This window comes from Hypomesus transpacificus, chromosome 11 (assembly GCF_021917145.1).
Source record: "Hypomesus transpacificus isolate Combined female chromosome 11, fHypTra1, whole genome shotgun sequence".
Taxonomy (NCBI): Eukaryota; Metazoa; Chordata; class Actinopteri; order Osmeriformes; family Osmeridae; genus Hypomesus; species Hypomesus transpacificus.
The window spans coordinates 16,631,663-16,774,669 of NC_061070.1; the positions used below are offsets into that span (position 1 = coordinate 16,631,663).

Below are 143,007 nucleotides of genomic sequence, written 5' to 3' on the forward strand. Positions count from 1 at the left end.
ACTTTTGTTTCAGCACTATCAAGAACCAGACAATGAGAACAAATATATATCATATATCTATATATTTTTATTTTTTACGTACAGGAACCTGTAATAGGCATTCACAGGCCAGCCGTATTTTGTCATTTTGAACGAAGCAGTAGGAAGTTAAGCGCTCATACTTCCTCCTCTCAGTATTCTGTTGCGGTTTTGTCAATCAGGGTGCGAAACGAATACAGTGTCAAGCGTAGAGCAGAAATGACTAGAATATAACTTTTCCTCCCCCCTCAACTAACTTCCATATTGTATTCAGCGTGTGAAGTCTCCACACGTCCCCAGTGCCTTCCACCTTCAGGGGGTTCCACTGAATGGCACGATAGCCCTCTGTTAGCCAGACAATTAACTTAGTGCTTACAACCTCTGAAAGGAGATCTAATCTCTGAGAAATGTCATAAAAGAAGGTGCTAAACTGGCAAGAATGACGCCAAATCAGACTGTTCTGGTGAACAATTTAGCAATCTAAGTTAATAGCACCCCATTGACTCAGGCCCAGATTGAAATCAGCATTAACATTGCAAAAGCACAATCATTTGGTCTATAATGAAGCGCGTAGCTTACGCCTGGCTGCCACAGGGACAAACCTCTGCTGGAGCCATTTGAAATGAACCGTGCTGACATGAACTGCATATGTAAGCAGTCACACCAGCTGACTATCTCCTCCTCTGCTTATCTCTGTGGTATTGCAGGAGTCATATCCAAACAGGCAAACACTCCTTCACTGCTGCAGGGAAGTCGTTTCAGAGAGAACCAATTAAAAAGTAGCCTATATGAAGCGTCTCTTCGTGTCTGTCAAAGGTGGCTGAGGAGCATGTAGGAACGTAAACACTGATAGTCGCAGAAGCCACACTTGTGCCAAATGATTTAGGTGTTAAGGTATGCTAATAAGCAAGTCATCGATTGATGCCTGCTACTATGTGCAAACGGAGTTCATCCACCCACTTGCTCTATTTCGGTACTTATCGCAGTCAACACTAAAACGAGCTTTCAGCATATTTTGAAGTAAAAAGAATAATTATGCATGCAACCATTTTCCCATTGTCAAACACCTCGTTTGACAATAGCATGCCAGCTTTTTGTCTCGCAAAACAATTTCCATAAAAACCTCACGGCGATATAAATATATTTTCAGTTCGTCTTGAGAACCTTGAGTTCCACCCCAGTCCCTAGACATCAGAGAGCAGTGAGGCAAGCGTCACTGGTGGCAGAAATGGCAGTTTCCTCCGGATCTGCTGGTTACAGCGGCACAATCAACAGATGGTGAGTACTGCCTCTCTCCCCAAGGGCAACAGTAAAATTGAGTTTGTGAAAGCTGTCACAATCCATGGTGGCAAATCTCTTGCAGTTCCTGCTAATGTGACTCATTCAAGGTCCAAAAAACGAGGAGGGTGAAAGGAGGGGGTGGGGGGGGGGGGGGGCAGGTTGGGAGGAGAGGGGGGGGGGGTTGTGGGGGCAGGTTGGGGAGGAGGGGGGGGGGGGGGTGTAGGAGGAGAGTATTCCAATCTAAAAATGACACAGTGTGACAAAATCATCTTTCTAAAGGGCATTGAAATTTCTCTGGCCCGAGGAGAGACATTCACAAATGAGCCCAGCTCAAAGATGCCAGTGACATTCAGACTGCCATTGTGAGCTTCTCCTATGAGACTTAACCACTACAAATTCCATCAGAGGCCTGGATATAACCTGGTTCTGGTGGTACACGACAGCGGGCTTCATTAGAGGGGAGAGCAGGCATGAAGTTAAAGACATTGTAACGCTCCTGATTGAAGCTTCAAGTCAGCTGGAATCTGGTCTTGAACTGTGCTTTTTGGGCATAAAAGCTTATTGACTGTTGCTCGTTTCTTCAACCATATCAACTCTAGGCTCAAACTATTTATTTTAGTTTATATTTAGCGTAGACACTTGCTTTAGTCATCATGGTATAAATCACGAACATTCCTCAAAGTAATGGAAGGATGAATTTAGATTTCTATAAAAATAAAAACAATCACAGAATGAAAATGTGATGCATATGTCTCTAGTACATTTTGAGAAGGCGGTTTGTTGTCTACTGCTTCCATTCATACATTTCTCAACTTCCGGAAGTGTGCTCTATCAAAATAGTTTCTGTCCACAGAAACAAGTGCAGAAAGTACAAAAGAATTAGTGAATAAGTTGGAACATGATTCAGAAATGGATTCCAGCCATTATCAGGAGACCACATGGGTCCTCAAGACTAGTGTGAAATAGAAATTGTCGAATCAATGTTCTTTAACCACATATCAAGCTGACCCCAAAGAACTGAATGGTAAGGCACTGAAAAATATCGAGTCCGTTACCAACCACAGGGCAAATAAGGTCACACGGCTCGCTTGATTCTTTCCAAATGAGAAGGCAAACAAACTGTTTGGACCTCTTTCAGTGACGGTTAATATTAGGGACAGAGGATCCTCGGGGAAATCTCGCAGAGTAATGATTAGGATTCAGCTCCCTACCTGTGAGTGTGCCTGTCGGCCGTCCTGCGAACTCGCGCCTCCCGCCTGGCCTGAGACCGTGTCCAGCATCGGGCTGACGTCTATTACGGAAACAAATGACTCGCGGTGAGCGGGTCTAGGCCACGGCGAACTGACACACGGTCTCTTGCATTTCACACGGGATTAAAAACTGTTTCTCCCCCTTTTTTTTCTTTTATTATTTTGAGTCGAGTCAGACCAAGGTACTCATTTATTTTGAGCAATTCCTAGACAGCCTCCTTTATGTTTGGCAGTAGTTCATTTCACTCAGACACAGATTGCTGAGAGGCAATACACTTTACTGAGGTGTTTACAGTGGAGGAAGGGTTATTCAGAGACAACAAAGTGGCAGATTTAAGTGAGATCAGTTTGCTGTCTCACTGTCCCTACAAAGAGATGAGAGAATAATCAATGATTATTTTTCAATCACAAATCTCACAACCTTCTTATAGCTCCTCATGTAGGGCGAGGAGATTTAATTTCAAGCGGATTAACCCTCCTTGGGTTTTCAATTACAGCTCAGAATTGATTGGTTTTATCTCCTTTCTCATCTATATTAAAACTTTCTATAACTTGTAAAAAATATTTGCAATATATTAGCTTCAATATAATATTAACATTTTGAAACTAACCAGCGGAAAATGAAAGTTATCTTTTTTGACTATCCATCAAATTTTAATGTTGCTCTGCCTTTTGTTAAAAATAAAAAATCTAGATTACATGATTCATGCTGAATGGCCCAGAGTATCTTCTAATTAAATGTCTTTGAGCCATGAGAGGGAGGGTCTTTAACAACCCCCTAGCTCAACCTCAGCCGGCTGAAATAGGTGTGACATTCCCACATTCCCAGGCAGTTCTCAGGCTCATACTAGGAGCAGACAAGAGGGGCTGATTACAGGGCACTGGGATATGTGCTGTCTGAACGGGGAGCCAAATCTCAGCCCCGACTCAGAGCTTCAGCCAGCGAAGGAACACAATCACATTCCTACATCATCAGCTGCTGGTTTAGTGTTTTCCAGGCAACAGATCTGTCCTAAAATGGACTGCTGAGAGGCGAGGAAGAGTCGTTAGGAAGGAGCTGGAAAGTACATTTACATTTAGTCATTTGGCAGACGCTCTTATCCAGAGCGACTTACCGTATGTAGAGGGACATTACCCCCGAGGCAAGTAGGGTGAAGTGGGACACAACATCATGTGGCGCGGCGGGGAATAGATCCGGCAACCTTCTGATTACTAGCCCGACTCCCTCACCGCTCAGCCATCTGACGTCCTAAAGTAGCAACGATGGAGGATCAACTTGACCCACAATGCTTAGCGTGTGTCTTAGCGCTGGCTAGGGGAGAGAGAGCGAGAGCGAGAGCGCTGGCTAGGGGAGAGCCAGGAGTGGAATACTGATCCACACAGGGTCTTTCAGACAGGTACAGCCATGTCTGGAGGGACAAGAGGCCCGAAACTGACAAATAACACTGCAGATCGACAGAGAGGGAGAGAGAGACCGAATGAACAAGTGAGAGGGGTAGAGGAGTGGAGGGGAAGGGAGCAGGCGTTAAGATGGGCAGAGAGAGAGAGAGAGAGAGAGAGAGAGAGAGAGAGAACCACTCCAGCTGCATGCTAAACCAAAAGCCAAGAGAGGGATACAACATACAATCACCACAACTTTTATTACTTCATTTTTTAATAATACTTGATGACATTACATTTTATTGGGTTTGTTTTTAAATAAAATAAGTGTAATCTCTCTAAAATGTCTAAGACACATGTATGAACATCACATAAAATAACTGATTGTGCTGGTTTAGCATCCAATAAACACGTTGAAGTGATAATGTATCATACTTAAAAACTGTGCAACGTGTAAAAAAAGGGAAAAACAAACCGAGGTAGAAGGAGCCGTGAAGAACAGTGTTTACAGTGCAAAAGCTTGGTCAAATACATATATCGGATCAAACCTGTGATCATATGTGTGACAATGATCTTAAAACCACATATATATTACGTATAAACCACATATATATTACGTTTAAACCACATATATATTACGTTTCTATATATAAATACATAGAGGCTTGCATATCTGCATAGAGCAGCCTGTCCTGTTCTAATTGCAGAGATCATTCCCTGTGTTGCCGAGATCATTCCCTGTGTTGATTAAGGTGCAGTGGAGCACGCCTGGTTCTGGCGTACTGGCTGCACTGTTCATTATTGCCTGTCTGGTCGGCGATCAGACGTCTGACAAATGATTAATCAGGCAGGCAGCCTCAGCGGAGCAGCCCAAAGTTAATTTCCACACTTCAGCCTGCAGAGATGAATTAGAGGCCCGACCAGAGGAGGCAGAGGCCTCCGTCTCCGTGTGACCCCTCACCCCCGGCCGGGCCCAGATGACGTCCAGCCTCCTCGCTCTGCCCTGGGGCCCGTTCCCGCCGTCGCGCACCAGCACGCAACGTATCTGGGAGCGCCGGCGTAGCGTCAGATCCTGGAACTGCGGCCGGAGGGGGGCCAGACGGAGGGAGCGGGGCGGGGGGTGGAACACCCCGTCCTCCTGCAGCAGGGCCAGGTGTGTGTCCGTGAGGAGGAGCTGGGCTCGGGGCTGGGCCCGCGGCTGGGGGCTCACGCAGACCCCCACGCTGGTGTACAGCAGCAGGCACACCTCCCCCAGGCTGGGACGCCCCTCATCCATGTTCCCGTGGAGCAGGTACACCAGGTCAGCTAGGCTCTTCTGGAACTGGCAGCACACACGCAGCCCCGCGTCCAGCAGCAGGTCAGGGACGTGAGCTCCCCAGGCCAGGGAGAGCCCCGGCAGGTCCCCCTGGAGGAGAGGGTGGCGAAGGGCCTGGACGTCCCCAGGACGGACCGCCCCCAGCAGGGTGCGGCACAGCTCCTGGGTTAGCCTGGGGCTGAGGGTGTGGAGGCTGAGGAGGCTGTCCTCGGTGAGCCCCAGCAGCCTCACGCTCTGGCCCGCGAAGCCCACCTGCACCTCCCTTAGCTGGAGCAGAGGCAGCTGGTGGAACAGGGCCAGGGGAGCGTGGTCAGAGGTCAGGGTGTACAGGGCCGACTCCAGGAGGATGAGGAGGGCTGGCTGAGGGAGGGGCTGGCTGCACGTGGCCGCGCTGAGCCAGTAGAGGGCCAGGATCTTCTGAGAGCTGAGGAGCGATGCTGGGAGGGCAGACTGGAGGTGGGTCACCAGGCTGGGCAGGGGGAGGGACCGGAGCTGCAGCAAGTTGGCAGAGAAGTCCACCAGGCTCTGATAAAACACGGGAACACCCTCACTCTCCTGGGCCAGCACAGAGCCCTGCTGGACCAACACAGAACCTTCCTGGGTCACCACAGAACCTTCCTGGGCTACCACAGAACCTTCCTGGGCTACCACAGAACCTTCCTGGGCTACCACAGGGGTTAAGCCTGTGTTCTCCTCTTCAAGTGAGGGTGAGTCCTGGTCTTTAGTTCCGTAGGTGCCTTGCGGTTCTTCAATCTCAGTTCCCTCACACTGTTTACATTCGGGTTGTTTGTGTGATTCTTCGGGAGCTCGATCGCTGTCCTGATCCTGTGACGGGTCCAGCTCCTGGAGAGTGGCCTTCTGCTGTCCTTCCCCTGCAGTGCTGGGGTGCTGTGGGGGGTCTGTAGCCTCGGCTGGGGTCTGGCCAGGGGGGGCCGGGGGCAGAGAGAGGCCTGGAGTCTGGGCTGGGGGCAGACAGAGGGCTGGGGGACTTTGAAGACCCAGAACTGACTCTACAGGCTGAAGATCCTGGTTGAGTTCCAACGGTAGCTCCTTCACCAAGGAGAACACCATACTGTCTCTGACCAGGGAGAACACCTGGCTTTCTTTGACTAGAGAGAAGACCTGACTGTCCTTGACCACCGACATGGCCTGGCTGTCCAGCAGCAGAGACACCACCTGACTGGACCAGCTGGACCGGGCTGGACAGCCACGCAGAAACCTCCCCGCGTCCTGGAACACCCACGACACCCTGCTGACCAGAGAGCCCAGCCCGGAGGCCTGCTCCCTGTCTAGCACCTCCTCTGCCTGGGACTGTGTCTCGCAGCCCCCCTGCCCCTCCACCACCGGCCTGGATCCATCCATCACAGCCAGGCTGAACCGACCCTCCAGGGCGGCTTCCTCCGATGAACCAGGCCCAGCCTGACGTGTCTGCTGCGGATCTGCGGAGAGCAGAGCGTCGGCGTGTGGAAGGCCGGTTATATGCGCGGTTCCCGCCGCGCCCCGCAGGAGGGTCGAGTCGTCTAATGAGCTCCCCTCTGAGCCCGGCGAACCCTCTGAGCCGTCAGCCAGGACGCCCTGCCTCTCGTTAGCGTGCCCCTCCGGCCCCGCCACGCATCCATCACCCCTGCCCGGGACAGGCTCCTGGCGGAGGCAGCCTTCCCCTGGACTGTCCTCGTCCTCGTCCCCAGACCCAGCCCCAGCCTCTCCCCCAGCCCGCCCGTCTGCCACCATCTCTGGCCCTGATTCGTGAGACGAGTCCCTCTCCAGCTCCAGGGCGTCCCTGGTGCTTACCCCTCGCTGACGGACGTCTCCTCTGCTCGGGGCCGAGCGAGGGGGGAAGACGAGGCGGGTCCGCAGTATGACCTCATTCTGGTGAAGGGGGGGGAGAGAGACAAGAGAGAGAAATATATATATATAGAGAGAGAGAGACATATAGAGAAATACATTTAGAGAGACCGAGAGAGAGACAGAGAGAGACAGAGAGAACAGATTCAAGTGTTTACACATATAGTAAATGACTTACATCCACCATCCTGGTTACTGCCCCAAAAACAATGACTGATGGACCGCTTTTATTACAAAGGGACACACAGACGTATTTTCCCCCCAAACATAAACACCCAAATGCAGTCAGGAGCAGAGAGAGGAGAGCACGAGAGTCTGGAAGTGGCCCTGTGCTTTTACTGAAGCTTTGTCCTGCTAGGTGGTCAATGCCTGCAGGACAGTGTTACAGGGCTGAAATATGTGCATCATAAACAAACAGCACGAGCCAGGGGAGAGGCATTTCATGGTTCATAAAAACCTGTATTAGCTCTGCCTGGGCAGGGAGAACACTCATTATGGCACTAGCTTCACCTTGGTGCAGAGAGAGAGAGAGGACGGCCAGATACGCTTGATCTACAGCAGGCACAGAGGGCACACAAACACTCCAGTAGTCTTATCCAAATATACATCAATTAGCAACACAGCCCTGCTTGGCTCATGCTGCACGGTCATGCTGCTGGAAGGTTAGCCCTCATTAAATGACCTCCTGATACATGAGGAGCACACTTCCTCTGTTATTCTGCCCCCAGCTTGTGTATGAGGACGGACCAGTGCATTCATATTACATACCCACGTGTATGCATGCAGGGCTAGCTGAGTGTGAGTGTGTGTGTGTGTGTGTGTGTGTGTGTGTGTGTGTGTGTGTGAGAGTGTGTGTACCGTGATGGGGCAGCTCCCTGGTGAGACATAGGGCACAGTGAGCCTGGGTAGTCTGGATCTGTTCACGGCTGACGGGCTGTCCATCCTGCTGGACCACAGGAAGTCAGAAACCCTGACTGATATGACACATCTGTTATTCTACCCAGAAAAACAAACACATTTCAACCCAATGATGTTTCTACAAAGAGGCCAGACAGCAGAGAAAACTAATACATACTTCTAATACATGCTGCCAGGCTCTTTGTTTTCAAAAGCTATTTGATTAATTTGCCGTGGCGTGACACTTGAGACTTGAAACTGTTTGCAGGCATAAGACCCAACCACACACGCCCTTCCCCCCCTTCACTAAACCATGTATTAGATTTGAATAGCAAACAACCCAAAAGACTGTAAGATACGAGCCACTCAACTAGCAGTGGAATCTGAATCTGCATGTAGATTTGAGGATTTACATCCAGTGCAGGTGCTCATGGGGACGGAGGGAAACGACACATACAGATCGTGAAGATCTGTGACAGGAAACGGCAGCTGTGGAGGGCTTGATGTGGACCAGCTGACAGACTGAGGAGGCATCCAGCCCTCCACAGCCACTCAGAGCAGAGGGAGAGGCTTCTCTGGACCCTTGAAGGTTTTCTATTGGTCACGTTGGTGCTGGGGCGGGGCCAGACACAGTGTGTGTGTGTGTGGGGTCATGGTAAGTGTGTGTGTTTGTGTGTGTGTTTACTAACCACACAGAGGCTGTTCTGATGTTCCGGGCGTGGACCCCAGGTCGTGCTGACTGCAGCTTCCTCCGGTCCTCTCTCCTCTCCTTAGTTCCGGGGTCATCGTGACCTACGACCCTGCTGGCCTCCTTCCCCCCAGCCTCCCTGCTGGCCTCCTTCCCCCCAGCCTCTCCTCCCTCACCCTCCGCCTCTTCTCCTCTCCTCTCCTCATCGCAGGTGTCCAGGCATCCCTCGCTCGGTTCCTCCTCCCCTTGCTGTCCGACGCCAGGCTCCGCCCCTTTAGGTTCTGGCTCCACCCCCTCACTTTGCCGATCCACCTCCTTGCTCCCAGGCCCCACTTCCTCAATCCCTGGCTCCACCTCCTCGTATACTGGCCCCACCCCCTCGGTCTGTGGCTCCGCCTCTTGCTTCCTGGACACACCAGTCCAACACACACACCATCACCACTGTCATTTCAATGGAGAATACATCTAACCTGGAGCAAGCACACAGCTGCTGCCACAGAATGATAAAACCGGCCTGTCTCCACATACCGACGATTTTCCAACTTCTTCAGTTTTTCTTGTTGCCGTTTCTCAAACTCCAACCTAGAACACAGGGAGATGATTACAACCCATCCAAGATGTCAGGAGGGGAAGAAAAATAACAGTATAAAAGAAAAACAAATCTGGACAATCAAATCATAGCTTTTACAGCACATGAAGCACACAGGAGGTCGATCAGCAGTAACGGGAGCCCGCCTCCGAGTGGGGAGCTAGCTGGCAGACTGACATCAGAGCACTCTCCAGCTAGCACCACAGCCCTCAGCCCCTCACACCTAATCACAGCCTGTCTCCTGCCCTGCTCCCACACCAGCCCAGGTCTCCTGGTCAGACAGACCGAGCAGAGAAGAGGCGCTTGTCAGTAGAGGAACAGGAGAGCTGCGGAGGCCATTAAATAGGCGTGGGTCAGATAATCCGGAGCCTTCCACCAGGAGCGGGAGAAACAGGCCGGGGTTGACCTTGATGGGCCTCTTACGCCGTAAATCTGATGGGGTCTGGCCCAAAACATACAGTAGTTGAAGGCCTAAATGATTGTTTCTTGTTTCTTCTTCCAAACACACACACACACACACACACTGTTGTAACTTTGGATGGGAGCTACACCCACACCAAACCCCTCACTCACACAGCTGTGCTCATTATCCATTTCCACTTTACCGAAGCAGGCAGAATTCAGCCGCTTCTACAGATATGAAATGATAGAAGATCCAATTAATTCCTCTCGGTTTCGCTGATCAAATTGGGCAGACAGAAACGGCGGTCCAGAGCCGGCTTGGATTAGCAGGATCTGTCTAGCATCCAGAAAAGATGGCTTCACGCCCTCTCCGTGCAGTGAAGGGCTCGCAGATGAGCTCACATCTCAAGTGAGTTCTCTGATTAAGGTCAGAGGGTTTATGCCACAAGGTGGATTAACGCAAAACAATTGGTCCAGCTTCAAGACAGACTGGTGTGCTCGACTCCGGAGATCTGTAGGGTTGTTTGATGAATGCTTGTGAGCGTATGTACGTGTGTGTGCGCTGGCTGTTTGTTGTCAGCCTGATGTCTGTGGGTTAGGGCCATTCGTTAGCGATGTGTTGGCAGAGTCAAACCTCGACTGCTCTGAGGGCACACGCCGTGACATCTGATGGTTTAGAGAAGCCTTCTCAGCCAAACAACATTTTCAATCTCCTCAACTTGTAGGACATCAATCCAGGCCTCCATCTTCTCCCCCTGCAATTCCATCTCCCAACCTCAGTTTCCACTCCATCTCACGCCCCCCTCTCCAACTCCCTGTCCAACTCCTCTCTGTAGTCTCCCCTCCCTCTCACGCCCCCCCTTTTCCAACTCCCACGCTGTAGTCTCTCGACAGCAGGAGTGCTGCTGTTTGGGGCCGCTGTCTTCTCTATGAGATGACAAGCTGGCAGGATAGGAGATCTCGCTGTAAAACACCAGCCTATCAGCTGCAGGATAGGAGATCTCGCTGTAAAACACCAGCCAACCAGCTGCAGGATGGTAGATCTCGCTGTAAAACACCAGCCTATCAGCTGCAGGATGGGAGATCTCGCTGTAAAACACCAGCCTATCAGCTGCAGGATGGGAGATCTCGCTGTAAAACAACAGCCTATCAGCTGCAGGATGGGAGATCTCTCTGTAAAACACCAGCCTATCAGCTGGAGGATGGGAGATCTCGCAGTAAAACACCAGCCTATCAGCTGCAGGATGGGAGATCTCGCTGTAAAACACCAGCCTATCAGCTGCAGGATGGGAGATCTCGCTGTAAAACACCAGCCTATCAGCTGCAGGATGGGAGATCTCGCTGTAAAACACCAGCCTATCAGCTGCAGGATGGGAGATCTTGCTGTAAAACACCAGCCTATCAGCTGCAGCTGGGCCTGAGCCCACCTCTGCTGGCTCGTTACAGAGGAGCTTCCCGCGCTCCCTAAGCCAGACAAACACAATGTGTGAGCAGACAGCCCTCAGGTGGATGGGGAAAACCTGAAGTTGGTATAACTGAAAAGAACCTCCCCCCAGTCTCCTCCTATGGTTCTCCTCTGGGGGCGCTTGGTCTGAGTGAGGGGGCGGCGCAGAGGACGGAGGCTCAGGTGTGGCAGTGTGTGAGGATCACTCACCCTGGGTAGAGGAGCATGGCCTTGGCCAGGCTCTCAGAGGCTCTGGAGAGGTCTGGCACAGAGACACACAGCCTGGAACAGGACAGGAGGCCGCTCTGGAGGAGAAACCAAACACAGCAATCTGATCTCCACATCCACATAGGAGTTAGGACAGAGAGGATGGCAGCTGTGTCATGAAAACAGAGACTGATGAAAGTCATCACCACTCCAGGCTAATGAGGGTTGTTTATGCAGCATGACCCAGGTGGCTGTAGAGACCCCTCAGGAAGATTACACACCTGGGACATGCCTTACAAACGGTTGGGGTAAATCATTAATGCATTCTTCCACTGAATCTGAAAATTAATTGTAAAGGATGGGGACTTGAAACTCCTACGAACATTGAAAAGCGTTTGGCTGTTGCTGCATGTGTAATCTTTCAACACTGAGCAAAACAAATACGAACAAATCTTACGTGAGTGCTCTGTACAGATCTCAGTCCTCAGATGCAGGGAGTCTAACTGCAAGTTTATAGCCCAACAAAACGAAATCATCGACCATTGAGTGCAGCTGAATATAAAAAAACATCCTGATCGAAAAAGCACTCCAGTAATAGGAGCATAACCTATTTAACAAAAATAAATGGAATCCAAACTATTGACAGGAATGGTGTCATGCAATACCCGGCTAATCAAACTGATTTATTGGGTGAGTTTGAAAAGCTACACATATGAAGTGTAGGATTCCCTGTGGTGGTAAACAGAGGGCTTCTAAATTTACATACAGACTCGACAGTCTGGAAACGTTCCCTAACCCGCTACACCAGCCTCAGCCAAAAAACAATCAGGTACGCAAGCGTTTTGGACCACCACCCGAGATCTCTTCTCTCCTCTGAGTTAAAAGCATCCGTAGGAGGAGAGAGGGGGACCAGGGAATACTGGGAGATATTTACAGAGATAGCCGGGAGGACTCGACACGCATGTCTTTGAAGAGAGATCAGCTTGTTTTATTGTATCACAGACGGCGCAGCTATAATTATGACTCAAGGAAGAATTGCAAAGAACTTCCTCACTAAAGTATTTATTAAATAAGATATGCAGGAGGAACAGAGGAAACAGACTGACTCCAGGACTCAAAGCCAGATCTCCGGGTGTAAACGGGGTTAGTGGAAGTGGTGTGGTGTGAGGGGTACCTTGCGTTGCTCTCTGAGCTGGGCCGCTTCACTGGGATGGTTGAAGCGGAACAAGGAGGCCCTGCCGAGCTGCACCACAGCACCTGGAGCAGGTCCACACACAGGGAGAAGTCAGAGGCTGGCGATGGAACATCACTGGAGGGGCAGAGGCTTCCTGGCTCATGTGCATCAAACCCTGACAGCCCAGCAGTGAACACACACTCACTGTGTGTGGGCACAGACGAGCTCTGTGCGAGCTCTGTGCGAGAGAGAGAGCGAGCGAGAGAGAGCGAGAAGGAGAGAGAGATGTGCAGCACTGATGTTTACAGGGCCCAAAAATCTGTGTCCAAGCCTTTCAACAGAAATTGGGGACAGACTCTTTCAGACCAGTCACCCCCCCACCCCCTCTCTCTAACCCCCTTATCCCCTCTTCTCTCGCCCCCCACCAATCTCTGCTCCAACAGGGGGGGGAAGTAGGCCTTTTCTCAGATTGTTGGAGCCATTTCTGAGCTCTCCACCGGGCATACCTGACAGCTAAACCTGGATAGTCTCATTCCATTTCTCAATCTCTTGCCACTGTTAAGTGAATACACTGCCGAGAAGTACATAATCGCTCCAGCGAGATTGCCACCGCCATTGCCCAAAAATGAGGATGACTTACCACATAACGCGGCTGGTGGAAACCCTGGAAGTCTTGTAAAGCTATAGAAAAAGTCTGACACTCTCTCACTCATCTACCACACACCCCAGGATTTTCTTTGGGTCTCCTCTCCCGCTTCCCTTCTCCCTCTCCTGAGCAGCAAATCCTAATCTTGCTGCTATTAATGACTTCTGACGAGTGACAAAAAGCCCGGGAGTGCATTCTGGGATAGATTGAGGTTGCACCAGGCCTGGAAATCGTTTATTTACTATGTTTATTTACTACGTTTACTATCGTTTGTTCAAAGAAAATGGCTCCAGATGACTCCGTTTCGGAGGGGGATATCGGCTAAATTGAAATGGTTGGGGAGAGGAGTGGCCTGGCCCCTTTGATGTGTGGCACACTGTGCTGGTCTTATCTCGCCGGCGGCGGAGTAGCGGGGCATTTGCGGCCAGAGAGAGCGAGGGAGAGAGAGAGAGAGAGAGAGTGCTCTCCCAACCCTGGAGGACGGAGGAATTTTCTCTCCCCCTGTCTGTGTCGAAGTTTCAGCTCCGCTCCCTCCTCTGAAAGGGTAATCCGCCATCCCACTTCAACCCCGCCAGCCCTATCAGCTCCATCTGCCAATTAGGTGGAGGACCAGGGGCTTTGTCTGAGACTTTGTCCGGGGCCTCTCGCCCTGCAAAATGTTTAGTGAGAGACTTGGCATCTGCCCTGCGGAGAGTAGGCTCCACACGCCCACCCCAGCTCTGAGAACACACACACGGTCACGCCATCGACGGAGAGACAGGAATCTAAAGAGGATTCTGTGAGGCGCGCTGAAAGGCAGCGATCACATCAACCCTAATTAAACGGGAGCAGCGGTGGTTGCCGTGCCACCCACTGGCTGGCTGGATGTGCTTCTTCAGGAGAGGAGGACATTTGCATGAGAACATTGAAGGAAATGCAACACTCATTGGTCGATTGTGCACCTGATGTAGTGTGATTTATGCACGATTTGTTTACGGGGGATTAGGATGAACCGTGAAGGACCATGAAGGCTTCCCTGCAGTACTACAGTAACAGGCCTCTCTTGTGTACCGTCACAGCATTCATTCTCAAAGAGTTAAATACCACTGAATCCATCTTGGGTCATACAAACACTGCAACGCCAGTTACCCTGGGTAAGATGTTAATTACCCCGGGTGAGATGATAGTTACCCTGGGTGAGGTGATAGTTACCCTGGGTGAGATGTTAGTTACCCTGTGTGAGGTGATAGTTACCCTGGGTGAGGTGATCGTTACCCTGGGTGAGGTGATAGTTACCCTGTGTGAGGTGATAGTTACCCTGGGTGAGGTGATAGTTACCCTGTGTGAGGTGATAGTTGCCCTGGGTGAGGTGATAGTTACCCTGGGTGAGGTGATAGTTACCCTGGGTGAGGTGATAGTTACCCTGGGTGAGGTGGCAGGGCTGATGGATCTCCACTCCGTTGACTGAGCACCATGCACCAGGGCTGGGGACCAGAGTGACTGTCCCTGCACAGTTCTCAAACACACAGTGATCGCTCTGGAGCCCAGGACCATGGAGCACTGAGAGAGGGAGAGCAGGTTAGAGGGAGAGGCAGAGAGACATAGAAAGAGAGGGGGCAGAGAGAGGAAAAGAGCCTCAATCTCTAGAATGACTAAGTGCTCCTTTCACACTGTGCTGCACTATAGACAGCCAGGCTGAGCCAATACCTTCATCCCCCTGACTCACCAATATCCTGATTGGATGATGCCTCATCTTGACCAACCAGAGTTCTTCCCTCCTGCAATGAGAGTGCCATCAGAGAGGGCCAGGCTGGACGACAGGATGTAACCACAGGGATGAATTGCTATGGATTTTCTAGATTTAATAACAGCGGCGTCTTGGCGCTTATGTGTTTGTATTGATTCCGGAGGCGTCCGTACGGGCCTCGCTCCTCACTTTCAGATGATAGAGGATGATGCCTGTGCTCAGGAGGTCCTCGTCAATGCCTATGAGGTGAGGCAGAGCCGAGTCCAGCACCACCCCACTCCCCTCCTTCCTCAGGGCCAGGGTCTCCTCCTGAAGGGGACACACACAGAGAAATCACCCTCCTCTCACAGCCTAGCACACAGATATAAAACATAAAACCGCTGACAGACATTTAATAGCAAACAGCAAGAAAAGTGAATTCTTTATGAGTGCTCTTCCTTGCCCGAAGGCCAAGCTGAATAATAGCAGCTCTCCAACCATGTGTCGCAGCGATAGCAGCAGATTGGCTGAAGGCGAGAGAGGGGTCATAAATCATTCAGATTGCCATGGCTACAGTCAAACTGCGCACGGTGTTCACCAAGCGACGCCGTAGCAACCACGTAGAGGCCTGAGGAGAGGGTGCGTGGCACGCATCATTTGGGTGATTGTTTATAGACATGTCGGTTCTCCAGGGCCATTATAACCCCTGTGACAGTCGAGTTAGTCGATCACGGATCTGGACAACTTCAGCCGGCATCAGCACGGTAAACACATCGCTGGGGACGCTGAAAAGGTCACACAAAGGTCACACAAAGGTCACACAAAGGTCAAAGATTCACTTTTTATGGATGCCATCTCCAGCCTGTTCCATTCATATGAATGAACAGTGCCACACCATACCCTGGTGTACACAGCATGATGTGATATATATGACAACAAGTGGAATATTGGGGGAAATATACATTATTATAAAAACTATTTCATGAACGCACCATTTTCTACCGAGGGAAATTATATTTATTCATACAAAGATTCTATCAGATTATAAATAAAAGGAAGGGTTTAAAGTCCATATTTTACACACAAGTCTGTGATTAATGCTGCCCTATTGCGCTGACATTCAGATTACAGGCCATCGCACCCCAACATTACCAGTCACATCAGAAACTCAGAAGTCAGCCTAAATCAATGTCCACGTGAAAAATCCATTCTGCATCTCCGAAAATCTCTGCTAAATATGTATTAAATGGCATTTCAGCACCTCAACAGGAAGGTGATGAGAGGCAGAAAAATTGCTGTAATCTGTGAAATACATTTTTCCAGCCAAGTTTGGCTCCTGCTCTGATGAGCACCATAGGGTCTACGCTTCACCACACAGCTGACGCTAGAGCATGTGCAACACACTGCCAACCTGAGAGAGTCTCAGAGCTGTGTGTGTGTGTGTGTGTGATAGTGTGTGCGTGTGAGAGAGAGAGTGTGGGAACCATTAACACCTGAAACAAGTCAGGCTAAAATCCTTGCCGGAATGAATTCCACTCGGTTTAAAAGGAATGCAGAATGATCAGAAAGGGAGTGTTTTAACAAAGATCTACCTTGAAAAAACGATATCAGACATGGGAACAAAACAGGAAACCTATTGAAGACCTGTCCCACCCCCACCCCCACTCCTCCCAGGCAGGCCTTGAGAGACACAAGGTTACTGAAACGTACGTTAAGTTAAGCAATTAAAGGATTGCTAACTTCCTGGTGCGGGTTCAAGGCTAACAACCTTTTCTTCTCTAAGCCATGGCCTCTACTCAATGGGTGAGAGAGTGTGTGTGTGTGTGTGAGAGAGAGAGACAGAGTGGGTGTGTGGCCCTGTCAGAAGAATCCGCTGTGTTAAGCTGTGGGACTCACACCTCAAATTGCGACGGATTAGCATAAGTACCTTCCCAAGAGGCCGAGCAGAAAATATCTAACATCCGGAAGATTCAGTCAATACCCTGCGTGATCTAGCTCCCCTCCCCCTCTGCCTCCCCCCTCTGCCTCCCCCTCTGCCTCCCCCTCTGCCTCCCCCTCTGCCTCCCCCTCTACAGAGATGGGTCAAATCCTTTTTTCTAATGAAGAGGGAGAGACATCGACTCTGGCTCTGTACTTAATTAAAGGGATTCTTCACAGACTTCATTAGAGGTGAGGTTCGGTCTGGCCCATTAATGCACTGTGTCACTTTCCACAGACATCAGGACAAGATGAGATTTTTCCCTCTCTCTCTCTCTCGCACACGCGCACACGCACACACGTCTCAAGTATCAGCCATGAACCTAGGCTGCCACAAAACAAGTTGGACTTCTGACTGTGGTGAGAATGTCTCTTGCTCTCCTTCCCTCCCACTCTCCTCTTCTCACTTCCCCTCTCCTCTCCTCACTTCCCCTCTCCTCCCTCTCCTTTTCTCACTACCCCTCTCCTCCCTCTTTCCCTCTCTGCACATCCCCCATGCTTCACTCTGATTGAGGCAGGTGGTGAGAATAATTAACTCTGCCCCAGACAAGCAGCCAGGCTTGGGCAGCGTTTAAGTTCCCATTAAAGCCATCATCTGCAGTTGGGTCGAAATTTTAATGGATTTCTGAGCGCTTCAGCTCCTCATGTTTCCCCTTTTGCTATGCAGAGGAGAGCTGCTCGATAGGCTAACCAATCAGCTCATCCTTCTCCCCCTCCATCTCTCATCCCCCCCCCCCTCTCTCTCCTGGAAGGGTCCACAACAAGCCCGCGTCGATGGCACCCTCTCACCCAAGGAGACGGTTCCCTCCAGAGAAGCTCTGTGGATCCAGGAGACGTCATGTCTCTGGTCAAATTAAGACGTTCTCAGACTCAGACGAGTCCAGTTCTGCTTGTAAGGTTCCTTTGTGGTTACTCGCTTAAAAATATATTTTTATTTTATATATATATATATATAAGTAGTTGAATACTCAATTGTTCGCTGACACGGTGAACGAACCAAGTTTCTGAGCATCAAAGGTCATCTACGATGATGTATCAAGGGTAACTGCTGACAGGGTGTGGTTGTGATAAGGTCATGAGACACAGTAATGATGAAATATGGTGTATAAGTGCTGACTGAACAGAGTAAATGGAGAGTGAACATAGGCAGAACCAGGAAACACACCGTTCTAGATTTCCTCTACACCGTCTGCTGATCCCAGCAAGTTGGAGTCCAGGGAAATACAAACATTACCTTGATCAGAGAGATTGGAAATTCTTTTCAACGCCGTTTCTCCCCAAACACTGAAACAAAGTCTGGTTCCTCCCAGAACGTTTAGTGGAGAAACACTCCCATCGATTTTCATTTGCTATTTCCTGTTCCAACCTTCCTACAGAACACTGAAACATTTATAAAAATCACACATCACCACATTTTTCCAAAGCATCGTTTCGAAATATCAAGACCCACCAGAGATAAAAACTAAGATGGGAAAAATTCTCGTTCTAACAGGGTCTCGGTTTGTGTCAGAACCAGTCAATTTCTGCTTTTTCTCCACCTTCTCTTGCTCCTAGTACCTCATCTTCCTTCCCCAACCCTGCTCTTCCTGACACGTGTCTACGGCTCAGGCTGCTCTTGAACCTGTCTCACATTCATTCCCTTTCTTACGTGCCCTGTAGCCAATCTAAGAAGCCGAGGACGAATACATTTGGATTCCAAATTTGCCTCGGATACAGAATTACAATTCTGTTTAAGCCGTTCTCGGACGACTTGCCGCCTCACAACCTAAACAGCAAATTACTTGAGCTTTCCCTGAGAAACTCATCAAACACGTTTGACTTACAGTCACACGAACGGGGGTCAGGGGGTCGTGCCAGTGTCTGGGTGTGTGCGGACTGCGGACCCGAGGAACAGCAGAGACCAGGAGTCCTGTCCTCACACGACAGGAAGTCCACAGGAAGTACAAAGGAAGTCCACAGGAAGTCCACAGACGAGCTGCGTCGTCTAATTTACCCAAATAAACCAAGTCAACAAAGGTTTGCAGCGTTACAAGTGCCGTGGTAATGTTAGCCCTTTCAGTCTTTAGACATCTCATTAGCTACTGTAGTTCTGGATTTTGAATCGAGCTAAGTGATTTCCTTGGCGACAGACAGGAGGCCGTTGTGTAGACGGAAAGCTGAAAGGGAGGCCGTCTCCTCAGAGCTCACTGCCTCTCCTGCATTCAGCACAGGAAACCAGCATTTTTCATCGGCGCAGAATGCAAATGTACGGGGGATGACAAATGTCAAATCCATAAAGTCATTCATCAAACACTTAGAGTTATGGCAACATCAGTGAGCCAGCCGCTTGCCAGTGGAGTGGCCTTTCAGTCGGGTGTCACGTTGTGTCATGCATCATAACCGCCCTCTTGAAGGGAGACACACAGCCACGATAAGCGCCCCGCTGCTCGGCCCCAGACCCTCCGCCCCAGACCCTCTGCCCCAGAGCCCCCACCCCAAAGCCTCCGCCCCAGACCCTGGTCTGGTAAAAGCATCCGCCTCACTTCACCTCCCCTTCAACACGAAAGCTGAGATTTACAACATGGCTCCTTTAACGAGCGAGCAGGGTGCTCAGGAATGGACTCTCCATGTGCTGCTAATCAAGACCTCTTAATTAGAGGGGGAGGCAGCTTGTAATGAGCTCTCATGTACCATCCTGATTTAGGCTTCATCTGCCACTGCCAGCCTCTCTCTAGGAGTCCCACAGCGAACCACCCACACACTCCAGTCAACAACCAAGTCCTAATAAGCACGCTCTCGATGGGATTCAGGTGTAGGTGGTCGAAGATATTTCATAATCACTTCGTTATGAATTCGCCACAACACGTTATTTGATCATTGTAAATGATCGGTCAGACCCAAGTCTGTCTCCTCATGGATACCTCTCATTCAGGAAATCACACAGCTGTTCCAACTCTCACCTCTGGTAAGGGAACGCTGGTGAGTTGTTTTTCAGATTGGGGTTTAGAACTGTGCAGTCTGTCAACACAGACTGGGTTGAAAGCTACTGTAAAGAATGTCTTCACATTGCATCCATTGAAATTATGATTCTATATAAAAATGCCTTATTGGCTCTGTCCCAAATCAACGAGTGCGTGTTGGGCTGGCTGAGTGAGGCATGCTGGGGGATATATTCTTTAAGGCACATCTCTGCTCTCCTCCGCTCTCCTCTCCTCTGCTCTCCTCTGCTCCTCTCCTCCCTCAGGGGCGAGAGAAGGCACATCTGAAGCTGTCCCTCATTGGCTCTCTCCTTTGTCAAATGTTGACTTCAGGACCGTTAAACCATCTCTAATGGCAGCTGGATATCATTCTCATCCAAATAGCTGGAAAATTAAATATAAATGGCACCTGGGTTGCTACTTTTATTACACTGAGAGTCCAAGTTCTGGATCTCTGAAGAGCTACAGTGACACCTCATGGTCAGATGTGTGAACTGCGAGCAGAGAAATAAAGACATTTGGCCAGCTGAAAATGAACCCGGCTGAAATAGAAATATCACTGAACACATCTACAACCTTGCCACTTGGCCGTTAATGAAGCCATTCATGTAAGAGCTCTAATAACTACTGCTGTGTGTCTGAATAGAGGGCCGATCTCATTAAATCTGTTCAATCCAATTGTCGCGAGATGACCCATCCTGCTCTGCTATTATAGTGGGAGTTACATAAAAAATACTAGATATTGTTTGTCACAAGTCTTCATCCATCCACAATGGCTGTTGAATTAATTGTCCATCACAAATACTGCTCAATATCCTGGTGCAGCCAAATCATTATGTTGAGCAAAAGGCCTTCAGGCAACTAGAACATCATTTAATCCTGAAGTACAAAAGCATTCATCCAAACAAAAGTTTTTATAAGCCCCCTTACTAGTGGTACTTTCAAACAATGACTATGGTATTTGCAAGTAATATTCCTCTACGTTCAGCCACAGAGCAAAGACTGAAGACAAAAACAAAGAGAGGGAACTAGAAAACATGACAACAAAGAGCTACATCAAGTGATTATCCTCAATTACGGCGCTCTGAAAACCAACCAGCTCATTTCCATGTAGCAGTGAGCTGAGAAAACACACTGGGCTTCTGTGAGTCGAGGAAACCCACCGTAAATTGCTCCCAGGATACTTTGGAAGTTTTTAGATTTTTTTCTTCTCCCCCCAAGTTGGCTTCTTCACAGAAAAGCTTCTTCTAACAGAATGGTAAATGACACCAGCCAGCCAAGGACTAAAACATTAAATTCGGCAAATATGTCAAGCTCATGTGGCCTTCTAAGTCTCACGGCAACTGGACAGACGGCTCCTAAGCTCTGACACGGCACAGGGCCATCTGTTCGGCTGGGTCTGGTTAGGGGGGTGTATGTGTGTCTGTCTGGGGAGGAAGGAACAGAGAGAAACCCACACAGACAGACAAGGACCGAGGCAACAAAACAAGTTACGACATCAGCTCTTCAGAAACGCTTTCCGGGAATTACATCAGGAGGTAAAAGACATGGGTAATCACACCTTCAGGATGTTCTGTGTTTCTCCCCACTTGCTCGCCCACTCCTTGGTCAGCTCCAGCACCTACACGAGGGCAGAGAGAGAGCGGGGTTCTGACTTCACGTTTTCCGGAAGGAACGCGCAGCCGTGACGTGGAGGAGACACCGGTGTTGGGCTCACCTTGGCCTCGTTCCGGTGAAGTTTCTTCTCCACTCGGAGTGTGGAGGCCGGGTCCCCTGAGAGGTCCTGAGGACAGACAGACGACCCAGAACATGACCCTCACGTGTTAACAAATGCATGGCTACAAAAAAAGAAGAAAAAAAAGAAACCATCGCCCATAATCTACATTTAGGAAGTACTTCTTTCACAACAGAGTTCTGGACCTCGACTTAATCTCTGAACCTCCCAAGGTGTCTTCAATTTTTTTCTTTCTCTGAGGGTTCAGTTGGTTTAGGTGCAGTTCGATGGGCGTATGTGAATCCCTTTGTGACACTGCACTGCACAACAAAAAAAAGCTGTACACATCCATTTCATTGGCTCTCTCTGCGAGGGGAGCTCACCTGATTGGCCGGTCCCACCATGTCTCTCAGCCGGGCGATCTCCGCCTGCAGCTCCCTAATGACCCGCACGCTCGGGTCCTCGTTCACCATCGGAGAGTTGACGATGTTTTTAGCTCTGTTAGCATAGCGCAGGGTGCTAAGAGTCTCTCCGTAGTTGACATCAGCTGGGGAAAGGGCTGTGAGGACCAATCACACATTCCCACGTAGCACAAAGGTAAGGGTCAAAGGTCATTCCTAAATGAACGTTGACCCACACCTCAACCCCTGACCACCCCCACCCCTAAGGTTACGCAACACTATCACCTCCATCTCCAGGACGTTAGAGGCCACGCTTGGATGGGCTCTGAGACCTTCCCTCAGGGTGGGCCTGGAGTGGTGCTCCCCATCAGAAGGATGTTCTGTACCTGCGATCATGATGGTCTTGGAGTTCCCTCCCAGACTGTCCTTTAGGAGCCACGTCAGAACCGAGTCTCTGTAGGGAACGAACACCAGCTTCCTCTTCCTGGAGGCCTGGGGACCATGTCCACTGTCACTCAGGTCAGCTGGCATCACGTGGCACACAAACACACCAATTAAATAAGTCTTAGTGGGTTCTAACAGTAGGAAGATTCTCGCCTGAAAGATACTTGGAGGGAGGGGGGGCCCAGGAGACAACCTGAAGGGGACGACTCCCTCAGCATTTCAGACTACAACAACAAAGAGCTGGTCCTAGAAATATCATTTAGCAGCACAAGCATGATTTTAATTACATGAGAATTTGAGTTCTAGTGCAGAGGACTGAGGTAAGTGTGCGAGGCGGTAGTTGTGTTATCACACAGAGAACTGAGGTAAGTGTGCGAGGCGGTGGGCAAGTTAGACGCACCCAGTGCTGAGATGACGCTGCCCAGCGTGACGAGGGAGCGGTTGATGTTGGCCCCCTCCTTCAGCCTGGCCCCAGAGGAGCGTGTGGCGTCTGCTCGCTCGCTGCCGGCCAGATCCACCAGGTGGACCTTGCTCACTGTCTCACTCGGCAGGGCAGGGTCAAACCGGGCCTGAGGGCAGAGGGAACACACACACACACGCATACATTAGACAGACACATACACAAAACTGAGGAAGAGACATGTACACACACAAAGATATCATATTCAAGGTGCATTTAGAGCCTGATATGCAGATTTTCTGTGTACATAGAAGCTTGTGTCTCTGTGAGGTCAAGAGGTCATGCAGCGAGGCCTCCCTCTGAGCAGAATATAGCACACAGCCCAGACAGTTAGGAGACAGTAAGGCAAAACATGTACAAACTGGGACTTATGTGATTAACGAACACTTCACCTGCTGAACGTTCTAGTGTATCAAGTGTACTGACCACTGAAGACCCGTTAAGGAAGCAATTCTGTGCATTTCATGTTTGAACATGTCCACTACTGTATTTAAGCTCTCTAAAGAGAGATGTTTCTCACTCATGCTAGCCACTCTGTTGTGGATTGGTGGCATGATCTGACGCTGAACTATTAAAACCGAGTCGACCCTTTTTTCTAATTGTCGTGACTCTTTCTGGCCTGCCTGCTGAGAGGTCCATCCTTACGGTGCCTCGAGACAGACCCTCTCCAACACTTATAATATGGACCTGGCTTTGGAAACAAGACATGGTCATAGTAACGTCAAGTCCGAGTCCTGCTGTGCACCTGAGTAAAGTGGATGGTGAAGATGGCATGGGAGCGGCTGCTGACGTCGTTCATGGCCGTGCACGCCGTGGTGCGCCTGGCGTTCCCCGACGCCATCAGGTCCTCCACCTCGCTGTAGTGATGCACCTGGTGCTGGGACAGGCCTGACGACACACACACACCCCAGCCATCAGCACCGGGCCCAGGGCAGCCACACAGGCCCTGTCGGAGCTCCAGAGACGAGGGGACATTACAGAAGTCTTACCCTGGACGTAAGGCCCATCCTTGGGATGCTCCCTCACCCTCAGGCTGCCCTTCACCATGGTCGTCTTCTGGAGGAGGTCTTGCACTCTCTCGTTGTAGATTTCTATGTAGCTGGTACCATAGGAGGAGAACAAGTATTTTCACAATAAGAGTATTTTTGATAATCATTGTGTAGGGTTGGATGGTGAAGGCTGAGGAACAACTTCTACTTTAATGGCTGCGTTTGGTGATCCGATTGTTTTTGCCACCATTGAGTTCCTGTTTAATGATGGGCATAAAATGATTGCATTTTTAAAAAGCTATTCCCTGATCAAAACCGAACTAAAGCATGACTACACTGAAATCTGCAGATTAAAATGTAACACTTGAAGTGAGAGCTATTATTTCTCCCTCATAGTTTATGCATTGACTGCAAAACTAATTCATAACAAATTACTATTTCCACAATTTAACAAAGAAAGTGGTTGTTAACATGAATTTGAAAGTGAAAGTGATTAGCTTTTTGGAAAACAAATCAACTACATTCTACATTTATTACCTGCACCTATGTTTTATGTTCACAAATTAATCCTGAAATAATTCTACCTGATTAGTTTGCGGAGCTTTTAATGTTTATTAAATTATATTTGTTCTTCCTTGAAAGCTGCATTTAAAAAAAAAAGATTTAAGCACCAAAAGGATTAAACAAGCCAAGTGTTTGTATTCTCTGGTTCTGCATTAGCTTCTGGAGGGAAGGAAAACAAATTAAAATGTGATCCTATTTGGAAATGACCCCGTTCACAAAAGGAACTGAATCTCTTCTTGTCCCGTAGTCTCGAGTCGGCAGAAAATTCCATCAAGGGCTCAAGGTCAGACGTTCATTAAGACAGGACTGTCAGCTAACTGCTCCTAATTCATCATGCAGATGTGAAGAGGCTGGGTGTTAACCTTTGGGGCATCCTGTCCAGGCAGCCTGTCGGGACATAACTGAGGGTCTTGCCAGGAAATTGCAGTGAACTCGCAAAGAGAAACGCCTGTGGTCGACATCAGACTTCTCTGGCCATGTGACAGTCATTACAAGGTGCTCGACACATGCTCCTAACTTCCTTCTGCTGTACAGCTTCCTGTCAGGCGAAAAGGCTATTTAAACAGCTAACGCTAGACCAGTTCATCGTGTATCCATCCTTTATCAGAGACCTATATCTCTCAGAACAGAGAAGCTTGTCCTATATCCTATATCTATCCTACATCCATCTATAGGCCTTTATATATGGATATGGGTCCAGGTCCAGTATTGAGGGCAATCTGCAGCTATATTCTGACACATACATTATGAGGCCTTGTTGGAAACCAACCAATCAGCTGACCCCTTACCTGACCTCCATGAGGAAGGATGTCCCATCAGTCTGGCTGTTTGCAGCTCCTTGACAGAACAAGCCTTCGCAGATCCTCGGGATCAGCCCCACATCGCCCTGTGTCCACAGGAAACACATCACATACATGTGACACTCAGACATCCAATCACCGAAGACAGTCCCAGGAAGCCAGATTCCACCAGAAGAGAATTCAATTTGGTCTCCCTACTTTCTCATAACGCAGCTGAATCTCTCCTCCTCCGCGCACACGAGCGCAGACATGCTAAGACATCCTAATAACATTCCAAACACCAGCTTGTCTGATTTGGAGCCAAACAACAATTCCTGAGTCTGATGGACCCCTTTGTTTAATTACCATCCAGCAGATAGAGAATATGAAGAGGCCTGTATGATTATCAAGCATGTTGACAGTCACCCTCATGATGACCTTGTATAAGTCTCCGGGTAGACAAGAAGAAATCTCATTAGCTGCCTGAGTTTCCAGCGCTGGGGCAAGGTGAGCAGAGCAAGCAGACACTGCTACCCACATCACATGTTCTTATTAGTGGGGAGCAGCTTGTGGATGGAGTGATGGAGGAGAAGAGAGCGCGTCTACTGAGAGGATGCCATTAGTCAGGCGGTAATTTGGAGGAGATTGTGTGTGAGTGTGTGATCTTGAGTGTGAACTGCTTGAGAAAGATAACTACTCCTAAACATTCAACTGACATACAACTGATGGCCCTAATCTGATTTAATAGTCTTCAGAACTGAACTTTGAACTTGTACTTATGCAAACTAAAACAGCACATTCATCACTGAGTTTGAGATGTTTAAAAGGAGCAGTGCCCTTACTGGATTCCCCATCATGGTGTAGGATTTCCCCGAGCCTGTCTGTCCATACGCGAAGACGCAGGCATTATACCCCTCAAACGCAGCTGTCAAAACCTCACTCCCCAAGTCCTGGAACACCTGAAAAAGACAGCAAGTGACAAATACAGAGAGCTTTATGCCCAGAGATGGAGTAGGCATAGAGTGAGAGGGCTCCTCCATCCTGAGACGTTAGTACCTGCTCCTGAGGTACAAAGCTGGCTCCTTTTATATCGGTAGAATCATAAGAGAAATCAAAAGAGAACGTCTTCCCTTCATCTTTTATTTCATCTGCTGGGACGCCTTTGGATATGTGCTGTGAACACGGAAAAAAAAGATAATTGCGGTAGTGGTCTGCCATACTTGGCCCTTCTGATTTGTATCACAGAGATCATGCTGAGAATGTCGTCTCTTGCCGAGAGAATACTGGGTAAAAATTGTCTAGTTGCTCGTAAGTGTAATATTGTGGCCTGCATATTAGATTAGCGAGTCACCTTTGGGTTTAGTATGGAAGTTGAACATCCCTCCATGCGGACGATCACCTTCGCTGACATGTCTTTTTCTCTATTAAAATCAAAGTAGGTAAACCATTCAAGTAATCACGTTCATATAAGGTACAGACTTATCATGAAGATTATGATGCTTTACAAACAAAAACATTAAAACCTATTGAACTAATGCAAATCGAACAATTTGCCAAATAATTTGAACATTTTAAAGCTCACGCGCACACAATGTACAAACCTCTTGTTCAAGGGTCGAACTCGGACAGCTACTCGAATTGACGCCATAGTTTGCCGAAATCACCTTGGAACAATAATTGACTTGATGCTCTTGACTTAAATTATTAAAACCTAAATGCACATTTGTTCTCCTATACCGACAATAATATCTGCTGTTCAAGTTACACTTGAAACATGCGTCTTTCGTCCAACGAGGCCACAAACTTTCTGTACACACCTGTCACCTGTGCATAACATGTCATAACACAAACACGCCACTAGAGGAGGCTACTGATCTAGCCTATTACAAACACGTAAATCTGGTGAACGCTCCGAGAATCCGGTTGGTAGCGTTAATATACTAATAATACCCATTGTTTACGCGTTAAATAAGTATTAAAACACAATTTCACTCGTTCCTTCATAACAAATTAATACATCGTAATTTTAATATTTGATACATCTAAAATAGCCCAAGGTAGCAGTCACTTCCGACTTTCTGTTTCCCATCATGCAAAGCTACTGGACGAGGGATTTTTAAAAAGTTATTATCAGAAATGGCGGAGGACTCGATAAGGGAAGTGGGCAGTGTAAGTGTATTAAATAGCCGTTCAACAGAGGATGGAGGACATTTACATGGGGAAACTTGTCTTTCGATTTCGCCAAACAAAGAAGGATTTAACTCATCCGATCACTTAAATACAGAATGTAGCCTGCTAGGGGATACAGTGTCAAACGAACCCGCCACGGAATGTCCGGGACAACTCTCAACTCAGCGAATACCGATCGACTATGCCAACGCAGACGTCTCGGAGTCAACAAAAAACTCTTCAGAATCTGAATTTACCACGGCAGACAAGGAAAATTGTATCCCCGCCGTTGTTACTACTTGTGGTCCGGGAGTCACCGGTCCAGTCCATGTCGGTGGGTCATCGACATCTTCATTTAATTTGAAATGGCCCTACAGTAGCTTGATTCGGTACTAGGTATCTAGCTAACCTGCGTGCTTGTCCTAGTTAGCTCGACTAACGTATTTGCACTCAAACGTAATCAGATTGTTTGTATTCTTCACTTTTCAGCCACTGAGGCTCCACATAAAGAAAGTCTCTCCCAAAAGAGCGAAGAGGCCGGCTCTGCCCTTCCTCTGACTCCTGGTCGGCAGATAGAAGATGACGCCGAGGTGGTGCGAAGGGCTCGCGAGGAAGGTCGGGTGAATGTTGTCTTTCCTGGCTCAGTAACTCAAGAAGGCTGCTGCCGTATCATCTGTGAGATCCTCAAGTGCATCCTGTACCAGAGACAGCAACTGCCCATGACCTATGAACAGCTGGTGTATTCTCAGAAGGAGCATCAAGATATGCTGGTGAGTGTGGTAACGTTATTGTCAAACAAACAAAAACATCCTTTAAACGTTTCCTGAATCAATGCATGAAGAAGCAAGCTGTCGTTTGAATGAAAACATCGTCCTTCTCCGTTTCAGAACAAGGAGCTGGTGGGTCGGAGGCCCTCTCTGTCCACAGTCTTGGACTGGAGGAGGTGCCAGCGAACACTTCAGGACCTGGAGGAGGTACTGCAGCAGCTGGAGGTGCTGTTCTCCCTCAGCCTGGTTCCCCGGGTTCTCCTCCTCCTCGGGGGTTCCATCATCCTCCCTAAGGAGCTGTACGAGGTCAACATGGAGGCGGTTCTCCGGGCGTCTGGGGGCCGCAGCCTCAGAGTCTCCACCTGCATGCGTCACATGTTTAGGACTCTGTTCGTGGCGGACGTTCTGTCCGACACCAGACCGATCCACCTCATGAACACCACCATCATGGTTATGGCTCACAGGGACTGCGGCGTTGACTGGTTCCGGCCTAAACTGGAATACCGAGTCCCCACGCGGGTTAAGAGCCAGGTTATTGCCCTGGCTTCAGACCCTGGCTTCTCTGAGGCCTCGCAGAGAGACCTCCAGGCCTGGCAGGATTACGTGTGGTTCCAGGCCCCGGTGGCCATCAAGGGCTTCAGCAAGTGACCTTCCAGAGGAAGGACCAGAGGAAGGACCAGAGGAAGGACCAGAGGAAGGACCAGAGGAAGGACCAGAGGAAGGACCAGACGGCACGAGGTGGTCGGAAAAGTCAAAGGGGGGAAATATGCCTGCTAACCACACGTTTCTCAGGAACCTTTTTGTCGGTGTAGTTTTTTTTTATAGTTCAGGATGGAGGCTGGTGTTCTGTGAACTACCGAATTGTACAGGTTTTTATTGATGGGTCGTCTAGATCTACTTTTAGTTTGAAATGACGTAATGAAAGCACACCTGGTGGCTTTGTACTGTTAAGCAGAATCCAGTTCATCATATTAACGCTCGTGGACACTCAACCTCAGGTTTGACACAAAATAGTTTTTTCTACTTCAAGTGCATATATATTTGTGTATTTTGCAATGTGTGGTCTTCTCCAATCTCAGAATATTTCTCCAAGCAGTGTCTTGTTTTCTGACTGCAGTGTCTCCTGCATGATGTCCTGTAGTTGTATGTTTGGAAGATTGACTTAGTGTGCTGGGTAAGATGTGTGCTTAGACTCATCAAATGTTGTATAATTCTGCTTAGAAGTCTGCTTCAAAACTTTATTGTACAACCTGACAGTTCAGTATTCAATAAAGTAACAAGTGCAAGTCATTCTGCTTCCATAACACCACTACCTACACTATATTAATTGAGGGTTGTTATCAGGTACATTAACATAACCTTTTTCAGTCTAGGTGGTTCAAACTCAAATCAGAGCTCTGTAGTGTTTTCAGTCATTTTTGTCCATCTACATTTACATTTATTCATTTAGCAGACGCTTTTGTCCAAAGCGACTTCCAAGAGAGAGCTTTACAAAGTGCATAGGTCACTGATAATAACAACAAGATAGCCCCACAGCATTACGGGTAGTCAAAAACAAGAAGTACATATTGTGAACAACCAAAAAATAGTGCTAAAGGGAAGAAACCATAAGAGCATGTAGTTAAACAAGTTAAAAATTACACAACATTAATCTCTAAGTGCAGGTGTACCTGTAGGAAAGCAATAAAAATAGGATTAACTAAAATAGAATACAACAGTTTAAATCAGCTACCACTAACCAACAAGAGCAATAGTCTAAGCAAGAGTCATTGTGATCCTTGAGGAAACTAGCGTTGGGTTCAGCAAACCATTCCTAAGTACCATTGTACTCCCTAGGCACTCTTCACTAACAAACTTGACATAAAACAAGATTTCACAGGAAACTGATTATCATTGGACCCTGTGTTGATCTGTCAGTTATCACATCAATATTTTACATTCAATTAATTTACTGGACTTAGACAAAGCAACATACAGATAGTGCATATTCATTCACTTCAGGATCTAAAGCGCATATCAAGGCAAAGTGTTTCGATTTTGTGAGCAGCTTTCCTCTCTCCTTCCTGGGTAGGACGACCACAGAAGTATGAGTATTCGACCATACGAGAGACGTTACATCTTTTCCACTTTCTTAACAAACTGGACCACATCTGCTGCCAGAAGCTGCGGCTCTTCAAAGGCAGCGAAGTGACCGCCCCGAAGCATGTAAGAGTAGAAGTAGATGTTTCTGAACTTGTGACTGGCCCATGAACGAGGACAGTGAAGGAGCTCGTTAGGAAACGCTGCCAGTCCTGTCGGCACGAACACTCCAGTCCTGTGGACAGGAAGGACTAAGTTAACCCTTCTTATACAACCAGACCCTTAACATGGTTCTCCAGAAGTATAGAGTATAGTGACAGTACTGCTCTGGAATCCACTAATACCTGCTATCCAGTCTGTTCTCCATGTTGGTCTTGAGGTTTTCCTTGTAGAAACGCATTGAGGAGACAATGCAGCCTGTGCTCCAGTAGATCATGATGTTGGTTAGGAGGTCATCTAGACTGAATTTCCTAGAATCAGAAAACAGGTTTATTGCCAAACAGGTTTATTGCCAAGCAGGTTTTCATATTCAAGGAATTTCTTTTGGTCTAACGGTGTATATCAATAAACATATAGTGTGAGGACAAACATATAGCTCAAGCAAGAATGAGACTGGGAATACATAACACACATTCAAACAATATAATGTGTCATCCAAATACCTTCACCGTTTTAGGCTACAAAATAGGTTTATGAATCATATCTACCTTTCCAGCCCCCCATCCTCCAAGTCCCTGTTGTTAAAGTCAGTCCAGGTGGAGAATTTCTCCAGAATGTAGGCAGCCAGACCAACTGGAGAGTTGTTCAGACCACAACCTGCACAAACAAATGAACACTGTTTCAGTTCTATAAAGTGGCGTTACTGCCAAGATGTACTTACAGGCAGAGCATCTCAGTATTTAAAATCAGTCCCATTTCAGAAACACCATTCTTTCTTTCTTTTTAAAGATATATTAATGGTATTTTTCATACTTTACTTGACAGATTATAAGTGAAGTGTGACAGGGAAGAGAGAGAGCTCAGCCTAAGGTACGTGCACTTATCAGATGAGCCCCATTGCCACAGAAACAGCACTTTGTACTACCTGCGGTGTCTGGCTTGGTGGCCTGGATGTGCATGTATCCTGTCTCTCTCAGCATCTCATACACGTTCTTCTCCATGAAGGGGAACAGCCTACGAACGTCTTCCTTCGTCAGCCCCACCAGGAAAGGCAGATAGGGTCCAATCAGGAGAGACATCAGAAATCCAAATCCTTTTCGTGGCGCAAGTATCATGTTCAGATGAAGACCTTTCACATTCCTGACAACAACAACAAATTAAAGTTAAGAATTTTTAAGTCGATTACGTTTTTTGTGGTTGCTTAATGTAATCAACATGAAAGATTCAGCTTAGAACAGTTTCATCGGTGATCAGAAGACTATCTGTTATTATTCAACCTCACATTTTCAAGATAGATGTTAGGATTTTGAAGACAAGTATGAATAGAAAAACAAGCACAGGTTAAAAGATAAGTATGCATCTATGACAACACATTTGTGATAGCAGACTTGTTTCTGTTAGCTCTCTGGAACTCTGCACAATAGTCATTGTGTACTTGACAGAAAGCACCATTGTTATGAGATTACTAAGAATTTCACCATAATTTGTTTTGAGGAAGAATGAGTCACACAAAATCATCCTCGTGCAACGTTGCACCAGCAAGCTGCATGATTCTGAATATTTAGCTGGTTCTTAACTTCTTATGGTAGACCAGAAAAATGAAATTGTGAAAGGTTCAAAGTTCAACCTGCGGCGAATGGAGCCATATTCCAATACAACAGCTGATCTGACTTACTGAGGTTTCATCTGGGCCATGTTGACTGATCTGACTTACTGAGGTTTCATCTGGGCCATGTTGACTGATCTGACTCTTACTGAGGTTTCATCTGGGCCATGTTGACTGATCTGACTTACTGAGGTTTCATCTGGGCCATGTTGGCAGTGATAAGTGAGCCCCAGTCACCACCCTGCAGGTAGAACGTTGAGAACCCAAGACGTTCCATCAGCTTGAGGAAGACTGTGGCAGCAGCCAGACTGGTGAACCCTGGAGGACCATCAACCACAGAAGAAGAACCATACGTCAATGTCCGCCGGCGGCAAAGGCCGGAGAACTTTAAGGGCGTAGGTTTCAGGTTACATTCTGAGAGCAGCAAATCTGTGACCCAGTCTGACACACATTTTTTATGAAGAACATATTTAACATCCACATCCGCATCCGCATCCTGTGTATTTATGTGTATTTCATTTTTATGGCTGTCCTACCCACATCTGAAAACAAACCCTACACCCTAGGACAACTTGCAGGGAGAATGTGTGCTGTGCGCTTCACCGTTGCTGTCACCTTGTTTATGGGGAGCCTCAGAGAAGCCATACCCCGGGATGGAAGGGCAGATGACCTCGAACACCAGGTCGTCTTGGGACTCTGTGAGCAGGGGCAGGATCCTGTAGAACTCATAGAAGGAACCAGGCCAGCCGTGGACCAGCATGAGAGGCACCACCTTCTGCCCCTCACGATGGGGCGGACGGACACGAATGAAGTGCACGTCTAAGCCTGAGGGAAAAGGGTTGGTGATGAGACAATCAGGTCTTCAAGAACAGTTTCTTAAGCTACCTGAGGGAGTTACATTTAGTCATTTAGCAGACGCTCTTATCCAGAGCGAGTTGATGCTGACTCTGTGTTGACTATGGGTGTGACAGGAGGAATACTTTATATCATGCGTCATTAGGTGTGTCTGTGTACCATCTATCTTGGTCTTGAAGTGGGGATACTTGTTCAGTACGGTAATCTGCTTTTTCCAGTCAAACTGATTCCTCCAATAGGACACCACCCTCTGGAGATGGGTGGAGTTGAATCCGTACTGGAAGCAGGAATCCTCCAGGGGTTCTGTGTAGCGTGTCTTGTCAATGCGATCATAAAGATCCTAAGTAGGCAATCATAAACCAACTGTTAAATAAGGCGGTTTAACTAATAAAAGATACAAATAATGCAGATTTCAGTGTGGTGAACTTGCTTCTTACCTGAATCTCTTCTTCTGAGGTTTGGACTGTGAAGGGGTAAATGTTCTCCTTCTCAACTTCAGGTCTCACTCCTGCGCCCCACCATTCCTCAAGCATAGGAATGCTTTTGGCCTCCCTCTTTCTGCATAGCAGATAGGTCAACACACCGCCCACAGCAACAGATCCTGCTGCCAAAATCTGCTGGTGCTTGGGCTCCAAACTGGAGAAGGCCTGCCTGCAAAACAACTTCTGACCGTGAACCAAACATTAAAACATGTGGCATTCAATGCCGCTTTAAGTCATGTCTTTTGGATCATATTAATCGCATTTAGCCTACCTCAGATCTTCAATTGCTTGCATTATTTCCCAAATGCGCTTCTGCCTCGATGTAGGTAGCCTACTTTTGTATTACTTCTGAACTGCTGCAAAGTCCAATTTTCGTAATCTGGGCTGGTGTGTGTGTGGACGTGCTTTTCATTTCGGTTCAAGGCAGTGTACGCCACGAAATAAAACAATCATACCCAAAGGATTTGGGTTGCAGTGATTGGTAGAAGATTTTCCAATCCCAAAAGTCAGGGCAGTTTATTTTATCTGACTTGTTACGATAGGTTTCTTACAACGGAGATCGATACATTCATATAAACCTATCAGCTTTACATAAACTACGTGCTTTTACCAACGATATCTTTATAATAAATGTATTCTACTTTAAGGAGTTGATCATAGCTTTTTAGCCCTAATAAATTAACTGGTAGCCTACGATCATATTAACCTAAATCAGCGCCACTACTCGATTTAAAACGGCTGTTGTGGAAGAAAAACGACTGTCACATTTGCGATTTTGGGGAACGGGTTATTGTGGGTTACGTCGTAATCCAAAACAGGCGTACTTGAACATGTTGTTTGGGTTGCAGTGATTGAATGTGCTGTCTCAGCAGACAATAGGTACGTTCGACTTCATGCAGCACCAGCGGCGCCCACAGCCGGCTGCAGCCAGCTGCCTTGAAGCTGAGAATGCCATTGGCTGCTTCAAGTCAGCCGGGCTGCAGGCGGCTACAGGCGACGCCGGCGCTGCGTTAAGTCGAACCCACCTAGTGACGCGCCAGGATTATATAAGAACTTGGTTTGTTTTTGTCGACCGTATTGTTTCGGTGGTATCGAACGAACAACGCCATTATCTGAAATCATGAATTGGACGTTCTTTGTACCTTTGCTTGCGGTGGTTTTCACCGTTGCAAGTGCTGGTATGATGGCTGGAGGTGTCATGGACGCTGACATGAGTGATAAATCTACGCAAGATGCCTTACAATTCGCCGTTGTGCAACACAACAAGAAAACCAACGACATGTACGTCAGCCAGGTTGCTAAGGTCGTCAAAGTTCAGAAACAGGTTGGTAGATTAATTAAATCTTTTAAATGTATTGAAGTCAATACAAATTGTAGGTGTGAAAGTTTCATATAGCCTAAGGTGGTTAGCCTACCGTTACGCTGGATGTCCTGTCTGTGCAACGCCTACTTAACAATCACAACACAAAACATAACTTAAAACTGACAAAGAGGGGAAAGGTTATTATAAACAAGAAAATGACAAATAACCAACGTGTTTAATGCAATCCCAAAGCGACAAACACCAGTGTGATTTCAAATAAACACGGAGGCCTAAAATAATTCCGTCTATTGCTTAACAATGAAGCGTTTAAATCCTTGAAACGACAAGATTGACCGTTTTGGGGCACACGTATATTAATAATGTGTATTGTACTATCACAGAGGAGAAAGCCATTGGCAGATTTATCGTTTTTAAAATGTTTGTTGGCTTAAACCTACACCCTGGTGTGAGATCTGACATGGCTTTGTCCTCAGGTTGTGGCTGGTATTAAGTACATCTTCACCGTGGAAATGGCAAGGACCTCCTGCAGGAAAGGAGGTGCTGAGACCACGTGTACAATTCACGAGGACCCACAAGTGGCCCAGGTAATACCACGTTAGTTTATCTAAAGAAGAAAACACAATGGCAAACAAATTGGCTACTAGATATAACTGAAAAAGAGAACGTAAATGCCCTCCGAGAGGCAATTTTGTTGTACAGCACAAAACAGAGACATGGACACACATCAACACAACAACGAAAAAAAAATAAGAACGAAAAAACAATTATGTAATCATCTGGTGTGTGTTATCTCTTTCCTGTGGTCAGAAACCGTTGTTCTGATTGTAATTCATCCTGTTCACATAATGGCGCTCTCTCTGATCATGTTTGTTCCTTCCACAGCCACACCAGTGCAAATTTGAGGTCTGGAGTCGTCCATGGCTGAGTGACATACGGGTGGTAAAGAATGAATGCCAGTAAAGGTGGCCCTCTTAAAGGACGCTGTTTTTCTTAAAGCAGTATCGTAGTTCCATGCCTACATGCAATGATCATGTTTTCTTTTTTTTCTTTTACTAACGTTACGTTGTTTTAACTGTCAAATTAAAAATCTACCATTAATATTAAAACTAAGGCTTTGGCAATGAATACAAAAAACTCTAGATGCAATAATGTAAACAAACCTTTAATAAATGCATTTGATATTGTTTTGTTATAGACCTCTTATTACTTTACCGACGAACTACAATGGCATTTGGAGTTGCAACCCACTATTCTTGAAGTTTAGATCGTACGTGGTCGCCAGTTAATGGGAAACTACATCATGTAGGCTACATGCAGCTTTCTCCAATAAAGTCTTGCTGCTCCATAAAAGTTGTACACTGACAGTTTTAGTCGACAGTAAACACGTGTTTAAATGTAACTAGGCCAATTTGTGTATTGAGTGAAACATATTCGCGTTTCAGTGTTTTGTCTCTCATCTTACTCACTGAATTCGAGTGCCACTGACGGGATGAACACTGAACGGGTAAAACATATTAAGCTACTGTCGACGATGCCAGTCGACCAATATCCGAGAAGATCATTGCTGCAGTTTGCGGTCAAGGTAACTGCTGCGGCATGGGAAAAGTCTGGGCTGGACGGTCCAACCGCGCCCGCAATCGAGAAGATACCTTCAACTTCCCAGAAACGCACGACAACCCGTGCATTTCAGTCAAGACAATTTGATTGGAAAGTTTATAATAAATAAATAGGTACGACCTCACAAAGTTTTAGCGAATATTGCTGACATCTAGTGGTGAAACCGGGGTTTATTTCATGGTCTGAAACACGTTTGATGAGAAATGAAACAATTCTAATGTATTTGTAACACCACTGAAAAAGATTATTTGAGGAAGTCAAGAAAGTTGGAAAGTAAATGCCCATCCTAACCACAGAGGACGTAAAACAGTTTAGTTCACTATTAGAAAAGGACGTTTTCTGTTAAAGACCGCAGCTTTCAAACTAAAAGCAGATTTTCTAATACATACAAGATGCAAATCTATATTCTGCGTTGATATTCAGTTTTACACTTTCAAAGATTTTGGACCCCAACGAAAAACTACTGGCCTTTTGCTCCCAAACGGTAGGTGGCGGTAATGCACTTCATTAACGTGGATCAGTCAAACCCCAGCTAAAAGATGAAGAAGAAGATTTCTGTCTGACTAACAGTTAAGATATACTCAGAAAAATAATCTGTGTACGCTTGGTTTATGTGAAACTTTACCACTACTGGTATTGTAACTTATCAGTGTATTTTCCCCCCTCAACTTTCGTGGCTTGATTAGTCATAAACCCTAGAGCTATTCGAGTGATATTACATAGAAAGGTAGGCAAGGTTGGTGCTAACTTGCCAAAACAAGTTTAGTTATGGTGACTGATGCTGGTGGTAACTATCACTTTCTTTTTTACCAACTCTACATTTCTTGATAAGCCATGGCCTGTTACTTCGTGCCTCCTCTTTAGTTAGTGTAAATTGGCTTGCGAAATATTCATATTGGTATTCACTCTCGTTTTGAGCTTGAAGTGGGATCTCAAAACGAGAGTGAATACCAACAGAAAATATTGCAGGGGATTTTGGCAAAAAAAAAATTGGGCCGCTACCCACACGGTTAAGTGTGTTGCTCATTCCACGAATGCACGATCCTTACAAGTTGTACCTTGTTGTAAAGGTGACTAATCAGGCTTCCCAACGACATAAAATACAATACAAGTTGGTATTATTGAAGGGGAGGAATAATCGACCGAAATAACGTTTCCAAACTTTTTTGGAGGAGTTTATATGTGCAACAGTGCGTAGAAGTTTATTCGAGTTAATTTCCCTTCCCTACTCGAATCAACTCCTTTCTTCCAGGTGCCGCGATTAATTAACGCTGCAGATAGCAAGGTTGGGTATTTAAATGGCACCAAGAAAACCAAAACTGCCTACTGCTCTACCTGAAAACTTTGAATTGACTGACACGGAAAAGAACAGATGGAAGTTGGGAAAAATCATCGGCCAAGGAGGTTTTGGACTGATTTATCTTGGTAAGAGCAATGCACACACGTAACAAATTCAGCTTGCTAATATTTGTCTCGAGTTGAGCGTTGCATCATCAGCAGTTTACTGAAATACGAATCATATGTCATATATTGATGTAGCCTATATGTTTTTTACATGATTTTTTCGTAGTTTTTAATATCTTGTTCTCCTGCCCCACATCCTCCTTACTCTTACCCTCCAATACATTTCTGGTCCTATTCAGTTAGTTGTCTTTCTCTCAGTCACCCCCCAATCCTGTTTCTTGCTTTCTTTACCCAAACTCAGCCTCGCAAGATTTGGACAAACCTGTGGCACAAGACTCACATTTTGTGATAAAACTGGTGAGTCTGACATGATTAGTTGAAAGGCTACACGTTGAGCAATTGGGGATTTGCATTGTGCTAGACCAATTTGGCCAGACAAATGGCAGAATACTGTCTTATACTGTGAATACTGTCCATCCTCAGGGCCCTAAAATAGCTAGTTAGTGTCACAGTTTCATGTTTGTTCAAATGGAATTATATGACAGACAGCTGTCTCTGCAACTTGAGTTGAACAGGAAGGCATCTTAATGGAACTGTTGGGCAGCACGTAGTGAAGGTTCCTCTGACACAGTTTTCTGTAAATAACCTTATTCAGTGTCCACTTTAACTTCTGGAATGAACTAAAACAAAGTGACCCCTCCCCTGCTGACTGTCCTGGGTGTGTCTGCAGGAGTACCATGAAAACGGCCCCTTGTTCTCCGAGCTCAAGTTCTACCAGAGAGCCGCGAAGCTGGAGAGCAGTGAGTATCCACATCCTGCCAAGCCCAAGCTCTCTCCCATTACATTTACATTAAGTCATTTAGCAGACGCTTTTATCCTGGCTTTAAGTGCATAGGTCAATGATCATAGACAGTAAGAGAGCCCCAAAACATTGCGGTTCCTTGGAGGTGGATGTTGGAAGTCCCCAGGGGTCATCAGTGGGGTTCCGTCATCCGGGAGGACGCTGAGGTTACTCCAAAGTCCCTTCACGAGCACTGTTTTTGTCTTACCTGACTCTATCTCAGGACAAGTCCTGTGCCAGGCCTCCCCTCCAGCTGCCAGCTGCACACAGCCCAGCCACGCCTCCTCCTCTGTGAAAGGGAGAGCCAGAAAAAAAAAATTGTGCGTGCGTATAATCATGACCTTATCCTGTTGCTGTTTCAGTACACAGGTGGAAAACGACAAAGAAGATGGATTTTCTGGGAATTCCAGCATACTGGGGTTCCGGATTGGCAGAACACAATGGAAAGAGGTAACCTCTTGACTGAAAACATAGAAGGATAAACATGTTGAAGTGGTATTGCAGGAGGACTAATTTACACAGAGATGGAGAAATCTGGAAGTGTTCCTGTGTGTCATGTGGTATAACTTGTTTTTCAAGCTAAATAAGGTAAAGGGGTAATGGAATGATGCTTACATATTGTCTGTTTCCATGTATGTGTATCACTGAGAGACACTGAATGTCGTTGTGCAACGACAGTAAAAGATATTGATTGATTGATCCCTTCAAGTATCTGTAAGACAAAGGTTGTTTGGGTCCTAAACCTTCTAGAACTATTGGACCTCCTCAGGTACAGGTTCATGGTTATGGATCGTCTGGGCACCGACCTGCAGAAAGTGTGCGATGGAAACGGAGCCCAGCTGAAGCCGGGTACAGTGCTCCAGCTGGGCTGCACCGTGGTGAGAAGGGCCTCGTTTCTCTGAAGCACACAAATATATGGAGTCCACCCCAACACACACACTTTGTGGAAACTTGATCTTGAAACTATTACCCTACCCCAGCTGAAAAATAGATTTCATCCATGAGTAGAAAAATCTACATTATTATGAATGCCTTTCAAACTTTTCCCTCAGTGTTCTACTTCCCCCTAGTGGTTGACTAATGGAAGTGATCAGTGATGTTGAGAAAATAAGCAAAATGTGAAACCAACATGGAGTGAAGATACAATACACTTTCTAAATAAACAAACAGACATATACAGGGCAGGGAACATGGGTGGATTCTCAGCTGTAATTTCTCCTTCCTTTTCGCTCCTGCGTCGTCCCACTGATCTTTCTGTGTCTCTCTCTCTTCCTCCACAGCTAGATGTTTTGGAGTACATCCATGAGAACGAGTATGTCCACGCAGACGTCAAGGCGTCCAATCTGATGCTGGGATACAGAGACCCCAGCGAGGTTCACATGGGATCTGATGTTTACAGTATTGGAAACTGGTGTTTACACCATGTCAATCTACTCTAAACCCTGCCCTCGAACAGGGTGTGGCCTAATAGCATATCCAAAATCTGAACCCTGTCCTAGAACAGGGCTTGGCCTAATAGCATATCCAAAAGATTTGGTGATTCAGAATATTTCAACTGTAGAAGGGTGATTCTGAACTCAGTTAAGTGTTTTCAGTTATCAAATATGGAATTCACTAAAATGTACTGTATTTTTTAACTACAGATTGTTCTTCTAGGTGTACCTAGCAGACTACGGCCTGTCCTACAGATTCTGCCCTGAGGGCGTACACAAGGACTACAAGCCCAACCCCAAGAAAGGCCACAATGGAACGATCGAGTACACCAGCTTGGACGCTCACAATGGAGCTGGTAAAGTGGGATCTTCAATCAGCAGTTTTTTAAAGTAGAACGTTTGTTAAAAGGATAAAGGGTTTCAGATTAAAACAAATGCTACACACTACAATCGGAAAAACCTCAAAATATTCAGTGACCAAACGACACTGATGACTATCTCAAATCCGCATCTATAACCGTGACCACGTACGAACGTACGTGCACATTTTTGGACCTTTCCTCCTGGTTGTGTTGTTCAGCCCCCTCCAGAAGAGGGGATCTCCAGGTGTTGGCTTTCTGCTTGTTACACTGGCTCTGTGGAACGCTGCCATGGGACTCGGTGCTCAACAATCCCACACAGGTTCATGAGGCCAAGGCCAGGTACTCTTGAGACACACAAGAAATTAAACGACCCTATTTACAGTGGCTCATGTTTACATCCTATTTTCATTCAACTATTGGTACCCCCCCCCCCCCCCACCGCTGCATCTACAGGCTGATGGACAACTTGCCAAACTCGGTGCAGCAACTTCCTCTGGATAGAGCTGTCTCGGGTCAGTGTGAGACTTTATCTGTTGACTCAACCTTAAATTCACTATTTATAGCATATCTTATGAAGTGTGAACAGAAATAATACTATTGTGCAATAATAACACCCCTATTCCTCAACTAGTCTTGTCCATCTCGATTACAGTAGTGCTTAGTACAACCTGCTACAGTACATGATATGGATGTGTTGACTGTGTTCTGTTGACCACATTCATATATAGGGCCATGTCACTCTCATGCGAAAAGTGATCTTGAAAAAACGCTCATAGTTAGGACACACTACTAACTGTCTAAATTATCACTGTTTTCTCTTTTAAAATAACTTTCCATTGACCAAGGAGATGGGTAGTAGACATTTCAAGCAGTGCTGTTGTCTATCTTAAAAGAGAATCTGTACTTTGAGCGGCATGTGTGTGTGTGGTTCTTTCCTGCATCTTAAAAGGTGACGGGGTTGCTGGACTTTAGAGATAAGAACCTGCTGTGTCTGTGTGGGGAGGGGTTATTGTTTGACACACACTTCGTATAGCGTATCACCAAAGTGCCATATGGCTTTTATTAAATCAATCATGCAAACAGACTTTTCAACAATGTTGAAAAGTTTTTTTCTATTGCTCTCTTCGTTCTTACAGACAAGATGGCTGACTTCTTTCTGCACGTTAAGGAGCTGACATATGAGCAGCGTCCAGACTACCAGGCCCTGAGGACACTGCTGTGTGCAGGGGGGCGGAGGGCCGGGGGAGGCCAGGGAGGACTGGACTTGTCTGGCCCTTCAGGAGAGCTGGCTGGGGGCACGACCAGGGGACCAGACAGGAGCAAGGTCAGGGGTTGACATTCATTTTTTGGGCCACTTTTCCGGGCAAGTTAGAATTTTTTTTTTTTTTTTTTACTTGACCAACACCTACTTGTCCAAAACAAAAACATTTGCTAATGCATTATAGAAAGACAAATTGTTGTTGTTGATACTAAGAAGCTGTTTTTGTGTACTTAAAAAAAAAAAAGTTTGTGTACTAAATTTAAAAAAAGAGTACATTATACTTGTACACAATTTTTTTTTTTTTTTTACTTGTCCCGGACAATCGGACAAGCCTTAATGTCGATCACTGAAGGTGAGGACGTAATTTCACTTCTCATTCCCCTGAGAGGTGAGGGGAAACTGACACAGTACTGTGCAAAAGTATTTGGCATCCAAGTTTTTTTCACATTAATATTGTCTTTAGATTATTTCTTCTGTATTTATGCGGCAGTATAAAAGTGTACTGGGTGAGGACAATTTTTTGTTTAATCGTTTTGTTTAACTGTTTCTCAAAGCATTTTTGCTTTACTTTGAAAACTTTGTTATTTGTGCCTTTAGCGCAGTACTGTGGATCTGACTCTGGTTATCAGAGGGCACCACATCTGTAAGAATGGACACATTTGTTAAGAGCACCACAGTATCTACAGCCACGGTCGTGGATGTATTCCTACGTTGACTGGCATCGACGTGGGATTCAAATGGTCTAATTGGACCTAATCTGTCAAAACAATCCCTCGCCCTCTGCACTGCAGCAGCCCACTGCCGTGAAGACAGGCCTCCCATTAAGTTCTCCAGACGACCACAGTGAAAGTGAGGTTAACCTGTCCCTGACCCCCCCCCCCCCCCCCCCCAGTAGGACTCGAAGCCACAGTGCTCAAGAGGGTCTGGAGGGGAACAGAGCGACGATCCAGTCCAACGAAATTCCCCCACTTCAGCCAGCTAACAGTGGCTAACTTAACCCCTCAAACCTGCCCATGCGAAGAACAGCCCAATTTCAGACGATTGAAAACACACTTTTTTTTGGTGCACATACTTCTCGGAGGGGGGGGGGGGGGGGTTCAGAAGTTCAGCAGCCACAATTATACTATTTTGCTTCCTCTCTCTTGATGTTTAGTTTCCTTGTTGAGGTGCTGGGCAGTTTGATCCGTAGTTATAACAGAAGTGTCAACAGAGAGGAGGTTTAGAGAGAGTATATCTCTTGGTGTTAGGATATGCTGCTTTCAGGCACTTCATTCGCTATTCAAAGCCCACATTTATCTAAATTCACTTGTTCAGTTCTGCCATGCTGACATTACCTTGACTATCTTCATTTGAGTCAATGGTCTGAGAATTCCAAAGAGGGTTATTTGCTCTAATAAGCCCTTCCATTTTGCAATGTATCTATATTGTTTATATTGATGTTTCTCAACAGTTAACTGTACTGGGACTGTGGTACGAGTTACAAGCACATACTAAATTGTAGAAGGCATGGATGTGAAGCCCTCTGAAAGGGCTGTACAAATACAATTTGATTTGAAAGCATTTGAGCATTACTGTGATCGGGTTCATTGTACACAAGACCTTGTTTGGGTGAGTTCATGACAATAAATGACTTGACATTATTCAAGTCTGTTTATACTTTAATGCTCAGGGAACAGGCCAAGATCGAGGATCAGCCATAAAAAAGCCAGGAAGAAGGGGGGAACAGGTGGTGGAGGAAGAGGAGGATGACGAGCGTGGACATGGAGAGAAAGCTAGAGCTGGCAACACGAGGGCTCCTCTCACAACCAAACCTGACAAGGTACACAAGTCCCTCTTCCACATTCAACTGCAAAAAAACAAAACAAGTTTCACCTGTTGCCTGTTTATTCGTACATGTATTTTATAACACTTTAGTCTTATGCTTTGCCCACTTTTCCTGTTAACAAAAAACTACTGATACTAGAACCGCTAGAATATGCCTTTGTTTTTGTCTTTCCATTTTGCTCCCAGAAACAGACCCGACCCAGAGGATCCAGATCTAACCCCGCCCCCGAGGAGGATGGTGAGAGACCCAGACCCATTGCAGCGTGCCACCTCAGAGGACCACCCATAGGGCCCAGGGCCCAGCCTGACCTGGGGGTGAGACCGAGGCGCTAGCTCTGGTCCTTACGTAGGAAACAGGTCGCTACTTCAAGTCTATAATTGAAACAGATGTTGGTTCTCATAAAGGGACTTTGTTTGAAGCCAACTGAAGTGCTTTACTTACTCTCAATAATGAATCATTTGAAACAAAATCCTTTTTTCCAAGCCCAAGTTTATTGAAAAGTCTCATAATTAAGAGAATGCATTCAACAACTCTTACTCAATGTAGTAACCATACGGCAACTATAAATTACAATTGTCAACAGAAAAGCAGAACAAAAAACAAAAAACCAGTCCAGGAAAAATCAGCTGAAGACTTTGACCTCACCGTGACCTCAGGACCACAAGTCAACCCCCGGCTGCCTCGCCATGCTCCACTAGCCTCACCTGCCAAGACAACCAGCAGGTGGGACCAGGAAGCCTACTACAGCAGGAGACCCAGCCTGACACAGACTGGTCGCTCTGGTCAAACACACAGGCCCTGGGAGGAGCCTTCGTACGGGGAGGAAGATCCCAGGGGTGACGAGGGTGATGACCAGAGATGGGTGAATCGAAGATACAGCCACACAGACAACAGAGGCTACAAGCAACAGTACAATGATGACGACGGTGACAGCGACCATGGTGACAGAGAGACACAAGCCCTTCAACCGGAGGGTTCCTGGTCCTCCAGGATCTACTGTGCTGCAGGGCTTGTCTTCATCTTGCTTGCCTTTCTACTTGCACTGAGACACAATGATTTGCACTCTATTCTCCTGCACTAACCAGCAGACTGAAGGATTAAAGTGATTCTTTTTTTTATTAGTAGCCAGTCTGCCCACCCCATCTAATCAAGAAGTCAATAGTCTTGTCCTTAGGCTTTCTGTGTGGCCATCTTCACAGTGATAGGCTGCATTACAAACAAATTGAAGAGTTTTTAATTCCATTTTCTGTTACACACACTAATTACTGTATTTGTTTATGGCACAGTTCTATCAATTGGTAATTTAGAGACATGAAATGATGTGATACCTTGCTGCAGTAGGGGCACTCTCCGAACACGATGTGGAAGCTTTGTCGACTGGACGGTAGCCCTCGTAGCCACTACAGGGGATCGAACATGACTTCAGAATAAAAACCCATTCTACAATTTACTCCAATTATTTTCACTTCGGGAGTGTATGTCCTAGGAATGCTAATTTAGATTTTTTTTCTAGCCGATAACCAACGTCCGTTAACCTTAAAAGCAGCTCGATTACGTAAAATAAGATAATCATAAAGTAAATCCAAACCATTTAAACATGATTGGCGGCACGGCTTTAACAACACGGAAGTGTAATAAGTTATTTTGCTGCCAAAAAAACGGAGATTCCCAAAGTAGAAGAAAGTTGCTAGCTCTTGATTTTTCAATAGATACAAAACAATTTCGCTAGGGAAGGTGAAAAGTTATTAAATCTAGCAACAGTCTCTAATGGGAAACACTTTAACCGGTTAACATTCGTATTGTCGGTTATCCGGTTATGAGCATTCCTAGTAGGTGCACTTTAGCCCTCACCTCATACAGACAGGCCTGGTGGAAGGGTTGACCACATCTTGGATCGTTGCACATCTGATCCGGAATGGCCGATTCCAGGCGGTACGAATAACAGATTCCACACTCCATACTGAAGCTCTAAATCACACACACACACAATGCAAGTACGAGTTAGCAAGGCCATACTTGATTTGACTGAATGTTGGTAGAGAAGGAAGGATATTTCCTTCAGCAGATGGTGTCAAGGCCTCTCAGAAGGACATGCATGTTGGCTCCGGTCTACAGCGCTGCTCTAACCCCACTCCTCCTCCGACTGAACTTAGCCTCCTCCGCTCTTTATCAACCAGAGACCCGTGCTTGCTCGCTTTATCACTCATTGAAACTCTGTCGTTATATATCTCTCTCCCCGTCACACAGTTTTACTTACAATGCGAGGCACTAGTTTTTTTGTTTAGTAAAACATTAAAACCAAGATGGCGTGTAAAATACCCACATCTAGTCAAACCAAACTTTTTCACGTTGTTTGGATTGCTAATGATGCTGAGACATTAATCACCGTGGCGACAACGAATAAACACCATGCCCCTTCAACCCCTCCCCTAGAGAGAAATATATATATAAAGAAAAGATAAATGGGTGTGCGATTAAAGCGATCTTGATAGTTGCAAGGATTTTGGCATCTTTGTTATTCTAATGATCTTTTCTGTAAACACCCCAATTAAAGATGATTTAAACCCACCTCTTGCAAACATAAAAAAGGGAAGCATACTTCTCTTCACAAACAACCCCTCTCTCTCCACAAACAACCCCTCTCTCACACATACTGATCACTTGGCAGAGGGAATTGTGAAGGGAGGGAGGGAGGGGGGGGATTCAACTTACAGATTTTTCGTGGGTGGAAGGTGATGGGAATTCTATCTCCAAAACATCCTGCAGATTTTGCAACACACTGAAATCCGGATTCCTGAAAGCAAACCAACAGTTCCTCATTCACACCGATTAAACACATGCAAACGAGCCACCTTGTGTGTCAAATGTGAGGCTGAACGGATGATTTCACAAAAATGATAAACACCTTATTAATTCAATTTTCCTTCCTACGTTTGAAAGGGAATATCATTCTGAAGTGGACACATTACATACAGAATATATTGCTTTGCTTTAGTTACATATTGCTCAGTGTCCATTTTATCATTGTAGTCTAATAATTCTGGAGATGGTGATAATAATTTACACCATTGACTTTAGGATCAACACCAGGGAGATGTATTTACCATAAATGCATGTTGCCATTCAATTGTTTCCGCAGGGGGGTCACCACTGAAGAAGAATCAGACACCAACCAAATTAATAAAGAAATTCAATCAGAACTTTTAGAAACGCTCTAGAATCCCACAGTTTCTTCACCTTTTGTTTTAACATGCGATCACTAATCCCTGAGCATTAGTAAGATAGTCGGCCTCCAGGCAAGTTTGATACATTTCATAACATTAAACACATAGTTAGAAGGAAGTCCTTTCCCCTACCGTGGTCTGCTCCTAGCAGGCAGCAGTCCGGCAGAGTCTTGGGGTGCTTGGGGTCCAGCTCCACCTTGATGGACACGTTGTTCCCTTGAAGAAGCAGACACGACATGGTAAGAGGAAAGCCAGACGTGGCCAACACTGTCCTTGATGGTTTCCGGTGTTGTGAAGGGAAGTAAGTATAAAAAGGGCGATACAGATCTGATTTAAAGGAATCACTGGGGGAGAATGAACAGATTTACATTTGTGTCTTTAGGATTTTTGTGTGTGTGTGTGTGTGTGTGTGTAGGATTGTAGCAGATGTCTGTGTGCTACCAATCGCAATCCGCCTCATTGTGTCCGCTCTACAGGGTTTTTCTGGTTCTAGAACCCAAGTCTTCTCATCAATCTCATCCAGAACCTTCCAGAACTCAGCCAGAGACTCCAGCACCAGCAGGAACTGAGCATGGACATGCCCTAGAGTACTCTGAGAGAAAGAAGCAAAAAAAAAAAAAAAAAGTCAGTTTAATTTGGATTGGGTAACCGACTGGAAATCTAAAGAGGGACATCAAGGGTTCATTTTGGAAGGATAATGGGTGGGGGTTAACTAGTAATCCTAACCCTCGCTGTACTTGAAGTTATACATCTGAATGCCAAGGCCTTATACAGTGAAACAAGGGTTAGATAGAGCAGGTTCCAAACACATTCACACCGAGTATGTCAATGGGAGACTGAAACTTGCTTCAAGGTGAGTATTGTATGTACTGAACCAGTGACTGTGGTTCTGTGGTTCACCTGTGGTGTCCAGGTGATGGTCAGTGGTAAAGGCAGGTCAGCATAGCACTCTGGAGGCTCTGCAGGATGCTGAAAAACAGAAGGCTTTGCTTTACCCCCCAAAAAAGAAAAATACAATGTTATGGATTTTGCACAGTAGCCACTGCATTGCTGCACATTCTCTTACCTTGGGCTTCAGTTTCACTGTGACGTCATGCAGTCGCCCAGACGAGTCCTCCGCTCTAAGTTTTAACGTACAGAACTCCGTGTCGATGGACAACAGCCTAGAGGAACAGAAAGCATGTGTTATGCCATTATTGTCAAGTCACGTGAGTTATTGTCAAGTGTGAGGAGCACCTTATAGCATACAGAGAGCAGTATAGTATACTGAGGACTGTGTTGGTGGGTGGAGAGATACTCAGTTAACTGTGATGTGTAAAGATGAACTTGAAAGACACATTATCTGCGAGAGACTGCTTGCATGGTGCCCACTATCAATACCAAAGCACTGGATGACTGATTTTATGTACAAAAATGACATTTGGGCCTCTACAAAATGATTTTGGGGGGGAATCCGTGACAAAATAATGGGACAGTTTTGTCAGAAATGACAGATGATGCATCTAGTTTCACACCCGATACAAGTTCAGAACACAGTATTTTGGTTATTCTTAAAGTGAAAACTTAAACTCAGTGACCTACTAAGACTGACTGTTTGACATGGTCATGGTAACAGTCTAACAGTGAGGAGTTCCTTTTTATGCAGTGAAACAACATACTTTTCCCAGCCCAGGGCCTCTATCTCTGAGATGAGTTGAGAGTAGTATTGTGGAGGGGGGATAGAGCAATATTCCACATGGTTCTTCAGCGCAACCTCCTAACAACAAAACAGAACGCCAGGACTTGGTCAATGGGTTTCACATTCTCTCAGCACCAAACGTAACAAATCGAATAATTACATCGTCAAACAAGGCTGTTGAAATCTCATCACATGAAATGCATTATGTGTGAATGACATAGCAAGCAGGCTGTTCTGTTGGTCTTACCAAAACGGTCTTCAGTTCCAATATGAAGCTGACTAAATCAGCAGAGCGGTGTAGCCTCTGAAACACCCAGTTTAAGAACAGAATACAACAAACATATGTAAAAATCAATATGCACGGTGTTTCTTTATCTCAAAGAAGCCTTTCAAATTAAACAAAACATGTTTTGATGAATGTGCCTTGTCGCTAGCTTCAATAATTCATTTTTTATTAAGGGTGAAAAAAATAATGCATTTTGCACCCTAGGGGGAATTATGAATCTAATCACAGTGACCCACCAGGGTCCTTACAACCAAATATGTGGATTTCCAAGTCAATGTTAACCAAGCAGTGCGATGTGGTGGTTTTCCAAGCTGTAATTAAGCAAGACATTGACTAATGCATATCTAACTAAGTTGGCTAATCACAGTCCGTTTTCTAGTAGATATGAAATGCTTTGTTGTTGTAGACTTGCCTGCTTTACGATGTGTCGATATCCATGTAGAAGCCGTTTCAACTGCCAGCAGCAGTGAAGTCTGCAATACAGAAGTATAATTCTGATTAACTTGTAACGTTCACAAAAAGGTAGTCAATGAGCAAGTCTGTCAGACAGATCAAATCGATTCTACATCTCCACTGACACGTGATTGTCAAGTCTTTCTCAAATTGTTTTTTAATAAGAAAAGTGAACCGTACTTGGCATATTTAAGTTGATGATTTGATGGAAGAAGTATTCGTATTCTAAAGTCTCTTCCCTGAAACGAGAAAGGAAGTTTGTTAGCTAATTTAAATGGACAGTTCACGTGTGGTCATTAGGACAAAATAATCTCAGAAGTTGACATAGCAATCCGACACATCTAGAATAGCTAGCAAATTGTACCAGCTGGTTTAGCAATAAAGGTAAGCTAGCTATGTTGAGTAGTCTAGCAAGCTAATAGCTAGTAACAGCAAAGAGAAGCACGGTAACATCAGACAGTCAGTTATGCTAACTAGCACTAGCTACCAAACTACAGACAACTTTAGCCTGTTTCGACAACTAACCTAGTTAGACAATCTTCGAACACTGCAGCTAATTAGCCAGCCACGTAGCTACATACAGTATCGTTTACATCGTTTTTCTCAAATGCTGTATCAGAGCCATGTTGTAGCCATCTGCATAGTTTCCTTGCTAGGTACCTGCACAGTGACAAATCCATCATATGCCGTCTTGTCCTTGTTGAAAGGCAACAACAACGGGCTGTCTTTCACAAGAAGACTTTCCATTTTGGTCCAAACAAGGTTCCAGTTCTGTGTTTTTAATCGTAATCTATGAACATATGTAAGACATTCAATTTAACCTAGCTCAGTTGAGCACTTCAGTTAAACTACTAGACTAGCTAGTGTTTGAGCAAGCGTGCTAGGTTAAGACAGAAGTTATTTAGCGTAGACTAGCTAACTAGATTAGCTCTACTAGCTAGGACTCTTCACTATGGTAGTCCTCATCAAGTAGCCTATTCATCAATGATGCAAACTTGTTTCTTTTTTTTTCAAAACGTTTTTTTCAAAATATTTTTTCAACCTTTCAAAACTTTTTTCCAAACTTTTTTTCAAACTTTTGAACTTGAAAAAAAAGCACACACAACTCAAAGAAGTTTCTAGTTTAAAAACAGTTTTTTGTATTAGGCTATGTTTTTAACTTTTCCCCAAAAATAATTTTTGAAAATGTCTAAACTTTTTTTCATAACCTTTTTTCATCCCTTACCAGGGTATCACAGGTATCCCGTGTGGTATAGAGGCATACCATTTCACAAACTAAAGTTCTGTTATTTGTGAAGGCTGTATTGCAACCGTATTGTCTTTGAAGGAGAATCTGCATTTCCTAGAGCAATCTCCTACAATATCAAATTCTGCCCAGTAGCACCAGGCCCAGTCTTGGGTTGTTATCTAAACCCCATCCTCCCACAAGGCATCCTGCATCAAAATAATTCATTCATCATATGATTCAAATACGGTATGTTCTCTGCAGCATTCAAATCAAGTCAAATCATGATTATGATAAAAGCCTCCCATGTGTAGGATTCCAGCAGAAGCGTAAGTGTTTCGATTCTGCTTGGATCACTGTGCTTCCTGTAAGATTGTGATTCCTCAGAGGAGGCGTCAAGCCCTGCATGCTTGCATTGAAGAGGCTGATGTGTTTGTCATTCACCTGCTTCCAAGCTGTAAAATCAGGCAGATGCACAGGGAATCCGACAGGGCTGTTTTAGTTTTTTTCTTCTTCAAACAAGGGAGAAGCAGGCAAGGGCTGTGCATGGTGAAATATGTGAGTTTGTGTTGTGACGGACACAATGCTCAAATTACTGTGTGACGATGCTCCAGCAAAACAGGTAAGTGTTGACTGTCTCCTTGTGTGTAAGTGTGTGCGTGGAGGGGGGAAACAATTTGTGCAGGGAACATTTTGATGTAATTTGAGCCTTTGAAAGCATACATTGGCTGCGACGTTCTCTCTTTCTCTTTCTTTCTCTGTGTCACACATAAGACCAGACTCTCGTAAAGATTAATGAATGCAACACAGATGGCAATCTGAATGAAAAAGGCTTGATCCATTCGGTGAGCAGAGTGTAGCAGGAGCCAGAGCAGAGGCAGTGTTGTCTGTCTCTGTCTGTGTTTTCTCTTCCCTGTAGCCTCCGGCAGACAGCTCTGTCATCCGAAGGGATGATGTATCGTGCTTTGTTTATCTCTGGCCCATGGTCACTTCTCTGGAACGCAATTGGCTGGAACTACACTGTGTGGGTCTTATACCTGTCATCTCTCTCTGACTCTGACTCTCTCTCTTTCTTTCTCTGTCTCTCTCTCTCTCTTTCTCTCTCTCTTTCTCTCTCTCTCTCTCTCTCTCTCTCTCACTCTCTCTCTCTTTCTCTTTCTCTCTCTCTGTCTCGCTCTCTGAAGTGAGACATGAGCAGGCATGTATTTGAATTTTGTGATGGATTTTTAGACTGGGAAGAGAAGAAAGAGGATATTGTGTGTTTGATTCTGTTCTGGTGTGGATGCAGGAGGATTTCCTTTTTTACATTTATGTTTAGATGATGATTTGATGCCACTTTACTTTTTCCTCACATATAGTATTTATTAAGTTTGTATTAGCTTATTAACATAACATGAAAAAATGTCATAATACATTTGCATGCATATAATTGTCTAACACCTCAACACAAGACACACACACAGGTTCCAGTTATTTACATAAGCTGTGATAAAACTGGTTAAAGGTCTTTGTGAGATATGTGCAGGGGACCAGAGCTTGTGAGAACAGTGATAAGTCATATGATTCTACAGGAAGTAGATCTGCCACCTCTTTAAACATGGCACCCTGTTATTTTAGGGAAACGTGTGAAAGATCTGTTTAAAGCCACCCCAACATGTTTGTGTGCGTGTCACTGTCAACACTAATTTGCCCTATCGTTGATAACATTTCTGTTTGTTGGATGCTGAAGTGTAGAATGGAGGTTGTCATATGAGCTCTGGATCCCAGGATCAGTGGCATGACCGGATCAGATTAGAAGGTGATGGTCCTTATCCTGGGGGTCAGATGGCTGAGCGGTTAGTGAATCGGGCTACCAATCAGAAGGTTGCCGGTTCGATTCCCGGATGTGCAAAATGACATTGTGTCCTTGGGCAAGGCACTTCACCCTACTTGCCTCAGGGGGAATGTCCCTGTACCTACAGTAAGTCGCTCTGGATAAGAGCGTCTGCTAAATGACTAAATGTAAAATGGGAGAGACTGGTGCAATTTTGGTGTAAATGACTTGTGGATGTCTTGTGGGACTGGGAGGCAAGGTTGTTTTTGGGAGTGACTGAATGGGTGTGTGTGTGTGTGTGTGTGTGGGGGGGGGGGGGGGGGGGGTGAGATGCTACTGGGGATATGGAGTTCTAAACAGTCTGGTTTTCTGTCTGCAGTCTTTAGTAGCAGAGGGCAGGGAATGAGGCATGGGCTTCCTAGTAGAATGCAGTGAAAATGCCTTGTGTGAATCCAAGTGCTCTACAAGGAATCTTGTCACACATTTCCACGCACATTACCTTGCACATTCCTTCAAAAATCTTTATTGAGTTTTGTTTTGTAAAACTGTTTTTCAGATGTCAGCAGTTCTTCTTTTATACACGGTATGTCAATGTAATTTTGAATTTTTTGTGTTTCCCTGATATACAATAATGAGTGATGTAATATCCATTTATTAATTATCTATTAATTAAGTTGATGAGGCAGACATGAGGGTGTGAATACGGATAATTCCACTTGATGCAGTTAACTGTGGTGTCACAGTTATTTTTTATTCAGTATACAAACATATAAACGAACGTTGAAGGAATTAGTTCCGTTCCTCATACTACGAGTGATCTTAAATAATTCTGTCCTGCAATGTGTTGTTTTATGGCAACAGTGCTTCTTTGTCAAAGTCAACCTACATTGACTCATCAAAAGGGAAGTTATTGGTCTGTAAATTGTGATTTCTTTACCATGGTGGGTGTTACTTGTTTTCAAGTGGTCATTAATTCTGGGTCTGTGTGAAATATGAGGATTCTCTTCCAGGCGGTTATAAAGGAATAGACTAACCTTCAACTAGGGTGGAACAAAACAAGGTTCACTATAATGCACAGTTCATTTGTTTTGTTTTATTACTGAAGCTGGTCTCGGTTGTACAGACATTGATCTCTCCACAAACCTTTATTGCTGTGTGTTTGGGGACACACATTTAAAGTAAATGTTCATCAGAACAAAGATTTACTAAAGTGACTGGAGGATAAATAATCCCATAAAATAAGGCATTCACATTTTTGTGGAAAGAAAGAAAAGCTTGGAGAATAGCAAAGATAGTCACCAGCCGGCAGGCCGTTTGAATGTCATTACCGTCTTTGCAGGAAAAAATTAAAATCATAAGCATAAGGACAGTACCTGCCTGGTAATTAAAACTGTTTAGCCATGTTTGGCTTTGATACCTTCTCAGAAGCAGGAGTCTGAAAGGGTTACTGTGTGTCTCTTTGTCTGTTCTGGATGTCTGTTTTAAAAGAGAGAGGAAGAGCGAAAGGGAGGGTTGGAAAGCACAAAGGCTGCTTTTCAGTTTAGTTGACAATCTGAGTATTTCGTCAAGATTGAGAAAGCATCATGTTTCTGTGTAGTTGTGTCTTTAGTGAACTCGTAATTGCATCCTCTCTACATGTAATGTTGTGGTTTGGGATAACCTACTCTTCAGTGTTACATGTAAATTAGGGTGTCCATATTTATTGCTAAAGTTACCTTTTGTTAAACTCTAGCATTGGATTTTATTGACCTATATTGACTTGTGACTCATTTATCAGATCTAGAAACAGTTTTGATTGAACCTGTGTGAACTACTAAAGTAGAGATATTGCTGTATAATAGTCTGGATCTGGCCAGGCTATTATTGACCAAAGCTGTGCCAGTGAATCCAACCGATGAGGTCATAATGATCTAGACTCACTGGGGGGGGGGGGGGGGGGGGGGGGGGGAGCTGCTAGCCTGTACCCACAGGCTAGCAGCTCAATTGCTAATCGATAGTTTTTATTAAAATTGTTTGTGAGGCCACGCAAATCCATACTGTTTTTGCGTCAGAAAGGGGGGCGGTGTGAAATATGATTATTTATTTATTTATTTCCAGATGAATGGAGAACATGATTGGTTGATATGCATGAGAAAACTAAGGGGCAGTGGTTTTGCATTATTGGAATATCCATTCTGTAATTGATTTTCATAAGAGATGCATTTGTGATTATCTTATTTTCTTTTCCCTCAGTGGGGTTGAATTACACATTTATATAAGCCTTCATATTAAGACAAAATTAATTACACAAAGTAATTATAATAATCAGGTCTAATATCATATCTTGACAGGGCCTTATCGATTGTCTTGTCGTACATCTAGTGTAAAGGACTTTTGAAAATAGCCTATTTCAAAAATCTTCCTGTAGTTCACAGGGTTAGTATGTAAAATGGACTCCTTAAATGTCGGTCGTATCTAAAATGCCGCACCACGCTACAGGGAAACATACACCAGACAGCTTAAGCTGTTCCCTCTTCCTCAGAGCGGTGTAGGTGTGTGCAGTGGACAGAGTTCAAAGACAGATGTATCATTTGCTTTGACATTTTTGCAGAAATTGAAGAAGTTGAAGGGCTACAGAATGAGAATGAGAAAGGGGTTGAATAGGACCATGGATGGTTGGATAAAGACAGGCTTCTTGGAGATGGGTCCTTATGGAAGGAAAACACAGTATTGTTCTCAAAGGAAACGTTATCGTGTAACATTATTTGTGTTTTCATTTGAACATACTGTGTTTTTACTTGCTAGTCAGCTCTATCTTACTCACCTCTGGTATTTTTTGTGTCAAGGGTAGATGGTGACTTTCCCCTCCTGAGGAGAGATGCAGTTGCACATACCGGCCAAAAGAGGGGCAACATGATGTCAGAATTCCTTCGCTGATCAACTAAAAGCCTCTCTGAATGGGGTGGATTGTAGGTGTCAGGTTAAATGTGTAAGTAACAATAATTTACATTTATGCTTGGAACGTCTTCCGCCGTGCAGTCTAGCTGCAGCTCAAAGCCTCCTCTTTCCTCTCAAGGCAACAAAGAACCACCTTGTCACACAGAGGAGATAGCAAAAGCAGGTGGATGAAGTTCTTCCCAGTCAATATGTCATTATGAAAGGATATAGCCTTGGTACAGCAGAAGCATCAAAACAAAAGTGTGCCACTCTAACTCGGGGTCTGTGTCTCTGCAAAGCGCACTGGCCACTGCTGTCCGGAGCAACATGTCGAGGACGTCTTCAGATGAGTGACAGACCTTCAGATTGTCGTTTGATTATCGGTTGTTCTTTGTCATTTCATCTCTTCTTCTTCTTCTTCTTCTTCTTCTTCTTCTTCTTCTTCTTCTTCTTCTTCTTCTTCTTCTTCTTCTTCTTCTTCTTCTTCTTCTTCTTCTTCTCTTCTTCTTCTTCTTCTTCTTCTTCTTCTTCTTCTTCTTCTTCTTCTTCTTCTTCTTCTTCTTCTTCTTCTTCTTCACGTCTTCTCTTGTTGATGGTACTATGAAACCTTTGATCAACAGAATATAGACAAATTGTAGGGGGATGTTTTCACCCAGAGCACTTTGCATGACTTTGACACCCTAACTGTTCAAATCCGAGACCCTTTGTTCTCATGCTATCTTTGATTGTTACAGTTGTCGTTGTCTTCATGTTTTTATTCCACGCTATGACAACATTGATTGCTTCATGGATCTCTAGCGATACACCCTCCGTTGTATTTTACAGTTGATCAGAAGTTCGTCCTCCCACCAGGAGACGCCAGCCCTCCAGTGTCTCACGCCCACACCCTACCAGATTGCCGTGCCTACCTGCTCCCCTACAGGATAATCCTAGCTCTCCCTGGCACAGCCTTCCCTCTTTATTCCCCATCAAGTGACCAAGAGGATGCAGAGGCAGGGACAGTTGTACTTCTGTGTCTGGACAGTAGAGGGAGGGCTACCTTGGTTCAGGGACTCAAGACAGCAGGCCATGTGCTGTTGGGAAGAGCAGCACATGGCCTGGAAGTGTGGAATATGGTTGGATTTCATTGGTTCAGGGAGATTTGTACTTGCTTTCCAGTTGGTGGCACAGTGTGTGGGTTTGTTGCGTGTTTGTCAGGGTTTTAGACCATTGGTTGTTTGACGAGGTGATGATGATGGTGGTGATGATGATGGTGGTGATGATGATGGTGGTGATGGCGGTGATGATGGTGGTGATGATGGTGGTGATGATGGTGGTGATGATGATGATGATGGTGATGATGGTGATGGTGGTGATGATGGTGGTGATGATGGTGGTGATGATGGTGGTGATGATGGTGGTGATGATAATGAGGGTGGTGGTTTTAGTTCCCTATATTTCTATAGTAATTTTTTTTTGCCACAAATACAATCATTGTTGACATTGTTAGCCTACCTGATATTCACTCCTGAAAATTGTATCAAGCCCTACTGATCTGTTACATAATGAAAAACGTCAGTTTTGGAGGAACCCCTTGGGGATTAGGGGTGGTCACTGGAGACTTATGGATCACACTCCCCCATGACATCCCCCTCTTGTCATTCTCTACATCTACTGTAGCAGTGTACTGGTGAGAGTGGTAATGGGTTAATAGCGCCATGCAAGTAGAACAAGTCAATTACATCTGACTTGCTGTACAATTAGAGCTTCCTGTTATGGAATTTAACGGTAAATTACTTGTGAATTTTAAGTTGTATGAAGGGATCATTTGGTCTGTACGTGTTCACTCTGGAGGATTTGATAGGTTGAGCTTGACTGTTGTTAGTATTGCTGGTATTGACAGGATGATTTGATAAAGAATCTTAATGTACATTCTGAAAGGAATGTATGACATACACAATGTCAACATATCTTTACTGTTCAAGGGGTTTACAGTGACTGCTTAGAAAATACAACCTGTTAAGCAAATGCAAATGCATTTAAACTCACTTCAGATTATATAACACCAACTCTTTGTACACGCTATGAACAAATCTTACCAACGTACTCATTACAAATACATGTCATGTTTTCCTTTTTGTTCTTTGCTATTATCTAGGCTAATGCGGATGGTGTATCCAGAACAGAGTTTTGCTGAAGTATCCATTTTGATTTCTCTGAAAGACAAACATTATTACCAAAAAAAGCAACTTGGTTTTTGCAGTAACATTTAGTAAATAGATTATTGCATGCCTCAGCCTACAGTTGTTTTGTAAATGAATATTCAAGCACACATTGCCTTTGTTGTACATTGTGAACACTGCCTAATTGCCTTTGGCTCACACCTATTCAAATCACATGGGGTATTTATAGACAGAGTGTCTTCGCACTCTAGCTTGGTGAAATTGTGTTTTAGGCATCTGTTGAGGAAGTGTCTCTTTCAAATTGAACATTCTGGAACGCTGCTCTATCAAGAGAGGGAAAAGCTTAATCTCTCCCTGTCTGCTTCCCACATTGCCTCATCTTCTAGGTGATCAATTTGACTTGTTTACGTTTATGCAGACTCTCCTGTTACAGTTGTCATATTTTGTTGAGTCTGTGAAGAAAGAAAGTGGTGAAAGATGAGAAAGGAAAGAAGGACAGATTGACGTATAGACAGAGAAAAAGAAAGATCATCAAGAAATGAAGGATGAAGTGACTAGGAAGGAGACGCAGGGAGAGGAAGGTCATTTATCTCTGGAACACGTCTCTGTATCTCGTACCTCCTAACACACCATGCAGGTCTGCTCTGAGACTAACACCATGCCCCCTCTCAACACCACGCTACTCTGATGTGCCTAATCGTCGTTGGCAGAACATTCTCTGCTTAATTTTAGCCATAATGACGGTGAGAGGGGGAAATGATACTTTAAAGAGCAAAGGAAGAAGAAAAAGAGAGGGGGAGAGAGGGGAGAGGGAAAAAAAACTGTGGAAGGTGATTAGTTGTTCTGGCGGATCTTGGCAAAGGAGGAGGCTGGAACACTAATCCTTGCTTTGGTTGGAGACGTTTTCTCGCAGTAGGTCCCTTATTTCCGCCCCCTCTCAATTTTAAGCCCCGTGTCAAGCTCAAGCCCTTATACCAGCACTCGCTTGCTCTCATTTCCTTTGCCTTCTGGCGAGCCCTGCTATTTATAAGAAATCATTTTTCTTCTCTCTCTCTTTCTCTCTCTCTCTTTCTCTCTCTCTCTCTTATTTAATTCTTTCCTTGCGTTTGATTTTCTGCCCTCCTTAGGAAGGTGCTCACATGAGTGGCAGGCTGCCAGAGGATCTTTCTCCTCTTCTCGTCCTCCTCCTTCCCTCTCCCCCTCTCTCCCCCCCCCCCCCCTCTCTCTCTCTCTCTCTCTCTGTCTTTCTGTCTCTCTGTCTCTCTTTCTTTCTCTCTCTGTCTCTCTCCTTCTCTCTGTGTCTCCCCCCCCCTCTCTCTGTCTCTCTCTCTCCCTCTGTCTCTCTCTGCCTGGGTGTTATAGTTCTGGAAATATTCATATATTATATATTCCTGCAGTTTTGCATTACAAGTGAGTTGGAATGATGCCCAGTCAAGAAATCTTAAATTTTAACGATTGACAAAACTCCATAAACTGTTTGATTGTTTTGGCTAGTTGAATAATTTCCAATCTACGACATTAATGTACTTTCATTTAGTACACAGTTTAAACGCTGAGATTGACAGCTACTGTACAGTAGTTCCTTAAAGTCAAGATCTCTTCCATCATTATAGCCATATGAACATACATGTCTTGTGATCGAGTTTTGTCGAATTTCTGGAACTGATCTCCAGTAATTCTCTGTCCCCACCCACAGTCCTCCGCTCCGAGACCAGCTGTCCTGTACAGCTGAGTTCTGCAGTGTGGATTGGATCAGAGCAGGGGTATTTAAAAATGCAATCGGCCCAAAACACAAAAATAGATTTATTCTCCCCCCGTGCACTTGCACTGGAAAGGTCTCCTAGCATGTTTGATGTCCTTTGTAGTGGAAAAACAGAAGCCTGGCTTGAATGTGCATGCTACCAAAATAATTCCCGGGTTGCTAGATGGCATGAAGGAGCATTATCGTACGAAGGGCTATTTATTTGTCCATCCTTCGATCATTCAATCGCAAATCATGCATCTCTTATTCTGGTTTTTTTGTTGTCACTCCAGATTGCCAATATTTTCTTAAAATAGTCGAGCAGAATCAGGCGAGCGTAGACCGTACAGACCTCTTGTTTCCAAGATGATATGTTCATGATTGTGAATAGAAACTGACACACAATGTAGTGTACTGTTAGAATAGTGATGGAAATTATAGTAACCCCTGAAACACAAGTTAAACCACCTCCAGTTGAAAAAGTTAATGTTGCCTGATTTCTGATTGTGTTTTTAACCTTTCCATACCCTCCTCTCTTTCTTTTCTAACTTCACTTCCACCCTCCCTCCTTAACAGTCTGTAAAATTAATTTTCTGACCTTTCAGTGGCCTAAACAGCAGGGGTCAAATTCCTGCGTTCATTTCTCTGCTGCTTTAGTGCTCTATAAAATCTGTGCAACAGGATAACGAGAGCTCAGGGAATCTGCTCATAGATTTTTATTTCATGGCTGGGAAAAATGAAAATAATTAAAGAGGAATAAACAGAAGGTGACTGAAATTGAATATGAAGTTGAAATGCTTCGTAACACATTCTCAGGGAGAGGGGAGGTCGACCCAGGTTACTCCTAGGGTAATGTGGAAATCCTTTGGTGGCCTCACAGTAGGAATGTTTAGCCAACTACTGCCCACATAAGCATGTGTGTATGAACCCTCCCCCCCCACACACACACACAGACACAGAGCAAAGCATATACCATTCTGACATTTACGTGTCAACATGTTAAAATATGATGTTATTATTGTGTCAGGAGCCTTAACTTTATACATTCAGTTGGACATTTCTGCCACGAAGAAAGGAGGGAGGAGGGTTCGGTGTTTATAACCGTACAATCCTGAGTTCAGTCCTAGCCGGAAGACTGTAGTTGACGCAGTAACCTCATCCATACCACCAACACACACACACTCCTAATGGAGTTGAATTACTCCTAGCACATCCATCAGGACCACAGTAAGAGCCAGCAGTATTTTATCACCACTTTTCGGGGTTATTAGTACAAATCCACTGTCACCCCACATTACCACAGGCCCACTGAAGGTGCCATTCCTTTTAAACATTCATTATAATCTCTATCGATATCTATCACTTCCCCTTTTCTCTCTCTCATAGAGAGAGAGAGACAGAGAGAGAGAGAGAGAGACTGAGAGTGAGAGAGAGAGGCAGACAGAGAGAGAGAGAGAGAGAGGGAGAGAGGCCTAAATGGCTGCCATGTCTGTAGTGGCAGCTGTTGGTTACAGGTTTTGATGCCTGGCTGTGTTATTTTGAAGTAAACGCACACAGCTTGGGGGTCTAAGTGGCACAATTAGCATGCTTACACAACTGTTTACGTATAAGCCCCACACCTGGCGGCATCATCGGTGGACTCCCTGTTCCATAGATCTCATTCCAGGTATCCTCCCCTCCCCCCTCCTCCCCCTCTCTCCTCCTCCCCCTCTGTACTGCCCTCTCTCCTCCTCCCTCCTCCCCCCCCCTCTCTCCTCCCTCCCTTCTCCTCCTCTCTCCTCCCTCTCTCCTCCTCTCTCCTCCCTCTCTCCTCCCTCCCTCCTCCTCCTCTCTCCTCTTCCCTCCCCCTCCCTCTCTCCTCCCTCCCTCCTCCTCTCTCTCCTCGTCCATCCTCCTCCGTCTCTCCTCCTCCTCCCTCTCTCATCTCTCTCCCCCTCTCTCCTCCCTCGTCTTTCACCCTCTCTCCTCCCTTCTATCCACCCTCCAACCTTCTCCCCCCTCCTCCCTCCCCTCCTTTCACCTCCATTCCATCCCCTCCTTCCTCCTCCTCTTGCTCCCCCCCTTTCCCCCACCCCCTCTCCTACCCCTCCCCCCCCTCTCTGACCTGGAGATTCCTCCCCGAGGCAGAACAGGACCCAACCACAGAAGCTCCAGCAGAGCCGAGTCCAAAACACACGCATGGATTGCTGTTTGGATCCAAAAAAATGCTTTGTGTTGACAGGGAAGCATAACCGTCGGTTGTGTTCCACTGAGTCGTGTTCCGACACATCCCCCAGACCACAGCAGTGGAGGAGCCAGCACAGTTGCCCATGGCAGTGCTGTTCCACCCTCAGTGGGGATACAGTGACCAAACACATGTTTTTCTTTCAGTCCTTCTAACCCTCCACACGCAACTTCCACAAACAGCCAATCCACCTAACCCAACCCCCCTCCTGTTCTGTTTCCACAACAACAATCCCTCTTCCCTGCTGTGTTCATGAGTGTGGATTCCAGAGGCCTGGCATCATGGCTGGCACCTGGGCTCGGCTTTTGCCCTTTCTGCAAATGGCTGCTGTAATGACCCTCCTGGGACCCTTGCTGATTGGCCGGCTTAGAAGATGTGTCCAGGTGCTGCAACATAAGCATTTCATTAAATATTGAAAGCCACCATTCGCAATGAGCTAGCTACAGTGGTGAAAACCAGAGAAGAAAAGGGAGAAAAATAGATTCTGGCACAGGTCCAAAAATCACTTAAGTGTGTGAGCAGTTTTTTTTTCTTCACTCATTTTTTCTTCCAGCTTTCTCTCTCTCTTTCTACCTCTGTCTCTCTACCTCTCTCTCCCCTCTCTCTAATCACACTGGGCCCTTAACTTGACCTTTATGCTGCTAATTAGTTGCCTTCTTGAAAAGCATTGTGGGTAATCTATCTCAGGCGATGATGCTCCCATCTTCTCGCCATGGCGATGGCTTGCAAATGTGCCACTGATTTATTCAGGGGAACCATTTTGCTCTGATCCTAAAATACCCATACCATGATAAACAGGCCTGGGGTATGAGAGCGTGCTAGTCTATACAGGCTGCTGTGGTTCTGAGCACAATGCCTTTGTGTTTATGGAAGGAAGAACCACACTTTACTTGCTACACCTCACACGCCCCTAGTTCATTGATTGATTTGGGGTTAACCAGTGCAGTCTGTGTACTCAACTGTCTATGTTCCATACATTGCCCTGACTCTAACTATAAACGGGGAAATATAGTCACTATGTTTAAAATAGAAAATATATGTAATTTGATTTAAGATGATAAACACATACATTTTGACTACACATGTAATATATTACAAAAATATCCTCCCAAGTTGCAACACAACTGATTAATACCTTTAGCAAATACATTTCTTTCAACCTCAATGCGTGAATGGGATACAATGTTGTATACATACTCATGCCAATCAAAGGAGCTTGTACATTATACATACTGTCAAATTGGAATGTAAAATTTGAGCAGATCAGCAGAATAAACCCTGCTGTATAATTGGCAGCATCTTCAGGCCCGCATGCCAACAAGACTGAGAAGTGACGAAGCTGTACAGTATATCACTTTGACTATGAAAGTCCAAGCTTTCTGGAAAATTGCTTGCAGCCATCAAAGAGTGATGCTTTGAAGGTGGCATGTTCACTAAGTATACTTGTACACAGCTACAACTCGGTGTAATGGCTTTTGCTTTTATGATGTTTGGCAAAACCTGACAGTACTCATCATCACATGCTGTAGAAATACCTGAAATAGCTTTTCATCTTTTACATGATGAAGGATGAAGGTGATTTAGCCATTCGAATTCAGGCCCTGTTGTTAGGTGCAAATTTCAAGCGTATAATGTAACCATAGTGGTGCTCTATACTCGTATGGTAGAAACATTTCCACTTGCTTGTATTCGACCAGTGAGGCGAAACATCATATATTCCTTAAACCATCGTGTTATTGTTACCTGTGCGATGTGACGGATTGATGTCTTGAAGATGATGAGAAAGCAAGGTTGAGAAGGGAAAGTCTCTCTCTCTTCATCTCATAACTCAGCCTCTCTCATAATAGATTGTTTACTGCTGGCTTTTTCTCTCTTTTTTTTTTTTTGGTTGTTTCCATCTTTTTTCATGCTGTAAGTATAAAACTTTAATTAGGAACAGTGACAGGCCCAGAGCATGATCCACAACCCAGCATCCATCACAACAGAGAAAAGGAGGATCGAAAGACACACACACACCACACACACACTCACATACACACACACAGACCACACACACATAAACACATTGCCCCCAAACCCTCTCTCTGCTCTCCTGTCGCTGTTGCCCTGGTTAAGCAGCAGGTGCCATTTTACTCTGTACAGGAAAGCAATTAGGAAGCATATTGGATGAATGAGGAGAGCATTAATATTAGCAAGTGCATTTGTCAGTGGGTTTGATGCAAGTCCTTTTCTTTTCTTTCTGCAACATTAAGATTGTGGCGCTAATAAATTCCCTGCTTAAACCACCATCTGCTCTCCTGTCAAACCATACCCACGTAGAGAGAAGACTGGAGGAGGAAGGAGGAGGGAGGGAGAGAGAGAGAGAGAGAGAGGGAGAAAGAAAAAGATGGAGAAAGGAGAAAATACTCATGAAAAGACTGAAATGAGAATGAGAGACTGAAACATGTTCAAATGTAGTCTCTCTTGTGTTATTGTCTTCGTATGAGGATTTATGGAGATGTTGAACAAAGTCCTACTGACAGTGCTCTTAAATCTAGCTCATTTTCTTTTGTCCAAATGACTAATATTATTAATATTTTGTCACTGACACATTCATGGAGACATCATAATTAGCGATTAGAGATGTTCCACATTGTTTTTGAAGGAAATTATAAATAGTATTATCAGAGATGTTGAATCTCAACTTCTTTTTTAATTCTTGATGCTATGTCTTGCCTCCTCTTCAGCACTTTGTGTCGTAGAAAAGGACTTGTGTTGTTTACATGGATACAGGAGTTAAATTCTCCAGCGCGTCATCGCCTTGCATAAACCAATTATCAGTTTGAGGATGCTATTTTGAGAGGGATGTGTTTTTTTTATTCTATCAGCCTGGTTGGTTTGCTCCTGTGTTGTGTGGCTGGGCCCTCTTCCGGGCAATCTTCTCAGTGTCACGGTGGTAGGCTTAATGACAACGTGGCCCAAAAACTGTCACTGCAAGATTACTGTCACACTACTGTCACCGTGACAACCCCCGTGGGCAGTGAGGGGGTGGGACCGGTGGGGGTCGCGAGACCCCCCTCCTCCCCTCCCCCACCAGAGTGATTAGCTAGCCTGCAGTGAGCGCTAAGCATATAATCTGGAAAACAGAGGTGGTGCGTGAAGAAAGGAGGGAAGGTTTTCTATAAAGAGGGCAGGAGAAAAGCACAGAGAAGGGGCTACACTCACACCTTCCTGCCTGACTGGGAACAAAGATTGTAGTTTTTTTTGGTCATCCTAAACTGGTCCTCAGCATCCTCTCGAGAGGTAGATCTGAAATGGATCCCGGCTGCATTTCTTAGTTGCTCCAGACAGCAGATGTACACAGGCCTTCACAGACATATGGGCACCATATTGTGCTTTCACAACTCTGGCTCTACTGGGGCCGTGTGGATCTGTGATGTGGACTCGGAGTGTTGTGAAATCAGCACTTTGGAATCGTAGACTGCTGGCTGAAAGTGCATGCTGTTAGAGTAACACCCTTCCTCCAATGCACACACACACATAACCATGCAACGTTTCTCATTTGGTTTATATGCACATTTTCTCCCAAATAAGATAATTGTCCATATCTAAGTCTTACTAATGTGCTTCTGTTGCATCATTGCATTCCAGAAGAACTGTTATGAAAATATATTTAACTTCATCACTTCATGTCAAAATGACAACGGAACTGTTACATATATCGTTAGGACCAAAACATTGTGAGTGAATGTGGATGCCATCGGAGCTACTCTTAATAATACATAATGAATTTGTAGGTTTGTTCTCTGTCAACTCTGTGTGTTGCAGTGTAGATGAAAGTAAAGCCTGCTGGACTGGTTCAATAACTAGTGGCAGGATCCGTGATCTCTCTTTCCAGTCTTACTGTGGTGAATGCTTTCCTCCTCCGCTCTCCTGCTTGTCAGGTCCCAGCCTGGACTGTCCTATTCTAAACATCCCCATGCCAGGTTGGTCAGCCAGCAAAGATTTAGAAGAGAATGTAGAATTTGGTTGGTAGTCACTCTCTTAATCTGTTTGGCAGACTTTGGCCTTGAGTCTAAAGATCGGGATGATTTGAAGTAGGGAGGGGGAGGGGGTGAGGGGATTGAGTGTAGAAAAGGAAGAGAAATAGTAACTACAATGATGGTGTCAGGGACTGTGTGCCAAAATTCCATTATAAATGAGATATTTAAATGTGACTCGTCCAAAAGACCTATCTACTGGATGTTTGTGCCTGTAAGACTATCTACTGGATGTTTGTGCCTGTAAGACTATCTGCTGGATGTTTGTGGCTGTAAGACTCTTGGCTTGACCTACTTAATATTCACAAACTTGATTATGATAGCTTTTCGCGAGTATACTGGGCACGGTTCCAAGTGATTTTTGTACAAACTGTACGTGTGTTTCTGCTGTGTGAACTGAATTCCACATGGTAATGTTCATGTTGCACTGCCTCTGCTGTCTGGACTATATATATATATATATATATATATATATATATATATATATATATATATATATATATATATATATATCCTTATGCAAATGACCAGGAACAGTCACTACTGTCTCAAGATGAATGGTGTGCAATAAATGTGTTTCTTATTTTGTTTCTGTTCTGTGGAACTAAATAACTCTAATTCATGGCTTTTTTCCAGTACTTTTTTGCTTTTTATTTTTACATAAATGGCCCTGCAAGCCCTTTTAAGACCTGAGTCTAATTGACGGACGCAGCTATTAGGCCTGATTCTGGTGGGAAGGCATTAGTGATCTACTGTCCAGGTACATCTACATCTGTATGTCTGACTTGGCATGCTCTAAGATACCTCTCTCTTTAAAAAAAAAACCTTTCATAAGGGAGGTCAAATCACCTACTCAGTGCATGAATGCTAGTCTAGGGGCAGCTCTGTCCCTGACCCCAAACATTAGAAATAAAAAACAAATTAAATCTGAATTGTGCATTTGAGGACAGTAGTTGTGGTAGTTGGCACAAACAAGGCACATAACAATCATTGTATTACCTGTATTACTAGCTTTCAGAGTGTCAAACAGCTTTGTAAGCCATCTATTTGATTTTGGTGAACAGTTAGCCAAACTAGCTAAAAAGCCAACTTGCATAGTGTTTTTTGCCAAAACATTTCTTAATGCGTATGCGTCCAGTATTTGATTTAGCAAATTGCCTCCCTATCTGCACCCTAGATACTACTACAAGCCCAGATGACACTGTGCCAAGCGAAATCCTATTACAGCCCAAAGAAGCTTGTGTGTGCTTGTGGAGGGCAGACCAGCACACCCACGGGACTACATAGACGATGATGTACCCACTGACTAAAGAACTGGGTCTGCCTCACACACACACACACACACATACACACATAACACACACACACACACATACACACATAACACACACACATATCTTGGACAAATATCTCATAGCCTAGACAGCAAGGTGGCTGTTAAAATCTGTCTCATGTCTCTAATCTCTTCCCATAAACAAACAAGTCTACAATCACACACATACGGTGGATGAGGTCATCCCAGTTATAGTGGCCTGTGAGCCCTCAAATATATAATTTCATTTAAATGTACCTTTCAGAAGCATGTGTGTGTTTCCTTTGTAAGGGGATTCATGGCAGGGCATGACGAGAGCAGGGCACCTCCAGGCATCACAGGACGAGAGCAGGGCATCACAGGACGAGAGCAGAGCACCTCAGGGCATCACAGGACGAGGGCAGGGCACCTCAGGGCTTCACAGGACGAGGGCAGGGCACCTCAGGGCATCACAGGACGAGGGCAGAGCACCTCAGGGCATCACAGGACAGGACGAGGGAAGGGCATCACAGGACGAGGGCAGGGCACCTCAGGGCATCACAGGACGAGGGCAGGGCATCACAGGACGAGGGCAGAGCACCTCAGGGCATCACAGGACGAGGGCAGGGCACCTCAGGGCATCACAGGACGAGGGCAGGGCACCTAAGGGCATCACAGGATGAGGGCAGGGCACCTCAGGGCATCACAGGACGAGGGCAGGGCATCACAGGACAGGGCCGCGCTCCCACAAGGACAGATATCCTCAGACAGGTTTGGTAGTGAAGTGTTTTACAAGACAGGAGACCTTGAGTGGTGACACATATAAAGGTGCAGCGGTTCCTCTTTTTCAAAACTCCCTCCCGACCAGACGTCAATGACTTGAGAATAGCTAAACAGAGAGTCGGTTTTAGCATTGACTGTGTCTCCTACGTACAGTATCACCCACCACCAGTGAGTGGACCGCTAGGTGAATACAGTCAATCTCAGTCCACAGTAATCCATCCAAACCACGCTCATCAATGAGAACATCTTTTCAGACAAACAGTGACGCACAAACGCCGCACCACACAACTATACACCAACACTCGCATGCCCATTTGAATGCTAACTGTGAGATCAACGTCACACACACACACGCACACGCTCAGTCCACTGGAGTTGTTCTGAAGGCCCTGAGCCATGAGCCAGCAGGGACGGTACCGTTTTCACAGTAAACTAACCTTGATCAATAACCTGCTCTGGACCTCTGTAAACCTCCCTGTTCTCCCAGCCCCCTATCTCAACACCACGCCTGTTTGAACACTGTAGCCATGGGCTGTGTGTGTGTGTGTGTGTGTGTGTGTGTGTGTGTGTGTGTGTGTGTGTGTGTGTGTGTGTGAAGAGACAGTGAGAGAGAGGGGCAAGGAGAGTTAGAGAAAGAGAGAGCTTTGGTGTGTGTGTGTGAGTGTGTGTGTGTGCTCACCAGTGTTTGAATGAGTTGTGAGTTATGTGCACATGTATGGGGCCTCAGGGTCCGACACGATTAGTCCACCCTGGCCCTCTGAACCTGTGAGGAGAGAGAGACAGAGAGAGAGAGACAGAGAGAGAGACAGAGAGAGAGAGAGAGAGACAGAGAGAGAGAGAGAGAGAGAGAGAGAGACAGAGAGACAGAGAGAGAGAGAGAGAGAGAGAGAGAGAGAGACAGAGAGAGAGAGAGAGAGAGAGAGAGAGAGAGAGAGAGAGAGAGACAGAGAGAGAGAGAGAGAGAGAGAGACAGAGAGAGAGAGAGGAGAGAGAGAGAGAGAGACAGAGAGAGAGAGAGAGAGAGAGAGAGAGAGAGAGAGAGAGAGAGAGAGAGAGAGAGAGAGAGAGAGAGAGAGAGAGAGAGAGAGAGAGCGAGAGCCAACAGGCATGTGCAGAGGACACCATGTCATTTACCTGGGTTGTTAATGTTTATAAAGACAAGAATTGCTGCAAACACCACACACACACACACACACACACACACACAGAAGAGCCTGTACACACTTTTGCCTGAAACGCCAAAGCACACCTTTGCTCTTTCGCCTCAAATGTAAACACACTTCAAAAGTTGTCTTATTTTTTTGGAAGCGAAAGGGGATAGTATCCCTCCGTTTAGACGGCCTAATCGCTCTCTTCATGTGCTCCGCTCAAACCCTCAGCCTCTGCAGAGGCTGCGTGTCCAACCCACCAGTTAGCGTTGAGCTCTAAACTAGCAAAACAACCTTTGGCTTTCCAAGTTGTCTACTTAACAATGCTCTTGTATTGTTGCGTTGTACATATTTTGTTGGTGCGAAATGATGAAACCGTATTTCAATGTTTTGATCTTAAGGTTAAACTTGGAAAAAATTGTAGTTGGAGAATGTTTTATATCGTTTACAGTCCGTGATTCCTTATGTGGTTATCAGCATGTGAATGAATATGAACTTTTCTTGTCTGTTTGTATGGAAGGCGAGCAGGCTTCACTTTACATGACAGTCACTTTAAGATGCAACAGAATTTCAATAACTGCTTTACCAACATGGCAATTACTGACAACTAATATGCAATAATATGTAGTTACAATGTGAAATGGATTTAACTGTATCTGTAATGAAACAAGTTTAAGAACCACAGCTGACCAATAGGCAGTTGTTCCACATGTGAGATAACATCTGATATCTTTATGTGTCCTATGTTTTTCTGGCAGTGGACAGACTTTGAACTCCAGATACAACAAAACAGCCAGTGTGTTCCTGTCAAACACGACTGCCTCAGCCAGGCACTTCCTGGTAGGGAGCCAGGTACTTCCTGGTAGGTAGCCAGGTACTTCCTGGTAGGTAGCCAGGTACTTCCTGGTAAGCAGCCAGGTACTTCCTGGTAGGTAGCCAGGTACTTCCTGATAGGCATACAGGAGTGTGTGTCCAGTCCTCCCTCACCAAGCTGTTACTACAACCCAGAGGTCAAAGGGCACGAACTGGGAGCAGGCCCTGACCAGCACCTCGGCAAACACAGGAAGCCATGCCAAGCTCTCGGCCTGCCAAGACCAACATGCTGACGGCAGGTGGTGGACACAGAGAGGGCAGCGCTGGTGTGGTCAGCTGGAGTGGTGGCCAAACTCGGTCCTGGGAGGGAAGACTTGCTGTAATGATGGCCAAACAGCCTCAGGCTGGGGTGTCTAAGTGACTGTGTGTGTGTGTGAGTGTGTGAGCAAGAGTGTTTGAGTGTACATTAGTTTGTGTATGTGTGTGCGTATGTGTACCAACAGCGTCAGAGTGGTTTTACACAAGCCTCTCTTGGTTTTACAGCTGGTTTCACCTGTAGGACTTTGGTTCTCAGACACAGCCTCTTAATAATCTCCTTTTTGTTCCACCATCATACACATGATGTTACTGAACGTCTTGTGACTCTGCGGTTGTCATCACCCGTGTCGCCGTCGTCCCCCCCGGTGTGGATGGTTCCCTCTGGTACCAGTCCAACGGCCCGAGGTACGAAGGCAGGAGAGAAGGCAGTGGCAGCCCCCTGGCCGTAACCAAACACGACACAGGTACAAGGACTAGAAAAATGTTGGACTATCAGATATGACAGTGTTCAAGAGCTCCCGTTTTAATTCGGAATGAATTGTAATTGCGACTGCCATCGTTGCCACTGGTATTTTTCAAATGACTTCAGTGCTGAATTGAAACATTTGAAAATCCACAGTGGCGTCTAAATGACTACAAAGGTTCCCTTTAAATAACAGCCAGCTAATTGCTTTGTCCTCCCTTTTGTCCTGCTGAGAAGTGTGTGTGTGTGTGTGTGTGTGTGTGTGTGTGTGTGTGTGTGTGTGTGTGTGTGTGTGTGTGTGTGTGTGTGTGTGTGTGTGTGTGTGTGAGCGTGTGTGTGAGCGTGTGTATGTGCGCGGAGAAGCCCAGCCTGCTTCATATATCTTATAGTAATGAGTAAAGCAAAGCCCTAACACCTGCAGTTGGTGATTAAACATATAAATTCTCCTGAAGCAAAATTATTAGTGGTCAGCAACTGATTTATAAGACTTACTAAATTGCAATGTTGAGCTTATTTTCTCTCCTTTTTTTTTGCGCTCTGAAAGGGCTGAAAGGGAAGTGATTCATCAAAGGGCCTTGGCCTAGAGAGAGATCCTTAAACTTTGGAGAGTGGAGTTATCTCTCACATTCAGTGGTCATACTTTCTAAGGACATGTTTATCATGTGTAATGACACTGTGACACTGACATTGAATACGTGGTTTAATAAAGGGTGGACATTGAATATGACTATATGTGACTTCATGTGGTATCTGTTGGGTGTCATGCTGATCATAGGATTAGCTCAAGTTGGGGTTGCAGTAAGAAGTTCACGTGTTTTTATACATGTGTGAGTGTGAGTGTACATCTTAAGGCGTTGCAATTACCCAAGTGTCTCCCTGTCTTCTTTCTCTCTCTATACATCTCTATTGTCTCTCTCTCCCTCTGCTCTCTCTCTCTCTCTCTCTCTCTCACTCTCTCTCTCTCTCTCTCTCTCTCTCCCTCTGCTCTCTCTCTCTGTTCTCTCTCTGTTTTTCTCTCTCTCTCTCTCTCTCACTCTCTCTCTCTCTCTCTCTCTCTCTCTCTCTGCTCTCTCTCACTCTCTCTCTGTTCTCTCTCTGTTTCTCTCTCTCTCTCTCTCTCTCTCTCTCTCTCTCTCTCTCTCTCTCTGCTCTCTCTCTCTCTTCCTCTGTTCTCTCTATTCTCTTCCTCTGTTCTCTCTATTCTCTTCTCTCTCTCTTTCTGTCAGTCTATTTTCTCTGTCTCCCTCTGTTTCTCTTTTTTTTTTCTAGAATTTAGATATTTATTTTAATATATATGTTTATACAGATATGTACAGAATAAAATAAATAAATGTCATCTCAATTCAATATATATATATAGCATTTGAGTCCTGCAGCTTTTTATAACATTCCTGACACTTTTGTTAATAAATCATTGCAAAGTTAATGAAATATGCATTCAGGCATATCCAAAATGATTGTGTTCTTTGTCATGCTAATAAAGTGAAAGATGTTGGTCCAATGGGTGATTGCCTGCCCATTATTAGTAAGTTTTGATGTGTGCTTGTTGCACCTCCATCTTTCTTCCCCCACAGTCTCTCTTCCTCTTCCATATTTTACTTTGTTATTGTATTGTTTGTGTATCTATCTCGGGGATGAGCAACGTAAAACTAATAGGTTTCAAAGTAAATGTTCGTGTTGCTGTAAATTGCTTCAAAGGAAAAAAGAGAAGGTCAAAATGTTGAGTTTTTTCTCGGAATCCCTAACCACCCCCCCCTACTCCCACCTTCACTCCCACCACACACACACACACACATTTAGGGATCAAGTGTCGTGTGATCAAGTGTTGTGTGATCAAGTGTTGTGTGATCAAGTGTTGTGTGATCAAGTGTTGTGTGATCAAGTGTTGTGTGATCAAGTGTTGTGTGATCAAGTGTTGTGTGATCAAGTGTTGTGTGATCAAGTGTTGTGTGATCAAGTGTTGTGTGATCAAGTGTTTATTTTGTGCGTGCTAGCTTATGACACCGACTGTTTACCTACCAGCCCAATCTGCTAGACAATATGTTCAATTCTGCAAAACGCGATTATGTTAAATTCCCCATTCCAGCATCTCACCTTAACGCAGTCTTGAATCACCAGGAGATTTCTTGTTATTCTGGGAGTTGGGAAACAGGAATGTTTTAAACAGTTCACAAGATAAGAAAAAGGTCTATCAGATCACAGCTCTCGAGTCACAGTTTTTGAACAGTAAATACATTTTTATTCATTGTTATTTGTGGAAGTTATTATAGTAGTCATGGTATTATTAGTACTAGTATCTGCAGCAGTATCATTTTACTACAACCATGAATAAATCCAGTTTGATAAGATGTATCTGGTTCTGTGTACAGCTTTCTTGCTTTATCTCATTTCCCATCTGCTTATCTGTCGTTACAGACTGTTCCATGCTTAAAATTATCTGATGCAATATCACCTCTTCAGCTCATGTAGGTAGGCAGGATGTGTACGGATTTCATGAACCAAAATGCAAAAAGGGAATGGAATATTTGATAGCCTTCCATAATGGACCTGAAATCTCTGTCATTATCTTGTATCAGACGTCCCTTTTAAAAGCACCAGGACTTACTGTACTAGCGTTTACATGAAATGTAGTCACTGGACTGTTGAGAGCGGAATACATTTGCCGGGTCGAGCTGCATTGGCCCCGCCCCCACAACCCCTCCGCCTGCATGCCTGCCTGTCTGTCTGCCTTCTTGTCTGTCTGTTGCCTGTCTGACACCTTCTGAGTTCTTACAGAGAGATTATAATGATCCTCACTAGCAGAACGTCCCTGCGTCCTCCCTCTGTGTCCTGCACACCGCGGTACGTCCCTGCAGATCAGAGCCTGTGACGCTCCACCATTTCTGCTCTAATCTTGCAAATGTCCTCACCCAAAACCAGACCAAGTTTCCCTAACTGCTGATGTAGGATCAGAGATGTAGTTTCACCCTTCCTCTGCCCAAGCCCCTACTTTACGACACAGGGGCTGAGTCTTCAAACCAGCTCAGCCAACCACAGACTAGATGCATCGCCGCTAACCACAAATTCACAGCCTCATATTTGTTGTTTCAGCGCCAGAATTCTCCATCCCCCTGGTGGAGGTCAACAGAACAGTTGATGCTAACCTGAACCTGAATCTGTGGTTTAGGGCAACTCCTACCTTAAGCACTAGCCAGGACCACTAGTTAAGACAACTCCACTGAGGCAAGGATGAAAGGGAGCGGAAAGGAATGACCTGTGAGAGCCTGACAGTATTGATGTTGGAGAAAATGAACTCCTTTAAGTGTCTTGACTCCTCCATCGATCCATACAAGGGGAATGTAGACGTAGAATGGGCAAATCTGGATCTTGACTAACAGTTTTTTTTCGCCACATGTAAACCAGGCCAAAACGCCTGCATTGATGTTTTCTATAAAAAGCTGTTAAGTATTTAAAAGTTGTGTAGGCTTTTTAGGTTTTGTTCTATTTGCCTCTAGGTGAGAGTCGATGTTTTGGAGACGTTGGGTTCAGAGGAAGTTGTCTTACAATGAATTATCCGTGATCTGAAAGTTTGAGTGATGGTTTACAAGACTTCACAATCCGATTAGATGTCCATGTCAAGAATTCCATGCACTAGTGGATACACGGCATCAATATGCGCACCTCGTCAATGATGAGGTTACTGTCACTTGTGATAAGTCACATCGACAACCATAAACGTACATTTGTTCTGGGCTGAACGTGTGTGTGTGTGTTTAGGGGCTTCTGTGTTTGTGGACAGAAGAGCATTATCATCAACACTCCTTGCATCATTTCCATCTCCACACTGACTGATGTTCAGAGAGCTTTCCTGTGTGTGATGTGACCCCCTATGAATCTCTAAGCTGGACTGGAAAGATGCAGGGAAGGAGCAGGAGGGAGGGGAAGAGAGAGAGGCAGAGAGGGTGCAGGAGAGAGGGGAAGAGAGACGCAGGGAGGGTGCAGGAGAGAGGGGAAGAGAGAAACGCAAACAGGGTGCAGGCGTGGAGGGTGCAGGAGGGAGGGAGGGAGGCAGGGAGGCAGGGAGGGAGGGAGGCAGGGAGGGAGGGAGGATGAGGAGGCCAGAGCCAAGGTTAGAGAGAGGGAGCGCTAGCACCATAGGAGCACTAGATAGAGCAGAGAACACTGACATCCCCCCCCCCCTCCCCAGGAATATTAAAGGAATTCAAAAAACACAACAGCAAAACCAAAACAATCACCACAGCTTTGATTGGCAGGCACCCTGAGGTGTTATCACACCTGGGAACTAGGGTGATTGATGAACGCTTGCATGGACCCAGGACTCCTATTGCTTCCCTGGCACCCAACAGAGACCGCCATTCACAATGCGACTTTTTAAAGAATCAGGATTGTCGTCAATTGAATAGAATGAGAGGGTAGTAAATAGACAAGATACGAGTATTTTAGAACAGCAATGGACACCTAACTATCTTGCTAGTCAGGTCTAACCTCTCAACTAATCTTAACTTGTCAAATGTTGACAATGTCTGTGCGGCAGAAACAATTTGTTTTAATGTAAAACTACCTACACGTTCATGATCTAACCCCCACACCCTTGACCTGAATAGCAAACCTAACTTCTTCCAGGTGAATCGCACCTACAATCAGTTTTTCATTCTAACCTTCCCTCACAGTGCTGGCAGTAATGATGTGTTTTTTACTTCTATAAAACGTGGCTCATCACCAGCAGGTCTTGCCTCGAACAGGAGGCTTGTTCCTAGTCCCTCGCATGCGATGCAGGATCAGTAACAGTATTCTCACTAAACCCCTAGAGGTCAATGTAGACTCTCTGGTTAGATTGCGGGGGATCGTGAACAGGACAAAAGGAAAGAGTTTATTGATGAAGGACCAGTAAATATGGAGAATTAGAGCCTCTATCAAGACAGCAGCATGATACAGAATGTTCACACATACATCTGTACAATTAGTGGTAAATTACCACCGTATTTGTATTTAAAATGTTAACATAAAATATGTCCACGGTAAATACTTTACATAACAAATTTGACAGAATTTTGTATTATTCTTATTTTTTTATTTATCCTTCAACATATTTCACCATATTTCAACATATTTACTAGCATATTCACCTTTACCATATTCATTTCTACAAATGTAAATAGTTGTATAGGTAAACTTAAAAGTTGAAAACAAGGTATATTATGAACATCTTTCTGAATTGCAGTGGATGTGATTATGGTGGATGATACATGATTTAAATACCTTCAAGGTGTGTTGTTGATGTGAGGCATGTTGCTAGGCAGACTGTGTTCAAACTTAGTTTGCATTGCAGAACAAAGCAATTATTTGTATGTGCCATTTTGAGGGTTACAGCAGCTCTCTTGAAAGACTTCTTCAGAGGGGTACAACAAGTACAAGAACACAATATTTCCACCACACGGAAGTCTTTAATTTAGAAACCATATCTAATTTTAAATGGCTCCCATGGAATATTCATGTCTGAAGTTGAAGTAAAGTGGAGGGTAGAGAGATGTGTTTGTAATTAGCAGAGAGGACCTGGTGGACGATATTCCCAGAGGAATACCCAGCAACTTGCTCTGTGTGTGTGTATGTGCGTGTGTGGTGTATGTATGTGTGTGTGTGTGTGGGTATGTATCTGTGTGTGTGAGTGTGCGTGCATCTGTCCTCCTGGCTTAGCTTACCTGGACACACCAGGGAGTGAGGGCTTTTGGCTTAACTATGAGATGTACCTGTCTCCAAGCTGCAGGCTGAAGTGTCTGGTTAGCATATGCACAGCCATGTGTGTATTTACCCTATCTCTCCTCAGTGTGTGTGTGTATGTGTGTGTGTGTGTGTGTGTGTGTGTGTCTCACCGGAGACTTGTTTTCTAAGATTAATGAAGGTCACCGGAATTCTCCAAAGTATTCTGATAATGAAGGCTTTGTTTATCGAAAACAAGTTATATTAAGAGCAAAAAGATTCATGGTAATTATTCATAATCTTAACAATTCAAGTGTAGCCACCTCATTTGTGTCTTTAATTCTTCTTGTTAATGTTTTGCATAAATCTGCATAATTACTTGAGATGCCTGTTGTAATTTTGACAGCTACTCAGTTCGTGTGCACTAAAGGGTATCAAATGCGTCGCGCAATGCATACTTAAGAATGTATGCATGGTCTTAGAATACTGTTGCCACAAACATCTTTCACCCTCCATGACTATGGAGTAGGGCACTAATGCTTTGAGAGAATGGGGTGTTACTATCAAATGGAATAAATACATGTTTTTGGCAACTTCAGAAGACAGGAGATGGAATAAGCTATTTTACGAGTTCCCCAAATCACAACTCCAAACCAAATGTGCACATCAGCAAATAAATCCAGTTCCTAAATGGCCAGGCTACAGTCAGTGTTAGTCACCGTTAATGTGAGTTTGTGTGTAGGCGAGGATGTGTGTGTATGGGATAGTTTGTGTGTGTGTACGTGGGTGTGAGTGTGTGAGTGTATGTGTGTGTGTGTGTACCTCACAGAGCCGGGCCCAATGGGTGCTCTCTAATGGCTGCATAACTCTTATGTAATAATCACGTACAATGTAAATGACCAGCGTGTGAAAGGGAAACCACTTAGTTTACATAATCTTGTAATGACCTCTTGTAATACACTGTCTGTGATATTGCCCCTAATACATTGTCCCCTCTGTAGTTTTTTTGTCGTCTATTTTATGAAGAAAAAAAAAGAAAACACTGCCCATTGAAATTACATTTAGAGTGAGGCTGGCTTATTAGCACTCTGACATTAGTGATTTAATTTCCTCTCTCTCTCCCTCTCCCCCCCCCCTTTCTCTCCTGTCTTATTTAGTATTCTTACAGCATTGGCAACAATGCTTGTGTGATTTGACTGCACCAGGCGATAAGTTTAAACACATGCACTGGAACGGGTCATAAGTCAATTGTTTTTGAATTCATTGCCTGCACAGAACTGCTTGATAGAGAGATCTAGAATGTGAATGACTAAGAAGTTCACAGCGACACACAAACACAAACACAAATACTCTCTGATAAACTTTCATGCTTTGATAAACAAGGGATGGTACAAATAATATCAGAGTTGATTATTTCATGTCACTTCTTGTGATGAGCACTTTGAGTCCTTCTGTCCCCCCTTTACAACACAGTGATCTCTCCTGAAGCCTGTTCCAGCCCAGCATGCTCCATGACGCTTCAATTGAGTTTGGTGTGGTAGCTGCTTGCATGTGGTGGCTGTGTTAATTGAAACTTCTCTAATGAAGTAAAGTTACAAAGGAGAGGGGGGTAGGGGGGAGTGCGGAGGGGGGGGGGGGTGCGAAGGGGGGGTTGGGTGCAGAAAGATTGAGAAAAAAAGAGAAGGAAAGAGAGTGAGTGAGAGAAAAGAGAGAGAGAGTCACTGGAGGAAGTGGAGAGGATGATAAAGGCAAAGGGAGGGCAAGAAAAAAACTACTTTCTTTAATTATGTTTACCCAACAGGGTTTTCTTCCTCATTTGAATAGCATAAACATCTGGACTGGTTTGCTTCTAGGACGGCAGCAGTACTCAAGCAAATCTTGTGGAAAATAATAAAATTAGATCCCCAGTGTTGTGACAGTGGAAGGGCAGGCGACATCAGTTCCATGTTAATAAAATTGCCATGAATGACTGAATACAATTAACAAATTGTCAGTGGCAGCAGTGAACTTTTGTAACTTGCCAATGTTTGCATCATTTGATTAGGATGGCAATTTCAACTTGTTTATTAGAGGCTGTTATTGGGGTATTAATAATGACCTTACTGTGATTGGCCCACCAATTAAACTAGTCACATCTAAAGTAGTAGAGTATGTTTTTTGAGTGGCGGTGATGAGAGTGATGATTTGCCACCTCCATTCATACAGACCAGCAACATCCAAGTAAGAACTGCATAAAAAATTGAAGAAACACACGTTGTCCCGGAAGCTTTAGTAGCCAGCCATCTTGAAGATTGCTACGAATGTTCATCATGCTCATCATAACTGTTCCTGGGCCTGTTTCAAAGTGGCTCTAGCTTCTGTGACTGCTAAGTTCCTGTAAAAGAGACTTTTCCAAGCGACACAAAGCTACCGCAAACACGGACACCACCACCGACACTAGCACCAGCACCAGCACCAGCACCAGCTTTTTTCTTCAAAATTTAAGTGATGCGCTGTGTTGGATTATCGCCAAATAGACCTTTTGCATGTAGGCCAAAAAATATGTACCATCTGAAGTAATTGTACAGGTCTGCAAAACGATCTGGCCAGACCAAAATAGAACTTGGCTCGTGTGCAAAACGTTTACATTTGGCAGAAACAACACTGTACATCTCGCCATCAAATAGACGGTGACATCATCATGTTCTGGGGATGTTTATCATCAGCAGGGACAGGGTGGAGAGATGGAGGGATGGGAGGATGGGGAGATGGGAGGGATGGAGGGATGGAGAGATTGGAGGGATGGAGAAATGGTAGGATGGAGGGTGAAGAGATGGAGGGTGGAGAGATGGGAGGATGGGGAGATGGGAGGGTGGAGGGATGGAGAGATTGGAGGGATGGAGAAATGGTAGGATGGGAGGGTGAAGGGATGGAGGGTGGAGGGATGGAAGGGTGGAGAGATGGGAGGGTGGATAGATGGGAGATGGGAGGGTGGAGAGATGGAGAGATTGGAAGGATGGAGAAATGGGAGGGTGGAGGGATGGAGGATGGAGAGATGGGAGGATGGGGAGATGGAAGGGTGAAGGGTGGAGAGATGGAGGGTGGAAAGATGGGAGGATGAGGAGATGGGAGGGTGGAGAAATGGGAGGGTGGTGGGATGGAAGGGTGGGGGTTCCTGATTGAGTGTACAGATCCAAAATCCTGACCACAAAAATCCATAATACTAAATACAAAAAAACTTTTTTAGGTAATTGTTTCCATCCCTACTGCTAAATTGTGGCCGACATTACCATCAGTGAGGTACTATGTCTGACAGAAAGGTTTTGGAGCCAGGTTTTCCTGTACAATATCGCATGCTGACATGAAATGCCTTTTTGTGTCATGCTTAGCATACTTTAAATACAGTACACTGTTGGCCTCCTCACTCTCCTCCTTAGAAGATGTTTTTATATCTGCAGAAATTACGTACCCATGAAGTCACTCTGAAGACTGTCCTACCTGGGTGGTCAAACACAATGAACATGGTGATGTGCCTACACACATACACACACACACACACAATGTCATGAGAACAGTGACCTCTTCCTCCAAGTTGTGTGTGCGTATTAGCGGGAGTCTAATGTACGTGTGTGAGTATGTCTGCCTGGAGACAGATGGGTAATAGCCCCGTGCTGAAAGCAGACCCTGTGTAACGGGCTGCCCTGATTGCAGACCTGATTACCTGCCATATGCTAGCTGAGGGGTTGAGGGCTGGGCAAGATGGGAACGGTATGCAAACGTTAAGGCAGCGATTTTATAGCACAGTCATTACGCTGCTGCGCGGCTCTCGCAAATGAAAACGAGCGTCGCAGGGAGGGAAAATAATGAAGTCGTAAAACGGACGGGTCACGGTACGTAGTCTCCTCTGCCTCCACGTTAAAGCCCATTGGTTAGAAATGGGAGGGGGAGCCCCTGGTCGGGAACCATTGGTTGGACCATTTGGGGCCGTATTCAATCACGGAGGGGCGTGAGACGGAACGCGGTGATACAAACTGCACCCACAACAAGGCGGAAAAGTTATTGTTTTAAGTTACTCTTTATCCGCAGGATTATTATTATATTGCAAAGGAGAGTAAGGGACCTCCTATTCTTCTCTTGGCCTATGTGCGAACATTCGTGTAGATTTTCCCATGTGGCTTTGCCGAGGAAACATGGGCTTCGCTCCATAGGTAACTCCCAGTCGGCTCAAAGAGCTCTTGGATCGATTAGCAGATCCTAGATTATTACGTTGATCACACAGCTTCTCGAGCTAGCCTGGACTCGAATGTTTGCTCCTCTATACCACAGCGCTGGTGACGGTGTTACATTATCTGTTCAGTAGCTTCTTGTTAGCTTTTTACTCATAAACCAACGCTTCCAGAAGACATCGGTGTTCATGATGATCCTCCGGACAAATGACAGGTCAGGAATGCTTCTGCTTGGGTGACTATGTCGTGGCCTTACTTGTGTCCAAGGCCCGGTTAGAGAGTTTCAACTGAATCAAATAGGTTAGGCTACATGTTTCCGCTACACAAAACTAAATGGTGAAAAGTCTACTTCCAAGGTGTCTGACAGCTCACTGGTGTGAGCTTGGTTTTACACTGGCCAGAATCCTTCCACACCTTATTAACCAGCGCATTCAACCACCCCTGTCACCGTACGGAAGGAAAATACAGAAAACTTTGAAAGCTTTATTTTAATCAGCAATCACATTAATATTTTTGTAAATGAAGATAGTTTTGTCAACGTTTTGGACACAAAATCACCATCTCTTCCTCACACCTAAGTTTTGTACATTCACACACAAGTTTCGTACATTCTCTCTCTCACACACACACACACACACACACACACACACACACACACACACACACACACACTGATCCTGCTGATTACGTTTGACATACACTCTGTTACATTTGGTATTCAGGAGAACCAAGGGTTATTGACAGATTTTTTTCCTCAGCAAATTACGTGTTTCCATCTTAATTGTTATTGGAGATGTTATCATGAGTTTGACGCTGCCCTCACTTGAACCTGTTAATATCTGTCGATGGTGTAGAGGCAGCAGAGGCAGCAGAGGCAGCAGAGGCAGCAGAGGCAGGAAGCCATGGAAAAGAACCCCTGTGTATAATTAATGACCCTTAGAATGGATAGGGGTTTTTGCCCTTTCTTTTTCTCTCCTCTTTAGGATGGACAGCTGGTTCTGTCGTGCCTTTTTGACCTCTAAAGGCCATTGTCTTAAATTGAGATTCAGGGCAACGTTTTCAGTGCACTAGATAAAGCGGAAAGTACTGTAACATCTATTTGACACAGTTTTGTCTGTCTTAAGTTGTGATGTTGCGTCCACATTTGAGAGGACAAAGAACGAGGCTAACGGAACTGACTGTATTGATTAAAAAAATTGTCTTAAAGCCTATTTGTAGAAAGTGTTTGTATTTTAAGGTAGAGAAAGACGGTTATTTGAAAATACTAACTCATACACACACTCACACACACACACACTCACACACTCACACTCACACACTCACACATACACACACACACTCTTTGATGCAGCAAAGTTCCAACTGTCCTCTAAATACTGTAGGCTATACTGCTTATCTTTACTTAGATTGATCTAAATAGACCAAGATTATCCCTCCACCATGCAAAAATCCTGAACGGAAGTGTCCCTCCAGATAGCAGTTAGACCGAACTTTGATGGAACTCTCCTGTGCTTTAGCTCTTGTCGTGGTGGGCCACCATTTTAACTGTACAGCCTCCTTATCTGTAGTTAAGGCTTGATGTTCAAACTGTAATCAACTAGCCCAGCCTTTCACGTGCCATGGACATTGTCCAATCGGCAGAATCAAAATCGTTACATCTTCCGTGACATTAATGTGACGTGGCACCGGGTAAAGAGTGACAGAACAGTTCAGGGGAGCCGTAATTCTCTTTCAGACGTAAAATGGCATATTCATATTCGTTTGGAATTAGAGCCTTTAGATGTGGTGGAAATCCAGTTTGGAAAAGACACCGTCTGAGTCTTTCTATGTCCCTTATCTGCTGGCGCTACGCACAATATGTCAGGGAGCGCGTGGTCCCCATTCACTCAGACTGCTATCTACGTAATGTTTTTTGACATTTCAGATAAGCATCTTAACAGCTCCCAACTAGCAGACAGGGTTTGTCAAATGATAAGAGTTCTACGTGTTAAGTACAAAAGATCGTTCTATAATATATGTGGGGATTTTTTGGGTTTATTGTCAACCTTCACACTCCTATTTAATTGATATTTGTAAGAGACGGGAATTAATAATCGCTTATGTTTTGGTTTGTTGTAGTCATGCACTTTGAAAAGTTTAAAAAGACAAAATGTTGTCAGGCGTCTTAGAAAATCACAAACTAAATTGGACCTCTCTACAAAAACCATAAAGAAAATAATCATAGTTGGTTTCTCTGTAATGGTAAACCGGATCCTCCATTATGTCATGTAAATAATTTATAATAATGACTTACAAAACCTTCAACATATGACTGGATCTGGATTGATTGTTGTTGTCCAGGTTGGGTTGCGCCCCTACATCACTGTAGCTGTGTGTTCTTCTCACTTGGATGGTCAATGCATTCCATCACGAAGACAGCAAATGTGTAGTCTCATGTTTACCCTGGGGACCAAAATGTTGAGGCATTTGGGGGCCAACCACACGATGGCGCTGTGACTGAAACAAATGGATATTTATTGATCTGATTGACCTACAGTTCGGTCAACAGACTTACGAATAAATGACCAGTCAATGTTATATCCAATGAGGTGAGCATTTATCTCCTGCAGCTCTTCCTTAAGGACTTAAAAACAAACGATTCATGGTGTTGATTTAAGAGGCTTACAGCCCTAAATGCATCCAGCATTAGTAGCCAGTTATTGCAAATGAATGCCCACCCCTCCAGTCAATCAGAACAGAGAATTCAATGCAGCTGTGGTTTAAGAATGGAATAATCAGGGGGCAATGCCTTGAGAGCAACACATGCATGTCCATGTGTTATAGGGCTTGTGACCAGTCAGGCAAATAATGACATAGTCAGTCAAACTGTCTTCTGATTTCTGTAAAATGTGCTTTTCTTTTTTTCCCTCCCTTCTTTTTTTCCCTTGTTTGGTTTCCCGGACCCTCCTCCCTTCAGGTATCAGCATGTTGCTTTTTAACAACTTTATAATGTTAATGGCCTTTTTTTAATGATAATTTAAATAGAATTAAACCAATGTGAATTTGCTTGTTTGCTGTTGTAAAAGTCCTGTTTTGTCGTATCATGTCCATCATGTATAGTGTCCACAACCCATCAATAGTTGCAGACATTTGAAACTGTATTTGAGATGGTGTGTTCTTCTTGTTCCTTGGGGTGTGGTCAGCAAACTTAGTTCCTAACAGGCTGCAGTATTTGCTGACAGGGGCTGTTGACTGAACGGAGTTGACTGACTCATTTATCACATGCATTGTTTAAATATGCACAGAGACTTCAAGCCCTGCTTAATCATTCAGATTGCTCCACACAAAGAAAGAAAACGAAATGTGATTGTTGTGGTGTAAACATTCATCATTAACACAGAACAGGCGGTTAAATATGTTAGCATCTATGCGCTTTCACCCCTCTCGTACGTTACTCCCATAGCACGGTCATAAAATACGCCCAGACAGCATAAGCACTGTGCATGAGCGTTTATGAACATTTCCCTCCCTTTTGTGTTCTGTTCTGTTTACCATATGTATACCTCCGCACCCCCGTGGCATATTTTCAATCATTATTAGAATACAGGCAGCTCAAGGCTTGAAACCTTAACCCTTGGTATGTTTGCTGTGTGATAAAATGCAGAGGTGCTATCAATCTTTATTGTTTTTCCTGCACACTGTAATTGCATTCAATAGTCCACTGCTTCTCTTGTCTACGTTAATGTTGGGGAGAGCTGAGGAGCCAGATGCTCAGGATAGATCAAGCACACACTCACACGCACGCGATCATGCACGCACACACACACAAACGCACGTGCGCGCACACACACACACACACACACACAGACATGTACACACACACAGAAACACACACACACACACGTTTCCCCATCCTCGTTGATGTATTGTTGACAGTGTCGTTTGTGAGAAGCTCAGCATCAAGGGTGTGTGTAGGAGAATATTCAGGAGCAGATTCATGTACCTTGTTGGAGTGGCAGCAACAGTGATGTCATCCAGAGAGTGGGCTGTATCATTCTAATTCAGTGAAAGATGCTGTTGGACGCGTGCCAAACACCCAGTGGGAGGTTGCGAGGGAGACAGAGAGATAAAGGGAGGAATGGCGAAAGGATGGTGAAGGTAGGGTATTGTACTGTAAGTAGACGTATACATTACTTCTGTGTTGTCATATTTAACCACAGGTAGGTAAATAAAAGCAACACAGTCATTCAGAAAGACTGCAGACATTTACCAGACGTTTTCGATCTTAACCCTTTAGGAAATAGGATTTTCCCTTTACAAAAACAAACCAATTAACTACTGCACGCTTGTAAATGTGTCATTCCCAAAATGGCACATTTCTATGCCCAAAGCTTATTGAGCTTAGCTTGGTTCCAGTCCTACGGTAAGGTTCGAGTTAATTCCACTTTTGTGCCTTCGACTAGTAGGGTTAAACATGACTTAAACATTGCATTTAGGCTTAAACATCTAAAATGTCATCACACCCTGTATGTCCTTTCATAAATGCTTAGCAAAGCATTACAGTACAGACTACCAATAAATGCATTTGCCATGTCGACACTTACTGCACAGTCGGTAACCAAATAGGTATCTTTCACAACAATCTGACAAAAATAGTTATTTTAATATGGTACCTCAGAGCTGAGTCTGTACCTCATGTAACAACAGTTACATGGATCTGGATATTACAGATCAGCCTTGGTCTCCACTCCTATAAGGTGCCTTTTGTCCAAGTATTGCTGCTGGCTTTGACAGCATGTGTGTGTGTGTGTGTGTGTGTGATTTGATTCAATCGCAACCCTCTGCCCAGCACAACAGGAAACTCTTTTCTATGGTTCCCATCGAAGGTGACTTCATTAGAAACAAGAAATACATGCCGATGTTACTGATTTCCTCTGAAGAATTTCGAAGTGTTTGTGTTCTGCAGTGGTTATCGCTCAGTATTAATGTTGCTTTATTGTAGCTTCACACCGTGGAACGTACACTTGTGTTTCATGTAGGTTAATTAGTACTGGTCGTTTGCCTCAGTGTGCTACGCAGTGGGCCAAGGATTGACATCTAAATCCCCTTCCAATGCCTGTATCTGAGATCATATGATTCTGTATTTCTCACAATGAAAACTAGTTTGAGGACGGTACTAAGCTATGGTCATCACCTTCATAAACGCTCACATCCTAATAAATCACACTGCACACACACACACACACACACACACGCACTGTTCAGTACACATGCATGCACACACACAAACGCATGCACACACACACACACACGCACTGTTCAGTACACATGCATGCACACACACAAACGCATGCACACACACACACACACACGCACTGTTCAGTACACATGCATGCACACACACGTACGCATGCACACACACACACACACACACAAACTGTATATTTTGTGATGCATCTCTGAATATCAAAGGAAATTACCCTCCACCTCAATATAAGGATCTCAACTTGTTTTTTAACCAGCGGAATGGCTTTTGTGTGAAGATTCCCTCAGGGCCTGTACAGCGCCTCACTCCCTGGGACTCTGCCACTGATAAGGGTAGTAATTCCCACTTTTAGGATTCCATTAATCTGATCCTGACACAGGGGAGAGGGCTGTTTTGCATATCAGCTTCCCAAGATGGAGGGTCATTTACATGATAGCCCCCAGATTGAATCTGATCAGTATACCATCTCTTTGTAGTTTTGTCTGGAAATAGAATAAAAAAAGGAATAGAGCTGCAGCGTCTGGAACATATTCTCCTTTTTTATGGGTTCATGGGAAATACCTTTCCAGAGGAAAGAAGTGTTATGTGAACACAGTTGTAGGTGTTGTGAATGTGTTTGAATGCTGGTCTATACAAGTGCTGGATGGCAGGTGGGGCTTTTTTTTGTTCACTCACTTCTTTTGGTTGCTTTTATCCTAACTCTGTCTAATTCTGTATGTATTGATTCTGTGGTAGTCCTAACTAAACCTAATCCCAGACCACAGCAGAGGAACACCTAATATTAACCTGAAAAACCTTGAGCCAGTTGAAAAATAAGTGAGATATTTATTCTTTGCCTATACAGTACTTGGTAAATTAGGAAATGTAGCACTCTTTCCAAAACATAAGGGTTTAGTAGTTCGCAAATTGTTTTTGTACAGGTACAACCACTGCCACCATAATGCCATTTTAACACACAGGATGGATAAAATGTCTGAATTTTAGAATTTTTGTAGCCATTCAAGAGCATTAAAGTAATAATCCTAAAATGTCATTTCACTCCTTTGAATTATGAGATTATGTCAGACTAGTATCCACTGAATATTGCTTTATGGTTTTGAGTCAAAAAGATAAATATGAAAGCTTTCAGTACATTTTCTTTCTAAACTATGGTGTTACACACCAAAAATAGCTAGACACCACCATCTATCACTGCTCACTGATCATGTGTAAAGTACCATTTTCATGCAAAAAACGTGAACCTCATCATAGAAGAGTTAAATGTAAATGTTTCTCTGATGAACATTTGCGAACAGGAAGAGCATTATTCTTTCTCTGGTACATTTATTTTTGAATATTAAACTAATATGATAAATGTGATGTAGAGAGAAGTAAAGTAAGCCTAAGATATGGAATGAAGGATTTCTTTCCCTGTCGAGTCACTTAAGTCTCGTCGTTTTTTCCACTTTCCATCTGTTTACGTGTTCTCTCTCTTGCTGTCTCTCCCAACATACCTTTTTCTCGCTTTTTCAGTATTTTGGAGAGCATTTTAGAAGCACAGATCGAGATGGACTGTTGCTGAAAGCCTTTTGATAATATAATACAATACTTTCAGGGTTGATTCATTTTAATTCCTTACAGTGATGACTAAGTATTGGTGATGTAATTTAACATGAAACCACTTATGGTTAATACTTACTAAGGTATAAAATGAGAGGTAATGTGTGAGAATCTACACATGAGAAGTGAAGGTTGTGTACGGTGTCTAGCACACATTGACTATTACAAGCCACATAGCTATGAATGGTAAGGAATGGATCATTTTTTTTATATCTCATATTCTGCAGATGTCCTAGTCTGCACATTGTCAAATCTTCCGCCCACAGGGCCAGTCATAAACACATCCTCCTGTTTACACACACGACTCATTCCTACTTACAGTAAGTTTGTCTGTTCTAGAAAGCTGCCAGAAACAAATGTTATGCATTTAAATGGACATGATCACATTTTAATTCCTAGCATGTCTTGCCTGTGTCATGCCAATAAGCACAAGTGTCTGACCTCGTGTAATCTTGAATTAAATTCTCCACTCACCGTTGTGACAATAGATAAGATTAGCCATGGCTAGGCGAGAATGTTCAAAGAGAGATATGGTTTCTTTTTTTTTTCAGCTCAAGTTTTTCTCGTGACTTCAGTAAACAAGAACAGGATTTCTGTTCATCCCTCGCTATGAGACTGAGAGAGAGAGAGAACCGGGGGGGAAGAGAAGGAGGGAGTGGAGATGAAGTGAAATGAGAAACAGAGAATGAGAGTGTAGTGGAGAGAAGGGCACACATAGTGAGAGGGTCCTAGTAACTGAAATGTGAAATAAAATGACGTCTCGACTTAACAATAGATAATGGATAGCAAGTTATGTCACACCCTCCTATTACACTCTAACTGTGCACTGCTCTAACTGTGCACTGTGTTTCTCAAAGAAACCCCAAAAGAGAGGCCTTAACGTACATTTTCAAGACATCATGTTCCAATACAACCTGATCCATAAAGGTGAGGAATTGAACGTGGTGGTTTATATATATTCCTCACAATGTACTTTACTGTTCCATGGAGCCCACTATATCTGCATCTGCCTCAAGAGGGCGCTAGCTCAATGAAATGATTTAACGATAAGTATTTATTTGAGATTCTTAATTGGTAATTTCCAGTGCGTGATCAGGTTTTCCCAAGAGTGTCTGTTTCAGATTCAGACTGGCACTGTGTTCTACAGATGCTGTGAATGCTAATCCTTGCCTTCTACATATGAAAATCTGACTGTGGCTAAGTACAGACTATTTTATAACCTCACACTTTTAGTCTGAGGTGATAATCAGTTATTTGTTCAAGAATCAACATTCTAAATTACATTTCATTGCATTAACGGAAAAAAAACCCACAGCAAAATAAAGCGAGATTAGCAAAATGTTGATGAAATGAAAAGCTGTAGTATCCTCCATCTACAGCTAGTAAATATTGTCTGCTATTACTTGCTTTGTCACCAACAAAAGTATGACAATCCGTTTGCTCTGGTGGCATGCCTACGTTCCTGTTAAAACAGTGACAGCATCAATGTGCTGCTTTATTAAATATTGAGTGAGTCTGGGAAGGCAGCCCGACTGTAGAGTTGAAGGAGGTGAGGAATTATTAATGAGCGGCACATCTGAAAACAAAGTCATTATACATATCCACTTCATTTATATATTTTCAGTTTGCAGGTTTCAATCTTGCTGGAAAATTCACACTTTTGTTTCTTTAGATCCTTCAAAGTATTTATTTTTGCTGCTTGAGAAATATAGTATCAGCTTAGACTGTACCTGCTAGCTGTCTCTTCCTCTCTCTCTCTCTCTCTCTCTCTCTCTCTCTCTCTCTCTCTCTCTCTCCTCTCTCCGTCTCTCTCTCTCTCCTCTCTCCGTCTCTCTCTCCTCTCTCTCCGTCTCTCTCCTTCTCTCTCTCTCTCTCTCTCTCTCTCCCTCTCTCTCTCTCTCTCTCTCTCTCTCTCTCCGTCTCTCTCTCTCTCTCTCCTCTCTCTCTCTCTCTCTCTCTCTCTCTCTCTCTCTCTCTCCGTCTCTCTCTCCTCTCTCTCCGTCGCTCTCCTTCTCTCTCTCTCTCTCTCTCTCTCTCTCTCTCTCTCTCTCTCTCTCCTCTCTCTCTCTCTCTCTCCGTCTCTCTCTCTGCCTCTCTCTCTCTCCCTCTCTCTCTCTCTCTCTCTCCCTCTCTCTCTCCTTCTCTCTCTCTCTCTCTCTCTCTCTCTCTCTCTCTCTCTCTCTCTCTCTCTCTCTCTCTGTCTCTCACAGCACAGGTGAAAACACTCATCCCCTCCCACACATCTCACTTTTTTAGCTCGTGGACTCGATGAGATGGAAAGTATTTCCTTTCTTTGATTAAATCATATTTGCATATGGAAATAGTTTGAAATTACATTAATTTGTTACAGACAAAGGATAATTACTTTTTAATATTAAAACGGAATCACACAAAATAAATTGAGTGACAGGTGATGATATTGAACTTTGCACAATCGAAGCCTCTCATTCCACCCACAAATACAGCAGTTTAATGTACGAGCCAACGAGCAATGGTACGCAAATACTCTCAAATGTGTGGGCACCTTCTTACACACACACACACCAACATATTCCTACTATAAAAGATTGTACTGTAGCTGACTTTATTACAAACTTAATGAACTAATGTCAGGAGAAAAGATCAAGAAAAGAGAATAAACAACAGTTTGGATGTCTTGACAGTCTGTATAAAAATCACATTCTTCTATACAAAGTTGAAATATTCACTATTTACTTGACATTTGGGTCACTTCCTGTCAGGTGTTGAATGTGTCACTTCCTCTCAGGTGTTGAATGTGTTCAACCATGATAGGATTGTTGTGTTGTTAGCAGTTTCCACTGCTGTTGACCGGTGTTTGGGCGTGTGGGAGGCCGGCTGCAGTCAGACGACACGCCAAGCCAACTGAACCACTCCTGAGCCAACTTAACAGACCAGGAGAAAAAAAACTGCCTTATTAATTAAGATCAGTATTAGAACTAATGGGATATTATAATATAAATTGCTACATTCTGGAACCAATTTAATCCAATTACTGAAGCCCCTCATGAATATAATACCTCAAAAACCACTTTGTGAGAGTCTAAAGGGAGAGATGTCAGACTGGCAGAAAAAAAATCCTTTATTTTCTTAACTGACAGACGGACGATAATATGAACGATAAAACCTTTAATTTGGCTAATTGACATTTCGGGTCATTTTTACCGGAGTGGTTTTGATCTGAACTCACGTGTTGATAAAGACTGCAGAGTAAACTGCTCTCTATGGTGGCGACGTATGATGTATGTCTAAGGTGTAACTCTGAAATCTGTTATAAATCTATAAAACGATGTTAGAGGGCTGGACTGATACTGGTTCCACCCTCTTGTACCAAACTTCGGGAGCAACGGAGTTGGAGGGTTCCGTTTAGTAAAAGGTAAAGCATTAGTGCAACAAAATAAGAAGATGCACTGGCTTGTTTCTGACCTAAGATATTTGGAATACAACGTGAATCCTGATGCAGAATAAGCCAAACCTGCTTGTTAGAGACTGTGAGCAAAAATAACTTGACAAATCACTGCAGATAGTGTGATTGTATGATTGTATCAAAAGTGTGATGGTATCTTAATATAAACATCTGATTAGCTAGTGAACAAGAAGATCTCAGTCTCTGATTGTACAGTGAGTCTGTGGATCAGTTCTTGGATTAAAACATATTATACTTACCAGGTAAGTGGTTTATTTTGCGCACGGGATGCACTATCTGCCAGTCCATCTGTTTGCCTGACTGAAGGAGAGTAGGTAGGGGGGGGAAAAAACTACGATTCCGTCATTACTGCCCTCGTTTTAATTTTCTCCTTTTATTTATGCATATCTCTTCTCCTGGTCGTTTAACAACCAGATGTTCAGAGGTGAACCCTGTGGAACGCCCAATTCCCTCGGGGTTGGTTACTGTTGGTTACCATGGCTGTTAACATTCTCTCTCCCTGTCATCTTGCCTACATGGTTGTTCTGGGTACAGCTCTAAAGGGCCAGAGCTTGTTTTGCTGTTTTGTTATTAATAGTTGTCGCGGATGTGTGGAGGAATTCAGGGAGATGAGAGTGAAAACCGTTGGTGAATGTAAGCTGTTTTCGTGACGTTGTTCTTAACATGGAATATTGTGTGTTTCTGGATTTAGAAATGCAAATAGTTCATCCCAAAGAACAGATTGTACTCTCTCTCTCTCTCTATCACACACACAGACACACACACACACACATACACACACACCACTCTACACACACCACAGGTTCAGGAGGACTGCAGCATAGTCATACCACAGGTTAAGTGGTAAACAATGTGATGTTATTCCACCATTGTTGAAAATAATCAAGATAAAGAGTATCATTTGAGGGTCAGGGTACTTTTCCACTGAAATTATGCAAAACAGGCAGATCTCCATCAAGGTTATTAATTTCTGTTATCTTAGCCCCTTGGCTTATCCCCCCTCTCTCACACACACACACACACACACGCACACACAACAACACGCACACACATGCCAACGTCTCTTTCATGTGCTATTAAAGTATTTAGAGAGGTGTTAAGGACTGAATATCATTACCATACCTGTGATAACTACATTCTACAGTAGTTACAGGGTAGTATTCTTCAGAAGGATGTGGGATTATTATGTACGTGTAAAAAGAGATGGGTGGGCTGAATTATTCATTCGGTTAGGCGTCCATAATATTACCAAAATGCCAACATGTACAGTATAGATGTTAGAAGTGTATGATTATCATCAATGTTTCACCAGTTTTTCAGTCTGTGCTAGGAGATATTTTGGCCTAGGCATAGATCACAGCCCACTACTCTGGTAGAGAGGCTTGTTATACTGGAGGGCGTATCACATTGCAGGTAACAGAGATGTTCAGTAGGTTAGATAACAAAATGCATCTCTCCAAAGTTATGGATTGGCCCCATGCCATTATATGCCCTGCACTGAAAATTATGGGATGTAATTGTGCCACTGTAATTTGTAGCCATTGACCCACTGCTGGCTATTACCCATTGTCAGTTTTAATGATGGATCAGTTTACCATTGCAAGGCAATGTCCACCAGAGCGACCATACTTAACCAGGCAGTTATTTATAGATTATGTCACACTGGTAATAAACATGATGATCCACTAATGTCCAGCTAATGAAATCTGGACATGAGCAACTTTATGAATTGGTGTAATTCATGGGACTGTTTCAGGAGTTCTCTTGAGTCTCAAAGTGATAAAGCATGTTGCAGGAGTTCTCTGAGTCTCAAAGTGATAAAGCATGTTGCAGGATGCATCGGGATTCTGCCGACTTATTTACCCCCTTAAAAATCGACAATGGCAAACTATTAAAAAGCGTATTGGGAAACGTACTGAGCTTGGCTAAATATCAATACATACCATCCATATAGGACTCAATATCTGAAAGAGTTCCTGTATTATGTCCACGTTTGTAAATCATTCATTCTGTTGCTTCATGTTCATTCATACCATTTGCATATGTAGATGGATAGTGCCACCACAACCCTCACAGTAAAATTTCCAAAGGTATCTATCATGTTCTACCATGTTTTCATCAGGGTTCCTGCCCCAAAATGATGCTATGAAGGTTGGGTATAGTCCACTATACATCACATCAGTCGCTGCTCATTAATGTTTGGGCCCTAAAGGTACATTTACTGTAAGACAGCTACAGTGTGGAAGAAAGTCCTCGAAAATACACAAATTAAATCGGATATTTCTGGAAATCCAGTAGACAGATGCTCTCACCACAGAAGGGTTGTTTGTAATCTCATCAGGTTGTTTGAAGGTCTGCAGGGAGGAGGAGGAAACATACATGCTTCGCTGGGCCAAACCCCTGTTGATGATCCTCCAGGGACATCTCCAACTCCAGTCCAGAACAAATGCCATAATCCCTGAAGTACAGCCCCTGTCCATCCAGAATCTTAGGAATTGAATAAAGGAATAACACTAAACACACATGCCTTGCTAGGGCAAGCTGGTGGTCTCACTTGGGTCCTGTTTGTTGCTCCTCATGGACCAGGGCAGTGGGTGAGACAGAGGGTTGAGGTTAGGGTTTGGTGTGTAATGTTATGGTTACGCAAGGGAGATACTGAATCAAACTGCAACAATTCTGTGTTTGTCTGCAGGTTGTGTCTAGATCTTCATGGTCCCTGCTAACAAATTTGGCTTTGTCATGCTAATCCAAATGAAGTTATGTAAGCTTTTTTATTTTATTTTCAACAGATCATTACACCAGACAATTCATTGGGGAATATCTACCACCAACCGCTGGAGTTTACACAAAAACATTCATCCACTTTGTTTGCGCCAACATGCTAAAAGCGTAATTTAGAGAGATCTTAACAGCACAATGCCAACATACAGTACCATTAAGCTTAAAGACCAATTTAAAGAAAATTTGTCTGCACCAATGTAACATTCCAAAAAGATTTAATTTCTCCAGAACAGCCACCCTATCACAAACTCTGCAGGGGAGTCCCATTAAAGGTAATGTCATCCACAGTTTAGATCTCTGTTCGTTCTGTCTCTTCTACCTAATGAACTCCACTTGGAATGGAATTACCACTTCACCACATTTTTATGATTCTATTTGTTTGTCTAACTGATTTCCCTCTTCATCTCTCTGACACTCCTCTGTTTTTTTTCTTCTTCTTTTTTTCTGTTTTTTTTTACATTTTATTGGCCGCCATTAGTGTCTGTCGATGTGTGTTTGTCTGTTTGGTGCTTGTGAATGCAGCCGTTTCTGAGATTAGCAGATTAGGTTCCTCATCACTCAGGGACCCCTGCAGTGCAGACTCTATCACAAGCCGGACACATCACACCATCTCTGAAAGGCATTCCGGAGTAATTGAATGCACAATATTTTTCCCATTACTGTAATACATTCTTCATACTGCAGCTTGTGCTTGAAACATTCACATTATCTGTTGCTTTATGTTATTATCTCAGCTGCTTACTGGTAAATGTAACAGATAGGAGAGCTAGACCGTGGTCAGATTGAGTAAGTGAGTTCGCGTTGGGATATTAATAGGTTTTCAATATCTTTTGTGTTTACGTGTCAGTGTACTTGCCTAACCTTCCCTTTAAAATGATCATTATGTGAAATGTCTTTGTTGTAAAAATAAATTCTATAATTCAAAGTAACCTACAACCTAAATCTAGGCTTGTGTTGGTATTTTAGATTTTCCTTTTGATGAATTGTTGTTCACCCAAGCTCAAAAAAAAAAGATACTATATTTTTTTTGTTTTTATCATTAACAATCATTTCAGCCACTTATGCATAGCCCTGTTAATGTTTCCATGGCATCAGTAAAATCTCTCCAGACCAGCCACAACACACCTCCGGCCATAACTCACACCACCAGCTCCAACACTCCCTGCTAATCATTCTGTGGAACGCTCTAAGAATAGACAGACCCTGTCAAGAGCGACAACCAAACCAGATTGTGTGTGTGTGTTTGTAAGTGTGTGTGTGTTTGTAAGTGTGTGTTTGAGTAGGTGTGTGTGTTTGTATGTGTGTGTGCCAAGATGTGTATTATGCATGTGTAAATACATTTGTTTTTTGTATGAATTGTGTTCATTTATGTCTCTATATTAGTGTGTGTGTGTGTGTGTGTGTGTGTGTGGAGAGAGAGAGGGAGAGAGAGACACAGAGAAAGACGACACTAGAGTCAGGATAAAGAAGAATCCGCCACAGTCTTGAGCTCTGGGTATCAAACGCTTTTGTTAAGTGCATTAAGAGAGACCGTCGTGACAGAAGCCCTTAATGGTATGCAAAGCCCACATGAAACGTGCATTTCAAGACTTGTAGACAGGACTCCTATTTAAGAGCAGGTACGAGGCTTGTCTGCCTGTCCTGAGTATGCAGGCGTGGTTTGTGCTCTGAGGTGAAGCGTTAACTCAGCCCTGACGCAGCTGCATGCTCTCTGTGCTGTAATGCTAAGTATGTTTTTAATTAAAGCCACGTTGTGTTTCAGACAATGAGTAACGGGAGTCTCTGAAATGTGAGTTACTAACGCACGACTAATCTGGAAGCATTTCAACGACACCGTACTTACAATGCTCTTGGTCTTGCAACGCGTTGATGTTCGACAATCTTAAGAGGAAGTCGTAACGTAATCAAGGTGATGAAAGACATCACGATGACCTTGGTGAAGGAGATCAGACGCTGAACTGAAAGAGTTGGTTTCGGGGTAGATACACAGTAGAAGAAGAGTCCTGTGAGGTTGGTTGGTGTAAATACCTTTATCTTGTTTGTGTGTTTAGTTTCCATGTTCAGGACACTCTCTCGTGTGTGTGTGACAACACCAGACCTTTCCACGCCTGACTCTCCAAATGCATTATAACCATTAATGAAAAAGTTAATGGAGCATTTTCTAACATATCAATTTACATTTGTACAATTTGGTCCCACAAATGATGTCTGGCGAGCCAGGCCAATATTGTTTTGCTTAGGGAAATGGTTCTAATGTGATTTATGGACATAAAATGTAGTGAATAATGATGCGTCCACAGAATGCAAATCAGTTGACAGTTGATAGGAGGTGATCAACAGTGCTTGCATAAGAGCTTTCCCACACTCCAACCCATCCCATCTCACTCTGCTCTACACACACACACACACACACACACACACACACACACACACACACACACACACTGCCCTACACACACACACACACACACACTGCCCTACACACACACACACCCACACGCTGCCCTACACACACACACACCCACACACACATACACACTGACTGGGACTCAAAGCCATAGAACATAAACGTGAACATAAACGTGCACACAAACAAAAAAGCATTTGAGATTGGAGCATTTCATTGCCATGCATAAACAACCACCCCCTGCTGTTTCTGTTAGCACTCTGACTTTGTCTCTCTCTGTCTCGCTCTCTGTCTCTCTCTGTCTCTCTCTCTCTTTCTCTCTCTCTCTCTCTGATCTTTCATACTGCAGGTTCTCTTTCAAAGGTGGTTGCCAGATCCAAACAATATACAGTCAATTTCAGTTTATCAGGGAAGGTCTTGGGAGTCAATGTGAACATCTGATTTGCTTGCTGATGAGTTTCACACAGCACCACAGTGTAGTGTTATTCCGCACATACTGTACACACACACACACACACACAAGCATGGCTCATGTTATTAAACACTGTGACGATGTAAAGATTTGTCTATCCCAGGGCAAAAAGGATAACACACACCCACACAAGCAAACACACGTACAAACACACACGTTTATTTTTTAACCTGCCTTTTTAAGTGTACACTCTGTTACTTTCTCATATATTAAGAAAAAACCCATCATCATATTCACTGCAGGACATCCATCTCCAGCCCAGGTTGGGAATCAGCAATGGTGCCTGAGCCTTTCTGTCACCTACTAGTCCCTGGGGTGAAGGGTAGAGGAATTGGGGTTGGAGGGTGAGAATGTAAATTTGGCAACTATTTGCATGAGATGCATAAACATGGACAGATAGGCGCACACACACACACACACACACACACACACACACACACACACACACACACACACACACACACACTGGTGAGATTTAATCAGACACTGCTCACACCTGGGGGCTCAAGGTGACGAAGGCAGATATGTGTGTGTGTGTGTTTGGTAGGTGTGTGTGTGTTTGGTAGGTGTGTGTGTGTGTGCGTGAGTATGTGTGCGTGTGTTTGCCGTGTCTGTGAGTGTGTGTGTGTGTGTAACTGGGAAGGGCACATAGTACAGTGAGACAGAAATAAGGTGCAGGAGGAGAGTTCAGAATGAAACAGACGTCATATTGCAGCAACACTGTCAATAACATGCATGGTCAATATCAGACCAGAGGAGCAGATCTGAGAAGTGATCATCAAACCTTCCTCACGTGAACTGAGACATTTACATCCTCATCACTTAAGATTACTACGTAGCCTGTCCACACCTGCAAACTAGCTGCATGATCTACAGTCTGCGGTATAAATATCAAATATCAAAAATACAAGGTCAATAAGACCTCAAAAAACTACATTTGGTTTGTATGTTGGACCTTTAAACAAAAGTCAAGTTTCGGAGTAACTTTCCTCCCAAAATATCAGTTGAAAGACTTTAGGATTAGGAAAGCAGCTGCACAGATCCGAGTTGAAATAACCTCAGACCAAAAGGCCCTCCCACTACAACAACATCTGATGCTTCTTCATAAACATTCACAAACGGTCACCTACTATCACAAACGGTACCTATGGGTCAAACTCTTTTTCTTGTCTCCCCATGTTTCCTTCCTTATTTCCCCACTCACCCCCCCCCCTCTCTCTCTCTCTCTCTCTCTCTCTGTATCTCTCTGTCTCTCTCTGTCTCTCTCTCTGTCTCTCTCTCTCTCTCTCTCTCTCTCTCTCTCTCTCTCTCATTATCCCACTCACTCTCTCAGTCCACTGGCTTGCTCCCCGCGAGGGCTGAAAGCAATGGGCAATAACACAGCATTGGTTTAGCAAGTTAGCGCTACCTGCTATGCTAATATATCATTAATCAATAGTGCAAGAATTAGGTTTGCAGTGATTCAGAGAATCCAATGGTCCCAGCGGTACCCTTTTTTTCTGAACACTAAAAACCTAATTTGCCAGCGCCCCCAAGATGGCCACCTTAATGACGACTAGAGAAGTTTTTCCAACAAATTTCATGGGGCATGATCCAAAGATAATAGGTTTTCAGCCCCAATGACGATCCAATTACCATGCCAATCAAAGCCAAAGGCATGCCATCTAATTATCAAATCTGGCTGTCAGTTCATAAACTAACACAGCAGCTTTTAGTCAAATAACACACAGTTTAGAGTTGAGCTAGGTTTCTTCATGCAGAGAGGAAAGTAGACTCACCATTCACTTAGTATGTATAGTGGCTAAGCCAATAGAATATTGACATGTATAATAACTGTTAACTTTAACCATATATGAACCTCTAAACATTTTAAAATTGAATAAAACACACAACAGACATTTGTACATGGTTGACACTTGCACGCGCAGACACACTCTCAATAACAAAATGCAGCCTCAATATCACAAATGATTAAACATTCATGGCCTTTTCAGTGGAACATCTGCTCTTTATAGGGCTGTAGCCTGGGGGGCCTGGCCAATCAGGAGGGTTTCTCCCTGAGAAGGGAAGCAATAAGGATGGGAAGACAGACAGAGAATCACCTACACTCACAAACAGATTCACAAACATCTGAACACACACACACACACACAGACTCACACACACACCTATACTCTCACACACAGACTCTTACACACACACACAGACTCTGACAAACAAAATGAATAAACTCAAACTTAGGTAAAAACATGGGCGCACAAAAACACATCGTTCCTGTTGTAAGTTCACACTCTCAGAGGCCTGGACAATGAGGAGGGGGACATGGACACAAGTTCACAGACACGCCCTGTGGGGCTAGTCTGATGACAGACAGGCTCTATTTCAGACTGTTAGTTACAGAGACTTCTGTGGTGAAGTAGTTCTATCATTAATGGCTGGCCTGTCTAACTTGGTTATGTTGACAATTTGAAGACAGATAATGATCCATGAATTTGGTAAGGGGGATTTGAACCTGTGACCTTTTGAAATGCAGTCAGATGCTCAACCACTCAGAATCTGAATCAGAAAGGGGTTCATTAACCATGAAAGTTTGCACAGACAAGGAATTTGTTTTGGCAGGAAGGTGCATACAATAAACATATAGGAGTCTCGTGGTCTAACTATACTAAGGTTACATAAACTAGCATTACTAAGTGGAATAGTATTAAAATAAAATATACAATAAAATAAAATATAAGTTGCCTGTCCTATATATATATCCACATATATGACCTATGTATCTCCACATATATAACGTGTATAATATGTATAGATATCGTGTTTCTTTCGGATAAAAAATGCTTTGAGTTTGACATAAAAGGAGTTCACACTATAAGAATAAAACAGTAGCTTGGCACTTGACTTTCAGCTTGCCCCGAATGGCACGGTACTTCACTTTGACTCGAGTCAAGAATGAGACTAACTTTAACTTGCAAAAACATGGACCTGTCCATTAGTTTAGTTATCTTGTGGTGCCTTCACTGTGGGTTTATTATTAATGTGTAAATGGACATCTCATGGCATCCGTACAGTGTGTGTGTTTCCATTCTTCAGTCGTGCTTACAGTACTCGTCTTCCATTCCCATATCTACCCACTCCTCGCCCACACTGTTCCCATCTCTCTCATCTCCCGTGAAGCCCTCCCCTCCCCCCTCTCCTCTCCTCTCCTCTCTCCTCTCTCCTCCTCGTCTCATCACAGTGTCAGCCCCCCCTCCTGAATGATAGTTACCCATTAAACTTTACCCATTAAACCCTCCCTCTCCTTCACCTTATCCATCACTTGTGTCCAGCCGCAGCAAAACCCGGCAGAAACAGAGCAGGCGTGAGCGAGCGGGACCTGGATGGTGGGAGCCTGGCCTCGCTCTATTTCTGGTGTTGTGAAGTGATTTGATCGTACGGTAATATACCGTACGTCTCTTACTCTCTCTCGCTATCCATTTCTCTCTTTCCCCGTCTCCCTCTCTGAATAGAAATGTAAAAGGCCATTATACTTTGTCTCCTCCACTAAACGCAGTGCCACAGCTATCACCACAAAGTCAAGTGTCTTGTTAGTGTATTGGTGGGGGAGCGATAAGTGTATGTGAGGGTGTGCATGTCGTCGGAGTCACAGCACATGCGTGTGTGTGTGCGTGTGTGTTAAGGAGAGATGGAGAGAGAGGTTAGCAGGAAGTTTGAGTGGACTGTACTCTGTGCTCTGTCCACGCTTAGCTCTCAGTGTAATGTCTCCCACTGACTGTTTGCATGAGGTATGGATGTATGGCTGTTTGCATGAGGTATGGAGGTATGGCTAATTTGATCCACTGGCTTCATTACAGTGATGTTTGACTACTGACTGAAAACAATTAGCGTGCAGTCATTGCTAACTCATCGCCCACATCAGCGGCGTAACAAGTACTTGGCGGGCCCGAGTGCAGATCTCACCAACGGGCCCCTTACCGACCTATCGTCAAGCGAAATTATTGACTGTTGACCTTAGCGATGCGCAAGGAAATTTAGGCTACTTATGATGACAATTAAGGGTAACGACTGCTCCTTCTATGTGAAGATAGATGACGGTTTAAAAAGTGAACGTCTCTGACTTGCGAGTTTCTGGCTCTAGATTATGCTTGCTACAACACGGAATGAGCATAATGGAACAGTCAGTCATGAGCCGACGTATCTGCGACGTTTAAATAGAGCACAGAGATGAAAAGAAAATCTGATCATTTACCGAGGCTTATCCGACGTTATGAATGACGTTTCGATCTGTCATGTGTGCTATCTGGGTACTAGTAAAAAAAAAAACAGTCACTTCGATGGTGAATATTTGATTTTATGTTCGTTAGATATGCTAGTTTACATTTAGTCTATCTAGCTTTAGCTATTTTCCGACTACATCCTGCACAGTTTACTATATCTAACCTGGCTGCTGCCTGGTATGGCCTCGGCCTATATGTGAATTTTTATGACGTTTAATAGCCATGTCAACTGCATACACCAGACAGTAAACGTTATGTAATTATTAGCCTACCCTGGTGGCTGAGTTTCACACTCATTGCTGTTGCCGGGCTGGGGGTCAGACGTAGTGTCCTCTTCAACACGCTTCGACACAAATCCAAATGAGGATAGTTTTGACAGCTTTGCCACCCTTACATCTTGCTCTTTTCGTTCCTGCCGCTTTCTGGAGCCACTTTTATGTTAAAGGGAATGGCATGGGGTAGCCTAATTCGCTTCAAAACGCTAATGCAACACAACTGTAGTATCCCAACAACAACTGTCTGTGGTATTCCAACAACTGGATGGGAACAATCGTGTGTGGGTGGGCGGGAATCTTTGACAACAATATTACCCAGACATCCTTGCTATTTTTCGAGGGCAATATTACTTAATAAAAACGAGATTTGTGTCATTCAGCAAAAGGCAAATGAGAAAAAATGAATTATTTGCTGTTGTTAACACTGACTGTTTTTAAAATGTTTATTGGGCAGGTGATAGCTCAAAATTCTGAATAACTGACACCATAATTGAGAAATGTTTGCGAATTCATAAGACTGGATCACATGTGATCTATAACTTGCGGTTTTAGAGCGGTGCAAGGGGCCCGGTCAGATTGCCTTAAGGGGCCCGGTCAGGTTGTCTCACTTTTACATCGAGGACGGGCCCCCTTTCGCCACGGGCCCTAGTGCAGCTGCACTCCTTGCACTCCCTATAGTTACGCCACTGGCCCACATGCATGAACACGTTACTTTGTCGTCATGAAATAGGAAGGGTTTCATTGTTTTTTTCTGTTGCCTGAAATCAAGCACCTCTGAATTGTCCTCCCTCCTTAGTTCATACTTAACAAGGTGTCCTCCCTCCTTAGTTCATACTTAACAAGGTGTCCTCCCTCCTTAGTTCATACTTAACAAGGTGTCCTCCCTCCTTAGTTCATACTTAACAAGGTGTCCTCCCTCCTTAGTTCATACTTAACAAGGTGTCCTCCCTCCTTAGTTCATACTTAACAAGGTGTCCTCCCTCCTTAGTTCATACTTAACAAGGTGTCCTCCCTCCTTAGTTCATACTTAACAAGGTGTCCTCCCTCCTTAGTTCATACTTAACAAGGTGTCCTCCCTCCTTAGTTCATACTTAACAAGGTGTCCTCCCTCCTTAGTTCATACTTAACAAGGTGTCCTCCCTCCTTAGTTCATACTTAACAAGGTGTCCTCCCTCCTTAGTTCATACTTAACAAGGTGTCCTCCCTCCTTAGTTCATACTTAACAAGGTGTCCTCCCTCCTTAGTTCATACTTAACAAGCAGGGAAATCAAAGGCAGCTTTGTCTGCCGTTTGACTAAAGGTTGAGTCACCTTCACGTTCTGGCATCCTCTCACAGTTTTCTACAAATGGCCGTCTTCTGACGTTATGTTCCCTGATGAAATTCGGCCTCCTGAATTAATCTAGTCGACGCCATGGTAATGAATGATGTTCTGTGTTATTTGTATCTGTGTGTAGAGTGTTTTGTCAAAAGTAGGCAAGTTTTGCTTGCCTGGTAGATCTGTGTTTCCCCCTGGGAACAGTGGCCCAGTAAGAGACTGCAGTTCCTCAACATAATTAGACTGAGAAGGTCCTTGTAAACTCATTAATATCTTGTAGAGGCCAAAATGCTTTGCAAATGTTTCTTGTATAGAAACGGGGCTATCGTTTTGAAAGGGGAGGATAAGGTACACGTTTGCTTTGAAATCGTATCAACCTGTAGTGGTGTGGCACTTTTTTTTGTTGTTTTTCAGTTTTTAAGACTGTCTCAAAGCATAAACCAGTATTTCAAATCCTAACCCTAACCTGTCAGATTTGCATGATTAATCCCAATGGCAAGCACAGAAAGATTATTCACATAAACAATTAATTTCTTGAATAGCTATATTGAAACATGTTGAGTCATTTCTCATATATAATAAACAGTAAAACCACAGCTTCTATACACAAACAAAACACCATGCTGTTGCACTGTACAGTATCATTAATCAGGTTTCTCACAATGACCAAATCAGTCAGCTACCACTGTGGAAGTTTGCTCTGACAGCCAGACACACGGTACAGCAGACTAGACTCTGAGGCTGGGCAGCCTGCTGGCAGACCTATCAGATCCAGACTGATTTAAAAACACATTAAGTGAGCCTCACAGTGTGGCAGCCTCAGCCTCATCGTGAGTCAGCCTCATCGTGTGGCAGCCTCATCGTGTGGCAGCCTCATCGTGTGGCAGCCTCATCGTGTGGCAGCCTCAGCCTCATCATGAGGCAGCCTCCTTGTGTGGCAGCCTCAGCCTCATAGTGAGTCAGCCTCATCGTGAGTCAGCCTCATCATGAGGCAGCCTCCTTGTGTGGCAGCCTCAGCCTCATAGTGAGTCAGCCTCATCGTGAGTCAGCCTCATCGTGTGGCAGCCTCATCGTGAGGCAGCCTCCTTGTGTGGCAGCCTCAGCCTCATCGTGAGTCAGCCTCATCGTGTGGCAGCCTCGTCGTGTGGCAGCCTCATCGTGTGGCAGCCTCAGCCTCATTGTGTGGCAGCCTCATCGTGTGGCAGCCTCAGCCTCATCGTGTGGCAGCCTCATCGTGTGGCAGCCTCATCGTGTGGCAGCCTCGTCGTGTGGCAGCCTCACAATGTGGCAGCCTCGTCGTGTGGCAGCCTCATCGTGTGGCAGCCTCAGCCTCATCGTGTGGCAGCCTCAGCCTCATCGTGTGGCAGCCTCAGCCTCATCGTGTGGCAGCCTCATCGTGTGGCAGCCTCAGCATCATCGTGAGGCAGCCTCAGCCTCATCGTGTGGCAGCCTCACAGTGTGGCAGCCTCACCGTGAGTCAGCCTCACCGTGAGTCAGCCTCACCGTGAGTCAGCCTCATCGTGAGGCAGCCTCATCGTGAGGCAGCCTCATCGTGTGGCAGCCTCATCGCGTGGCAGCCTCAGCCTCATCGTGTGGCAGCTTCAGCCTCATCGTGTGGCAGCCTCATCGTGTGGCAGCCTCATCGTGTGGCAGCCTCATCGTGTGGCAGCCTCAGCCTCATCGTGTGGCAGCCTCAGCCTCATTGTGTGGCAGCCTCATCGTGTGGCAGCCTCAGCCTCATCGTGTGGCAGCCTCAGCCTCATCGTGAGGCAGCCTCATCGTGTGGCAGCCTCAGCCTCATCGTGTGACAGCCTCATCGTAAGGCAGCCTCGTCCCACTTCTACCTGTCTGTAACTGGCCTTGTGTGTGCCACTCTCTCTCTCTCTAGAAGCTTCTGAAACAATATCTCCTCTGACCCAGACGCAGCGTATGTGACCTGTGTGTGTGTGTCTAGAAGAGTACTGGTGTGAAGCCTGGACGGCGCTAAGCCCCGGCCCTCTGGTACACCGTGCTCTCTGTCCCAGCCCTGCTACCACCAGGATTGGGCATTCTGGCTCAGATTCAAATCTGTTAATGCACTCTACGTTGCTTAACGACATGGGGAAGCTGGGATTGACTCACCCATGCAAACGCTCACACACACACACACACACACTCATAGCGCACAAAATAGTACACACATCTATTGTTTACTCATCTCTCTCTGGTAAATGAATAGCTCTTTTTTCTGGTAAGCAAAGGATGTCCCCTGACAGACTGCCACTGTGAGTGTGTGTGTGTCTATGTGCAGATTTGAGTCTGTCTGTGTGCGTCGTGTGTGGGTCCATGTGGGTGAATAAGTGCATTAGTATTTTTTATTTTTTTTTCAAAAATGAGAGAGAGAGAAACACACAGAGAGGGTGTCTGTGGATTACTCCTGCATAAAACGTTGTGCCCTTTCATTAACCTTCCCTCCCAGTCGCTTCATTTAATACAAAACAAATTCTTAATCTGGCCTCTGCTAAACAGTGTTTCAGCTCGTTTTAGCTTCTGTGTTACTGTCTCATATTGGCCTGAGTTCCCTCTCGACAGCCTTCTAATTAAGCTCCAAAACGTTGCCTCCACTCCTCCTCTGAGCTATCATCATTTTAAATTTATTTTGATTGATTTGTGTCAGCTTTAACTATGCTTTGGGGTGGATCAATAAATAAAGATCAATACTTTAATGTTTTCTTCAGAACCTTTATTAAAAAATAGATTGGCTATAAAGAGGGCTGAATTACTGGGTGAGCTGCCTACTTCCAATGCATGTCAACTGGAATCTAATTGAACAACATTGAACCATTTGAGATTAGTTGAGGGAATGCAGGCAGGGGGCAGAGGAAAAGAGAGGGAGACAGAAGGAGAGAGAGGAAAGGAGAGAGAGAGAGAGAGAGAGAGAGAGAGAGAGAGAGAGAGAGAGAGAGAGAGAGAGAGAGAGAGAGAGAGAGAGAGAGAGGGAAGGAGAGAGTGAAAGAAGATGGGTAGACTAAGAGACAGGAGAGTTGCCTTGAGCAGGTTCAGGCTTGTCATCGATTGGTCAATCATTCTTATTGACCAAATGAAACTGGTTGAACTTTGATACTTTCAAACCATAAGTTTTTTTTCCCCCCAACTTCAAATTTAGATTAGTTTGTACTGCCATCTGGGGTATGCTACAGGTACAGAATAGCAGTCAATTTTAGTCGTTTTTGTCAAAAATGAAATAAAATAGGATTTTATTGTTGCAAAGTAGTAAGGACAGGTTGTCTGACACAAACCTTTAAACCAGTCAGTTTGACCCAAACCTTTAAACCCAAACCTTTAAACCCAAACCTTTAAACCCAAACCCAGACACGTGAGAGGGGATGCCCCTCTTGCATGAGATTAGAAACAGGTTTGCAGTAAGTGTCATACACATGCACACAGACACAAACATATAAAACAACCCTAAACATGAAACACAGAACAGTGCCAGTCTGAAAAAGGGGTCTAAGGAGCAGGGGCGTGTCCAGACATTTTTAATAGGGGTGGCACAAGGGGTGGCCCGCCTCTGACTGGGCATATAGCCAATCATATTTTAAGATATTGGGGTGGCCAATCAGATTTCAGGGGTGGCCCGTGCCACCCTAGGCCACTCCCTGAACACGCCATTGCTAGGGAGGATGGGACTGTGGAAATGTCAGAGAGTCTTTCAAGACGTATACAATCACGTCCAGGTGCCTCTGTCTCAGTTTAAGACAAAGCTAGATAGTTTAGTGTTGCACTATTTTTAAATAGCTGGTAAATGTCATTTTAACAGGATTCATTGGCCCACGAATAAGCTGTGAGCTGGACATTGAGGATCATTTCTATATTAGTGCTTTTGGTCATTTAGCTTTCGCTAGGCAAACTACTTCACGCATATCAAAAGGAATGTCTACTGACCAGAAACGAACCAGGTCAGTTTCCACCAAACCAGGTTAACTGTATCTAGAGCGCCATGGTAACAGGGACAGCAATGTCCTCTGACCTAATGTCTAAGGATTAAAATGCTCTTATTGTTATTTGTGTCATCGACAGGAGGGGCAAACTGTCCTCTCTCCTGTCCAATCAGAGTACATTCAGCATTTAACTTTAACACAGCCACAATCGCTTTCGTACGAAAGCATGTCAACATTGTTTTGTTGAAAAAAAATCTTGGATTGGGATGGAATCATACCATCCATTACCCATCAAGATCACACGAAAGGTCGTAATTTGATGCTTTTCACCAGCTCGACTCAACTCCACTCATCTTTTCTGGTTTTCCATCGGGTAAACCTGGTACCTGCCGGGGTGTTTTGGTTCCACCTCCATCGAGGTTCCAAACAACATGTGTCGAAACTAACAACAAATGCCGTGAAAACACTCGCAATTTGGATCTTCAACTGTGACTGGTGAACAGTTGGGCCGTGGTTCAGCTTTAGAGCTCATTTCCACACATCCCTTCATCACGAAAACAACAATAGAAAATTAAATACTCAATGTATCAAGCTGACCAAGCCATGGACAAGGTACAGTACTAACTGCGACTGTCTGAAACTGATGCTGTTTGTTCATGTGAACGAAGATCCGCTCCTCAACAGTCCTCCTGCCAGTCATCCAGCCCACCGTCACCCTGCTGAACGGGGTTCGAGAGAGCATGCAGCATGCCAGCTCTGATCTGATCTCCAACCCAGGCACTCTGAGAGGACATCCAGAGAGATCTGTCTCATAGAGAGATGATGCACAAGTCCTTGGGTTGTGTTCATCTCACTGGACACACACACACACATACATACACACACACACAACCCTCATACACATTAAATCACACAAACTCAGGCTCTCTCTCTCTCTCTCACACACACACACACACACACACAGAGCCCTTGGCTACTGGGTTAAGCTGGCGATACTGTCAGAGGGTGCGTGTGTCCGGCTTTAGTGCATTTTGTTGTAATGGTGTCCCAGTTGCCTTGTCAGAAATCAATTCGAACTGGTAGCCAGCGAGCACAGGGAGGTCAAAGCTTCGGCTGGCTAAATATTTTATCTGGAGAACACGTCTGGAGCTTTTAAAGATGAGCGCTGCCCTTCTTTCCTTTGCCCCGTGCGCGTGCGAGCACCCACACACACAACCACTCAGACAAACACACACTGCAGCCACAGACGCATTCGTGCCTGGGCGACCCTGCCTACACGTCCCGGACGGGTCAAGGCCTGGTTAAAATCAATTATAATCAATTATTAAGAGCGCGGGTATCTTGTGAAGGCTAAAAAGGGATGGAGGTTGAAGGCAGTGCTCCCAGTTAAAGTCTACTTTTTTATTTATCAAATTTCTGTCTCCCACGGACTACTCTTAACCCAAGCGAAACCTTCACACTTGCATCGCGGTGGCAGTGGTGTGGGGAACAAAACATCAAACAATGTCCATGTTGGGTTTGTGGACATATGAGTGTTCCATCGTCAGCATCTTGGAAGAACTTCTTTGGAGGTTGAAGGTTAGTCGCCGCTGGTGGCCGGCGATGCGCGGCGTTATCGGTGAGCGGGGGGACGGAGGGACGGAGGGTGAAACATGCTTCATGGGGGCGCCCCTGTAGCTCACTGGAGAAGCGTGCACACCATGTAGGCTTGGGGCCTTACCTCAGCGGAGAGTTCACATCCGACCTCAGCCCTTCGCTGTCTCTCCCTCTCTCTCTCTCTCTCTCTCTCTCTCTCTGTCTATCTCTCTCTCTCTCTCTATCTCTCTCTCTCTCCCAGCCTTGCCTATCACACTTCACTAAAATCTGTTTTAAGAAAGCATGAAAATACCCCAAAACATGTCGTAAGGAATAAATGTTTCATCCAGTTGACTATAAATGTCTTTGTAGTGGCTCCAGTGCTCAGTGTGGACTGTGCGTCCAGGGGGGTCCAGGGGGGTAGAGGGTCTGGTGTGATTGGCATGACAGGGAATACTGACAGGGAAATGAAAGGAACATAACAGGTCGTGTTTCCTCGAAAACAACACTCCTCGTGAGGATTGGTCCAAAAATCTGCTCACGTAAATAAATAAAGCATTAATCAACTTTTTGGGTGTTCAGTAGTTGAAATGACTCTTTCAGTTTCTGCCTGCAGTATCCGTGTTTTCCGTCATGGCTGGACTCAAGCTTGGGAGACAGTGGTGCATGATGGGATGTGTAGGAACTCGGGCCTCCATATTGAGGAAGCTCTCCCTTGTGATCTCACAGTACACAATGTAGTGGACGCTCGTTTGCATTCATTCCATCACCACACGTGCTTCTGTGCATCCCAGACAGAGCTTGGAGTTCACTGCACATCTCATCGCTGTTGTGTCCCTGTGGAGGTTTAGACAAGGTGCGGCAGGGCTGACCCTAGTGGAACCCTGCAGCCAATCAATGGTGAGTGTTCACTGAGGACCAGCCCAAAACACGCTCACACTCACACACACACACACACTCACACACAGATTTTCTCTTGGTCGATGGTCTAAAAAGACGTCACATCTAAGAAGCATGTCGTTCCAGCCTGATGGGCAATCTCCCTCATCAAAAGACCTTTATCCCAATCAATAAGGCTTTCAACTGGGGACCCCTCCCTGGATACTGACAACCCCTGCTCCTCTCCCCTGGCAGCAGCACTGTGTTTGTGTGTGCATCAAATGTTGCTGTGAGTTTGTGGAATAGCCTGTGTGTGCATGTTTATGATTCCATGCACAGTACGTATGGTTGGTTTCAGTGTTTCACTCTGGACAGATGTTCCTCCCTGGGTTAGATAAGGTACAGGATGCACGGTGTAGAGCCGTTTGTTATTACATAAAGATGTTTTTTTGTGGGGGAATTGTTCTCCTTTGGTGTATAGTGACTGTGTGATAGACAAGCAGGGGAGGGGGAGGGGGAGGGGGAGGGGGAGGGGGAGGGGGAGGGAGAGGGAGAGGGGGGAATCACATACAGCAAAGAGTTCGGGCTGGAATCAAACACCTGGGTTTCAACAGTCGATGAGGTCATGTGTTTTTGAAAGGGGCAGTGAGTTTGCAATGACTGTCATGTGTTCTGGTCCAGTTTTGTCTCAGAGCTGTACTTACTATTGCTGCTGTTTGTGCATGGTAAAAAAGACATGTGAAATAAAGTACATGAACGTGAGTAAGACATACTGTTTTACTGTGTGTCCGTTTGCTTTGTCGGCAAAGTGTGTGTAGTTCTGTATGTCTGTGGTTATATTCTTGCATATGTATTTGTGTGATGAGGACGTTTGGTCTATTATATAGTCAGTCCTTGGCCGTAATAAGAGAGAACGTATTAATCTCATATCTCCCCCATTCAACAAGCCCCTGGAGGTTAGATAATTAACCTAATAAAACACTCACAAGAAGCATTCTCAAAAAGGAAATTGAATTTACTTGTCAGAGTTCAACAGGGATAAGTAGCACCTTTTCTTGTCCTCTTCTCCTGGGTCCCACGGCAACGAACAAAACATTGCAGAAGCTCTACAGAGCCTCTAAACACCAGGCATTGTTCAAAAAAAGATCAAAATTAAAACGTGACGTGAGTCAGGCTTCTACAAGGCTCATATCTCTGGATTTTGTGAGGCGTTTCTCATGGGTGTGGATACGATAACACTTAACGTGGAATAGTCCCGAAAATGCCAACACAACAACATCAACTGTAATACTAGACAGCTGATCTGGAAACAACAGAATCCTGCCAACCAAGTGGTGGCACAGTTAACTCAGGCACTCAGCAAACCTAAAGAAGCATAATGGATAACGTGCTAATGGTCCCTGTCAATATTTTTTTTTACAAATTGCGTGCATTTGGTGATCCGTTCATGAGTTAGTTGCAGTTAACGGCTGGGTTCAGGAGGCGGCTAACCGTGTCTAAATGTACTTGAGAGTGTGCTATGGGTGGAGGAAGAAGACTTTCTTATTACTCACTACAGCGAGACAATCTAAACCCATCAAGTTTTTAATCCTCTTTTTCCGTACACTTTGAGCAATACCATGGGATGAAAACACAGAATCAAATTCTCATTCACATCCACTCATTGATCTAATATATGTACAACATGGACCTTGCTGCATTTGATGTCCTGGTAAGAACTCTGGAGGACTGGGCAAAAGAAAAGTGGAGATTTACAGGTCAAAGATTATGAAGTCAAGAAAAGTACTGTCGTTCCACAAAGAGGTAATCATTTTCCCACAAATTAGTTTGAACTGTGGAATGGCCCGTTTTATAATTATGAGACCACCACTGTTTCATTGATTAGCTCATTGATTCTTGCCTCTACTGTGCTAGTAACATACTGGACCTAAGTATAAAACATGCCCTCTTTAGTTTACCTTTAACAACAGCTGTTTTGTTTACAGTGTGTCTTTCATGTTTAATCTGTTTAACTTTACAGTAATAAACCATCGAATCAACCCTATATTGTGCAGGCCTTTTTTAACATGCAATGTCACAAAGGACTTGTATTGCTCCATGCTTACATGTGTATCTCCTTTTACTGCCATGCAGGTTTTGCTTAATATACAGTACAGCGCTGTTGAGAAATTAATAAACACTATTTATGAGGAATGCTAACTAGCAATTTAATGCTATGTGGGCAGCAATGCAACAGATTAAATTACAATTATAGTCTGTTCCTCTGAAGCAGGGCTGGGTGACGGCCATGGAATGCAAATTTCATCCAGAACTTCCTGTGTTGTGTAAGTAAGGCTGTGAGGGTATAAGATGGGGTAATGTACTCTATCAGTGTTCATGCAGTATATGCAGTTTACAATTCAACCAAGACATTTTAGTTTCTCGTGTGAAATCCGTGCAGTTTTGCCGGTTGTTCAAGTTATTCACCTGCTCTTTCACTCTGGTTATAACCAAGAGACGTTTTATGTTTGTTTTTCTCAACAGTAACAGCATTACTGAAATACAAAAATATGCCCAGTTGATGTCAGCATGTTGTCTATACTCAATGACTCAATCAATAATAAATCAAGTGTTTTGTAAAGGTTTATAGCTAAAGCAATTTCATTGTTATCACATGTCGGGGGGGGGGGGGGGGGGCGGGGGTTGGGGCTGAGGCGCAGAATGAGATCTATGCTCAAGAGATGAAAGACACTTGTTTTGGATATAAAGATAAAAATTGAAAATGACAGACCGAGAGAGAGAGAGAGAGAGAGAGAGAGAGAGAGAGAGAGAGGGGAGAGAGAGAGAGAGAGAGAGAAGAGAGAAGGAGAGAGAGAGAGAGAGAGAGAGAGAGAGAGAGAGAGAGGAGAGAGAGAGAGAGAGAGGGGGGGGGGGGGGGGATGAGAGAGAAGGGGAGGAGAGATAGGGGAGGAGAGGGGGAGGAGAGAGAAGGGAGGAGAGGAGAGGAGAGAGGGGGGGGGGAAAAGAGAGGAGAGGAGAGAGAGAGAGGAGGGGAGGGGAGAGAGAGAGCGGATGAGGAGGGAAGAGAGAGAGAGATGAGGAGAGAAGAGAGAGAGAATAAGAGTCTTGTCCTGTTTACTACTTTCTTAGATTTGTCCCTCTGGAGCAGGAAAAGGAAACACAGGAGAGACAGGACCACTACTGAGTGTGTGTGTGTCTGTGTGTGTGTGTGTGTTGTGTGTGTGTGTGTGGTGTGTGTAAGAGTGTTTCGAAGGGGTGTGTGTAGGTGTGTGTCCACTCACTCGTGTGTGTACGTGTGTGTAGGAGTGTTTCGAAGGTGTGTGTATGTGTATGTGTGTGTGTGAGAGCCTGGCCACTCCTTCTGCCTGTTGGCTTTAATTCAATTCTAATGGAAATGGATACTCCATGTGCCCCTGGAGAGAGGGGGAGTGGAAGGGGACGGTATGCAGAGGACGAGGAAGACAGAGGAGGAAGCAGGAGGGAGAGAAGAAGACATCTTTGTGAGTCCCATTAGGGGATCAGTGTAACAAACTAGTATTTAGCAGCATTTGTCAAAAGTAGCTCTGTTTTGATGGTGTTTCTTGGGGTGATTGTTTGCCGCCATCTGTTTTCAAGGGCATTCGCTCTACATCCAGTGTAACCCCGAACGCATATTTCTTCAGGAGTGATAAGTTTCTCATGTCTCCCCATTTGGTAATAAATCTTATGAAATGTTATGACAAGCAAGTGGGTATGTATTTGAGATCACAGTACTATGAACGTTAATGTTCTGGTTCGATTTAGGCATTTAAACACACACTGTCGTTAAGGGTTGGGGTCCAGGCATGGACTTAGAAAATGAGACTCCTTGAAGTGAAAAGTCATGTTGTAAGTTGCAATGAAACTCTCACATTCAAACCTGCCACTCAGAAGCAAACTGAGGCACTAGCTCAACAAGTAAAACAATCCCTTATATATTTAATTTGTTTGTATGTTGTCTTCAAAAACAGTTGAAGATAGATCTTGATTGATTACGGATGGAGCGAAGCTTTATAGAAAGAAAGCAGATAGAAAAAAAAAACGTCACTGTTTTTAACATTAATTACAAGCCAAGCACTTTTTCACCCTCCTCCAACATGCAGAAGGGTGGGACTAGAATGTCTTTCTATTGATAATGAGCTTGTGTGTGCGTGTGTGTGTGCTTGTGTGTGCATGTGTGTGCATGTGTGTGTGTGTGTGTAGCCATGTGGCTGCCACAGGGAGTCAGTGTGAGCCTTGGCAGAGATCCTGCTCCTCTCATTCTCTCATTAGAGAAACAGACTCCAGCCATCACATTCTCACTGCTGCAGGGACACATTTACATAGTAATGATACCACACACACACACACACACACACACACACACACACACACACACACACACACACACACAGGCATTTACGCATTTACACATCAGTCAGGACATCCTACTGCTGTTTTCATACAAAGGACAACAGGATTTATAGATTAATTATAATACGGTGTTGTTATTATGATGTAAGTACTACAGCAGCCCAGAAGACGTTTTGAAGCTCACGTCTGATCTGATTGGTTGTCATGTTGGACATACAGTGTATACGTATAGGATGAGTGAAGCCACTGTAAGCATGTTGCTTCTATTGATGCATAAACAGCAGTAGAACTGGTTTGGAAGTATCCCCCAGATTAATGTATATGAACGATAATATGTGGGTTTACTTGGTTTGTGTGTGTGTGTGTGTGTGACTGTTCCTCTCTATGATACACATAGCAGTGACCCTATCACACCCTCTGGTGACTCCATGCTGTGAATTCCATCTAAGTAGAAAAACAAGTGTAGATTGTTATGCAAATGACCATGTGTGGTAGACATTCTAGAAAAATTGTGAAATGTATTTGTCTGTCTTCCTGTGAGTATGTTAGTGTCAACGAGACAGACAGAGAGAAAGAGAGATGGATAGAGCGAGAACGATAGAGAAAAGGGAAAGATGAAGAGAGAGAGGATAAGCGAAAGAGAGAGAAAATAAGAAACGTATGGCACTGCAAAAGAGAAAGCGTGTTTAAAATGCTTGCTTTTTTTTTTAATTTTTTTTTTTTTTTTACAAAAGGTCATGTCTAAATCCACATTTTCTGAAATGGATGGAGTCAGTAATAATCTTTGGGATGTCCTTTCTAATCGCATAAGTCATTGTTTGTCTACCTGTTCAAAGGAAAAATCATAGGTCACTTACTGTTTAATTACCATAGCATTTCATTGGTCCCATATAAATCTCCTACTGCTTCACTGAGCAGAAAACAATAGCTTAGCATGGACGGTGGGACCAATTGACACCTGGTTGGAATCAGCACACATACCAACTCAACTGTGTGCATGTGTGTGTGTGCATGTGTGTGTGTGTGTGTGCATGTGTGTGTGTGCATGTGTGTGTGTGTGTTTGCATGTGTGTTTTGCTTAATGCCCAGTGATCGGTGAAGCTTAGCCTACTCCCAGTGCTCACACTGCAATCAGTACATCCTTCAGCGCTTCAACACAACACCTGCCACCACCATGACCTTCTGTCTCCCTCTCTCTTTCTGTCTCTCTCTCTCTCTGTCTCTCTCTCTGTCTCTCTCTGTCTCTCTCTGTCTCTCTCTGTCTCTCTCTTTCTCTCTCTCTCTCTCTCTCTCTCTCTCTCTCTCTCTCTCTCTCTCTCTCTCTCTCTCTCTCTCTCTCTCTCTCTCTCTCTCTTTCTGTGTGTCTCTCTCTCTGTCGCTGTCTATCTCTCTCTCTCTATCTCTCTATCTATACATCAGTAGCGGTCAGGCCCAGAATGTGCTGCTCCTTAATGGGACAATGGAATAAATTCACAAATAATACCATCGCAAAATCGAAACAAAACTGTATAAATAAACAAAACTAATCTGAACCTGACAAGCACACTTGAAAAATATGTAAAAACTCATGTTCACTTTTTCATCAAAAGGAAAAAAAGAAGAAACATCATTAATGAAAAGAATGAAATACTTATTACAATGCATAACTGAACGAGGACAAGGCTCACAAGCGAAACCCTGGCCGTATCTTCGCTTTCAAGCTCCACCAAATTCCCATCATAATTATGTCAATATCCCCCACAAACGCTAACACTTCCATTTCCGACCCAATGTAAAATGGTACAACGCTGTCAAAAAAAAACTAGAAAAAAAACTAGGCCCTTCTTCCTTTGGCTCCCCAGTCCTCCCCCTCCTCTCACCCAATAAAACCTTTGGCAGGGCTGAGCCATCGTAATTGGCAGACGGGTTGCCGTGCCGATAGACTCCCCCTAGTCCGACGGGTCAAGAGTAATTTACTGAGCCGCTAAACGCCACCATTTTTTTCCTTTCCATTCACCGTTTCCCTCTTTTCCCAGCGTCCATATTGGAATTCCCATCCAGGCTGTATTACAAGCGGAGATGATGGCTTAATCCCCTGTTAATTAGGGGAACATCTCCTGCAGCTGAGGCCGTCTGCAGCTCCCGCCCTGGCTCTACCCAGCCCTCTGGAGAGAGAGGCTGGCCGGCTGGCTCGCCGCAGCCCAGAGACGAGGGCTTGGCGTGGGCTCAGAGAGCTGGAGAGGAGAGAGGCCCCCTGGACGTGGGTTGGACGAGATGTGGAAGGGCTGGTTAATCCGCCATTGATGACTCTTCTGTGCTGAGGGGGCTGGTTTGCTGGCAGGATGAGGTAGTGTCTCATTGTAGCGCTGTGATCTGGGTCAGATCGCGCCCGCGATGAATGTGAAGTGAGTGCGGTGGTCCTTGAATGTTGTTTGGAATGGCGTTCAAGTAGTTGTTTGGGTGTTTTGGTGAACAGTAGTCTGCTTGGATATAACCACGGCTGCTCGTGGGGAAGAAGATCCGAGATTCCATCTCCTCCTCCAAACCTTGACCCGGCACAGCCCAGTTTGGCAGGAGAACCCTATTTTCTGACCCTACCCATTTGTTCATCACACCGTAACTTGACCTCCAACGCCCAGGTCGCTCAGTCGGAGAATGCCTCTCACGTTCTACATAATTGTGAGAAGTGCTGTAGGCATACACACTGTGCGGCAGAATTGAAATGTTGACGTGCAACTTAATGGCACTGCTAAGACGTAGACTGAACAGGTAATTGCTGGTTACAGAACAATTCTATAGAAGCGTAACATCGGAAAAAATCTTGACATTTCGTAATAATTCCGCCAGGAAACATTACCTGAGAGTGGCTGGTCCCCTCCGTATTCTATAGGGAGGCTGAAAAGGGGGGATGCATGAAAGAGAAGAAAGAGAGAGTGAGAAAAGGGAAGGAAATCATTCGGACAACATCCTTTGACAAAACCTCTTCATTACTGTATTTACAGTGGCGAGACGGTAGTTAGGGGGAAAGGAGAGTGTATTATGCAGCTGTGTCACTGCAGTCCCTGTCTAGTCCCTCAACCAGACTCCTGGAGAGCTCAAAACAGCAGGTAATTATCCCTGGAGCTTCCCGCTGTTTCTCTACCTGTGTGTCCAATACCAGAGGGAGAGAGAGGGGGAGGGAGGGGGGGGGAGGTGGGGAGGTAGGGAGAGGGGGACTTCCCTGTCACATTTTAAAAGAGAATACGCCCCATTTTATAGAAAGGCTTCAAAGAGAGCTTGATGCCTGTCGGTTTTTCCATATTCATGTCTTCGCCACCAGGTTGGTATACATCCTGCACTATACATGTGATACAGTATGTTTGTCTATGAATCCTCACAAATAAACACACACACACACATGAACACACACACAAACACACTCAAACACATACACTCACCACATGAGGTTTTTCGATGGTGGGTGGGATAGTGAGGAGGGGGGGGGCAGTTGAAACGCTTTACTACGATCTCTCTGTGTCCAATATAAAAAGGATTTTGTGAGGATCGTCAAAGGGGAAAATAAAAGCTTTGTTTCACTGTACAGACTCTGACTTCACCATGAAGTCAGAATACACAGAAAAAGACCAGGATAGAACCCTAACGACGAAAAGAGGAGGAGACAAGGACTGACACAAGGATAGAGAGAGAGAGACAGAAAGAGAGAAAGAGATAGAGACACAGAGAAACAGAGACGGAGAGAGACAGAGAGAGGCATACAGAGAGACAGAGAGAGAGATAAAGACAGAACAAGACAGTAAACCCCTGCCCCTTCAGCTCACCCCGTTAAAGTGCCTTTATTACAAGTCAGGAACTGATCACACTGCTAAGTGACCCACCAAGGTCACAACAGAGAGCAGCCACAGCAATTAGCATGCATGCCGGTGCGGCAGGGTTGTGCCAGGCAATTGTGACATTAGTATGCTCCTTAATGGGACCCGACGAGCAGCTAAGCTAACTATTAGTATGCTTCTCCATGTAACAAAAGGTAGAGGCTATGCTAGGCTAATCATTAGTATGTTCCTCTATGGCACATAGGGAAGAGGGCCAGGCTAACTATTAATGTGCTCCTTTACGGAACTAGAGAAGGGGAGAGAGGATAATCGTTCAAATGCTCTTGTGTGGGACACAGGAGAGTAAGGTGGGGTAGGGTGGGGTAGGGGCGCACTAGGCTATCTATTAGTATGCCTCCCGATGTGGCAGTGCTAGGCGAGGCTATGCTAGCTTTGTTACGCCACAATCAAATTAGCCCTGCTGATGAGGACTGAGCTCTGTGCCCTCCTGCAGCCCGCACGCCTTTCAGCGGCAGGAATGACAATGCCCTTAAAGACAGAGTGTGTGCTCTGCTCGTTGGGGACAGTGGGACTTCCATACTGATTTGTGATTATGGTCGGGCGCCTCATTTGATTTTATTTTGCCTGGGACTGGAGATGTATTTGGAGCTGGGTGTTGGGTGGACATGCTTTTGTTGACGTCGGTGAACGGTGTGTCGTTGTCGAGGCGTGGTCATGAGCCTGATGCAGGTGTGTGTCTGTGTGGTGTGTGTACTGTACAAGACTGTGTGTGTCTGTGTGGTGTGTGTACTGTACAACACCATGCGTGTGCACAACACTACAGTAAATGAGTGTAGACGCTATGTGAGGCTATATGAGCACGGTCTGAGACAATACTCCTATTTCCTCTGACTTGCGTGTCATTTCCTTATTATGAACCCTCTCTGTTTCCAACACAATCCCCCCCCCCCCCCCCCCCCCCACAACCCACCACCTACTGTTTGAGCATATCTGTGTGCTTTAGGGAGATCAGATGTGAGAGGCGTTGCTGGCTGTTGCTAATTCACCATGGGCTCCACAACAGCTCCGCCACACTGCATCTGAACGGTGAGGGGAGGGGGGGCGGCAAGAATCAGGTGTGCCGGGACAAAAAGAGAGAGAAAATTAGATATGCAGCATGGCAATTTTACAGCCCCAGACCTCTGAGATGGGAATAGCCCAGACTAATGTCACATATACTGTCTCCTGCACTGTCTCCCCTCCACAGAATCAGCTACAATCAGCTATAATCAGAATCAAATATATCGAGCAGATTTGCAGAACAAGACTTTATCTAAGGGGAGTTCTCCAAAAGCCACGTTGACCCGGAGATTTGATTTGGTTCAGGACCAATCATGTCGGAGAACGCGCAGGAATAAACGAGAATAATCGTAGAGCGTATTATATTGGGGATGATTGCAGATAGGGTGGCAGGGCGGTATAGGTATGTATGTGGAGGCCAAAAGAAAAGAGCGGAAAAACTAGACAAAATGACGCCCAACCTAAATCTAAATAAAAATATGATTTCTCTGCGTATCTGATCTCTGAATCTTCATGCCAAGGTAAACATCTGTTCTTGTTTCTTGAGATTGTTTACTTACAGTTATGTCACTGTAAACGACTCAGGGCTATAGAAAACTGTAATTATTCATGGTTTATCCACTGTACATGACTCTCTGCACTAGCTGAATAGGTTGGAGCCAATTATTTGTAGATATGACACTTATGAAGCGGTTGAATTGAGTGTACAATACTGGACTGTATGCAGTATAATTTGCGGTGTACATTTACTTCTACTATCATCCATATGTCTAAACAATACACTGAACAATGGAAATCTAGTGTTAACTTTATTATTGACTCTAAGCTCTGTATTAGGTATCTGCGTGTGTCTTTGTGTCTGTCTGTGCATCTGTCTGTCTGTCTACTTTTCCTCTACTCCCATGAAATCCAAAGACTGTAATCCTGACCATCAGCCTGGCTCTGATTAACTCTGATTAACTCTAAACTCTTCGAAATCATACAGCAGACATCCATATCTGGGGGCGTCACAGTTAGGAAGGAAAGAAAGAGTATCGTGTTTCCAGACGGATGAAAGTCCAGTGCAGCTAGTCTCTAGAATGACTTAATATGTCATCTTTAAAGACACAAGTCATTATGTCATTAGAGCTCATTTGAGCTTTTTTGTTTCTGCATGTCTCTGATGGTTGTGGAACTGATTCACAACTGTCCGTTGTCATCAGTTTCAAACGTTTTTATCATAATACACTGCAGGAGGACTCAGAGGAAATGTTGTTTTGTCATTTGTCTGCCCATACTGTGTTACTGTGAGAACGACATCGATGTACAACTATGCAGCCCATGTTCCTATCCTAAATAATCGGGGATAAACTTGCCCCAAAGATTGACGGTATAATCAATGTGCCTCCATTATTTGGTGGTGCTACTTATTCTGTTAATGCAAATATACACAAACACACACGTGCTGACACACACACACACACATACACACACAAACACTCACACACACACTCAGCAAACTAAAGTGTTCATTTTCATCTTCCGTTGCAGGGCATTAGCTGTGATGTCTTAACACTTGTAAATGAGCCCTCCTTCTCTCCTAATCTGTCACTTTAATGCACTATAGATTTTATTTCAGCCTCTGTACTATCACATTCTCAATAATAATCATCAACCACTGCTGTTGTCCCCACCCGCAGAAATTAAATCTTGCCACTGAGTGCACAACTAATAAAAGATGCTGCCGGAGGAAATACAAAAATAAATCAGATGAATCATAAGGGCTGGGATTTGTATTCATGTGTGTGAGACAATTACACAAAGAGTTTTAAATTTATCAGCTGCTGCGTCTCTCGACAGCTCAATAACAGACCACCGCCAGAGGCAGGACTGCCTGCTAAACATACACACACACACACACACAGACCCAGACACACACACACTCACACACACACTCACACACAGATTCAGACACACTCATCGCAACACTTTCAACAATTTAACAAACACACACACACACACACCCTAACACTTTCAACACAGACACACATTGGGTTTTGTCAGATCGTAGTATTGGACATGAAACTGCCTTAAAGAACCGTTTTCTAGGTAAGCTTAACCAGTAGAACAGCATGTGTGATCACTGTGCTCTGAGTAGAACCACACAGCAGTCGCTCCTATCAGCGAAAACACCAAACCGCCGGACAAATCAGTCCCCTGACACGTCACACCTGACCTCGTGTCATCCCTTCCTCCTCGGTCCTCCCCCGGCTCAATCCCCCTCTCTCCCTCTAACTGCCCCTGTCATCCCTCGTTCCTGTCCTGTGCTGTGCTGGCTGACAGTTGGTGCTGGATGGGGTCACCTCCTCCACCTCCCAGGGGCTTGGAGGGCGAAGCTCCAGAGTTCCAGAACCAACGCCCCAGCAGCTCCATGACTCGCCCAGCGAAGAGTAGTGAAGTGTGGGGAGAGTCGAGTAGCTCTGCTGGGAGCTGGGAATTCGGTCCGGAGGCCGGGTCGACTTCACGCTAGAAGCAAGACAGTACTCCTTGAAACCGATTTCATATCGAGAGACGTTGCCGGGGGGGGGGTTTGGACAACTGTAAATGGATGTTCACCCTGTTGACTGAGTTGAGGCCTTGTCTCTACCCCAGCTGCAGAGTCCAAGCAACCCTGACCCAGTATGTCTGAGAGACTGCTACCACCTCTGCTCCTCTCCAGGTACTCCAGATTTCTTCTTTTGATAATCCTCTATCCAAAACCTTGACATAAATAAAATCATTTTTTTATTATTTGTTACCCGGTTTCAAAACATGAAATACAGGAATTAGCTTTTTTTAAACGTATGTTATATTAGAAAAAATATCAACGTGAAATATTATGAGGACTAATCCTGACTTGTGTCTGTTGACGACGTTGATGTTCTCTCCCCCTCTCTGTTTAAGATGTCTTCCTTCTCCAAGGATCCTTCAGAGGGTAAATTGGCCTGTTTCAGAAAGGAGAGTGTCTCTGTTGGTGTCAGATAATGAGCGCTGAGGAGTCAGAGAAGCGAGTGATTAAAGACAATCCACCGATAATTATGTCAAACTCTGCAGTTGTCTTACAAACCTCGCTCTAGTTGAAAGAGATTTCTCATCGATAAAAGGAAGGAGGCTGGGTTTGTGAGCTGAAAAGAAGAGGAAAATGACAAACAGAAGAAAAGGTTTGAAGTGGTTGTTTGTATTAGTGACAAGCTCTGTCTTGACCATTTCGATTTAGGGAACGTCGGCGTCCATTTTTAAGATGGCAAGAGAAGGTTCTGTTTGTAAAGAAATGTTTTTAAAGAAATGGACGTGTTAACCTGGCAAGAGGTTCCAGAATTCGGTAAACGAAATGCAAAACCCCCCCCGTATATTTGATTTCAGATGAGTATTATTATGTGTAGTCAATGAAGAGATGTAGGCCTAGTTTAAATGTGACCACACACAAAGGTTAAAGCAGTTTATTGGCTTCATGAAATGGCATACATTATTATAAACCACGTCCAATTACTACTAATGGAACCTTCTTGTGTAATTTCAGCATCATGAAGAAACAGATAATATGGAGTCCTGTATCCTCTCCGTGTGTGTGTGTGTGTGTGTATGTGTGTGTGTATGTGCGCGTGTGTGTGCGTGGGGGGGGGGTGGTGGTGGGGGGACGTGTTATGGTGATCCGTGGGGTATTGAAGTTGATAATAAACGGCATCATTTTGATGTGAACTGATTAAAAATGACAATAAATGTCTTTAATAATTTGATTTGAATGTGAATTGCTGAATTAGGTGCGATCACCATGTGTTAATGTATCTCATTATTAATGACATATGTACGACAATCTACTCACATGTCAAACATATGAATATCAGCTAAATATGATCTATTATCAACCTTAAAACACGGCTGAATTTCCTCTGTCAAACTCACTGATGACAAAAATCACTGTTCTGATTACAGTTGACGTGTTTTCATGAACTCAATACTCAATCACACTATACCAGGGTTTGTTTGTTTTCAAAGGATAAGAGCAAGTATCAATTACTATAAGCAAAGATGACTGGGGATTTATAATTAACATGCTAGTTATTATAAACACTCTGTAATATCCGGGGAGGATGAGAGACAGAAGAAAGGATGGAAAAAAACAAGTGTTGATTTGTCCCTGGACAAATTAATAGAGTCCTTGTAGCTGACAGAGTCCTATAAAGGAGCTAAATGATTAATCATCGGTGAGTTAGTCTGAAGCAGATCTCTAACAAGTTCAATTTGAACCTCTCCGACATGGGTTGGCTAGGAAACAATCAAGGGATGATGGACATAGAGAGGGAGGGAGAGAGAGAGAGACAGAGAGAGAGAGAGAGAGAGAGGGAGAGAGAGTGGAGCCTCAAACAAGCAAAATTCTATTACAGAGATTGCTAGCTGCCTATGCTAGCATAATTAGCATCGTGAGGAACAGCCAATTCATTGGAGCCAAAGCAAGTGAGCTGTATCTACCAAAAAGTATATTATTAGCATAAATGCTTCTACAATATTTCACTGATGCATTATTCGTATCTTTCCTGTCTTTCTACTTCGTTTAGGAACGAAGGTTCTTTAAAGATGCCCTGCTCAGCCAATGACAATGTACAGACAGTAGAGTTACGAAGATACACTTTGTCCACTGATTGGCCATCTGATTTTGTTTTGTGTCACTTCCTATTATACTCTTGAGTCATCTGTGAGCAGTAGGAATCTTTTCACCCTAGATTACTGTACACTGATACACACAAATCCAGGATTTACTCTTACTGTGAAATATCTACACAGTGAGACGATGGCAAGATAACTAGCAAGTGACCTAAATGGACTTCTTCTCAAGCAGTACGCTTGATTCTCCTTTAGCTTGAAATATCCTTCAGGAAATTTCCTTCAGTAAAGTTTTAGAGATCAACACATTTCGTTCCATCCAGCTTTCTGATGAAGTTATAGCTTGTATCACTGGCTTGACATTTTGATATTCACAATCAAAATATTAGCAGCTTTTCTGACATTCAAGAAACTTTATAATCATACGCAAATCAACTGATCAAAGCCAGTATTTCTACTTCATTTTGAGATTTATAAATACTTAAAATGGAACTTACTACAAGAGTACAAGTACAATAGCAATGTGCAAGTTTTAGTCTGGCCCTCTCTTTCATATACAACCCTTCTATATTGAATAATACATGACAGAATAAAACCGTGCTCTTTACCAGATGAGTATTGTTCTAATGCTTTAATATCACACATGGATGGCCTGCATTCAAATACCGCAACAATCACGTCTAGCCCATGCATCCTGTAAAAAAATAATCTTTGGGGACAGTACAGGATCACAGCGACATAGTAATTGGATTCCAGTACAAGACCATGCTGGATCATCCAATATACTATAACACGTCACCTTTTTTCTGATGTTGTTGTGTTGCGTGTTCGGTGTGGCTGCTGAAAGATGAAGGCACGCAGATTTGAGACAGACGTTAACATGTTGTTAGCATGTCGTTAGCATGATGTTAGCATGTTAACATGGTGTTGTTAGCATGTCGTTAGTTTGATGTTAGTATGTTAACATGTTGTTAGCATGATGTTAGCATGTTGGATCTGTTGAGGTGTGTTTCTGGAAACGTCCCACTCCTCCCTGTCTCGTCTCTCTGTCTCCCCCCTCTCTGTCTTTTCCTCTCTGTCTCACCCCTCTCTGTCTCACCTCTCTCTGTCTCACCCTCCCTGTCTTTTCCTCTCTGTCTCACCCCTCTCTGTCTCACCTCTCTCTGTCTCACCCCTCTCTGTCTCACCTCTCTCTGTCTCACCACTCTCTGTCTCACCCCTCTCTGTCTCACCTCTCTCTGTCTCACCCTCTCTGTCTCACCCTCTCTGTCTCACCTCTCTCTGTCTCACCTCTCTGTCTCACCTCTCTCTGTCTCACCCATCTCTGTCTCACCTCTCTCTGTCTCACCTCTCTCTGTCTCACCACTCTCTGTCTCACCCCTCTCTGTCTCACCTCTCTCTGTCTCACCCTCTCTGTCTCACCCCTCTCTGTCTCACCCCTCTCTGTCTCACCTCTCTCTGTCTCACCTCTCTGTCTCACCTCTCTCTGTCTCACCCATCTCTGTCTCACCTCTCTCTGTCTCACATCTCTCTGTCTCACCTCTCTCTGTCTCACCCATCTCTGTCTCACCTCTCTCTGTCTCACCTCTCTCTGTCTCACCCCTCTCTCTCATGTCCTGCTGCTTGAAATACAGCTATTTTCATATTCAATCAAACTGACTTTCTTGTTTGTTTTTCCGCATGTGTCTTCTGTGGCTCTTGTCCTCTTCGACACACAAGCGAACAGAAGCGCACAAACTTTACCTGTCTGTAAACACGATACTCCTTCGCCTCTGAAAGGTGCTGCAGCCTTTTAGGACAGCCATGTGTGTAAAGTGTTAGACCCAGGCATCTTATCCCCCCCCCCCCGCTCTCCACACTTCCTACTCAGTTTCCTGGCGAGGATCATTTATTTACATTAGGGCCAGGCACAAAGGCATCAGTGGAAGTCTTAAAGTAGACCCACAATGGCCGCCTTAAGCCACCAACCAAAGCCAGTAGACTTTTGCTTTTTTTTTTTTTTTTGGTTAAGAGGATTTGTGTCTGGTCTGTGTATCAGCCTCTTCAGAATAACAGACCACGTCTCTCTCTCTCCCCTCTTTCCTTTTCTCTCTCCCTCACTCTCTCTCTTTCTCTCTCTCCCTCCCACTTTCCCTCTCTCTCACCCTCTCACCCTCTCTCTCTCTCCCTCTCTCTCTCCCTCCCTCTCTCTCTCCCTCCCTCTCTCTCACCTTCTCTCTCTCTCCCTCTCTCCCTGGGACAAAGTCAGCCTTTCACTCTCAGTGAGAGGCTAATGACACTTATCCTTATGGAAATTGAGGAGAGGGCTTTAGATGCATATTTTGGCATACACACCTGAGATGTAAACGGGTTAGGGTTTGTGGCCCCTTCCCTCTACACACACACACACACACACACTCATCCTTACCTCCTTATGCCCTGACTGGCCACCAGTCAAACTAAGCTGTGTCTTTTCAGCAGTGTGTTTCTATTACCCTGCCTTAGCCTGCTCAGTTAAGATGCCAGACAAACAATCTTTCTGTCCCTGTCTCTCGTTCCAGCAGATCCACTCTCAGATGCTAATTCTGAGATGGATATCCCCTTTCCCCTTGCATTTGAGAAGGCCAATTTTTTTTGCCCCATTATAGCAATTGGGTCAGTTAGCTGTTTTGGACAGAGAGTGTAAATGTAGCTATAATTTGCAATATAACATCTTCAACAAACATACTGTTTAGATGGAGGGTAATAGACCCACATGAGGTACAGTAGTTCAAAGGGCTTTTAGTTTAGAGGTGGTCCTTTTTTATAAGAAAGTTAAACTTTCACACGAAGTTGACTGAAGGAGAGCATTTTTAATGGGAGGACATCAGAGTCCTCATAAAACTTAGTCCGTTTATGGGTCTCCCCCAGCAGTATGTAGGCAAGGCCTGATCATTAAGAGTCCCTCCCTCACTCACTCCCTCCCTCCCTCACTCCATCTCTCCCTTCCTTCTGTCTCTAGTCCTCTTCATTTCCCTTTTCCTCTGCTATATAAGAGACACTTCAGGACATTCCCTAGAGAGAGAGAGAGAGAGAGGGAGGGAGAGAGAGAGAGAGAGAGAGAGAGAGAGAGAGAGAGGGAGAGGGAGAGAGAGAGAGAGAGAGAGAGAGAGAGAGAGAGAGAGAGAGAGAGAGAGAGAGAGAGAGAGAGAGAGAGAGAGAGGGAGAGAGCTTCTGCAATAAAGCATCTGGTATAACATGTACACCAGAATACTTCCCCTCTCTCTCCCTCTCTCTCCCTCTCTCTCCCTCAATCATACACACACGCACCCACAAATGTGCATCCACGCGGTGTCCTGGCAAACATGCAACTCTAGTAGAACACGTTACATAAATCAGATTACCACGGCTGGCATGCAGTCTCTAGACTTCGCCCCAACCTGATATTTCTTCACTGTGTGTGTGCGGTGGTGGTGAGAGAGGGGGGGGGGGGGTTGTGTGTGGGTTTCCTTCCTCCCCTTTCTGTGTGTGTCTGAGTGTGTGTGAACCAGCAGGGATCTTGTTTGTGTGTTCCTCATTCAGGAGTCAAAGCTGTGGCAGCAACACACAACAACACAACAAACTTTACTACATCAAATCACACACACCTCCCAACCCCTGACCCAACCCTCACACACCCACCTTCAAACACACACACACACACACCCACCCACACAGTCCCTAAGAGTCTGTGTACACTTGCCTTTCTACCCTGTCGGTGTGTGTGTGTCTGCTAGTCAGTTTCCTCCAGCACAGTAAGATGACTTTCAGAGGCCAGACTCCCCTCCTGAGACATCCTAGCTCTCAGAGAGTCCTCCCCAGGTTCACAACCCAGCGATAAGGATCCCACCTGCACACGGACTGACACAGTACGTATGGAGACAAACCCACAGATAAAATATCTATATGATCCATCCACAGCATGCGCTTAGAGCAGCAGACACACAATGAGCCTGAGTCTTGAGAGGCTTGGCTGTTTAACACCGCTGGGGGCCCCTAACCTAATAACGCCAGCATCGCTGAGGTGCTCTAAATCTTTGACTTGAGAGGTGATACAGTATACAGAAATAATATATTATTCAATCATTGTCCCATGCATATGCTCAGGGCTGGGTGTGTAGGATATTATTGACTAGGACCATATCAATTTCAGTGGAGCCCTGTAGGCTTACAAAACAATAATGAATCAATCCAAATACATTAGGGCCTTACACATACAAGGCGACGTGATGCTGTGGGAGAGCAGTATGCATGCATCCAAAGGATGGTGGTCTTGTATGTGGATGGTTTTGGTAATAACCCCTCACTGGCCAAAGATGCACTGTGTACCTTCACGAGGAAAGTGTGGTCCTGTGTATTTGTGTTGACTGACTGTGTCCTTCTGTGCTTGTGTGTGTGTGCACAGGTGTGTGTTTGCATCAGAGCCTCCCTGCTATCACTCTGGTGAGGGTTATAATATATGTCCATCACACGTTTCTAATCTGTGTCTGTCCTGTCTACCAGGTCCCCTGCCCCCCCTCCCCCCACCCCCTCACCCCCTGGCAGGATGGTGACCACTGATTGGGAGGGTGGTAGGGATGGAGGCAGGGGGGGAGGGGTGTCTGTGTGCACGATCGCATCGCTCGTCGCCACACGACGACATCACCGCAGGGGGTCTGCACATCCATGAATGTCAAAGATCTTTAAACCCTCCCTCCCTCCCCCAACCCACTCTCGCCTCCCTACTCCCCCATCACCCCCTCCCCCGTCTCTCAGAAAACACCAGCAGGAACGTCAGCCATCATGTCGAGGCATGGCAGGATGGCCTGTGATTGGTCGTGACAGGATGGGTTTTGATTGGTCATGACAGGCTCAGCAGGATGACAGCTGGTGGGCGGGGCCAGCCAACGGCCGAGAGCCTCTCTCAGCGCGTACAACACACCATCACAACCTTCACTTATTAATCTTTACATTTATTATTGATATTATACTTTAGTTGGTACTGTAGCGACCGTTTCATGTTGATGACGATTGAAAGCAGGAGGGTGCGATCTGGAAGAAACGGTGTCACCAAGGGCCATGTTGAAAACGATGACCAGCCAGGTGCATTATACACTTTTTGATTACATACTACATGCTTTCAACATTACGACAGTTGGTACCAAACGTACATTTGGAGTCTTTTGAAACATCCAAAGTGACTTGATGGTTCTATGTTCCATTAGCAGCTGGGCTGCTGTCTGGATGGATGGATGGAGGGAGGGAGGGAGGGAGGGAAGGAGGGAGAGAGGGTGGGAGACTTCAATAAGCCCTGGTCTTTGTTTCTTCCCAGTAGGTGCTTTGGCATGCCATTCCTTTCCCTTTCTCCTCACTAGTTAGGAGAGCTAATATGCTAAATGTGAGAAAGGAGATAGGAACTCTCCCATTTTCTGCTTCCCACTGTGTTCCTGCATCACCCCAGCGCCGGGCTGTTAATTTAGAGAGCAAAACGGATAAATTAGAGTTGTGTGGCCAGATGTGATGTTTGTTTTTACATCACAGCTTCAGGTAGCCATAAAAACCTTAGACACAATTTGATTTCTACCGCATGCTCGTTTTAATCCACCAATCGCATTACGCCTCTCCTCGCCCTGCTATCCCTGGCTAATTATTTGATCCCCTTAAATAAGTGTTTTCTGAATCTCGTGGACAAGTAACAGCTTTGGAAAATAAACCAGGGTGGGTGTCTTGGTTTGCCCAGTCGTTGAGAGTGTCCCTATACTGACTGCTTCTCTGTAAAAGCAATTTGCCCCATGCCAGAGTCAGGCAATGAGCAGATGCTCCCATTGTAAATGATGATGCAGGCTGTAATAAAGAGTTGATAAACACAGAATTACTGCTGGGCCATGAGCATGCAAGAGCACACACACCCACATGCAGACACACACACAGAGACACACGCAGAGATTGAGAGAAAGGGAGAGAGAGAGAGAGAGAGAGAGAGAGAGAGAGGGAGGGAGAGACAGAGAGAGGATAAGGGGGGGGGGGGGTTGTACCAACTGTAAACTAAGGATGGTATATTTCCTCATTTCCTGGAACAAACTGCAGTGCACCTAAAACCAGGGCTTGTGGAGGCCATGAGCCCATGACTCATGGGGAACATACTGCCTGTGTGTGTGTACATGTGCATGTGCGTGCAGGTGTGTGTGTGTGCTTCAGTGTGTCCTCAGGACACCAGTCAGTAGCTGAGCAATGAGCTCTTTGAAAGCTCCATTCACCATGTTGGAGGCTTTTCACATCTCCCAGATTCCTTCAAATGTTTGATGTTCCTGGACGTTTTTTGTTAAAAATAAAACACGGTCATTTTTCGAGAGAAGCAACCCCAGCAGCAGTCTTTCTCTTTCATGTCCTCCGTCCTTGGATCTTGTGGCCCGACTCCCAGCTGAGCTCTGTGTACATGTGTGGAGCTAAGTGTTGCCTAATTCCCTTGGAAACTCAAGGCCCAGTCACTGCCTGCCTGCCTGCCTGCCTGCCTGCCTGCCTGCCTGCCTGCCTGCCTGCCTGCCTGCCTGCCTGCCTGCCTGCCTGCCTGACTGCCTGACTGCCTGCCTGCCTGACTGCCTGACTGCCTGATGTTTCCACGGACAGACATGAGAAGAGTTTGGGTGGACCTAAGAGAAGTACCCAGCCTGAACCCTAAACCTCAGCCAAACCCTGGCTCCTAACCCCAAACCTTAATGTAGTTCTAGCCCAAAACCTTCTCAAACTCCTTAGAAATAGCACTTGAATTTGTGGGGATCACGAAAATGTCCCCACAACGTCAATTTATTCCTAATTTACCATCCTCATGGGGATTTCTAGTCCCCACGGGTAAACAAAGCGATACACACACACACACACACACACATACACACACACACACACACATACACACACACAAAGCCAGGCCATCTATTACTGCATGACTTCCACTACAGAGTCCCAGAAATGGGTGTAGATTTATGAAAATGGCTTTTAAACGCAGGGCATCTCTTTGAGGGTCGTGTGAAGAGGAACCCGCTGTGAGGGTTTTAATGAAGGATCAGAGCAGGCCCCCGCAAGATAGCCAGAGAAGATCTCATGGCTGCGCCAAGACCCCTCCAAATAATCCCTCACGTTTTAATGGCAGTCATTTGCCATTCATTAACATCAAATGCAGATGCTGTTTTCTGCCAGAGTAAATTGCAAAGCTATTCCACACACAGCTTGAAGAGAGGGCTGGTCTTGATGCTTGTGTCTGGGTTGGTGGCACAGTGTGCAGGCTCAGTATAACGCTGCTAACAGGCTTTGCAGGAATGTGACAAGGCCTGGATAGGTGAGCTGGGAAGAAGGAGCGTAGTGTTGGTGCATGGGGGATGGTTTCTGTGTCAGTTAAGTCTGATGAACACACGTGTGAAAACCCTGTGTGAGAAATGTGTCCATGGTTGTGTGCGTTTGGTGTGCCTATTTGTATGCATGTGTGTGTTTTGTGTTGTTTTTCGTTTGCATGCATATGCATGCTGTCCTGTAAGTGATTATTCGAGCACTTAAATACAGGACTCGTAAGTGCAGTAAGTGTTTGCTTGTGTGTGTGTGTGTGTGCGTGTGTATGTGTGTGTGTGTGTGCTGCAGGTGGGAGATGGGGTAGTAATTAACAGTGACATCTCCTGAGCGAGGTCTAATCAGTCGTCTCCTCTCTGTTCCAGCTATATTTACCCTGCCCTCTTCCTCCCGCGATCACAATCATTAGAACTTCATCTACTCACTGTCATCAGGAATAATATGATTAGTACAATGATGTGGCATTCTGATGTTTCCATGGACAACCATGTCCCTTGGCCATTTGCAACGTTTTAGCACTCATTTGTAATAATGTATTTATGGAAAGAGAATATTTTGGGATTTGATGAATATGTCAGCCATCTTTTTACAGACCAGTTAATTGTCATAAAGTTCTGGATGACAGAGCAGCAGGCAAGGAGTTTACTTGCTGAAACCTGATTGATGACTGATTGATTGTACAGTGTGAGACTACTGTAGTAACATTTGTCAGTGTCAAAACTGTATTGATGTCACTCAGTGCAACGAAATGATCATGCACACCAGTAACACACTTTTTATGTATAAGTAATCCATCTCAGCACCAGCTGAGAAGAACTAATCTGTACAAACCCTAACCCTGTCCTTTGGGGTTACAAGCTTGACTTAAAACAAATGCACATCATGTGTCTAGTAGGTCATCAATTGCTTTTCTACTGTGTTGGTGAATTCAGATTGATAAATGTGTTATTGGAACCTTGATGATGTGTGCGTGAACAGGACAGTTCCTGAGCACCAGATTGCTATGGTGATGTCATCGCTGACAAGATCAATCTGACTCCAGCCAAAGCTGTGTCTGGAATGGTCTGAGACGGTCTGTCAGCCGGTGTGTTCTGGCCTCAGAGGGGGTCTCATCTTGGGGATGAATGTAGTCCCTAATCTGAGAGGAGTTAGCAATGGTGCAGCGGTCTGTCCCTGTCTCTCTGTCCTTGTCTCTCTCCCTGTCCCTGTCTCTCTGTGCCTGTCTCTCTCCCTGTGCCTGTCTCTCTGTCCCTGTCTCCCTGTGCCTGTCTCTCTGTCCCTGTCTCCCTGTCCCTGTCTCTCTCCCTGTCTCTCTCCCTGTGCCTGTCTCTCTCCCTGTGCCTGTATCTTTGTCCCTGTCCCTGTCTCTCTCCCTGTCTCTGTCCCTCATGACCTGGGATTCTCCTTCTGCTCTCCAGCCAGCAGAAGGCACAGTTGTAGCACATACCCCAACACAGTCCCTAAACTCCCTCCCTCCCCTCTCCACTTCCCTCCTCCCCTCTCCCCTCTCCTCTAAGCCACAAAGGCTATAACAAATATCCCATTTCATGTTTGCAATTTTAACTGCAGTGTGTTTGTGTGATCCAGTATTTTGTCAATGCTCAGTGCACAGGCATGTTACTGTGCATGTGTGTGTGTGTGTCTGGCTCCAATATGGGAACATGATAACCATCCCATTGCATGGGTCTAAGGGAGAAGGTGAGAGAGTCTGTCTCTTATCAAAACTTTATTTAAACCAGCCTCTGAAAAACTCTTCCAAGTGTGAGGAGAGAGAAAGAGAGAGAAAGAGAGAGAGGGAGTACTTGGGTTGCTTTAAATACACTGATCTTGAATAGTAGTATAAAGAAAAGCCCCAAAAACATGTTGATTGTTGCTAGGAGATAAACAACACAACTCTGAGTTCCAAAAAGATTTTGAAGTGTAACACAGACGTACTGTAGAGAGAGAAAGTGCACGCTCCAATCTGACATATACGAGACACAGGCCATAAACTCACAGGACTGTGTGTTTGGGCTCTGAGATGTATTTGAATGTGTTTGAATTGTCTGAAGATAAAAAGTACATCTTTCTTGAAAAGTATAGCTGCAAACGTAAACAGACATGTATGCCTTGAACTCTCTTATATTACAGTATGTATTGAGCTATTCCTTATCACTTGTTGTTGACTTTCTATCTTTGTACAGTCAGGAAATAGCTGAGTAATGGCGCTGGTTTGATGTTTTCTACACCATTTTTCATGCATGATCGCACCCAATTGTTTTTCATTTGGGACATTAGAGATTTTGCATGTTTTCATAAAAAATTATCTTGCAGTATGAATAACCGATCATTTAAGCAATGCATATTCCTATGAAACCTCAACAAGATTTGCTGTATATTTGATATGGAAATTAGTATACATGCAATGGCAGTCTATTAATTATTCATACCGTCTTGTTTTTCGATTCTCTAACATATATATTATGTATTATTTTTTCTGACAGCCAGATCTTTGAAGAGGATGAAGAAAGCAGGATCAGATGGCGTATTTTTCAAACTACAAAAGAGAGGAGAACTTCATTATAAGAAAGTGACACCAACACACACATACATACACACGTACACACACACACGTACACAAACCTACACCCACCCACTCACACGCAGACAGATACACCACACACAAACGCACACCTACACCCACTCACCCTCACACACATAGAGGAAGATCACAAAAGCACAAAATACCTTTTAGTTTGATTCATGTCTGTTTCTGATGAATCACAAACAAACCATATCCACACCACACACATTCACTATCAAACACCTTCACCATCAGACACCTTCAAACTCACACTCTAAACTTGTTCACTCGTACACTCAGTTCAGGCTGCCATAGACTTTCTATGTTCCATCACACCCATTTTATTCAAGCTGTTAATCTTTAAAGGTAATGATAATCTTTTGTTTCATGAAAATGAAACACTTATTTAGTAAGCTTGCGCTCAAGCAGGGCTCTGAAGTCTCACGCATTTGCTGTGAGAATCGCGCATTTCAACCATTTCTCACGCTCTCAAGCAACACCTTGTATTTCGTATTTCTCACGAGAAGTATGGGATAACTTGTCCCGGTATAGACAATTAATGGACGAGGCGCAGGCAAACGGAGGGGTATTTTCTGCCAAGTTGAGAGCTGTCTCGAGTACAGAGTTAAATGCCACCAACCAGAAACTCAAAAACATCACCAGCACCTCCCTAGTTTCTAAAGGTTGAAAGATGTTCCTAGCCTGGCTCTGCCCTCCCACATACTTCCGCTCAATTTGGATTTTGCTTCTGTACTAGGTCTGGGATGTCGGTTCTGAAGTCGGTTTCCAGAAACATTTTTTTTGTAGGTCCAATCAGCGAATAGAGGGAGTGGCTGAGAACGATGACGTTAATGTTGTGCACTTGTTTGAGTAGTTCAGTAATGGCGGCGGAGAAAGATGCGAGCGAAACTATTCTGCGGTTGTGGCAACGCTGCCGAATATATGTTAAAGCCGGAGCAAGAACATTCCTTGCTGAGTTTTGTTGGCGGCCATGATGTTGTGGCCCTCCTCCCCACGGGGTTCGGGAAAAGTTTGATTTTCCAGCTACAGCAGCTAGCTCCGTTACAGTAGTGGTGAAGGAGTTGGCTAAGGCGAACGCTTGCGATTGGTTATGGCAAATCAGAGTGGCTCTGGGTGGATCCAATAGTTTTAAACTTCAACAGAGGACCCGCCTTCAAGGAAGTTAACGTTTGCCAATCGAGAGATCCCAGACCCTTTGTACAAATGAAATGTACGAGGGTCTGGTTCAGTGTTGCCACATTGGGCGGGTTCCCGCCCAATTGGGCTGCTTTTGATAATGCTGGGCGGGGCAAAATAGCCTTGGGCGGGTTGATCAAATTTGGGCGGGTTTCGTTACAATTGGGCGCTTTTTTTAAAGACTGAAAACATTCAAACAAACTATTTGATTGGCATGTGTTACATCCGCTACTTTCAAACCTCCCCGGCAAATGTTGGGGAGATTTGATTCTTCCATCTATTAGCCAGTAAGCTAATTGGCTTGTTCAGTGACTGTAGGGACAATCATTTGGAGTGGGGCTTTGGAATCCATGGATACTGCGATATCAACAATACTGTAAATTCTAGCAATTCATTTTTGTGTTTGTGTATAAGGGATAGAGAGGAACAATCGCGAAGGGGAGAGAACAATCGGAACAAATACAGGAGGCCTAGTAGTGTTTCTGTGCTTGTTGAAAAAAAAAATTGAGAGCTATATACATTTTAAATAGGTTGGATTTTGGAGTTTAATTGTGGCTTAATCTAGCGTTACATGTCATGGCAGAATGTCATTACTTTATTGTGTTGAGCTAAAAACTTCAGGTGTAATGTTTTTTCTCATTCTGCTCTTAGTGATCTGTAAATTTAATCTCCGTTTTTGCAGATTAAAGCTTTGAATGTTTGTGGCGTATTTTCTATTGAACATGTCATGGTTTTACACGGCTTTCTGGAAAAGTAAGGATTTTGGCGGTTTTTTATAGAAGTGGGCGGGTTTTAAATTGTTATTGGGCGGAAAACTGTCAATCTAATCTGGCAACACTGGTCTGGTTAGGACCAGGCTAAAATGTTCCCCCTAAAGGTTTAAAAAAGTTTTTAAAGGTATAACAAATAAAAGTCTTGACAAAAAGTTGACACGTTGAAAAAATATTTTTGAAAAACAGTTTTGACAAGGTTTTGAAAAAAGGATACTTCAACTTTTACCATTCTTTTTAAACATGAGTATCTGTACTTAGTGAAGGATGTGTGTGTCACTTGAGTGAAGGATGTGTGTACTTTTCCCATATGTTTAGCTAACCTTTTGCGGCGAAAAGTTCTGCTACAGTAGCCTAACGAACGAACTTCACACACCGGCGTGCGTTAGCAACACAACGTCAACAGTACATTTCTGGTTCAGTTCAGCTGGTTCTAGTAAGCTTCTGGGAGATAGCTAGCTAGCTAAAAACAAAACACCACAGTCACAGGCCATAACATCTCATATGTAGCTAGCTGTTTTCCTGTGATATCAATCAACACCTTGTATTTGTGTCAGCTTTAGCGAAAAGCACCTTTAGCGTTATGCCGTTTCAGTCTGTCCTGTAATTTACAGATTTTTACTGTGTAAAACGGAAGTGGACTTCGGTCTGTTCTGATTAGCAATCCCAGGCGCATAGTTCATTAGTTTGTAGGCTAGTTACTAGTGCCTAGGGTAAACTAGGCCTACTTGAAAAGCAAAACAACTATACCATTCTTTCCAGTTTCCGAGCTGCGAAAATTAACATTGAGTTTGGACCATGGTATCAGCGATGACGGGCCTGCATTTCTCAAGCCGTTCACTAGTTAGCTAGCCAGAGCTAACTTGTTCGCTGCACTTTGAGGATGCAAACCGGGGACGTTCTGAAGCTACTGCGTGAACATTCTGTGATTTCAAGTTTGAATGGAACTGGGCCAAGTCACTGACAGGAGTCAGTAGACTATGAGAGAGCCACGACACGACTTGGTTGAGAAGAGGGCATGAAAGCTGGATTGGAGGCTGAGAGCAAAATGGAGTATTGTATGAAGAGTTCGCCGCAGCGAAGGACCGCACGACCCGGGCCTCAAGGTAGGTTGGCCTGTTACAAACCCGTTCGAGCGATAAAAGAAAAAAAAACGGTTTATTAGTAATTCTAGAAACGATGGAATTGCATGTCAAATAAATTAACTATAATATAACATGTACACACGCATCTATTTTCTTTGCGATTTAACTCTGCGTTTTTTAGTATGTTTGATTGAGATTTGGCATAGCCTAACAGGAGTTGGTTATTTTGATCAGTGCAATAAGGCAAATGGAAGCATTTTATTGACGGTGTTCATGCACAAGCCAAGTATAAAACAAGTCCACTTTATACAGATTTTATATTAATTTCCACATTACTTTTGGAGGAGATATAAAAACTGCCTCAGCTGCAGCGACCGCAAGCACACTTCACAATTCTCAAATTGTATCCTCTAGTTTTCGTTTGGTCTCCAGTGTCCAGTTCTTCTCTGATATCAGTATGAGATGAAGGTGGAATTACGAACCATTGTTTTTTGTTTTGCTTCAGTCCCTGTGCATATTGTGTGTGAGTGTTCTGCGTACGTGTGTTTGCGTGTTCCGACTGCACGGTAATCTGTGCGCGGGTCATCATTCTTAATGCAGCCCGTGTCATCAGCTCCCGTGACAACCGGAGAAATGAGGTGGCCGATCCATATGAAACAGGGTGCCATGCATAAACATGGAGCTGCAGGAGGGGGGTGAGGGCACTGTAGGGGCCAGGTGACACAAAGATGGGAGGGGAGGGGGGGGGGGGGTGGACTGGGGTATATTGCTCAACCAGGCCCCCTCTCCAAGTTGGATTATTATTCATGAGAGCCACAGTGCTGTCATCGGCCCCTCCCCCCTAGAATGTGTGTGTTGAGTGGGAGCGAGGGAGAACCGGGCGAGTTTGTTTGGCTTGAGTGTTGATCTGTGTGTGGGTCGGTGGGTCGGTGTGTCAAGGTTGTAAGTGATGGATTGCGACAACGTCTGGAGATAGTGGATCAGGATTAAGATCCAACACGGTCTCACCTTGTCAGACTTGGACACGTTTGACCACCTAAAACAGAACGCATGCACGTTCACGTGCACATGTTCTGTGTTACATGAGGATGCTGCTTCAAAGACAAATGCGGCACCTGAGTTACATTCAACGTAATGTCGGTGGCACATCCATTTCCAACAGGACTTCAAGTGTCTTTTTTTCGATGTTCAGCAGGTGAGGAAAGTGGACTGGCCCTTTAATTCATCTAGGAAAAAAAATCATAAAAACAGCAGCAGAATAGCAGGCCCATCTCTCCACACCGCATTCCAAAGGGAGATGTTTTCAATTCACTCATTATTGTGGGGTCACTCCAGGTCAAGTTCAATGCCAGGGTAGGAGGGAGGCCTTGTGGAGAGGGCTGCCACCCACACACAGACACCCAGGCTCTGGGTAGAATTACCGCCAGCGGAACCAGGGATTTACGTGTAAATACACAAACATTAGCCCCACTTACGCTATTTGAATTTCACCCCAAAAAAGGGAAGGGATGATGGAAACAGGGCCAGAAAACAGATGGTTATGAGTGACCAGGCATGGTAGAAGAGGAAGGTGAGAGGGACCACGTGTAGGTGAACAAGTCTCTCTTTGTGATCATGTATTTACTAGCATCTTGACCGGTTTAGACACACATGCCGGACGGCTGTATGAGCCTGCACTCTCTCACCCCGCTCACCCCGCTCTCTCTCCAAATACTCCCTTCTGATGATCTCCGTTTCTGTCTCACTGAAAACCCTCTTAATTCTCTCACATCTCTCTCGATTTATCTAGCGAATGGTCCTCTCCCTTTCCCTTCCTCCTCTTTTCACGTCCCCCCAACCCCCTCTCATGATGGCTTTAGACTCTATTCAGAGTGCCGAGGACAGGGGAGACAGAGGGAGACAGAGGGAGGGGAGGGGACCGAACCAAAGGGCTGAGGGGATTGGGAGATAATGCACACTGGCAAATGGAACATGACTGGCGTGTCGGGCGTCGCCAGCCGCCATTGTCTGCTGCCCAGGAGGAGTGGTAGAGACCCAAGAACCACAAAGCATCACCAACACAATGAGACGTGCATACGATGACAGAGCTACGGACCAGCTGGGAGAGGGAGGAGAGGGAGGAGAGAATGGGAGAGAGAGAGGAGAGGGAGGGTGAGGCGTTGGGGTGAAAGAGGGAGAGAAAGAGGAGCTGGGGGAGAGGGAGAGTAGAGGGGCAGAGGGGGAGAGGGGGAGAGAGAGAGAGGGCGGGTAAAGGAGAAATAAAGAGATGAATCCAATTGGCTGCAGCTCTTCAACCCCTCATTACCTTCCTTTGGAATCTCGAAGGAAATTTACGAAGGAATGCCCAGTTCGTGTGAGCCCTCAAAGGGAAGGGATTTGAGGTGCATTTACGAACAAAGTTCTTTCCTTTACTAAATACTGTCTGTCTACAGTCTCGACCCCCTTTTTCTTCTTCTGGGTGTCTGGGCAGTCTTGTGGTCCATCGGTCAGAGACGTGCGTCTGTGGTGTGGGTGGTAACAACAGGCTCCCTGTGTCCCCTTGGCAACCACAACCACTGAGCGGTCAGCCAAAGTTTTCAAACTGACCATTGGTGGTTTTGAAATACTGTATTGTTTTTTAGTGTTGACGGACCGCAAACTCAAATTCAAGGGACTTTTTGACGGCTACCAACTGCAACTACCTATAGGCAAAGAAGTGTGGGATCCCTAAAGGCAGTTATAACAGGCTGAATAGACAGATCTTGTCTGATTGAGTTAGCTAACTTTTCTCCATGGCTCCAGCCATGGTCAGACACCAAGGCAACACCAACCAGTTAGCACTAGCTGAAATGCAATCAATTAGATTCACCAAACATACAATTATGGTATGGTACAACAGACTGACTCACGGAAGAAGAAAGAGTATGAATTATTTCTAGAATAAATGATTACATATTTCTAGGGATGTTGCAGAGTTCTGGACGCCCCCCCTTGGCGTTCTCCGCCTGCCCAGCTCCTTTCCACCACCTTCACTTGAACACAGAAAAACACGGTTAATTAAAACGCCTTAAGATGTGGTTTTAATTATGAGTCAACTGCCACGGAGCGTTGTCAGTTTTGCCCCCCCTTCCTCCCCCAACACCATTCTTTTTTTACATAGAACAATAGAAGCCAGTAAAATGTAATTTTCTCTTTGTTAAGATTAGATTCTGCCTTTTCATCTAAGTTGAAACGTTAACAGAATGAAATGCCACCCAGTGACTTCCCTCTTCTTCTTCCACTCCCCTTCTCACAAGCTTTTTGATACCGTAACCACGGCAACGAGACTTTGGGATGAAAAGAAGCCGTAATTTTTGCGGCAGGATTAATTTTGGAGACGTGTGTTGCCGTATGAAATCCCTGTCAAAACCTCACTGATTCTTTTCATTGCCAACAGATCCAGCAGAAATCTTTTCCCTACAGCGTTTGATTTGACAGTCCAGTAGTTTTGGACTTAGTTCCCCCCTGCTACCTCTGACATGTTGACATTAAGTGGTTTCTCCTAGACAGACTGCGCCCATATTTCAATCACCATTAAGCAGGGATACAAGCGCTGTCGTTTGGTGACGAAAGCAGAAGAGACAAACAGAAGCACAGTGATACAATGCCATGCAGACAATCAAAATTTCACATGAGATTTAAATTGCAACTTTCATTAGCGGAACACAGATTTTTGGAAATGTAATAACGTTTGAATACTATGTGTTTAAACATCTGATTATGAAAAGTTATTGCGGTTTGTTTTGTAGATCAGATCAGATGGGGTTTATTAGATTCCAACATCTCACCTTGATGTGAATAACAAGGAGGATTAATGCTAGATTAGGAGTTTGGGGACAGAGTTTACCCCTGGACTCTAACCTGAATTGGCTTCCCGTCAAGCATATTTCTTTCAACCTATGTGACTTTTCATTTTCAATAATTGTCAGTTTTTGAATCCTTGCCCTAATCATAGCCTTAATCACAAACAATACGATTTTCAAGCCACAAAGCTATTTCATTTCCGTACGACTGCTAGCCTTTTGCCACTTAGGATCACTTCTTATCACACATCACCACATATTTGCATGTTGATGTCCAGTGTTTTCACAGGAATGAGGTCTAGACATTGAACCTAATTGCGTGTTTACAATACAGTGAATTGTCAACTTAATTCCTCCTGAGGTTTGAAGCGTCTCTACGCCCAACCCAGATCTTCATTCAACAGGCGTCTCTGACTCACCCCAAAACCACATCTACAGAGACCTGTGGAGCTCATTGTGTCTGTATGGAGGTCTGTGCTCATGGGCTTATTGGCGAGCCCACTGAAATCCACTCCAAACAAACAAATGGATTTACTCCTCAGAGAGCCAGCTTGCCAACCAGCAAGTCCTAAACAAAAAAACACGAGAGGAAAAAAGTAAAATGGACAGAGTTGTGAGGACATGTGCTGACATGTCCATGGCTTCTCCTGTAGTTTGGCTGATCTGTGTCTTCAGTTGTTTTGAAGCATGTTCTGGTTTAGCCGGGCTTATAAACCTGGTTGCTGGCTTGCCGTGTCAAGAGTTGAAGAGCGCTGATGTAGGCACTGTGTCTGGTTCAGGCACGACACCAAGACAAAGAGGAACATGAAAAACATTCACAGAGTTTTATGTATTCTCATAAAATAATTTTCCATACCATTTCACAGTGAATGGTATAATATTTCTATAATCAAGGTAAGGTATTTCAGGTGAGAGGCAGAGAGAGATAAAAATAAACAGAGATAAATGGAGGAGAGAGAAACAGTCAGAAGACTTCTCACCCCCTGTGAGAGGTGCAGACCAGTGCTGAAGATCACAGAACTGTTCGCCAAAGCGTTGCCCACCCAAAATGGACACCCCCACCTTCCAAAACTGTCAAACCAGCGCTACTCCAAGACAAGCCAAGGAGTTTTCTTCTATTAAACTTTCATAATAGTTTCTATACTCAAACTGCATGATAGATGAAACACAAGGTCACAACAAGATCACAGAACTGAGAAAAACACTCTTTACCAAACAAACGCTCTACAAACGCCGCCTTCCCAAAACACTTCGTGTTTTGGTGTGGTAGAACTATTCTACGTTTTGCAAGTACTCAAACCCTGTCCCTGGGTTTCCAGTCAGGGCGAGACGGTTGTTTTCCCTTTGAAGTGTGAAGCAAGTATTCCAATGTGACTGGAAGACTGACACCATCGTCTTTGTTCAGCAGTTGCTGGCGTCGTCGACCGAACCAGGAAGCCGACAAACAGAACTGTGACACCTGGTTAGAGGTCACCTGATAAGGATGGTACATAGTATTCATATGTTGTTTGGAGGTTTAGAAGCCATGATATGGAGCTCTTTGAAGCCTGTTTCCCTGCCTCTTAGGGTGTTTTATCAAGTGTTTTCAATCAGGACACTGCTGCTGTTGAAGTGTTAAGGGGTTACGGTCGAAGATGCTGTGAAACGTCGCTGTATGGATGAAGAACATATAGATTTCCGTCTTTTGTTCCAGTACAAACTTTGGATAGTGTGGAGAGAACGAAAAAGCTTGACCAAGCAACGATGTTTACTCTTTTTTTCTAAATGGAAAAAAATGGGAGGTTTGGATGTCAGGGCGATCTATTAGAAAAACAGAAAGGGTAGATGTTAGTGCCTCAGTGTATTTGTGTCCACGAGGCTGCCAGGCCTGTTTTAGACATGCTGTTGCTCAGTCATGTCTCTCTCCCAAAACCCTTTCCATCATCACCTGTATTAAACACCCTCTCATCCACCGGCACCTTCCGAATCCTCCAGGACTCTAAGTGGGACCCCCCGGTCCGTTTCACAGCAGGAAACCTGCAGCCCATCAGAAGGCACAGAGAAGTAATTCACACTTTGGCTCATTTTCGTTATTTTCTCTATTACCACCCTTGTTGCTTATCCCATCAGCTGCCCACTGAGACCTGCTGCAGGAGTGGGGAGCTGGACTCCCAGTATCTGCTCCAACAGGCCTGGCAGTCTCCCCTCTCTGGGTGTGCAGCAGCGGAGCGAGGCTGGCAAGGCGGGAGGGGGGGGTTGTTCAACTACATCTGGTTAAAGGTGCGCTACGCTTTTCAATCTAGCTTGTTGTCAACCAGTCAGAGCTAGGCAGCAGGACAACAAGGTGCAACAGCAAAACGTTTTTATTTATTTATTTTATGTATATGTATATATATATAGAGCAGACTTAACTTGTGCAGAATTTGTATCCAAGGTTGTGTCGCCTCCAAATACTTCCCTGGTTATTACGCCAGTTTGTAATTATAATTGGACCTAATTATTATTAGTAAAAAAGTGTTTGTTTGAGGATTGTTCTTTGAGGGTGTGTTCTGATGTCTTAAGAGTGTTGTGTTCGGTGTTAGCCTTCACGTCCTCCAAGCAACCTCTCTCAGGACCTCTTTTCGTAGCAGGTGTTGTTGTCGGCTAACACTGAAGTGTGGCTCACACCATTTACAAAGTGAGGACACACACTGCTGCTCTGCATATTGTTGGAGTTTTTTGGTCTCTGAGCATGTTGGTCTGTGTGGGATTCGGTCACTGACACGTCCTAAATTACAGTCTAGGCAGGAGACAGGACTCTCATCTCAAAGAGACTCTCTCTCTCCTCTCTCTCTCTTTTCTCTCTCTCTTCTCTCTTCTCTCTTCTCTCTCTCTCTCTCTCTCTCTCTCTCTCTTTTCCTGTCTCTGTGGTAAAACATTTTCCTTTCCTCACTGCCTCACCTCAGAAGCAGCACAGCTGACTTACAGTAAACCTTTTTAAATTCACATGACATAAACACTCGTTTCCAAAACAGCATTTCTCTTTGTGTGTAATCAGGTTGTCACTCACTCATGATACGGGTGAGTGACAACAGCTACACTTCAAATAGAGACAGTGCATGTTTCTGGTAACGTGAAGAGCATCAGTCACCATATAAGTACAGATTAAGGAAGAATCGTGGAGGAAAGCTCACGACCAACTTACTGTGAGTCCTGTAGAATGTGCCTGAGCACAGTTTCCACTGTCAAGTGAGGTTTCCAGTGCTGTGCTGGAACCGTGTGGAACCGCCTCACAGCACGAACAGAGTCTCCACCAGGCTTACTCCCAGCAAGAGGTCTTCTGCCTTGTCACGATCCGTCTCGATTCTCTCCTCGTCCTCCACAAGCTCCTCAGCATTCAACCCCCCGTCTGTCATCCAGACACCCAGGGAAACAAACCCCGACCCTGGCTTGTACCGTACTGGCCCGACCCCCCCCTCCCATACATTTAATTCTTCTCTAAAAGATTCAACATGCATGCATGCACCTTTACACGGTCATGCCATCCTGTAAATAGGCATTCACAAAAACACATGTTATTTACGATGTGGGAGGGGCACTTACAATAGATATCACATGTGCTTTAAGCATGGGCATAGACGACTCCAGCCGTGAACAGATATCCCTGTAACAGACATTCCCCCCCACCCCCCCAAGACAGACACAGTGAAGGGTTATGTGTTATTGAGTCAGGCAAGTCAAAGCTGTCCAAAGTTAGCTGGTAATAATCCATTGGTTCTGTTCTGTGCTGATTTCCAGAGCTCTAAGCCCTGCACAATTATTCAAATCCCGGCTTTTAGTTGCAGCACACCTCTCTCCATGGGGCTATGAGTCTGTAATCTTGCCTTTGGCCCTGCATTTGAAATGGCCTTAACTCCCATAAGGAATGCATATGAAGTGGAGGCACTAGTGGGTCTAATCCTCCTGTTTAAGTTGCTGAAACTTACACCTGTCATGTGGTCTCGCGCCAGGGCTTGTTGCTGCTGATAACTGGACGGCAAAAAAATCCACCTCGACGTTATGCCTTCCCCCCCCCCCCTCTTTTCATCCCGTAGAGCGAGGAGGGAGAGGGGACTGGGTGACACCACTGTCTCTCTTTTTCTTTCTCTCTCTCTCTCTCTCTCTCTCTCTCTCTCTCTCTCTCTCTCTCTCTCTCTCTCTCTCTCCCCCCCCCCTCATACCGTTCCTTGCCCTGTCCTGTGGTAAGATTCCCGTGTAACTCCGGAGGACAAGGGATTGTGTCTGCTCTTGGCTATGATTTTAATGCTGGGGAGATACAGTGCGTCCCAGATACAGTTTAAGCCATGCCAACAACTTTAAGCCTTTCAATCGTATGTGCTGCATACAGGGGGAAATGAAGGGAGCGGGTTGTGAGGAGATACAGGGCTGCTGAAGAACTGGTGTTCTGACATCTCATGTTCCAAGTCTTGAGTCTAAATAA

The 143,007-nt window shown here is 44.8% G+C and overlaps 6 protein-coding genes and 1 long non-coding RNA gene across 16 annotated transcripts; 4 read left to right on the forward strand and 3 right to left on the reverse strand.

The window, feature by feature from the left end:
* Positions 1-4,239: 4,239 nt before the first annotated feature.
* Positions 4,240-26,950, reverse strand: LOC124474143. Of its 2 annotated transcripts, none has more exons than XM_047030054.1 (21): positions 26,728-26,950; positions 26,478-26,547; positions 26,183-26,299; positions 25,969-26,085; positions 25,136-25,233; positions 23,784-23,893; positions 23,540-23,682; positions 22,735-22,903; positions 22,277-22,414; positions 21,873-22,048; positions 21,493-21,558; positions 21,337-21,396; positions 15,052-15,171; positions 14,842-14,893; positions 14,538-14,675; positions 12,491-12,573; positions 11,320-11,414; positions 9,203-9,256; positions 8,676-9,080; positions 7,948-8,032; positions 4,240-7,113 (listed from the first exon to the last, which is right to left on the reverse strand). In XM_047030054.1, exons 1-21 carry the CDS (start codon positions 26,772-26,774, stop codon positions 4,750-4,752), a joined length of 4,707 nt encoding a protein of 1,568 aa, XP_046886010.1. In that variant the 5' UTR covers positions 26,775-26,950; the 3' UTR covers positions 4,240-4,749. The 2 variants fall into 2 exon arrangements, with proteins under 2 accessions (XP_046886010.1, XP_046886009.1); XM_047030053.1 differs by having other exon boundaries at positions 7,948-8,035.
* A 292-nt stretch (positions 26,951-27,242) lies between these two features.
* Positions 27,243-29,565, forward strand: LOC124473369 (MAD2L1 binding protein). The gene is made up of 3 exons (XM_047028704.1): positions 27,243-27,629; positions 27,785-28,065; positions 28,183-29,565. The coding sequence occupies exons 1-3, from the start codon at positions 27,263-27,265 to the stop codon at positions 28,708-28,710; spliced, it is 1,176 nt and encodes a 391-aa protein (XP_046884660.1). The 5' UTR covers positions 27,243-27,262; the 3' UTR covers positions 28,711-29,565.
* An 83-nt stretch (positions 29,566-29,648) lies between these two features.
* On the reverse strand, positions 29,649-33,680 carry ephx5 (epoxide hydrolase 5). 3 transcript variants are annotated; one of them, XM_047028700.1, is made up of 9 exons: positions 33,515-33,680; positions 33,199-33,412; positions 32,921-33,101; positions 32,522-32,731; positions 32,095-32,224; positions 31,226-31,440; positions 30,849-30,957; positions 30,486-30,611; positions 29,649-30,376 (listed from the first exon to the last, which is right to left on the reverse strand). In XM_047028700.1, the coding sequence occupies exons 1-9, from the start codon at positions 33,535-33,537 to the stop codon at positions 30,175-30,177; spliced, it is 1,410 nt and encodes a 469-aa protein (XP_046884656.1). In that variant the 5' UTR covers positions 33,538-33,680; the 3' UTR covers positions 29,649-30,174. The 3 variants fall into 3 exon arrangements, with proteins under 3 accessions (XP_046884656.1, XP_046884659.1, XP_046884657.1); XM_047028703.1 differs by having other exon boundaries at positions 29,652-30,376; positions 33,199-33,423; XM_047028701.1 differs by having other exon boundaries at positions 29,652-30,376; positions 33,199-33,426.
* A 567-nt stretch (positions 33,681-34,247) lies between these two features.
* On the forward strand, positions 34,248-35,751 carry cst3 (cystatin C (amyloid angiopathy and cerebral hemorrhage)). The gene is made up of 3 exons (XM_047028707.1): positions 34,248-34,567; positions 35,041-35,151; positions 35,450-35,751. Exons 1-3 carry the CDS (start codon positions 34,364-34,366, stop codon positions 35,525-35,527), a joined length of 393 nt encoding a protein of 130 aa, XP_046884663.1. The 5' UTR covers positions 34,248-34,363; the 3' UTR covers positions 35,528-35,751.
* Positions 35,752-36,684: 933 nt separating this feature from the next.
* vrk2 (VRK serine/threonine kinase 2) lies at positions 36,685-44,756 on the forward strand. Of its 6 annotated transcripts, none has more exons than XM_047028696.1 (14): positions 36,685-36,753; positions 37,437-37,609; positions 37,890-37,945; positions 38,319-38,388; positions 38,792-38,879; positions 39,199-39,307; positions 39,710-39,802; positions 40,086-40,218; positions 40,443-40,563; positions 40,678-40,736; positions 41,361-41,548; positions 43,155-43,304; positions 43,496-43,624; positions 43,894-44,756. In XM_047028696.1, exons 2-14 carry the CDS (start codon positions 37,483-37,485, stop codon positions 44,389-44,391), a joined length of 1,821 nt encoding a protein of 606 aa, XP_046884652.1. In that variant the 5' UTR covers positions 36,685-36,753; positions 37,437-37,482; the 3' UTR covers positions 44,392-44,756. The 6 variants fall into 6 exon arrangements, with proteins under 6 accessions (XP_046884652.1, XP_046884653.1, XP_046884650.1 ...); XM_047028697.1 differs by having other exon boundaries at positions 36,697-36,971; positions 43,502-43,624; XM_047028694.1 differs by having other exon boundaries at positions 36,701-36,971.
* On the reverse strand, positions 43,780-49,930 carry fancl (FA complementation group L). Of its 2 annotated transcripts, XM_047028705.1 has the most exons (14): positions 49,612-49,930; positions 49,132-49,190; positions 48,911-48,971; positions 48,460-48,516; positions 48,193-48,290; positions 47,601-47,697; positions 47,435-47,503; positions 46,976-47,126; positions 46,667-46,750; positions 46,415-46,460; positions 46,023-46,104; positions 45,162-45,278; positions 44,639-44,710; positions 43,780-44,516 (listed from the first exon to the last, which is right to left on the reverse strand). In XM_047028705.1, exons 1-14 carry the CDS (start codon positions 49,696-49,698, stop codon positions 44,481-44,483), a joined length of 1,116 nt encoding a protein of 371 aa, XP_046884661.1. In that variant the 5' UTR covers positions 49,699-49,930; the 3' UTR covers positions 43,780-44,480. The 2 variants fall into 2 exon arrangements, with proteins under 2 accessions (XP_046884661.1, XP_046884662.1); XM_047028706.1 differs by lacking the exon at positions 49,132-49,190 and having other exon boundaries at positions 49,612-49,917.
* A 262-nt stretch (positions 49,931-50,192) lies between these two features.
* Positions 50,193-70,778, forward strand: LOC124473322. The gene is made up of 4 exons (XR_006956716.1): positions 50,193-50,798; positions 54,820-54,957; positions 69,032-69,868; positions 70,412-70,778. It is a non-coding gene; the product is annotated as an uncharacterized LOC124473322 (long non-coding RNA).
* Positions 70,779-143,007: the final 72,229 nt, after the last annotated feature.

Coding starts and splice junctions, on each gene's coding strand:
- LOC124473369 (XM_047028704.1), top strand. CDS start 27,263: ATGGCGGAGGACTCGATAAGGGAAGTGGGCAGTGTAAGTGTATTAAAT. Junction 27,630..27,784: donor CACCGGTCCAGTCCATGTCG/GTGGGTCATCGA, acceptor TTCACTTTTCAG/CCACTGAGGCTCCACATAAA. Junction 28,066..28,182: donor AGGAGCATCAAGATATGCTG/GTGAGTGTGGTA, acceptor TCTCCGTTTCAG/AACAAGGAGCTGGTGGGTCG.
- ephx5 (XM_047028700.1), bottom strand. CDS start 33,537: ATGCAAGCAATTGAAGATCTGAG. Junction 32,225..32,521: donor TGAGGCTCCCCATAAACAAG/GTGACAGCAACG, acceptor ATGGTCCTCCAG/GGTTCACCAGTCTGGCTGCT. Junction 30,377..30,485: donor GAGAACAGACTGGATAGCAG/GTATTAGTGGAT, acceptor TCCTGTCCACAG/GACTGGAGTGTTCGTGCCGA.
- LOC124474143 (XM_047030053.1), bottom strand. CDS start 26,774: ATGGCGTCAATTCGAGTAGCTGTCCGAGTTCGACCCTTGAACAAGAG. Junction 22,415..22,734: donor CAGCGTCATCTCAGCACTGG/GTGCGTCTAACT, acceptor ACGTGATGCCAG/CTGACCTGAGTGACAGTGGA. Junction 22,049..22,276: donor CAAGACCATCATGATCGCAG/GTACAGAACATC, acceptor TGGTCCTCACAG/CCCTTTCCCCAGCTGATGTC.
- cst3 (XM_047028707.1), top strand. CDS start 34,364: ATGAATTGGACGTTCTTTGTACCTTTGCTTGCGGTGGTTTTCACCGTT. Junction 34,568..35,040: donor TCGTCAAAGTTCAGAAACAG/GTTGGTAGATTA, acceptor CTTTGTCCTCAG/GTTGTGGCTGGTATTAAGTA. Junction 35,152..35,449: donor AGGACCCACAAGTGGCCCAG/GTAATACCACGT, acceptor TTCCTTCCACAG/CCACACCAGTGCAAATTTGA.
- fancl (XM_047028705.1), bottom strand. CDS start 49,698: ATGGAAAGTCTTCTTGTGAAAGACAGCCCGTTGTTGTTGCCTTTCAAC. Junction 46,105..46,414: donor AATGGCAACATGCATTTATG/GTAAATACATCT, acceptor GTTTGCTTTCAG/GAATCCGGATTTCAGTGTGT. Junction 44,517..44,638: donor AGTGCCCCTACTGCAGCAAG/GTATCACATCAT, acceptor TTTGTAATGCAG/CCTATCACTGTGAAGATGGC.
- vrk2 (XM_047028696.1), top strand. CDS start 37,483: ATGGCACCAAGAAAACCAAAACTGCCTACTGCTCTACCTGAAAACTTT. Junction 39,308..39,709: donor TCCAGCTGGGCTGCACCGTG/GTGAGAAGGGCC, acceptor CTTCCTCCACAG/CTAGATGTTTTGGAGTACAT. Junction 40,564..40,677: donor GTTCATGAGGCCAAGGCCAG/GTACTCTTGAGA, acceptor CTGCATCTACAG/GCTGATGGACAACTTGCCAA.